The sequence below is a fragment of the Oncorhynchus tshawytscha genome, linkage group LG22, assembly GCF_018296145.1.
Source record: "Oncorhynchus tshawytscha isolate Ot180627B linkage group LG22, Otsh_v2.0, whole genome shotgun sequence".
In the NCBI taxonomy this organism is placed as follows: domain Eukaryota; kingdom Metazoa; phylum Chordata; class Actinopteri; order Salmoniformes; family Salmonidae; genus Oncorhynchus; species Oncorhynchus tshawytscha.
In genome coordinates, this window is record NC_056450.1 from 9014847 (window position 1) to 9157559 (window position 142713).

General features: G+C 44.7%; 8 protein-coding genes across 15 annotated transcripts; 3 read left to right on the plus strand and 5 right to left on the minus strand.

Moving 5' to 3' along the window:
• Window positions 1-263: 263 nt before the first annotated feature.
• Window positions 264-40519, minus strand: kmt2d (lysine (K)-specific methyltransferase 2D). Of its 5 annotated transcripts, none has more exons than XM_042303668.1 (50): window positions 39886-40519; window positions 36373-36449; window positions 35876-35987; window positions 35267-35472; window positions 34908-35023; window positions 34338-34500; window positions 33944-34115; window positions 33562-33676; window positions 33082-33260; window positions 32564-32877; window positions 31495-32360; window positions 30929-31078; window positions 30593-30709; window positions 30226-30345; window positions 29949-30053; window positions 29514-29695; window positions 28985-29149; window positions 28201-28310; window positions 28044-28091; window positions 27629-27817; window positions 27059-27241; window positions 26644-26784; window positions 26208-26338; window positions 25680-25980; window positions 25300-25473; window positions 24786-25094; window positions 22376-22500; window positions 20345-22147; window positions 20018-20185; window positions 19607-19710; window positions 17773-19454; window positions 17461-17672; window positions 17237-17303; window positions 16821-17053; window positions 13080-16202; window positions 12764-12907; window positions 12337-12501; window positions 11893-11974; window positions 11567-11648; window positions 9982-10157; window positions 9666-9790; window positions 9282-9429; window positions 8877-9013; window positions 5953-7360; window positions 5555-5691; window positions 5181-5311; window positions 3938-4244; window positions 3666-3739; window positions 3481-3589; window positions 264-3306 (listed from the first exon to the last, which is right to left on the minus strand). In XM_042303668.1, exons 2-50 carry the CDS (start codon window positions 36419-36421, stop codon window positions 3214-3216), a joined length of 15552 nt encoding a protein of 5183 aa, XP_042159602.1. In that variant the 5' UTR covers window positions 36422-36449; window positions 39886-40519; the 3' UTR covers window positions 264-3213. The 5 variants fall into 5 exon arrangements, with proteins under 5 accessions (XP_042159602.1, XP_024239722.1, XP_024239719.1 ...); XM_024383954.2 differs by having other exon boundaries at window positions 3938-4223; window positions 11893-12040; XM_024383951.2 differs by having other exon boundaries at window positions 11893-12040.
• A 3451-nt stretch (window positions 40520-43970) lies between these two features.
• dhh (desert hedgehog signaling molecule) lies at window positions 43971-50130 on the minus strand. The gene is made up of 3 exons (XM_024383965.2): window positions 49084-50130; window positions 45671-45932; window positions 43971-45446 (listed from the first exon to the last, which is right to left on the minus strand). The coding sequence occupies exons 1-3, from the start codon at window positions 49393-49395 to the stop codon at window positions 44587-44589; spliced, it is 1434 nt and encodes a 477-aa protein (XP_024239733.1). The 5' UTR covers window positions 49396-50130; the 3' UTR covers window positions 43971-44586.
• A 10051-nt stretch (window positions 50131-60181) lies between these two features.
• On the minus strand, window positions 60182-94064 carry LOC112221710 (limb region 1 homolog-like protein). Of its 2 annotated transcripts, XM_024383963.2 has the most exons (14): window positions 93852-94064; window positions 93632-93695; window positions 71192-71276; window positions 67345-67378; window positions 66884-67023; window positions 66155-66382; window positions 65921-65989; window positions 65756-65820; window positions 65137-65209; window positions 64904-64990; window positions 64543-64697; window positions 63102-63333; window positions 62018-62179; window positions 60182-61268 (listed from the first exon to the last, which is right to left on the minus strand). In XM_024383963.2, exons 2-14 carry the CDS (start codon window positions 93692-93694, stop codon window positions 61183-61185), a joined length of 1479 nt encoding a protein of 492 aa, XP_024239731.1. In that variant the 5' UTR covers window position 93695; window positions 93852-94064; the 3' UTR covers window positions 60182-61182. The 2 variants fall into 2 exon arrangements, with proteins under 2 accessions (XP_024239731.1, XP_024239730.1); XM_024383962.2 differs by having other exon boundaries at window positions 93632-94064.
• A 317-nt stretch (window positions 94065-94381) lies between these two features.
• Window positions 94382-99299, plus strand: dnajc22 (DnaJ (Hsp40) homolog, subfamily C, member 22). Of its 2 annotated transcripts, none has more exons than XM_024383970.2 (5): window positions 94382-94535; window positions 96532-97168; window positions 97683-97869; window positions 98238-98343; window positions 98589-99299. In XM_024383970.2, the coding sequence occupies exons 2-5, from the start codon at window positions 96610-96612 to the stop codon at window positions 98775-98777; spliced, it is 1041 nt and encodes a 346-aa protein (XP_024239738.1). In that variant the 5' UTR covers window positions 94382-94535; window positions 96532-96609; the 3' UTR covers window positions 98778-99299. The 2 variants fall into 2 exon arrangements, with proteins under 2 accessions (XP_024239738.1, XP_024239739.1); XM_024383971.1 differs by having other exon boundaries at window positions 94456-94535; window positions 96569-97168.
• Window positions 99300-99449: 150 nt separating this feature from the next.
• Window positions 99450-105418, plus strand: LOC112221707 (zinc finger protein Eos-like). Of its 2 annotated transcripts, none has more exons than XM_042303670.1 (8): window positions 99450-99793; window positions 100940-100994; window positions 101174-101284; window positions 102083-102373; window positions 102565-102732; window positions 103615-103773; window positions 103993-104130; window positions 104257-105418. In XM_042303670.1, the coding sequence occupies exons 2-8, from the start codon at window positions 100955-100957 to the stop codon at window positions 105216-105218; spliced, it is 1869 nt and encodes a 622-aa protein (XP_042159604.1). In that variant the 5' UTR covers window positions 99450-99793; window positions 100940-100954; the 3' UTR covers window positions 105219-105418. The 2 variants fall into 2 exon arrangements, with proteins under 2 accessions (XP_042159604.1, XP_042159603.1); XM_042303669.1 differs by lacking the exon at window positions 99450-99793 and adding an exon at window positions 100566-100791.
• Window positions 105419-113778: 8360 nt separating this feature from the next.
• rps26 (ribosomal protein S26) lies at window positions 113779-115684 on the minus strand. Its single transcript, XM_024383979.2, has 4 exons — window positions 115556-115684; window positions 114701-114878; window positions 114270-114400; window positions 113779-113880 (listed from the first exon to the last, which is right to left on the minus strand). The coding sequence occupies exons 1-4, from the start codon at window positions 115556-115558 to the stop codon at window positions 113842-113844; spliced, it is 351 nt and encodes a 116-aa protein (XP_024239747.1). The 5' UTR covers window positions 115559-115684; the 3' UTR covers window positions 113779-113841.
• Window positions 115685-124250: 8566 nt separating this feature from the next.
• wnt1 (wingless-type MMTV integration site family, member 1) lies at window positions 124251-131439 on the minus strand. The gene is made up of 5 exons (XM_042303671.1): window positions 130735-131439; window positions 130278-130383; window positions 128264-128517; window positions 127751-128016; window positions 124251-127489 (listed from the first exon to the last, which is right to left on the minus strand). The coding sequence occupies exons 1-5, from the start codon at window positions 130742-130744 to the stop codon at window positions 126998-127000; spliced, it is 1128 nt and encodes a 375-aa protein (XP_042159605.1). The 5' UTR covers window positions 130745-131439; the 3' UTR covers window positions 124251-126997.
• Window positions 131440-134519: 3080 nt separating this feature from the next.
• Window positions 134520-139295, plus strand: wnt10b (wingless-type MMTV integration site family, member 10b). Its single transcript, XM_024383966.2, has 5 exons — window positions 134520-134749; window positions 135837-135993; window positions 136159-136264; window positions 136537-136997; window positions 137287-139295. Exons 1-5 carry the CDS (start codon window positions 134676-134678, stop codon window positions 137836-137838), a joined length of 1350 nt encoding a protein of 449 aa, XP_024239734.2. The 5' UTR covers window positions 134520-134675; the 3' UTR covers window positions 137839-139295.
• The last annotated feature ends 3418 nt before the right edge of the window (window positions 139296-142713 follow it).

The following is a 142713-nucleotide window of genomic DNA, read 5'->3' on the forward strand; positions in this document are numbered from 1 at the left end:
TTGTCATGAGAACCAAATGTCAAATATTCCTCTCCATGTTTTAGCATGGGACTTTTTGTTTTACCATCAACTGTCCTATTCATACTGTACACCTCAATATTTCAAACACCATGTTAAATTACTCTTTTCAGGACTAGTTAGAAAATGTGTACATATGGTAGGTGATATACATTAAAATACAAGTTTTGTATTAGTTGTCTGAGTATCACTTTAGCATGCAAGTCTCAATTCGCATGTTTTATTTAAATGAAAATAAGATTCCAAATATTTAAAAATGCATTTTATTTTTCTTTAAAAGAAATAAAAGCAGAGACAAATGGATGGGGGAAGGGGGGGCTGTATAGAAAACCTCTGTCGTTCTATGTACAATTCAAAATTATATCCATACAAAACATGCCACATACAATAAAAATTATTCATATTCCCTTAAAGTAGCTCAGCTGTACAGATGTAAAACATTTTTAAAAAGTTAGGTAAAAAAAGTTAAACTTTTAGCAAGCTCTTTATTTAATTTAAGATATGCAGAGAACTTAAATTAGATATTCAAACATGATAGAAGGTAGGAAGAAGTTACTTAGGCTAAAATCCAGTGAGCGGCAAAATGTCTAATGATCTTCCCTTCAAATAAACAGGACAAGAAAAAAATAGCACTGACTCATACTTTACCAATATCTACCACTTTTAGAGAAGTACTATTGAGTGCAATTTATTCTCAGGTAAGTACTGGGTTAACTTTGAATATTTAGTCATAACATACATCAGACCGAGTAGCCTGTTTTCACAAGGTATACCAACACATTCACTTCTATAGGGAAGATGAAACACCAATCATATTTAACTAATATCCTAGCCAGGGAGAAGTTAAAGATTTTCCGTATACTAATGATCAAATTGTGACCAAGGGAGAGAGGTTTTGGTAAAATTGACTAGTAGCATAAATTAAAAGTAAATTAACAAATACATGAACAATTTGACATAAATACACAAATGCTATGCACCCTTCAAGTGATTTCTCATTGTTGTAATAATCTTGACAACTTTCCATTATGCATCTACAACATTCTTTCACTCTTGGCTTCTCATCCAAGTCAAGACCTGACATCTTCACATACCTATTTTAACAAACTGTCTTTGAAAGCTTATAGCAAAAAATGCTAATAGAAAACAGGTAAATGCAAAAACACTCCATTTTACATATATTTATATATATACACACACACACAGCATAATCTTTGATAAAATGATATCCAGTGGTTGATTTCTTTCATCAATTTTATTTCTCTACAATTTTAGATTTTTATTGATTTAAAAAGGGGTTGGATAAAGAGTTTGTTGCCCCCCTATAGAATATATATACAGTTTGTACACTTTTGCATTTTTCTTACGTGAGGTTTTAGGTCAGGGTAGAGGGGACATCACCATGGAGACTCCAGAACTCTCCCCTTTGAAGATCTACTTTGTTATTAATTTCATTTAAAAAAAGAAAAATGCCCTTTTTTTTGTTTGTTTTTGACAAGTCTTCCCCTGCCCTTGATTAAAGACTCCAGTATAGAAAAGACCGTACTACCACTAGAAAACCACAACACAGGGATCTTTAGAAACACACCTAGCTGTGGTGTGGTTAGACAGGCAGGGCCAGGCAGAGAAAGACTCACTACAGTAAAAAAGTTTACAACAGTCCACTACATGATATAGAGAGGAAGATGCTAGATTCATGGTTGACGTCATTCGAGAAAAGAAAATATAAAAAATGCAGATGGGATTTCAAGGACTAAAAGGTGGAACACAAACGGGATAGTAGTCTTGCATTATTACCCGCAAGCTTTCTGCTTAACGTGTGACCAGAAGGAATAAAGCAGCAAGCGTACGTTACACTTCTCGCACTCATTAGTTGAACTTGATCGTCTTGCCAAAGACGACTTATTAAATTAGCGCAGTGATCCTGCTTCGCTTTACGCGTTGACGCACCAATCCCTCGCTCAGTCCTCCAGAACGCAAGGTTAGATGTTACTGTGCATTCAGTCAACTAAAAAGCATGATGTCTAAATGTGTTATAAATATGCAGAAGGGCAACAACATGAAATCCAGGATGATCAGGAGTCATCTTGTGATACCTGTTAAGCTTGTGATTGATCTTAATGGGATATCTTTTAAAAAAATGATCATATAATTTATTCCGTCTGTATAGATAATTAATGAGGAGTAATATTGTTGGCTCATTATGGTAAAATCAGCATAGAATAGATAGAGCAAACCGGCTGCTAGTTAAGTTTCCCTGCTTGTCCGAGAAGGCTATATTATTAGCCTAATGAAAACATTCCCACCAACCCCTTTCTTCCCCCTTTTCCACAGTAGCAGTTTTTATACAAAGTAAGCAGTCACTCCCACTAGATCAATGAGGTAGACTGGGGGTCTAACTAACCCACCTTTTATAAACTCCTTTAGTCAGTCAGGCCAATAAAACCTTTATGTCTGGTGCCTCTAGAGGTCAACTTTTATTGTATCAGACATCTTTCTACTCCCGTCTCCATCAGCGATACATAGTTCTTCTATACAGACTCAGAGCCACTGTCTTCAGGATTGTCTAGCTAGCCAATAATATCCACGTTGGGGAGTCAATCTCCACCAATGACAACGGGAGAGTGTCTTTTCCTTATGGGTTAGGTTAGGAAGAGGGGGAGTGCGGGGGGAGAAGAATAGGATAGGTAAGACCCTAAAAAAAAAAATGCATTCATTTGTTCTTAGTACTTAAAATGGCTTCTTTCTTCAAAGCTCTAGGTGAGATCTGTCCTAAGAAAGTATTGATATCACATAGAATCAGAACATTTGGTAGGTTTAGAGGATTGTATTCCAGCCATAGTTGTTGAAGGGGGGAGCAGTAGGTAGGTAGAGGAAAGAGTTGCTTTTGGCAGAGGACACAGTTCATCCACAAAGAGATTGTCCCACCATTCGGCTGGATGTCAATAGAGGTGGGTTTGTTTGCGTTTAGAATCAGTAATGCTCTTCAAACCTTTGGCTACAGGTGTGAATGCAAACGTCTTCGTCTTATTGATTTGGAGGTTATATTTCCCTCCTCGTTCGTCAGCTTATGAACTGGGTAAGTAGTTCTAAAGACTATAGGCTTTGGCGCAGCAGGAGTGTTCTGTTCTGGCACCCAGGAGAAAGAAGGGACTCCCCCCTCTCTCCTCCTCCTCTCTGTTTTTCCCTGTTCGTTTAGTTCATCCACTTTCGGCAATTCCAGGCTCCGCAGTGGCAAGGGATCTTGTGCTGATCGTCCTCAAAGTCAAACTGATAGTCGTACGTCAGCTAGGAGAAGAGACAGAGAGGGTCAACAACAACACTGTGCTGTAATATCACTATTACATCAACAGTAGTCACACTGCTTTACTGTAACACAACCAAGACCCCCAAAGAGACAGTTTAGGGCTTTTAAATTGGTGAAGGAAGCTGTATATTGACCAGGGTTCTCTGTGGTCTCACCTCTTCTCCCTTGGGGATCCGGCGACTGGAGATAATGATGATCTTGTCCTCTTTGTCAAACGTCACCACCTCGGCAACACAGTTGGGGGCACAGGAGTGGTTGACATAGCTGAAGAGGAAAACAGGAGGGTGAGACCGGGACACAATAGGGGGAAAAAAAGAGAAAGTACACTTCCAACACCTACCGAGCTGGGCCGCCAGTCAGAGTGGCATCGATCACATGCTCGTTGTTGGTGCGGAACATGTAGATCCCACGGTTCTAGAAGAAAACAAGCATGAAGAGAAATCATTCTAAAACACTCCAATCCACAGACAGTGACTGAACAAATATTACAACCTATATCGGTCTTTTCACCCTTTGGTTAAGTTTTTGTGTAAAATCTACAATTCAAATCACAGCTATGCCTGGAGGGGAACTAAACAGACAAAAGACTGTTACTACTCGAGAGCCACCCACCTGTTCCTCGTAGATCTTCTCGCGGCGGTTGGCCACCTCGTTGCGGATGATGGTTCCTATATACTCGATGACCATGGTGTGTTTGTCCAGGTCCTTGGCAGCGTATAGCCCCAGGCCCTGGATCTGGGACCGGGCCAGGTAGACGTTGTTCTTCCACTCGGTCTTCAGGCGCCGGTACTGGGAGGACTTGGAGTGGACAAACTGTTTGCTGTAGGGGGTGTTGATCTCGCCGGTGAAGGTGCTCTGGTAGGCCTTGGACATGGACGTACTGTTCAGGGTGTGAGGCCTAAGAGAGAGAGACACAGAACTAGATCAGAGTCAGTCTGCACAGTCATCATGTCATTCAGTTTAGAAATGTTTCAGTGTCACTCCTCATTAGAACATTCGATGAAACACTTTTTTAAAACTTCTTTTTTTAGGACATTTAGGTCAACAGTGAGGGAGAGCGCCCTCATTATTGTGTATAATGCATGGAACACTCTTTTTGACCAATCAGAATGGGCCCGAACTAACAACTTTATAAACAACTACTAACAGACCACACAGCTAGTTTCTCTACACCACTTATCTATTTCAAATGGGTTGCTGGTGTCTGAGTAAAATAAATATTTTAGGATGTTTATTTTTTTGGTGGTGGATAAAAATTACTCCAGTCTGAGCTTACACTACTAAAGCCAGATAGAATGTGTGTAGAAATGATAATGAACATTTTGGAAAAAACAATTTCTTCAATTATCTAGAATTTTCTATATAGAGCTATTAGCAGCAGATTTGGTTGATGTTGTGTCTCAAACCAGTCAGCTAACTAAAATGTGTCATCAAGAATACAGGCCAAATGGATTATTGTCAATGGAAAAGGTGGGAATGTTGTTCTCTTGTCACATATATTGCTACATTTACTATCAATATAGCATTCAAAGAAGTTGCTGTTTCCAAGTTGACCATTTTGTCCCCAAAGAATTGAAATGCAATTATTGAGTTGCGACTGAGACAATCTGGTCTTATTTGGGTCCCGAGTGCAAAATCAGCTGACAACCACTGCTTATCGATATCTAGATCACCTATATCTTCTATACTAGTACACTATTTATTACTATTTTCTATAACTATAAATCTATTTGGAAGACTATACTGCAGTCTTACCTCTTGCCGTGTGTGAGGATCTTGATCAGACTAAAGTTAATCTCTACAGCATATTATCATATCTATGTCATCTACATGGAGGACTATACTGCAGTCTTACCTCTTGCAGTGTGTGAGGATCTTGGGCTCGGAGCGGGCGCAGCCGGTGGGGTTGATCATGAGCGGCAGCTCCATCAGAGGGTGGCGACCGTATCGGAACACATAGTCCTGGCAGCTCTCCACTCCAGGCAACTAATAACGTAACACAAAGGATGTTAGTGAAGTCAAGGATGAAAAAGCATGATCCAAACCTCCGATGGCACCCTATTCCCTCTGCGGTGCACTCCTTTTAACCAGAGCTGTAGTGCAAAGTAGGGCACCGAATGGGCAATAGTGTGTGTTATTGGAGACACAGGACTTGGTGTCATGGAAGCAATGAGAACAGAGGAGGGAAAAGCCAAATGGCGATTCTGATTTCGGGAAAGGACTTCTTACCGACTCAGTGATGCGCAGAACGGCGTGGACCGTGAGGCCATACATGTCCTCTCCCTTCACATGGTCAGTGAAAAGCTTCAGCATGGCAGACTCTTCTCTCAGCTTAGCTACAGACTTAACCACTCTGTCCCAGATACCTAGAGGGAAGGCAGAAAAACACAGGACATGGTCACAGACCAGATTAGTAAATTGCAGCGATGGAGTCAATTCCATTTTAATTACGGACATGGCTGTGTTGCAATGGTGCAATGATGCAATTACCCCCCAAAAAATGGCAACTCAATTTCCAAATCAATGGCAATTTAGACAAATTAACCCAAACTGTGGTCAGTTCTGTGATTGGACATTTCAACAGAGGCAGCCTGAGCAGGCTCTGGGTGTGGGGACAGAGAACGTACCTTCTGGGCTGGTGTCGCGGTAGTGCAGGTCCTCCTGTCCATGCTCCAGCACCCGTACCTCAAACAGCGGCCTTCCCTCAGTCTCGCTGATACGACAACGATACCGACACCGGCGGTTAGGTACCCGCGTGCTCCAGTAGATCCTGGTAGCCTCGTAGCCCACGGGGAAGATGGCGGTCGGGGAGTGGAAGGCTTGCATCTGAGACGGCAGCAGCTGGCCCACGGCGTGGAAGATGAGGCCGCCTACGCGGAACAGGTGGATGCGGTCGCCGCGTTGTAAGATGCTGGCGATCTGCTTGACCTCGTCTCTCTCGATGTAGACCCGGCGGAACACGGAGAAGCCCGTCAGCTCCTCCTCGCTGGGCCCTTTCAGTTTGTGTTGGGTGCACAGCATGGTCTTGTCCCTGAAGAACATGCAGCGGGCCTGGATGCCGCAGGCGAAGTGGTAGACGTTGGGGCAGCGCAGGCGGTTGCAGCTGTTGGTGGCGCCCGTCTTCTGGCAGCAGGCACAGCGGGTGCGGAGCCCGCGCCTCAGCGCCATTTCGACGTTCATCAGCGCGCCTCCCTGCGTCTCGTACACCTCCGTGCTCCACAGGGCGCAGTTGAGATGAACCCACAGGTCCACGTCGATGTTGAGGAGCCTGGCGGGGCCGTCCGTGGCGCCGTCGCCCTCCTCGTGGCAGAAGCAGCACTTGCGTTTGTCCCGGGGCAGCTTGTCAGGTCTCAGGGTGATGCGGAGACGCTCCATGAGCTCGGAGACCCCACGGCTGCTCTCCTTCTTGGAGCCTCCTTTACGGATGGTGATGACGATCTGGAGACGTTTCCAGCGGAGGCCCTTCCACTTCTTCACCTTGGGCCGGACCACCATCTCCTCAGGGTCGGGGGAGAGGGGCCTGCTGCGGTGCTTCACCTTGGGGGAGGTGGGGGTGTCCTGGGGATGGGGGGCTGGCTGGTCAGCCGTCGTGGCATCATAGTCCGCCTGAGCAGCAGGAGCCTCAGCATCAGCAGAGTCAAGAACAGGAGCCTTAGTGTCAGCACCAGGGTCAGAGTCGGGGACAAGGACAGGGTCAGGAGGGGGAAGGATGGCCTCCTCAGCCTCAGTCTCCATTTTGATCTGAACAGTGGCAGGCTCCGTTTTGACCTGAATGGTGGTCTGAGCAGGGCTGGAGGGAACTTGAAAGGGAAAGGCTAGCTGAGAGGGAAAGGCTAGCTGAGAGGGGGAGGCTGGCTGGGAAGGGGAGGCTGGCTGTGTGGGAGGCTCAGGTTCACTAGGAGGAGCAGGAGGAGGAGAGGGAGAGGAGGGCGGGGAATCCTGGACAGGGATGACGGGGAGATGGCGGACATCCAGGTCAGACACGTTGGTGGTGTAACAGTGCTGAACCGGTTTGTCCTCCTGTTCGGGGAACTCCTGAGAGAGAAATTAACATGTTGAAGAATCTCCTGACATTTGACAAAAAAGGACATGTGCAAAGGTCTGTAGCTAACCTGTATATGTATATGATTTATATAGCTCCATTTCCAGACACTCAAAGCAATCTGTGTGTGTAAATTAAGTATGTCTATGTTGTACACTATATGTAGGCACCTGATTTGAGCCATAAGGGAGATTCGGCATCTACCACCATCAGATTACAAGGGGACAGCCATGATCTATGACATAGCCAATGGATATATAGCACAACTTTGGATTTCACCCCCCATCTCAAAATCAAAAGGTTTTGACTGTTTGGAAGTTAAGTCAGCTTCTTTTTCCTCTTCCTGCTTTGACTAGTCCGTGCACCTTGCACATGTGATTCCTTGTTATGAAATTATCAACGTTACCCTGTAACCTTATCTAAAAATGACCACATATACTGACTTAGCTATTGCTTATAGTAGAACCTGAAACCATCTAAATAAAAAGACACTGTAAGCCCGGTTCAGCAGGTGTAGCCAGATGAGACTTGTGTCTCCGGTAGCTTACTTTTATTCCGGTAAAACACACATTTTCAACAGCTCATAGATAATAACCTAGCAAATGACATAGGTTGTCACTCAACGAATAAAGCCTAATGTCACGCAAGCCATTTTAGCACTTGAACGCTGAAGGTGCAGCGCAGATCAGGAACAGGCTGAAGCTGGGCACAGTGCACAAATTGACTAGGCTACGGATGTCCCTAGGGTGATTCAGCATGCAAAATGACTTGCAGATCGATCTATGACTGCAAACACAGTTACATGCTCAGTTTGACACTGAAGGGCAACATATCAGTTGTCACAAAATATGAGGTATTTTCAGAAGGTAGAAAGTAATGAGCAATTTTTTTTTATTGACAATTCGTAATGTTTTCAATCAAAATGCATTTTGACTGATGCATGCTACATTCGGATTGGTTTGGGGTCCGCCAATCAATACAGTCCCATCTTAAACATTTGAATCGGGGACAAATCCGTATCGGTGAATCGTTACACCCCTAATAAATATATAGGGTTGTATCATAGGGAGACTGTACAGCAGGCCTCCAAACAAACATTTTACCCTGGTGGCACTGGTGCAATAAAGTCCAGCCCATGATTTGATCGCACACCAATTTTTTCCCCCCACGGGCGTCACGCAATATACCTTTTTTGTGTGTGTAATGAGCTCAATAAAGTCATTCACAGTACTTTATTAGGAGCTGCATGTAGTACACTACTGATATGGTATTCAGTAAATACGCTGTTTCGTTTAACATGTCCCAAGCAAGAAAGCATGATTCAACATATTTTGATGTTCAACCTAATCCATTGATTGCCATCCATTTCGGGTTTGCCAGTCTGGAGCAATGCTGTTCAGGGATGTTTTGGCTGAGGAACAGGCCTGTCTATTGGAGGAATATCAGAAAAGGAACTTTCTGATTAATAAGGGATATTCACATCCCTGAAAGAGAGAGAATGTGGCTTACCTGTTTGATGAGTGAGAGGATGTCCACCTGTTTCTTCAGAGTGCAGCCTGGCAGAGAAACATCAAACTGTCTGAGCCACTCTGCGTCCTGGCTGGCTGAACTACCATCTATACCACCAGCCTTCACACACAGAGCACCTGAAGGGAGAGTTTGCTAATTAGATGATTGGTTTCTTCAATATATCTGACCATTTTCTTTCCTGTTTCGCCAATTATTTTATCTAGCTAAGAATTTAAGATGGAAGGGGGGGGGGGGTTCAACCTAGAGAAACATTAAGCTTAGGCATAAATCTAGGATCAGCTTATCCTCTTCCCTAAATCTTAAGTTTCTGGTTAAATCACTACTTAGTAGGTAGCTACATTCTATTTGGGACTTGACTGTGAGGAGAAATGTAATAGAAATCACCTGGCGGTCCAGTACCTGGTTGTTCGGGGCTTTTCCCTGGTCCTGAGGCTCCTGCTCTGCTCGGGCTGGGAGAGAAAGCCACCTCATAGGAACCAGGCATCCGCATGTGGAGGAGCTGAGCCACAGCCACCATTACATGGTTCAGATTCTGGAGAAGTACCAACCCACCCATCCATCAAGATCATAACTAGCCAAATTGTTTTTTTTTTTTCATGGTTTAGTTCAGATAGGAGGTAGCCTGGTCCCATATCGGTTTCAACCCATATCTGTATAGACAGCACAAACTGATCTGGGACCAGGCTAGATAGGAGATGGGTTGAAGTGAAAATGATAGGGGGTCAGAAAAGGGGTGTAGAGGGACGGAAGAGGATTAAGCTCAGTAACCTTGGCTGCAGCGGAGGTCAGTGTGAAGGTCACAGCCACCTCGTTGCTCTTGGCTTTGTCCCAGGGGTTGGTTGTAGACGCCAACTTGTCGGCCGCTGCTTCAAACGGCTTGTTCTCTGGGAACACTGGACACGGGGAAGAAAAAATATATATGACGTGGACTGGCAAGTCCAATTATTTGTTTTGTGCTTGCATTTTGAAATATTTTAGCAATTTAGCAATGCTCTTAGACACTCAAGAGCAACTTACAATAAGTGCATTGTCAATAAGTGGCCTATATTATTTATGACATCAGAAGCTTGTGTAGTGGACCTACCTGGGATGGCAGTGCGGGGGATGAGTGGTATGATAGGGGATATGGTTCTCTCCATCTCCTCCTCTTTGGGTTCTCGGAGGCGAGGGAAGCGTGGCGCCTCGTCGCCTAGGTCACTCTCAGGAGAGGACGCTGGGACGATACTGTCTGGAGCGTCGCTGTCCTCGTCACTCTCCATCCTGAAAGATATAAGTAAGGTAGCGTTCGCAATCAACTACTCATTATTATCGGAGTAGTTCTTTCAGTATAGAGAGCAAAACATATACTCTCCATCCTGGAAAACACAGTCGGTCAAGGCCACACTGTGTATGGGACGGGCGGATACTATACATGCCAGAGGCAGCTACTCCGGAGAGAAAGAGAATGGTTCTCCTCAAACTATTGAGGAAAAGCTCAAAACAGTAACAACAATGTGATCCCAAGGGGGGAAGAGAGGAAAAAAGTAGCCACCTACAAGCACTAGTCAGACAAATGTAAATGCCATCATCCCATTTGGCAGTGCCCGCCTTTACTGCATCAAATCAATGTAAAGAAGCTAGCTAAGATAGCCAGACGTTCGCTAGCCAGCTAGCTAGCTAGGCTAGTCGAGGCTATTTTACTGCGCTCCCCATCCTCGTCCACAACAACTCCATTCAGATTAAACAGCAGCCCACCTGTCGGTTGCTTGTTGTAGCCGACACATTTAGAGAACTTAATTGTGTCATTTGTATTCCATTTCGCATTGATAAGAGAGCTCCCACTTCACGTTGCTACACATGGAGCCACTGACTGTAGTGCCAACAAACTACACGCTTGAAACCGGAGTAGGCGATAAGGGATGTCATTTTATGGGGGGCGCACATCATAAAGTCAAAAGTCAATTTTTATTAAATGAAGGATTTCAAACGCCATGGCATATCCTTGTGTGTAGCTTGTGTGTCACAGATCATTTTATTTAACTGAGACAACAGCCTATTTTAACAATGAAAAGGCTATGAATTTCTTTCAACAAATTAAATGAATGCTCACGCAAGTATTTCGAATACGAACGTCCGTTTGACTGACTGTGCCCATCCCTAACACAGGATTAGGACAGGTGACATATCATACCACCAGGGCCTAAAATGAACACCCCGCAACCCGCCAGATGTGGGTCGATTTTGGCATTGGCGGGTAAAGGTGTCAGGGCTCTCCAAGGTGTCAGCATTTCACTCGCATTTGTGAATACAAGTATGACCACATACAAAGCTAAATAAGTGCTGCATTGGCTGTTTCTTGTTTGATAGCTGGCAAATTCATCACATAAAAGTCAAAGACCTACAAATCCTATAGCCTATCCCACCTCGAGCTGCATCACTGTTTGGCTGGCATAAAAGTTGGTCTAATTTACTTGAAACAAAAGTCTACTAAAGTGAGACTTTGTCCTTGTGTTTCAGTTCACAAGCTAGGTTGTTTTATCAATGTTTGAGTTTCAACTGTCAGGGAAGAGAAGATGACAGGGCTACAAGTCAGACTCAATCTCACAGGCACAAACATGACAGCCACATTACCACGGTAACCTCCCGCCCTTAAAAAGGACAAGTGAACATTTAGGCCCTACATATCATACCTGATGTCCTCGTTCTGGTTGTGAGGAGGGGTGGGGAGCGCTGCAAGGATATCCATACTCTTCACCTCCTCAGTGACAGAATCTGCAGACACATTGTAGCGAGAGATGCCATTAACAGACTGTTCAGCTGCTCATCAAATCTGATTGCACAAAACTCTTACATTCAAGCCGGATAGGAACAAGGACCGTGAAATTACTGTGGGGTTTTGGATGACAAAACATACAGGCTTGGAAGTGAGACGAAGTGAGTCTTTATTTAAAAGAACGACCTTAAAAACAGAAAATAGCTTTATTTCCATTTATTTTTTATAAAAACCTTGTCTTACCCATAGTGTCCTCTGTGGTCTCTGTCTCCTTCTGTACCTCAGTCAGCTCCTCCACAGCAGTCGTCCCATTGAGCATCTTGTGCTGTACCGAGGGGGGTGGTGTGGGGGGCAGGGAGGACGGGGGTGTTGGTGGATTACTGAGGTTACTCTAAGGGTACAGGGTGCCGTGGTTAAACAGTGGACAGTGGGATAATTGAGAGCAATAAAAGTGATTGTTGTTATAGAATAACGATAATCATTTAAACTTCTATAGCACTTTTCATAACAGAAAGAAAGCGCTTCAAAAGCTACAAATATGAAAATCTTGTTAAAACTACTGGGAGGGCGAATACACATAAATAAAAGACGAGAACATAGAGACACTGTTACTCCTGCATCAAGAACAATATGCAGCTGGAAATCTGGACCACCACAGTAAGTCTACGCTGTACACAAGACAGTTACCTTGGTGAGAAGCTGAGAATAGTAGTCCGGGATGTTGTCCAGTACTGCATTTCCAAATGAGCCCTTGAGCTGGGCCTTGCCGTCGGCTGGGCTGCTGCCGAAGGGGGCGAACAGGTCCAGACTGGCAGTGATGGAGGGCTCCATCAGGGGAAGGAGAGAAAGGCCCTGGATGAAAATAATGAGAACATTGACGTTTTTGTCACAAAAAAAACAAAACAAAGACAAATTAGCTATTACTGTAAAAAGTGGAATCCTACCAAATATGCACTGCATTTGTGAAAGCGTTTATTTATTTTTAAATCAAAGTTAACAAATAATACAGCATACACTAAAATCAACACCCTTTCGTTCAATTAAAATGTCCCACTACGTTTCGGTGAGAAAAGGTCCGGTATTCATTCACCAAGCCCCGGAGGTCATCTCTTACCTGTTTCAGTTGTTTCATCAGGGCTTCAGTGCTCTTCCCAACCTCCTCTTTCTTCTTCTTACGGGACTGGGGCGCTCGTTCTCCAGGCTTGTTGGTGCGCTTTACCTTGGCAACAGGAGCCCTCTTTGTGATGGACTGCAGATCCTGTGATGAGGACCAACAAAAGCAATGAAGAAAGGAATTGCACCATCGCCCCCATTTGAGAGGACTAGTACCATCAAAATATGACAATCTAAGTATATTTCTATGACTAGTACCTACTTACTACCTTGCAAAAACGAGAACAGTCATAACGAATAGGATATATCTGACTCACCTCCATGTTGCGTGGAGTCCCCTGTAGTTTCTGCTCCAGCATGGCCAGCTTGCTGTTGATGTGTCCGTTGATCTCGTTGTGGATGCCGTCAGATGGCCTCTGAGCTGCCAGCTGCAGGTTCTTGGTCCTCAGGAGCTTCTGCAGCAACTGTTGTCCTGTCTCAGTCCTGGGGATTTGGGCTGCGGGGTCCCCTCCTGGTCCAGGACCAGTGTTACCAAACCCTCCAACCGGCTCCCCAGTCACCTCCCTCTTGATGGCCCCAGAGTGAGGACCACCACCACCTTCTCCATCACAAGTCACCTCTCTGGGCTCCTGTTTGATGTTCTGTAGGGTCATTTTACACAGAGCACCCTCTCTGGAGCCTGGTGGAGATTGAGGACCACCCTGGCTCTCTGAGCCCTGTTGTGGATGCTGCTGGCCCTGCTGTCCACTCTCACCCTTCTGAGGCGAAGGCCCGTTCGGAGGGACTTGGCTATGGGTTGGGTCGCCACTTCCCGACTTAAGCCCAGGGTAGTCCAGGGGACTCTTGGATGCTCCAGGTGACCTGAGAGGAGACGCCTTGATCTGACTGTAAGGACTACCTTTCACAGCTGCCCCGTCAGTTACAGACGGAGAGGCAACGTGGGTGGAGTGCGGCGTTCCTGGGGTAGCTGGGCTCATGCCTGCTTCCTGTTTCTGCACTGAGGATCCTCCAGGGGAGCCTGCGTGGGAGGGAGATCCCTGGAAGCGTTGTTGAGCCATGTGGATCTGTGGTTGTTGCTGGTGTTGCATGACTTGGTTGGGTTGACGCATTCCCATCGCCTGTGCCATGGAGTGGCGCTGTGGTTCACCAGGGGAGTTGGCCAACGGTTGGCGGGGAGACATGGGCCTTATGAGGCGGCCCTGGGGGGGCCCACCACGTATCTGCCCCATGGGGGAGCAAGCCATGGGTACCTGGCCTCTCATCATCTGGTGTTGCTGGGCCTGTTGTTGCTGTATCATCATCTGCTGCTGTTGGACACTCAGTGCGTACTGAGGCGAGGCTCCTGGCTGCTGCTGTTGGACTACAGGTCCTGTGATCCCTTGCTGCTGCATCTGAGGAGTCACCACGCCCGGTGGTTGGCCGGGGCCCATCATTCCTGGTTGTTGCGGGGAGCCCACTCCCCCTGGTTTCCCAAGAGCTCCTCCATAGTGCATCTGCTGCTGCTGGGCTTCCAGACCGCCAGGCATCCTCTGGACCTGTCCCACCTGCTGCCCCGGTCCTAGTGGCCCCTGGGGCCTCATCTGGCCTGGCTGTCCTTGACCCACCTGGAGCCTCAGCATCTGGCCCTGTTGTTGCTGCTGCTGTTGGAGCTGGCGCTGTTGGATCATGGCCTGGATGTGCTGTATCTGCTGGTTGGGGGTGAGGTGTCGGAGCTGGGGGTTCTGGGCTATGATAGTCTGGATGTTGACTGGGGTGCGTATCTGACCAGGTGGACCCCCAGGCCTCTGGCCAGGCATCATGCCCTGCTGCTGGGCTCTAAGCATGCCCAGCATGGCCTGCTGCTTCTGCTGCTGGGCCATGAGGGCCTGTTGCTGGGGACTAGGGTGGCCTGGCATACCAGGGACGGGCTGAGGCTGACCAGGGTGGTTCTGTTGACCCATCACATTTTGCATCTGGCCCATATTGTCATGTTGTTGTCTAATGGGGTCTTGGGCTTGCTGCATAAGATTCTGTTGTTGTTGTTGTTGCTGCTGCTGCTGCTGCTGTTGTTGCTGTGCCATGTAACACATCTGCTGTCCTTCCTGCTTGACGGTAACCAAACCAGACTTTGAGGGATCAGCATTGAGGGAACTCTGTCGCTGTAGAGAGAGTTGCTGTTGAAGCTGCTGTTGCTGCTGTGATTGCTGCTGTTGTACTTGGGGATGCATGCCAGCCTGTTGGTAACCTGCTTGCTGTTGATGTCCAGCTTGAGCATTTTGAGGAGGTTGTTGTGGTGCCTGTTGCTGCTGCTGGGCCATGTATTGCTGCTGTTGTTGTTGTCCCACTACCGCCTGTTGCTCTCCAGAAGCCCCTGGTTGGGTCATCTGGCCAGGGGTTAAAGGTCCAGGTCCACCCTGCTGTGGAGGTGTCCTGGAGCTAGGACTAAGGATTCCACTCTCCCCCTGCTGCAGCCCCTCAGTTGGTTGCGGGGTGACCCGTGTGCTCCCCCCTGCTGAAGCGGGAGAAGATCCCATCTGACCTGGGGTAGCAGGTTGAGAGAGTCCTCCCTGGGAGTCGTGAGACTGGTTGGGTTGGCTGATGAAGCCCTGTGGTGGTGGTTGCCTGAGCTGTTGTTGTGCCACTTGCTGCTGCTGTAGCTTCTGTTGCGCCAACATGCGCTGGGCCAGGATTTGTTGTTGTTGAGGTGTGAGCTGGGCCTGGCCGGGTCCTCTGAGTCCATGGTGCTGAGGGGGTCCCACTACTCCCTGCTGGCCCATTAGGACCTGAGGCCTCTGTTGCTGCTGTATGCCTGGCTGGGCCCCCATCATGCCTGGCTGAGCAACCATCATGCCTGGAGGCTGGTTCATAGGCTGCCCTCCCATCAGGGTCTGAGCTGGCTGGGCCACAGCCTGTCCTGGTACCATACCCTGGGGCACCATGGCCTGGTTGGGCATAATTCCCTGTTGGAGGTTTGGTTGTTGTTGACTAATCAGAGAGTTACCCATGACGCTTGGCTGTGGCAACATACCTGGTTGGACACCTGGATGTGGCATGGGCTGCTGGCCTTGCATCATCGCCTGTTGTTGCTGCTGCTGTTGTAGTTTCTGGATCATCTGCATCCTGTGTTGTCTCTCCTGGAGAAGTCTTTGGTCTGCCCCTTGGACTCCTCCTGGACCCTGGGGGAAGAACCCTGCAGGAGGACCACCAGGAGGACCAGGGGATCTGACTCCTAGAGCTCCAGGGTGCTGGCCTCCTCCTAGGAAAGGCTGCCCCTGTGGGGGAATTCTGATGGGCATACCTCCTTGCTGACCCATCATCATCTGCCCAGGCATCTTGGAGAGCAAGTGGGTCCCCTGGGTGGAGGGCCCTGGAGCTAGGAGACTAGAGCCCTGCTGGTGCTGCTGCTGCTTGCTCCTGTACTCTGCAATCAGGTTGGTGTGTTCCTTCTGCTGCTTTCGCACCTGAAACGCAACAAGATGTGTTTAACAGGAGCCAATATTAAAGTAACTGTCCAGTGCTTCCAGATTTCTATAAAATATGACTTAGAATTAGAAATATGGGTGAAATAGTTTTCCTTCCAAAAATTGATAATTATGTTAAAGGAAAATATCACAATTCTGCAAATTCATATTTATTATCTACAGCACCACCCCAACCCAACATATGTGAAAACAGTGCAAGTTGAAAAATGTTGACGTTTCCCTTTAAAAAGCAGCTTTTCTGTGTAGGAAAGGCATGGGCGTACCAACAACAGAATGTGTGAGTGTATACTGGTCACTAAAAATATGTATATGAGTAGATTGGCCAGCTCATCTTACTCGGGAGGATGACATCATCCTCCATGATGAAATAGCAACAGTTTAAGTCTGGGGTGGGGTTTTCACATTTTTTTTCTCTGCAATATATGCTTTGGGCACAAATACACGACGAGTCAACAACACAATTTGTTTATGAGTTAACAGAATATGAACTTTTAAAAGTGAGATTTCACACTGGACAGTTACTTTAAGACAGGAAAGCATGATGATGGGTGGGTGGGTGGATGGATGGGGTAAAGATTTTCAGAGAGTCTTCCCTACCTGGTCCAGTTGTTTCTGGATCTTGCCCTGCTCCTCTGTGACCAATTTGAGTTTCTCTGCGTCAGCCTCGGCGAAATCACGGCCTGCCTTTTTGGCAGTGCGCTGCTTGGCACACAGAGCCTTGCGGGACTTGCGGTGAGCTCCGATCTGCTCCTCCAGGAACTTGAGCTGCATCTGCAGCAGCTGCTGGGTGTGCAGGAGCCACTCTTCATACTGATGCTGCTCTGCATCATCTGGTAGGTAGAACAGGGGGGTGATTCGTTGACCAATTCAAATCAGGTGTGCTTATATTGGAATACATCAAATATGTGCAATGGCTGGGGGTAACTCAAATGGAGGTTTGGGAAAACACTGGAATACATCAACTAACAAATATATGTAAGTATTATAATGCTGGAACAATTTGTAGAACTTACTGATGATCCCTTGTACAAACTGGGGAGGGTTGGGTCTCGATTGTGTTGGGTCACTGCATTCCCCTTCCTAAAAATAAAAGAAGTTGTCAAAATACATAAATCAGATAAACAGACAAGTGTGATTGTGTTTTGATGATCCCACAGCAAATGATCGGCTTTACAGGATGAATATTATGAACACATTATATTGTCCTGGTTATGTTTGGACAAGTGAGACACCGTACCTTAGATGGGCCAGATGCGAGTTGACCCTGTGGATCTCCTGTTTCCGGTGCCGACGCTAGTCTCTGGGCCAACAGAGAGACCTGTTGTCTGTTGATTCCAGAGGGTACCCCCATTGGGTCCTGTGCCAACACTCTCTTGATGCCCTTCAGTGCCACCATCTTTGCCTTGGCGATGGGATCCATGACGTCGTCAGTCACAAACTTGTCTAGATCTGTGACGGAGCAAGCAGAAACACCGGGGAAAATGTATTAAAGGAAAACGTCATGATTCAAACAAGGATTCAGGAATCATGCAAGAACTCATTTATTTACCTTTATCAGGGAAGAAGTTATCAGCCAGATTTGACTGTTTAATCTGTTGTTGTTGCTGCTGCTGTGGGTTGAGTCCTGGGTGAATTCCCCCAGGATGCCCTATCCTCATCATGCCTTGTTGCTGAGCCATGGCAGCCATGTGCTGTGGCGTCATCCCAGGTTGTCCCATGATCCTTTGCTGCTGCAGGAGGTGTGGAGGGCGTGGCACCATACCTGGCTGTCCCATCATACTCTGGGGTTGGGGGCGGTGGTGCTGGGTCATCATGATATGTCCAGGACCCCCCTGGTGGTTGGGGTGGCCTCCCATGTGAGCCCTCATTGCCCCCTGGTGGAGGGAGCTGAGCTGCTGCTGTTGCTGCTGTTTCTGGAGCTCCTTCTTCTCGTGCTCCAGCAGGTCCTGGATCAGCAAGGGAAGCTCGCTGGCTTCCAGAGAGCTCTCGACTTTGTCTAGATCCACGGCTGGGGAGTGCTGTCCCCCTCCATCGGGCAGCCCTAAAGGGTCCTCCCCCAGAGAGGATAAGGAGTCAGCCTGACCAGGAAGAGGGTATGGGAGCCCCCCTAACCGCACAGAGCTCAGAGAGGCACCCTGGTTCTCTGATTGAGTGGAGGATTTGTTTGTTTGAAGGAGCATGGAGACTGCTTCTCCCATCTCATCCTTCACCACCGCTTGGCCTGGCTCCAGCTTGATCCTGGAGGTGTCAGCAGACTCCGAGGAGGAGGGATGGGGTGTTGTGGACAACGTGGAGCCCCCCGTGTTTGAGATGGGGTTTTCCTCCACTTTTGGTTTCTGTTCCACTTTGATGTCCTGAGCTCCAGAGGTACCTGGTGTTTCACCCTCTGCTTCCACCAACCGCAGCTGGTCCGAGAACACATCCTTGGGGTCCCCTTGGTCCAGCTCAGGGTCCGTATAAGCCAGCAGGTCAAACTCGTCACTGTTGAGTAAGTCGTCTAGGTGCGGATCTGTGGTTTCCAGGTTGTCAAGGTTACCCAGGTCGTCGTCACCCTTATCAGGGTCTAGATCTAGAGCCAGGTCATCCTCATCTTCCATTCCTCCATCCCCGGGGGCATTCCCTAGCCTTTTTGGGGCAAACGGATCCTCCAGGTCGGGCTCGGGGAGATCAACATTAGGGTCCCCTGAAGCTCCAGCCTGGGACTCTGTGGAGTCCTGGGAAGGCTGGTGCTGCCCAGAGTGAGAACTGGGAGCGTTAGCGGTCTGGGAAGTGCCTGTGTGGGGCTGGAGATGGGGTTGCTGCTGTGAGGGGCCAGTGCTCTGCTGTGGCAGTAATAGACTCATACCACCCTGCTGTAGCCCCAGCCGTGAGTCTCTAACCCCCTCTGTCTGAGAGTCCATACCCTGAGGCATTGGATGATGAATAAACTGTCCGGGGGCCATTTCCTGCTGCTGGGGGATATATAGACGTGGCCGTTGCTGGGGCCCACGTTGGAGAAACTGGGTCCCCAGGGGCAGCCTCTGAGAGTTGTGCCTCAGCTCAATGAACTGTGGTGGGGGTCCTCCGGGGTCCATGCCGGGCTGCATGTTGAGGGGGGAGTTGAGGTTGTGCCTGGGGCCCACACCCTCTATGCCAGGCTGGGGGAACCGACGGGGACCCGGGCTCTGCTGCCACTGGCCAGGGAACGGAGGTCGACCATACATGCCCTGGGGGTTGGGGGGCCCTGGTTGTCTACAAAAGACAGTGAGAAAGCGATGTGTACAAAAAGGTTATCTTGGCTGAAATCATTCCTGATGTCATTTCTTTCAATGTACAGCAGCTGTGAGTGCATTTAAGAAAGAGAAAACACAGATGGAAGAGAAAGGAGAGATTTGAGTGTATACCTGAGCTGGTTGGGGTCCATCATGGCAGGGGTTCCTGGGGGTGGCAGGCGGCCACCATCCATCTTCCCTGCCAATGCTGCCTGGGCACCAGCAGCAGCACGGTCCTATTGGGACAAACAACAAGGGCCTACTATTCAATTCAATTACAACTTTATCAATCCCGTCAAGGGCAATTCAAATAAAATACTAAGAAACCGCTGAGAATCACCAGCCAAACGGAGACATTAGCACGGTCATATTCAGTAGGGCAAAACGTAGAAAACGTTTTTGAAATGGAAAACAAAAATGTGTTCTTATTGTACAGGTTTAAGTAGTACCTCCCCAGTTCCACTCAGATTCAAAACATTTTGAGCCTGACCCAAGTTGATGCAAGTTGATGTCGGACATGTTGTTCGACATATTATAGCGTACCTGTGGGTAGGGTGGTGGAGCACGGCGGGCTTTGTCTTGCTGATAGGCTGCCATGTCACCTCCAGGCCAACAGGGGGCAGCACTGCTGGCTGCTGCAGCCTCTTTCTCTTGCCGGATTGAGTTTCGCTGCATCTGCTGTCGGATCAACAACTCCCTCAGTTTCTGTCGCTATCAGAGGAAGAAACACCAGTCAGGGGTTAAATCAGGCCTAAGAAAGACAATAAGGGACAATTATTTATACTGTGATGTTGAAGGACTCTTAAAAGATTAGCCCCATAGTCATAGTGGAATAAATGAGATCCTAGTTAAAGCAAATAGAACATATACCTGTCTCTGCTTCTCCAGCTCAGAGGGGCTGAGGTCCAGTAGTGAAGGATCCTGAACCGTTGACATGTCAGGCATCTCCTGGGCGCCTGACATAGTCCCCTGGGTTTGAGGTGCATCCGGGGGTTGGGGGGCTGTGGGGTCCTGCTGGGGGGGCATCCTGGAGTGGAAGTTGGAACCCATGACCTGACTCTGGGGCTGTTGCTGCTGCTGGAGCTGCTGCTGTTGTTGTTGCTGCTGCTGAAGCTGCTGTTGTTGTTGCTGCTGAAGCTGCTGTTGTTGTTGTTGTTGTTGTTGCTGCTGAAGCTGCTGTTGTTGTTGTTGCTGAAGCTGCTGTTGTTGTTGAAGCTGCTGCTGTTGTTGTTGTTGTTGTTGTTGTTGTTGCTGCTGTTGCTGCTGGGCCATCTGATAGGCCATGTTGGGGCCCCGGCTGAACCCAGGCGGCCCAGAGGGCTTCCCAGAGAGAGGGTCCCCGACAGGGGTGGAGGACGGGGGGAGTGAAGGAGACTGGTTGGGGTGAGGTGAGCCTCTGTAGCTTGGGGTGCCCTCTGGAACAGCGGAGGTGGGCCGGGGGGGCTTGTGCAAAGCAGAAAAGGGGTCCCTGGACTGGGGGCGCGAGGGCGGCTGGGAGTAGGGGTCAGGCGACTGGAAGCGCGAGTTGGATGCCGGGGACTGGACAGAGAATGCATCGTTGGAGAGGGCTCCAGGAGTGAGGGGAGACTGGGAGCTGCCTTGGGACTGGGGGCTGGAGGGGACCCTGGGGCAGGACTCCTGTTGGGCCTGGGGATGCCTCTGGGGGAGGGGGGAGCAGCTATCCCCAGACTGGGGTCTGGGGGTGAGAGGAGGCTGGGCATAGGGGTCCTGAAACGGGGTAGAGGGGGACTGGCGGTAGCCCTCAGAGTGGTGGTTGGGTGAGGCTCCAGGGTGGAGTACCACCCCGCTGTCCCCTTGGTGCATCCGGGGCGTCATGGGAGCCTTGAACAAGCCATCCCCAGAGTCCAGCATCCCTGCAGGGGAGCCCGTGTTACTCAGGTCCTGGCGTCCCGTGGAGGAGGAGCGGGGAGAGGGTCCCCCACTCATATCAGCCCTGTACTGTCCCATCCCGGCAGGTGAGGACACATGGGAGGGGGAGGAACCGTATTCTGGACGCCCCATCCCCTGCTGCTGGCCTCGAAACGGGTCTCCATAGTGGGTGGTGTGGGGCGGGGAGAAGAGAGGGGAGTCCCCAGGCCCTCCACCCCTGGACCGAGGGCTTTCTGGGGGGCCTAGGTGCTCCTGAGAGCCCTGCTGTGACTGGGGCAGGTGACACTGGATCTGTTGTTGTGGCCTGAAAAATGGGTCCACCTGCTGGGCCCGCCGGGGGGTCCCTGGGTGCATGTCGAAGGGGCCGAGGCTGGCCGGCCGTCCCTGAAGAGGGCCCTGCGGGACAGGATGGAGGTAACCTGAGGAAGAGGCCTGGCCCTGCATGGGGCTGGAGGCGGCCTGGTGGGAGGAGTATGGGGTGGAGGTGTGGGAGTGGTGAGAGGGGTGGGGGGACTGGGGAGGCTGCTTGGCAAAGGGATCTGTCCTCATATCTGCCGATGCCGAGCTTGGGGTCTTGAGAGGACCGTCGGGGAAGAAAACCGAAGAGGAACCCGAGTCGGGGTGGAAGGGGAAGGGGCTCTCTGCCGAGCTGGGCTGGGAGGGGTTGGAGACAGAACCTGAGGGTGGCGGGATCTGGAGGTGCAGGCTTGGACGTTCCCCTTTGACCCGAACACTACCATCATCCTCTGTCTTGATGGGCCGACACACCTGGCTCTCTGCCTGCTGTATAAGAGAAGAGACAGTTAAGAAAGGCAAGGAGACTGTATGTAGACATCCTTACAGTGACAAACGTATGCTTTGGGATGGTTTCCTGGACCCAGATTAAGTCTGGAAGTGCATTAAAAGCATTGTCATTGGAAATTCCAAACAGATTTTTTTAGTTCAGGCGTGGGCTTGATCTGGATCAAGGAAGCTGGCCCTATGAATCAATTATCTGGCCTAAACTCCCACCTTCTGTGCCTTGTTGATCCGCTGAGCTGCTCTGTTGTCTTTGGCCTTTTGCAGAAAAGGAACCTTGTCTGCAGCTGAAACCTTCCTCCAGATCTTCATGATCTGTTTACAGCGACTGGACCAGTCTGTCAGAGAGAAGAGAGAGGATCACAACTTACATTATATACAGTATCAATCAAAAGTTTGGACACACCTACTCATTCAAGGGTGTTTTTTTTTTTTACAATTTTCTACGTTGTAGAATAAAACTATGAAATAACACATATGGAATCATGTAGTAACCAAAAGTGTTTAACAAATCAATTTTTTATTTTTATTTGAGATTCTTCAAAGTAGCCACCCTTTGCCTTGATGACAGCTTTGCACACTCTTGGCATTCTTGGCATTGTTTGGCCCTGTCCGGGGGTGTCCTCGGATGGGGCCACAGTGTCTCCTGACCCCTCCTGTCTCAGCCTCCAGTATTTATGCTGCAGTAGTTTATGTGTCGGGGGGCTAGGGTCAGTTTGTTATATCTGGAGTACTTCTCCTGTCCTATTCGGTGTCCTGTGTGAATCTAAGTGTGCGTTCTCTAATTCTCTCCTTCTTTCTCTCTCTCAGAGGACCTGAGCCCTAGGACCATGCCCCAGGACTACCTGACATGAAGACTCCTTGCTGTCCCCAGTCCACCTGGCCGTGCTGCTGCTCCAGTTTCAACTGTTCTACCTTATTATTATTCGACAAAATGGTCATTTATGAACATTTGAACATCTCGGCCATAGTTATAATCTCCACCCGGCACAGCCAGAAGAGGACTGGCCAACCCACATAGCCTGGTTCCTCTCTAGGTTTCTTCCTAGGTTGTTTTTCCTAGCCACCGTGCTTCTACACCTGCATTGCTTGCTGTTTGGGGTTTTAGGCTGGGTTTCTGTACAGCACTTTGAGATATCAGCTGATGTACGAAGGGCTATATAAATCAATTTGATTTGATTCTCTCAACCGGCTTCATGAGGTAATCACCTGGAATGCATTTCAATTAACAGGTCTGCCTTGTTAAAAGTTCATCTGTGGAATTTCTTTCCTTCTTAATGCGTTTGAGCCAAATCAGTTGTGTTGACATGGTAGGGGTGGTATACAGACGATAGCCCTATTTGCTAAAAGACCAAGTCCATATTATGGCAAGAACAGCTCAAACAAGCAAAGAGAAACAACAGTCCATTAAGACATGAAGGTCAGTCAATACAGAAAATTTCAAGAACATTCTTCAAGTGCAGTCGCAAAAGCCATCAAGCACGGGAAAGGAAGGCCCAGAGTTACCTCTGCTGCAGAGGATAAGTTCATTAGAGTTACCAGCCTCAGAAATTGCAGGCCAAATAAATGTTTCACAGAGTTCAAGTAACAGACACATCTCAATAGCAACTGTTCAGAGGAGACTGTGTGAATCAGGCCTTTATGGTCAAATTGCTGAAAAGAAACCACTAATAAAGGACACCAATAATAAGAAGAGACTTGCTTGGGCCAAGAAACATGAGCAATGGACATTAGATCGGTGGAAAGTCCAAATGTGAGATTTTTTTTGTTCCAACCGCTGTGTCTTTATGAGACGCAGAGGTGAACAGATGGTCTCTGTATGTGTGGTTACCACCATGAAGCATGGACAAAGTGGTGTGATGGTGCTTTGCTGGTGATACGGTCTGTGATTTATTTAGAATTCAAGGCACACTTAACCAGCATGGCTACCACAGCATTCAGCAGCGATACGCTATCCTACTGGTTTGCGCTTAGTGGGACTATTATTTGTTTTTCAACAGCACAATGACCCAACACACCTCCAGGCTGTGTAAGGGCTATTTGACCAAGGAGAGTGATGGATCAGATAACCTGGCCTCCACAATCACCTGACCACAACCCAATTGAGATGGTTTGAGATGAGTTGCACCGCAGAGTGAAGGAAAAGCAGCCAACAAGTGCTCAGCATATGTGGGAAGTCCTTCAAGACTATTGTAAAAGCATTTCTCATGAAGCTGGTTGAGAGAATGCCAAGAGTGTGCAAAGCTGTCATCAAGGCAAAGGGTGGCTACTTTGAAGAATCTAAAATATATTTCGATTTTTTTGTAACACTTTTTTGGTTACTACATGATTCCATCTGCCTTCTTTCATCGTTTTGATGTCGTCACTATTATTCTTCACTGTAGAAAATAGTAAAACATTAAGAAAAAACGTTGAATGAGTAGGTGTGTCCAAATTTTTGACTGGTACTGTATATTCCGGTAAACTGCTGTCAAAACATTTGATATTTGGTTCATTTTCAGAGATAATTTTTTATTTTATTTCATTAGAACTTTGGAAGCACCATCTCATCCAGAGCAAACCTCCTAAAAATTAGAAAAGGCCACTTATTCATTTTAACTAAGATCTCCCTCCATCCACTCACCTGGGTAGTCCCGTCTGAGAGTGGGGAAGTTTGTGTTTGCGTAGAGTACAGGGGAGATGGTGGACATCTCTCTTAGCTCCTCGTCCTTCTCCCAGCGCTGGAGGCTGCGCTGGTTATAGGACAGCCCGTCTCCATCTGCCTCGCCGGGGGTAGGGGGAGTGGAGGGTGTAGCAGGGGTGGAGGGGGTTGCCCATGGGCTCTCCTCTCCCCCGTCTGGACTGAACAGACCTGCCCGGTCCCGCATGTCGAAGAACGGAGACTGAGAGAGTCCAGGGAAGGACTCCATCACACCAGCTGAGGGCAGTGACCCTGAAAGGGATCAGCTTGTATGAGTGACATGTCCTGCTTTACCATGAGCCTAACAGTTCCTTAACGACAACAAACTATTGCTCCATATATCATCACGCGGTTCACATTTTCTACTCCTTTCTCTTAATGAGATGTCTTAAGTTCAACGTCACACTCATTTCCACATGTATACTTCCTATGAAAAGTGAGCTTTCTAGGCCTGTACCAGTGAGGAGGCTCCTCTGTGGCAGACCACTGCGGTTCATCTCCCCCTTGACTCCCTCCAGGATGGGCATCATGCTGCTCTGTAGCGACCCTCCTAAAGAGGCCCCCTCTGACGTTCCCAGGACCTTCCTGAAGAACTGCTCAGAGTCCTGACTCTCCATGCCCTGAGGAAGACCTGGGAGAGAGACCGAACGGGAGGCATGTTAGACTAGTGGGGAAAAGCATCCGTCAAGACCAAACTGGTAGCGTATGGCAAAACTAAACACCTGCAACTCCAACACACAGATCTCTCACCCAAAGAAAATAAGCTCCTGAACACTAGGCTTGTCAAGTATCCCTTTTATATTCCGCAACATTTCAGCATCACCGTGATCTCTTTACCTTCATTCTTCTCCGTGTCGGAGCCTTGAGGGTCCGTCGAACTCGGTTCTTTAACGGACGAAGACGACCCTGCTCCCTCGCCCTGAGCCTGGGATCCTTCACCCCCCTCCTGCTTCAGGTGCATCCCAGACCCCATCGCTCGCTCCCTGGCCTCCGTTGCGTCAGGTGCGGTGGGTCTGTCCCCAGGTGCATGGGGCAGTGGAGGTCGGAGGAGACCCACAGCACCATGATGCCTCGGTCCTGGGGGAACCAGGAGAGCCTTCTTACTCAGGTCCATCAGTTGTTTACCAAAGAACGCCTCCTGCACAGAGAGATAGATAACTCTGATGTTAGGGAGTTGGTCTCTAGACACTTACGGGCTAGTTTCCCCAGACACAGATTTAAGTCTAGCCTTGGACTGAGAAGTAACTTCAAATGGAGAATCTCAATTGAGCATGCTTTGTATTCCACTGCGCTTAATTTGTGTCTGGGTTGCTAACTGAAGTCTTTAGAATAGCCCATGGTGAGAGGTGGTGAGAGAGAATGTACCTGCAGGTAAGCTGGGAACATGTCCTCCAGTTTGCTCTTCTTCCTGCCTCGTCGTTTCTTGGCCTGCTCCCCCTCTCCCTCAGCTGGCTTAGTCTCCGGGGCGCCATCTATAGGTGTGTCTGGGTGGGGCCCTGTCAACAAACAGCACGTGTCATTTCAGATGTTCAGAATCCACATTTTGAAAGCAGGAGTTGGAATTATATTAAAACATTTTGTTTTGGGTTGCAAATAAAAACATTCATCGACACAATGTACATTTGAAACCCGGAACATGAGACATGAAAGCACATTAACAATAACTTATTTCCGCAGCGGTCGTGTAAAGTTTATTATATATTTTTTTACAAAACGTCGAAGAATTTGACCTCTCTCCAACAGATGCAAGTATTTCAGTGATTGACCAGTACAATGGCGGCAGGTGGCTGTTGTAACTTGCCTTCCTCTAGGGCTAGTTTCTCTCCCGTCCGTCCATCTGTAGTAATTGTCCCGTCTCCAGCCAGATGAGACAGATGGGGGAACAGACCTTTCTTCATCCGCGTGTGACACTTCCTCTGGCGCACCATGAAGCCACCGATCCCTGCGGGAAATATAAACGTTTATTTGAATGTGACCTTCACAGAGCGGTGACAAATGATATGTCACTACAGGGGTCTGTTGGATCGACCTGGGTTCTAATAATATCCGTTTTCTTTCAAATACTTTCCGTGTTTGATTGAGACCGTCTGGTGTGCCAGACCTGCACTTTTAGGACTATTCTTTTAGTCCCATTGTACCAGGCAAGCGAGGCTAAAGCGTCGCAAAATAAACAAATAGTATTTTAACCAATATGTCTAGTTAGAGTGCCCTCTGACCTGGTCTGTAGGGTTTCCTCTTCCTCTTCTTCCCCTCGTCAGTCTCCTCTACTCCTCCTTTGAGGAGGCCCTCCTCCATCCCCTCACCACCTCCTTCTGCTCCCAGCTCTCTGTCTGGGCTCCCTGGAGGCTCCTGTTTTACACCAGGGGCTCCGGTCTCACATTCCATGGGCTCCCCACAGCCTGGAACAACAAGAGAGCGAGAAATTCATGGTCAATGCAGAGGAAGTGACAGACCAAAGCGGGTGCACAAATACATGCATGATGTAAGGAATCACCTCTTGAAGAATACATGTCAAATCAATAAATCAAGAAGGTCCAAGATGACCTTTCAAAGCATATAAAAAATGTAAACATTTTTTTTTTTTAAATAAATTTAAAACTTTTGGTAGAAGGTGTTTAAAACACACATCTAGGATCAGTTTGCAACACCAAATCTGAACCTGAAACCCATTAGGGGATAAAGGCAAATCTGACCTTCGATCAGTGTCAAGGCACGGAGCAATTTCATCCTCCTCCTATAGAAACCCCGGTCACTTAGAGAAACAGAACAGCAGAAAGTCCACCCACCTTTTCCCTCGTCCCCGTCTCCCTCGCCGTCTCGTAGCTCAATGCCGTCATGCCCTCCGTCGCCACACAGCATATCCAGGCGGGAACGCCGCTGACGTCTCTTGTGTAGGGGAGACATAGAAATGCTACGCAGCAGGGACATGCCTGTCTCGGTCAGCCACACTCCCTCCAACCGGTAGAACTGACGTTCTGGGTGGGACAGGGAGGAGCGAGGGTTGATGACTGATAAAACTACACAAACATTTGACGAGTGAGAGCTATTTCTACTAAACAAACAACAATTACTTGGATACATACAAATAAAACATGTGCCGATTGTTAAAACTACAAGAGGTCGGTGTAAGGCACCTTGGGAGGTGAAAAAAAACGTCATGTGTCCTCACATATAAACAGTTCAAAAGAGAAAAAAACCAACCTGGTTCTTTTATCTTCATGGCTGACATGTAGGTCGTATCCACTGTTACTGCAGACAATCCGAGGGGGAAGTGTGAGAATTACAGAACACATTTCATGTTGTCACTGTTTTCACTTTCTTCTAATCAAATGCACTGGTTTGAAGTTGATAGGCTTACCTATGGGTTTGGGGACATAGGGAGTGCAGGAGGTGCAGGCAAAGCCCTCATCAGAAGCTTGCTCCACCTCGTCCTCAGTGTACAGACTCTCACAAACGGCGTGCACCCATCTACATTGAGAGAAACACATGATAAGAGATACCGCTCTTTCTGGACAAAGCATTAACATGGTACAACCAAAACAGTAGAACGGGGGTCCCTAAAGGATATGTCTTGGGTCCTCTTCTCTTTAGCCTAATATACATACAGTGGGTGCAAAAAAGTATTTAGTCAGCCACCAATTAAGCAAGTTCTCCCACTTAAAAAGATGAGAGTGACCGAGAGTGATGGACTGCTGCATCAGATCACCCGACCTCAACCCAATTGAGATGGTTTGGAATAAGTTGGACCGTAGAGTGAAGCAAAAGCAGCCAACAAGTGCTCAGCATGTGGGAACTCCTTCAAGACTGTTGGAAAAGCATTCCAAGTGAAGCTGGTTGAGAGAATGCCAAGAGTGTGCAAAGCTGTTATCAAGGCAAAGGGGTGGCTACTTTGAAGAATCTCAAATAAAAATATATATTTTGATTTGTTTAACAATTTTATGGTTACTAAATGATTCCATGTGTTATTTCATAGTTTTGATGTCCTCACTATTTTTCCACAATGTAGAAAATAGTAAAAATAAAGAAAAACCCTGGAGTGAGTAGGTGCCCAAACTTCTGACTGGTAGTATATATATCTTTATCTCAACAACCTTCCAGATATCTCTATGTATGTTTGTGTAGTTGTAATGAGTGCTACCCACCTGTCACAGTGTTGGCACTGCAGGAGCAGCTCTTCCTCCATGAAGTTCTCCCTGCAGACAGGGCAGGTGACCAGGCTGGCACAGGGGCCACAGTGGGTGTAGTTGTTCTGCCACTCACAGTGGAACCCCGGGCTGCTGGCACCACACTGCATACAGCTCACACACCTACACAAGGAACAGACAACAGGGACAATTAGCAATCAGGTTCAAGTACAGTATCTGACAGGTGAATGTTCAAAATGGTGGTGTAATTCTTGTTGCTGGTACTGTTTGTGAAAATGTTTAAGTTCAGATGTAACCGAGAAACGGAAAGTAAAAAGATAAGACATCTGAGCTTTTAAAGTTAGGCTTCAGGACTTTTTTGTTGTCGTGTGCATACTATGCAGATTCTGGTACACGTGAATTTACATTTTAACCTTATTCAGACCCAAAAGCATGACTGAACAGGCTATCCCGGTGAAAGAGTTGCTGTCGTTGCTTCTTTATGGGTATATTTGAAGAGAGAGAAAGAGCTGGGATTCATGTTTACCATTTGCATTTCCATCCCCCCTTGGGTACAGTGTGTAAGGGCGGGTCCAGGCAGTAGGTGTGGTAGCTGACGTCACAGTCGTCACACAGCAGCAGGCGGGCCGGGTCCGAGGCCTTGCCGCACACCTCACACACGATACATTCCAGACAACGCCAGCCCTTACGCAGCATCATCTTAGTCATCTGCAGGAGGAAGGAGAAGGGGGGGATACAGTGTAAAAAGATTTTTAAAAATACAAATAAACAGTTAACGTTTGATTTCTGAAAATGGCATCAAGATGAAGCCAGAGGCTTGTGTGTTGTAACTCTTGAACCTTTGTTTTCATTTCTTTACAGTGGCCTATTGCAAAGCATCTGCGAAAGGCTCGCTACGTAACATTATTAGGAAGACTAGCTGTATGAAGATGTTATAAAGAATGAAGAAGTTGCTGCTTACTTTGCTGTTCACACAGTACGGATGGTAACACTGTGCACACTGAGCACATGCCAGCAGCTGCCCCTCCACACCCTTCCCAAAACTGCCACACACCACACACATGTCCTGATAGAGAGAGAAAGAGGGAGGGTGGGGAGGTGACAAGAGAGAAGGGAAAAACACAGGCAGCTTGGGTTACAGTGAAGATGCTTTAAAAATGTCTAAGATTGTCTGACGTGGTGCATGCCAAAAGGGAACTGGAAAAATATCAAAATGAAAAGCATGAGACCAGAATTACCTGAAGCAGGACGAATTTATCGGTGTTGGAGAAGAGCACCACCGTGTTCTGCATAGCCTCATCTTCCTCCCCCTCCTCCTCCTCCTTACTCAGTCCAGTGTCTGCTGCTGTCATGCTCAGCTAGGATCAGCAATAACACATAGAGCCAATCACATTCTGATATCAAGTTACAATCAAGTGATCTGTATCGAATGAACTTTAGACAAGAGATCAAGTTCCAAACATTCTAGAGTTCCGTGACTGCCGCTGTGGTTTGTGTCTATGGTAAGGTTCAATGTCGACATTTGATGACATAACGAAGTGAGTGAGTGAGCTAGTGAATAAATGACATTTGAATGTTTCGGTGTCGTCGATGGGTTTTACTCACCAGGAAGGCGTCGATGCAGGAGGCCATGGCTTTGAGGCGGTTCCTTCCACCACGGCCCCTGCCACCGCCACCACCGCGAGGGCGCCGCTTCCCCGGGAAACTGCTGCTGCCCCGCCCCTGAAAAGACCAACACCAACCGTGTCAGTACCTCATCAACTGATGAATAAGACCACTGCATACTGGCCAACATATAACACAGAACATTTGGCAGACAGTTTTGTAACCTCAACGTCATTGTGAAATGGGCCTATCGTAACAACAAAAGCCCTATGACAGAGTTAGACTTTTGAATGAGTGTTGATTGTCTATGGACACCAACTTGTTACTGGACCGCACCTGTTTGACCCGGGAGCGCCCCGGAGAGCCTCTCCTCTTCTTCTCCCCGTCTGGTTTGAGGGGGTCAAAGGGCAGCGAGTCGTCCGTCTCAGTGAGCAGGGAGTCAGAACGCGAGCGGCCGGTGGGCATTAGGCTAAGCTCCATGGACAGCTGTCAAATCAAAATAGAGCTTTATTCAAAGTGCATTTAAAATCGCAACACACTCAACACACTCAACAGTAAAACAATCAAATGAAAGTAAAAGCAAATGAGAAGCAGTAAAGGGGATGAAAATAGAAACATAAAACTCCATGAATGTCTAAAACAATAAAATCACTGACTAAAAGGGCACTCTGCGGTTGCTACATCCATTTTTTTTGACTGGAAGGTCAGTCCTTGTATCCATATAGCCCTGTCCATGAATTTGAGAGGTTACATTTCTCCAACCCCTCAGCTTTTTACCGAAACAGTAGCAGGGTGACACTTTGTTATTGTTTCACCTGCAGATTTCCCTTTTTAAAAGGCCAAGCTAAAAAGGTGAGGCTTTAAACGAGATTTCTAAACGTCACTGTGTCTGCCCCCATTACCTGTGCGTCAGGCTCCGCCTCAGCCTCGTTCTCGGCCGGGGAGCCAAGGAAGCCAGAGCTGCTCTCGTCCCCGGGACTCTGGTGGCTCTGGTTGGACATCTCATCTAGGAGGAGTTGATCAGGCTTCGTCTCCTCCTGCTCCTCCGTGGGGTCCTGGGGCTCCTGCTTGATCTTGACCCTTCTGTGATGACTATGATGACCCTCTCCGTCTGCCTCCTTCCCCTGCTGCTCCTCCTCTTCTTCTACAAACTCCTCCTCCTCCTCAGAGTGAGTCCCCCTGTCCTCCATGTCCACAGTAGAAGGAGCAGCCTCCTGTGTGTCGGCCTGTGAAGCAGGAGGAATGAGAGACCCTGAGCGTTCCTCCTTTAGCCCGGCCTCATCTGTGTCCATGGAAACATGCTCCGCCTCTTGCATGGAAATGGGAGGGGTCGGTGACTCTGGCGAGTCCCGAATGGTTGGCTTGGTGGTAGAGAAGGCCTCACCCCTTATCTTCTCCTCCTCTGTGGCCTGCTGCTCTGTTGAGGGCTTGACCTCCTCCCTCTCCTTCTCCTTTCTGTGATCAGGGCCGACCTGCACTACTGGTGCTGGTTCTGGTGACTGTGGCGGTTGCTGTTCTGGTGACTCCGGAGACTCAAGGATAGGGACATAGCTGACCTGGGGATGTGGCATCTGGTTGGAAGCATCCTCTGTTCTCTCTTCCGCAACAGCCACAGGTAAACTAGGAGCCTCCTGTTGTTCGGTTGTTTGACATTCTTCTATAACCTCAGCCTGGACCATGGGCTGTTCTGCAGGGACTTCCTCCATTTCCAGCTGAGGCCCCGCCTCCATGGTGCTCTCATTCATTTCTACCACTTTAGCCTCCGTCCCTGTTGAAAAGAAAGTCAGCTTCACCACTCCCATCATGCACTCTGTGTACTACCATTTATCGCGCGTCACAAAAAAATTGGATGGCGTAGGTAAGAACGCGGGTAGAGTTTGTCATGCTGCTCTTTCAGAGACGGCGCCAACTGTTAAACTCTTCCCTTTTTATCAAGTATAACGACAACAAAAAACAGTCAAGTCAACCTACCCAGCTCCATGGGCACCTCCTCGTCCGTCTTGGTCTCCGCCTGTTCTATCGTCACCTCCTCAGACACGTCCGTCTGCCTTTCCCCCGGAACTTCAGCTGCTGCGCCCGTCTGGATCGTCATCTCGGCAACGGTGTCCGTCCGTCCTTCTATCGTCACCTCCGACCCCGTCTCTGTGGGCTGCATCTCCATTGTGTCTGTCTGTCCGTCAGTCTGTGTGACAGGGGCTGGCGCAGGCTCTCGGTCTCGGCAGAACGAACAGGTGCACTTTTCCTCAGGTGGCTCCGACGTAGAGGAGCACTCACTGTGCACCCACCTAGGTCGATGACAGAGGAATGCTCAAGAATGAATGAACAAAGGTGGGACAAATTCTACATAAAAAGTTAGCAAATGACTGCGATTGTTCTTTAGGCTGAGGGTCTAGGCCGGGTAACTGTAAAATACTTTAACAACTCGATGAGGAAGGTGTTCTAAATCGTTTCGATTGACTTATTGAGTCCTTCTGAGGCGGTAGACATACCTGTTGCAGGTGATACAACGCGGTAGCGTGACGGGTGGTTCCGAGGCTTTGCCGCAGACGCCACACGTAGAACTGCGGGTACGTTGGCAGCCCTCACACACGGCATAGTTGTCAAACCACTGGGCCGAGCCGGGCTGCGTCAGACCATTAGCACCACAGTCCGTACACACCCGACACCTCTGAGATGGGGGATACACAACGGGAAAGTACAGAGGTTATTCACACAGGAAACACACAGTGATTATTTTCTGATACGTTCACATAGAAAAGGTTATATTCTCGCATATTCATACTTTAATTGACAGAATTGTCATTAAAAAGCCTCCAAATAAACAGTTGAATAACTTTAACCATTTACAGTAATATGTGTTTATTGACAACACATTGGTTAGGATTTATAGGGCAGCAGGATCTTCCTTTCCTAACAGAGGAGACTACGGCAGGAGTAGCAATATCAGCTCCGGTTCAGCACACTCTTACTCTGCACTTCCATGTGTCGGAGGGAAGAGAGACCATGGCTGGCTGGAGACAGAAGGTGTGGTAGCCCTTATCGCAGGCATCACATACTAACATCACAGAGTCTTCCCCTGGTTGCCTGGAAAATGAGAGAGAACTTGATTTGATTCAGTAAACAGCTGTATGCATCAGCAACAGCCCAGAGTGTTTTCCTGAAAAAGTCCCATGATCAGGGAAACCCCTGCCCCTACTAATTGGGAGCATGTGGGTAGATGGTTTCACAGTTTCCCAGAGGGCACATCAATCCATTGAACAAAAACAAAAAAAGTACGTTTATATGTAAAAAGAGAGCAATTTTTCCATTTAAAAAAATGGATGACCCATAGGGCAGCAAGGAGACACTCACCTGCATGTCTGGCACACTTTACACTCTGGGCACTGCCACCCTGATCTCTGTATGGGTGTGGCACTGATCTCCAGACAGGCGGCGTGGTAGTGCTGCCCACAGCCCGTACAGAACAGTAGGTCCAGCAGCTCCCCGGCAGAGTCACAGACGGCGCAGCGTGCCTCCTCACCCGCTGGAGGGCAGACAAACAAACCATAGTTAGCCAACCAAACGATCGAGTGACCACACATACATACACCAACCAAACGATTGAGTGACCCAATCACTCTCTCTCTCTCACACACACACACACACACACACATATATATATATATATACTGTACCTCACATTTACAGAGCATAACCTAATGATCGAGTTGGGGCTTTGGACCTCAACATTTCGAGGTGTCCTTACCCATCTCCTCAGCCTTGTCTATGTGCTCTGGACAGAGGAGAGCCAGGAGCTTCATGGACTGAAAGGAGCCGCTGGCAGCAGAGCAGGGGAAGTGGTAGAACCGTGAGCAGCCCTCAGCATGGCAGCGGATGGTAGCACCCAGACGCTTGCAATATTCACACAGCTAAACAGAAGGTTCAGAGACAAGGTTATGGGCGAGACACTAGAGGGAAGAATTTGAGTTACAACAAAGAAATGTTAGAGGAGAGAATATAGAACCATGGCATTCAAATGAATTGTACTTCATAATACTATTGAGAGAGTGCAGGTTTTCCTTTCCTAAGAATTTCTGAAAACCATTACTGAATGTGCCTGCAGGTTTAATGGAAGGTACATTCTATCTTACATTCACTAAGCTGAACCCAGAACAGCCCAGAACCATGCACAGCTTTGCATCACTGTTCAGTTGAGTTCTTTAATACTCCTGGTCAGCAACAATTGTTAACGTTATATATATATAAAACGTTATATAGAGTCCTGGAATCTATAAAAGCATTTGTCATTTGTGTAATCTACGAGTGGTCAACTTACCCGCTGTGTCCCTGAGATGACGGCCTTGTCCACATTCTCCAGCTCCTCCTCAGCCTCCTCCGCCTGCTTCACTCCATCTGACCACAGCGCACACCAGTGATGCACCCAGCAACCCCCTGCTCAACACATTAAGAATCAGATACTACACCTGTATGGTCTCTGGCTTCTGTTCTGATCAATACCTACAATAATTTCTGTAAAATGCTTTATAATATGGGTTTGGGGATAGACTTACTATTTAAACTGCACTGTGTGTACAAGCTCCCCAGTGGTTAACATATTAGTAATACACCCCTGACCAAGAAAACAGTTTCCGTAAAACAAAATAAAAATGTGATGTGATGAGTGTGGAGTCCCACCTGTGTCCTCCAACTGTGCTGCCAGACAGGATGCGTCGGAGAATCCGATGGAAGACAGGTCATCGCTCCCAGGCCCTGGCAGTGATGAAGCTGCAGGCTCTAGGGCCGGCCGGGAGGAAGATGGCCCAAAATGTCGGAGTTCCCGTTGTCCGTGCAAGCTGCGCTCCACGCAGTTACAGAGAGCACAGGCCCTCACGCTGCTCTCCCTGTGCAGACAGACAGTGTCAGACAGATAACATGCAGGCAAGGGGATCCAAAAAAGGAATAATGTGCAGGTCAACTAGAAGCAAAATTACTATAGCACTCACTTCAAACATCAATACTATTACATCCCATATTATACTTCAACATTAACAATTTAAATCCCGCAAAGCTTATTTGGGAGTAAACCTCTGATTTCACATCTCCCATGTAATGCTGGGCAGTGCACTACGGCCCTCAAGATCTGACAATTTTCATCAACTCTTAGCAGACCAATGGGAGTCCGCTCTAAAAATCTTTGTAGAGAATGTCATCTGGGTGTGTGACTGGTATTGGAATGTGCCAATAAATGTCATTTGAAACGTCAAAGAAAAAGAAAATGGCCAAAACATCTAAAAATGGACTTACACATGTGTGTTGGAAGTGGCGGCAGCCGTGTCCGACGTGTCCTCTGCAGCAGAAGGGGCCTCTGACTCCCCCTCTGAGGGGACTGGTTGCTCTGCAGGGGCGCTTTCATCAGCTGGTTGAGGAATCAACATAACATTAGTCCACATGTTTTTTTTAATCAATGGATATTGCTTTTTAAAGTAAGTGGCATTCTGATAACCTTTGCTAAAGAAGATTCCTGTACAGGCTACTGTATGGAAATCCATTCCCAAAAAATGTGCAACGACAATTTAATTCTGATATCTATTGATTAATGTTCTAATAAAATAAAATCTGCTCAATAACACCTACATTGTAGAACCTAGATGAGCATTTCTTGGAGAATAGTTGCAGAGGAAGTAATGAAACTGACATTATACATTTGTGAGTCCTTGAAATAAAACAAATGTGTGTAGTTGAAAATGATTCAAATGATCAACAACTACTGTTTTCTGACCACAGCACGTATATCATTGTACCTGTCGGTTCAGAGACATTTTCTTCGCAGTTTGATTTCGGCTTGTCCATCCCCTCTGCTGATCTCCTTGACAGAGACCTGAAACATAAACAAACAATAAAGTCACCGAATTATATTAGAGGCAAGCCACGTTATCATATACCAAAATAAACAATAACATTACATATGTACATGATTTACTACATATTCGTACGCGGGACAAACCAACAACTACCGGTTGTCACAGTTATGTTATCGGACTTCCAATCGCAAAATCATGCGAGGCTCAATTCCCTTTTGTGCAGGGCAGAAGCCCGATATTTCACATTGTTGCAGTAGCTATACTAGCTAGACTATTAAATAGACAGCCGACGTCAGCTAGCTGTTTTGGCTATCTCATAACCTCAGACGACTGACAAGAGAGACGTCTAAATATAACTAGTTAACGTTCGTAGGAAGATAACTAATTCAATACAAACCTTTAGTTATTTGCATTGGGATACTAAATGCATCATGTTGATACACGTCATCGATTGACCGCGATCCAATCTATCGGAATGAATATGGCTGTTTATGTGCTCAAAGGTAGTTGAAACCGCCAGCTACGTCGTTAACTGATAGCCTTCTTGCTAACCAAGTAGCTAGCTGGCTACCCGGGATTCGCAAACTATTTGCGTGAAAATAGCGTGTCGGCGACTAGCTAAATATATAAGAAATGTTTGAAGACATTTCAATCTTTGTTTTGCCAGCAATACATAATCCAAACCCGCACAAGTCATGTATGAAAAAGAACAAAATATAGGAACTTAAATGTTGTTTTCTTTAAATAAAACAACCCTAAACCGAGATACACAAAGAAAATACAACTTCCGTGTACATGACTTCCTGTTGCAACAGTGTCAATTTCGTGCTGAAGCCATACCACTGTGCAGCAGAGTTCCGCTAAAATTATACGGACTAAAGGAACAGTGAAAATATATGACATTGTTGAGTAATCGATTTGTTAACCGTGTAGACTACATTTTCCAAGATGTAGCATTATGACATATTTAGTGAAGGTTGAAGCCACAAAACTATGCCACCTGCAGTAATGGCTGCAGCCCAAATTAACCCAACAACAGTTAGTTTGTCTTCTGTAGTTGTGCCTTTGTTTATTGAAAAAGAAAAGACATCAAACAATCACATAACGCTCAGGGCAAATGTGCATGTGCCAATTGAATCTCAGCAAGGAAACAGACAGTGATTGTATTTTATATAAAAAGTATGGATAAAAAAAAAAAAGGCAAGCAAACAACAGAGGACAAACATCGGTACATGGTTAGTGTTTTTACAATGTACATTTATTGATCTTGGGCGAATCATTGTAGTCAGAGCTGAATTTCACAAAGCCTGGTCCCTGCTCCACTCCTTTGGTGGAGTTCATCAGAAACTTCCTTCAACATTGGAGTTTAGTCAGCTAATTGGACAGGAGTTAGCCTTGTGTTTAGAGCGTTGGACTAGTAACCGAAAGCTGCAAGATCGAATCCCCGAGCTGACAAGGTAAAAATCTGTCCCACTGTTCCTAGGCTGTCATTGTAAATAAGAATTTGTGCTTAACCGACCTGCCTAGTTAAATAAATGAGATCCATGTCCTAACCTTTACTACTGTGAAACATGAACAACTAATCAAATGTACCTCGCCTCCACATAATTTATGTAATGTACAATTAATTGTATGCAGTGATGTGTGGCTTTTAAGTCATAGGAGGTTGGTGGCACCCTAATTGGGGAGAATGGGCTCATAGTATTGGCTGGAATAGTCTAGAACTCAAACTGATGGTTTCCAGATATTATTATGAGCCATCCTCTCTTCAGCAGCCTCCTGTGTTTGGCGTATCCCATTCATCAATTTGTTTTACTAAATTGGGTCTACTGTAAGAAAAACTCACAAATCCCCGTGTTAGGGCTATACCTGTGTTTATTACAGCAAGCCACAGTATTGCTCATTCCAGTGCAGCTGGTTGTGTTCAGAATCAGATCACAATTTGCACATCTTCTTGCCATGAAAATTAGCAAGATGGCTACAATTTGCACATCAACATGAAGTAGGCACATAACTTGCCAAGTATCTCAACTCCATGATGATTTCATCCACGGAGTTGAGCGTGCGCTATGCAGTTGATACTTCAAAACGTACATCTTAAACCCTTACTGTGTACCTATGTCCTCTGTTGCACGCCATTGTTAGCAGAAATCTATACATTGTAATAAAACAATCAAATACAACTACTGGCTGTGTCCTTGAGATTCAATTGGCAAGTGCACATTCGCGTTGAGTTGTCATCTTAGAGCAATAGCAATGAGGAAAATGTCGGTGGTTGTATTTGATCAAGGTTTTATTAAAAAGTATGGATTTCAGCTAACAAAGAAAGCCACGCAACAGAGGCCACGCATAGCTACACGGTAAAGGTTTAACAATGTACATTTAAGTATCGACTACATAGCAAATCGAAGGAGTCGAGGTTCATTTCAAAACCTAGTCTGGGGGCAACTCCGCGGATGAAATCATCGTGTAGTTGAGGTAACGAATTACTTGGCAAGCACATAGCCAGTATCTAAAACTGTATAATTGGAGTAACGCAGAATGTGTTTGGGGGACTGGTCCATTTCCCTAAGCGTGGTTAGTGGTCTACTGCTACCTACTATACAGTATAGGCTACAAGAAGACGTATATTGTATTGTGACTTTTGTAAAGGGTGGCCATGTAACTAGTTAGCCATTTTGTAACCAAGCCAATAACTAGCTAGAATATATCAGTGATCACTATGATTACTGTAAACACAGACAGAACTGAAAGCCACCGACAACCACACAGCTAAATTAGCTGATTACCTATTCCGTTTACAGCGTATTTCAGTCACTTATTAACGTTTAGAACGAAACTCGTGTAACACACCGAGCTAACTAACGTTACTAGTAGCAAGTTAACCAGCTAACCTTAGCTTGTCTGAATGGACCCTGATTTATGACCTAGTTAGCTATTGCCAAACAATGACCCTGCCTAACGTTAGTTAACCAAGAATAACACACTTGAGTCAACTTGATAGGCAACTACAAGCTAAAATCAACAATGCATATGTCCAAAACAGCAACCCCAACGGTTGTTTTGAATTAACCGTTGGGAAACTAGCGAAGCTACATGATTGATGAACATAGCTGCTAACTAGGAAACAAGATAACTAACGTTACGGCACTGAGTTGACTAGCTACGCAGTTGAAATAATAAGGGTGGCCAACAGTTAACTAAACATAGCTAGCTATGTTTAGTTATCTTGCTAAGCATGTAACGTTAGCTAACTTACGCTAGCAGAGAGTACATTCAAGTCGTTTGCTAACTAGTCGATGTAGCGGTAGTTATAGTTAGCTAATTTAGTCAGTGTAGCTAACGCGTTAGCGATTGGCCATCCTTAATCAACTAGTTAGCTCATGTTAGCATTAAAGGTCAGGGAAATTGATTCGTCAAATAGCTGTTATGTTACGCAACCAAACAACTCACCTTACAATGTGATGGTTGTGTCTTCATACATCATATTACAATCCATTTTGCAGCAGGCTACACAGTTAAATAGTTGATGCTGGTCTCATTTTACTTAGCGGGCTAGCTAAAGCTACCCGGCTGGAGAAGGAGGTGAGTGGGGGAAGTGCACAGCGGGTGGCACGGCAGGCTGGATAACTAGCTTAGCTAGCCAGCCAGCCACGGTCGGAGCTGGAGAGGCAGAGTTGATACAGTTGCTAACGCTATGAAAATAATTCAACTAAAAGCAACGGTCGACAATTCTGCAATTGTAATCCTCCGGAAAAATGCACAATGAATATCGATGTTCCGAAACATAGGTGGAGAATGTTCAGTAGTTGATGCTAACTAAATTAGGTAACTGGCTAACGACACTAGCTTCTCAGCAGCTTGCTGGTCCGGAGATTACAGTACATTTGCATTCGATATTCGATCCAAAATTAGGCAATATCTCGATTTATTAGCTTGCTAAAATTTCAGGCAATATTTGAAACAATGTTTAAGACACTTGACGCCTTGAACGTTAGCTAGCTAGCTACTCTTGTCCGGATCACTTTCACTTAGACTTCATTGAACAAATCCACACGAGTGTGCTCCGTCAAGTGGCTAGCTAAATTAGCAGCTAGCAAGCTAATAACAACAACGTCAAACATCTCAAGTCTGGAAGGGAGGACATTTGCATGCGCAACTCCAAATTGCTGGCTGTATAGCTAGCTAGGTTAGCTCAAAGCCAACAATGTATCTAACTTTTTCAGGAATAGAATATTTTAGTGGATAGTTTATCCTCATTTTACAAAAGAAGTCGGTGTGTGGCAGATTAGTAATGTGTTTAAAGGGATGGAAATTTTGGAAGCCATTATTTTTACACCATAATGTCAGATCATCTGACTGAGACCAATGTCAATTATTACACACGAAGCAAAACTGTGAAAACAATAATGGAATGTGATTGCTTTGGATATGTTGTAGAGTTGAGGAAGATAGCTCATTGTTTGAAAGGTTATTGTATTCCACACATGCTATAATTGCCTCTTTCTCTCACTGATACTCATATTAAACCCGATAGCACCTATAACGGTCTGCATCTCCATGGTGATTCCTGTACCCTGGCCATGCACTACCATGCCATTGTCCATGAACATGGCAACAATGTTCTGCAGATCTAGCATGTTATTCAGAGGAATCAATCAACCTAATTCTGCCCATTCACTTAGTTCCAAGTATGAATGATCAAGTGCTCTCTCACTGGTCTACACCACTGCAACTCCCTCTTGGCTATAATTTACCTGCTTGGACCAATAAGTGTCTTCAGCCCGTACAGAATGCTTATTCTGGCCATTTGGTCCTTCCTCTACTGAGTTCTAGGTAGATAGGCATCACTGATTCATATTTTCTGAATGTGTGCATCAAATTCAAGGACCCTGATTCTATATCTTGGTCCTCATAATCACACATACACTGAATGCAACAAACACATCTCAACATTCACTCCTGAGTCCTGATACAGGGCACGGGAACGTGTTCATGTCCCACAGCCGTTCACCATACTGAATTTTACCCTGATCATTCGTTATTGAAAATGTCTGTTTGTTTTGTTCATGAATATGCCTAAATCACTGCACTGCAGGCTGTCCAACGTTCTATTGAAAGACCTGCTATTCTCTCAGATCAGATTAACAGTTTGCCTGTGAACTAACTAACCATGTAATGGTTAGTTGGTTGTGCTGGTTTGGTTTTCATAACTAAAAAGCTGTTTTAAAATAGGCTGGTGGCCCTGACTGGATTACCAAACTCCTATTCGGCTTTAGCAGGATTGGATTGGATTTTGGAAGGCCGGGACTGGTTGGGATTCTGTGATAATCTGTGACACTATGCTGTGATTGGTCAACAATGGTAAAAGGTGGGTGGTATTATGTTATTGGGCTTCTCCCATTGGTCTGATTTGATCTCTCTGTACGTCCCATCTGCCCCTTCTATCTCTGCAAGGATAATCCCCTGGATAGAATACCTCCACAGCTGTCTACTACCCAACGCTAACCAGAACAATGACATTCAGCTTGTTCCTTTTTATTTCGTTTATAACACCTTTTACCTCCCCCAACCCTATTACTCTATTCCCCTCTCTCTCTCTCTCTTTCTCTCTCTCTCTATGATTTCCAAAACAAACACCGCTCTCAACAATTAGGCTATCCCTTCTTCTAGTCCATCTTAATGAGAGTGCATTTGTTGGGTATACAGAATGAGGCTAAATGAGGATGGAGCCCTTACCTGGACTGGATAACTCATTGCTATGCAATTCAATTAGTGCATTTTATTTACATTCCTGTTTTATTTAATAACAAATTACTAGTGTAAGTATGGCATTATTACACAGGTATAAGAGCAATAGCTAAAAAAAGACTGAAGTACATATAATCCACAAGCATGATTTCAGGTCCTCCACAAGGGGGTGTATAACCTTTCAATTATTTGTCTTGGGATAAACACTGTGTGTGTGTGTGTGTGTGCTGTGAGGATAAAGGAGCTGAGAGGAGAACATTTCAAGATAAATAAATGAGACAAATAAGACAAGGGACTGGTTTGTTCATGGTACAAAGGAGAATTAAAAACGTGGACCTAATAATTAACCCACAACTTACCGGTACTACATGCTCTATTAACAAGCTGCACATACACTTGTAAAATATTTGGAGAATTGGAACATAGAGATTCCATTTCCCAGGAGCCAGGATGGAGAATATGATTAAGATAAACAGAGAGAGAGAGAGAGAGAGAGGTCAGCATGGGAGAATATTAAGTCTGTCTGGGTTTCTTATTAACTACTGTCGACTACGCCAACAGTCCTGCTGGATATCTGAGGTTTAACCCGCTCTGCTAAATTACACAGGCACCAAGACATAGTTCCCACTGTAGTTCGGAATCTCCAAAAATGACTATAGGCCTTGGTCAGATTTCTCTAGTTGTTCATGTCTCCTGTACATGTAAGTCTCCTGTACATGTAATTTGTAACCCAAATCCTAGCAGAGGTGGAAAGATTTAACAGAGAGAATCTACATTCACAAGCAGGATTATTGTTTTGCAGGGTTTACATTACAAAATAATACAATGAATTGTTTTGTTAAATTAAAGGCACTATAACAAATAACAAGTGAGGCTATAGTTATAATAATTAATACAATGAACAAAAATATAAATGCAACAATTTAAGATTTTACAGAGTTCATATAAGGAAGACATTAAATTGAATTAATTAATTAGGACCTAATCTATGGATTTCACATAACTAGGAATACTGTTGGTCACAGATACCTTTTTTTAAAAGGGACGTGGATCAGAACTAGTAAGTATCTGGTTTGACCACCATTTGCCTGATGTAGCATGACATATCCCCTTCGCATTGAGTTTATCAGGCTGTTGATTATGGCCTGTGGAATTTTGTCCCACTCCTCTTCAGATGTGTGAAGTTGCAGGAATTGGAACACGCTGTTGTACCCGTCGATCCAGAGCATCCCTAACTTGCTCAATGGGTGGCATGTCTGGTGAGTATGCAGGCCATGGAAGAACTGGGATATTTTCAGCTTTTAGGAATTGTGTCCAGATCCTTGCGACAAGGGGCCATGCATTATCATTCTGAAACATGAGGTGATGGCGGCAGAGGAATGGCACGACAATGGGCCTCAGGATCTCGTCACAGTATCGATGTGCATTCAAATTGCCATCGATAAAATGCAATTGTATTCGTTGTCTGTAGCTTATCCCTGCCCATACCATAACCCCACCGCCACCATGGGGCACTCTGTTCAAAACATTAACACCATTCCTGGAGTCAGCATGCAAATTGCACACTTCCTCAAAACATGAGACATCTGTGGCATTGTTGTGTGACAATACTGCACTTTTTAGAGTGGCCTTTTATTGTCCCCCTCCACAAGGTGCACATGTGTAATGACCATGCTGTTTAATCAGCTTCTTGATATGCTACTGCAGTCAGGTGGATGGATTATCTTGGCAAAGGAGAAATACTCACTTAACAGAGATCTAAACAAGTTTGTGCACGAAATTTGAGAGACATTTCTTGGATCTTTTATTTCAGCTCATGAAACATGGGACCAACACATTTACATGTTGCGTTTTATAAATTGCTACATTTATACATTATGATTCAGAAAGTACAAAAAATAAATATTTGATTGTTTCTGGTACATACTCATATTTCCTCATTGTTTTAGAATAATAAAGTATATAGGAAAACCACATTGTCTGTTGACTTATAGATGTTATCTCAATTAGATACATATACAATGGGTTCTTGACAACACACAAACGTTTTATGCTGATGCAGTAGTTATTATGGCGAGTTTGTTTCTCTCAGGAATTAACTTGTGTAAAAGCATTTTATGACCCATTTTAAGCATTACCTTTTCAAGACGAGACGATTCTTCATTCACCATAACCAAACAACCGTTAACACATTTAATGGATGTAAAAGAGGAGGTACAATGTGAATATATAAATACATTACGATGCAAATACCGGTGAGTAAGATGCAAATATGCCCTTTCAGTGCATAAGGTTTAAAATGAGGTTGCAGCAGTAAGAGATGGGGCAAAAGAATATGAGCGTTATAGTGGAAATGTATCTTGGTAGGACACGGTGTAAATGTAACTACAGTGTGTTTTTATATTAGGGATGAAATGTCTCCGGGTCTAGACAGATCTGTCCAAGCCGGTGTAGCAGCCTAGCATACCAGTGCACACTCAGAACTTTATCTGGCACGGAGTCACAGTTCCCTCCCTCAATGTCTCTGTTTCTGGGTACAGAGGTCCAATGACTCTGTCTGTCGGAAGTGTTTGTATTCACATACACGCCTGGGCTGCTGAGGTTCTGATTCCCCCAAACTCTCAGGCTCTTCTGGTGAGTGTTGCAGTGACTGGGCGGTGTCTCCGTGTGCCCTCTCTCTGCTTCTGTGACCTGCGCCCCCTGTGTGCCCTCCCCCCGAACTAGCTGGATGACCGAGAGCAGCAGTCTCAGAGGCCCAAATGCCCAGTGTGCCAGTCTGTGGTCCTCTAGAAGTGCATAGCTGGATGCCAGCACCCCATCCACAAACAGAGTGCCGTGTTCAGTCAGGGGTGCGTAAACTCCCACCCCTTCCTCCTGTGATACCGAAACGACCCGAGATGGTTGTAGTCGACCGTCTGCTCCATGGACGAGTACATAGTCTCCCCGTTTGGCTCTACTGGCGAACCGAGCCTGGTACTCACTGTGGTGGAGTTTGTAATGGGGGGCCAGGAAGACCAGGTGGTGGGGAGTGAGGGCAAGGCGGTGGCCATCTTGTGTGGTCAGGACGAGGAAAGTGGACCTGCTCTCATGGTCCTGGTGTAGCAATAGAAGGACACGGCTGAGGACGACGTGTCCTGACTCAGACAGGGCCAACACTCTGTCTCCAGGCTCCAGGGACGCCAGGGTCTTCTGTCCGCCTCCGGCTACACTCACCCGGGCCCAGGCGGGGAAACAGCCCCCTTTCTCCACTGCCACGGAGTGATCTGAAGGGAGGAATCCAAGTCAATGAAGAAAGGCTTCAGATGACTGAAACACTCTATTTACTTGATGTGATATAATAAGATTCAGATGACTAATGTTATTATATTAATCTTAATCTATAATATATGATTGTGGGGGGGGTGTACATGTTAAAGCAAATCACAGGCAATGTGATGGTGATGTCTGTCGTGTTAAATATGCCGATTATTAGGCCTACTTGACTTACCAGCTTTGACAGAGCAGTGCACATGGTGCTTGGACTCATAGTACACAAAGTCGAAGCCAGCCTCCACAGCCAGCTGGGCTAGCATGCCGTACTTGTCTAGGACGCGGTCCGACGTTGTGATGTCCACGGCCCTCCCCTCATAGTGAAGAGAGTCAGGGGGGTGATGGCCATCCTCATCCCAGGCCTCTGTCACCCTCAGCTTCGTCCCAGGCCAGTGGTTCATCACCGCTATGGCCAGCTTGTTGAGGCAGTCCTTACAGCGCTGAGGGACAGGGAGAGAGGGATGGAGAGGCATTGAAGGAATCAAATATGATACTATTCAATACAATGCTACTGATAAGAGTAAGGGTTTATTTGGAGCAACACTTATATATATATATATATATATATATATATATACTGTATGAGTTTGAAAAATAAACACTGACAGAGTAGAGAATATGCCGTCACAATAACTACAGTGTATATATACTGTATGAGTTTGAAAAATAAACACTGACAGAGTAGAGAATATGCCGTCACAATAACTACAGTGTATATATATACTGCATGTCAATAGTAATTCATTTTCAACATGATTGCTTTCAATTCAATTAGCACTCATATTCTCATGAGAATTACGAGGCTGTTGACAAGTAGTTTCAGCGTAATGTAGATAGCGACTCTAGGACTATCGACATGTATGAAACCCCTTCGAGCTGAGGCAACAGAGACGGGTTGAATCATTCATTAACGGGAGAAATGGAACTGCTTGAGACCGAACGTGGCTGTGAGCCCTCTGTCTACCTCACCCACTGTGACTGTTCACTCAGTCACATTCAACCCCTTGTAAAAGCAATACCAAATAAAACAGCACTTCAGTAACTGACTGTATTCCTATCACCTCTGCCTAGATTATAGAATAACTTTGGTAACGTTTGTCTCCATTGACATCATCAGATTTTCCCCTCCTGTGTTCAGTGGTTGTAAAGGCCATTGCCGCCCTTCTCCAACCTTTCTCAAACAATCAGCATAAGAACACAAAGCTACTGTAGCCATTCTAGAACATTCCTTGGCCTTTTTCTGCAGGGTGAGGGAATAATCAAGGCCGTTCTCTAGTTCAGAAGGTTTTAGTCATGATGTCTTTGTGTCACCTTTGAGACATTTTGATCAGAAATGTGAACATCATGACTCTTACACCCAGTGATGCATACGATATTATGTTTGAATGTCACACAATAGCAGTTTTGTGAGATGTCACGTCAGAGGCTAAAATCTAGGCTCTTACGCATCGGCTCCTGAAAGTCCCAGTTACCAGCGAGTTGGAACAGAGAGGTTTTTTTTAAACCATATTTTAGAACGAGGGAGTCAGAGAGCAAGAGAGATGCTGAACAGCGAGGAGGCCAGGTTCAGACTAAGTGAGAGGGCAGAGAGAGAGAGAGGGGAGGAATGTATGGGGCATGCACTTGAGAGTGTGACAGCCCGAGTGAGAAAAGAACGAGGGACAAAAAACAAACTGGCTACATTTTTCTCGCCATGCCATTGAAGAGAGGCGATTCATTGTTATTGAACTACAATAGTCGGCTTTTCCGACGGTGCCATTACTTCAGCAGGCGAGAATTTTGTATAGGCGACCCCTCTGAGTGTCTAAACCCTACACAAAGAACGTCTTTCACATCTGGTCAGAGAGAGGGGCACATGCACACATACTGTACACACACATGCACACACACGCTGGTCCTCAGACTGGGCATCAGAAGGGTATGCACACACTGGACCACAGATTTCCTTCACAAATACTGTACAATCATTCAAAAAAAGGAAGGAACATAGATTCACATCATACACAACCAGTCAGAAGCCAACAAAGGACTCCAAGCATCACCACACCAGTGTAGAGTAGCCTACTTTGATAAGAAACGTTGTTATGCTCAATTGTGAAGGATGGTATTGACGTTCCTAATGACGGTGCATTTTAAGAAATCTGACAACTAGTTTGAAGATTACAGCAGACCTATTGTACACTTGAAATATCCCACGACCTCTTGTAGCCTATTATTCATCGATTCTCACTTGACATCAGAAGTTGAGAATACAACCAAACGGGGTTCTTCGGGTGTCCCCATAGGAGAACCCTTTGAAGAACACCTTTTGGTTCCAGGTAGAACCCTTTTGGTTCCAGGTAGAATTCTACTTGGAACCAAAATGGGTTCTTCTATGGGGACAGCCGCAGAACCTCTTTGACATCCTTTTTGTCTGGAGAGTCTACCAGCCATTTGAGAGCAATAACAATATGTCTGTTGTTCCACAACCTCCAAATGCCAACATCACACTGTGGCTTCCTTGATATTCTAAAGAGGTCAGCTACAAGATATGAGAGAGGTCTGTGTTCCTGTGACTGTCTCTCAACTTCAGTTCGCCAGTCCTGATAATATTTTAAATGTTCATACTGCATACCTGACGCTAATGTACACTACGCAAGGTTACCTGCCTGGCCTCACCTATGAATCCCTCCTGGTAAGCATACACGGAGCAGGCAAGTGGAACCAGAGGAATCGTTTTATTACCAAGCAACAAAGACTTTGGTTAAAGATTAAGGGGAAATGATCACGAGTTGGAGCGCATTCTCCAGAGAGTCATATTAAATTACATCCTGATTTCCCCCCATCTTATTAAGATAGAGGGGAAGTGTGAATTTTTTTTAAATATTTTAAAAATGGACGCCCGGAACTGGATCTATTTGATGAAAAATAAGTAACTTGTCTAATACAGAGGTCATGACAGTGAAGCCACTATTGGATCAACTTTTCATGAGGTAATTAAAATTGTAAATGTAGGGATGACACACAGATAAACTGAAGTTCATTTAATAACCAGTTTATCAGACTAGAGAAGAGAGCAACACGTACATCGGTGTATACCACCACCTGCTGTAGTTAATCAATCATCCAGTAGGGGGATTTCCCCTATGAGCCTGCCACAGGGAACCAGCTTCCCTGCACTGAAGGAATATCCTCCATCTATGTTATTATGATAGGGACCTACTGGCCTGTCTAATACTAACTACATTACTTTACCAGGGCCGCACAGTCACAAGTGACCAGTGAGTTACAAGGGTCAATGGAAAGTGCACCAAGTGGGTCTGTCACCTTGGAAGTGATCCCACAGTAAATGTAATATAAAATCAAACTTAAACCTGGAGATAATTGAACTAGATTAACCATTACACACTGTCTGAAGTCTGAACCAGTTGTACCTTATACTGACCACACTTACTGTACACACAGTCTTCAACATGGATGAAGTGAAAGGACACCAAGTGGGTCCCATGGGGCACAGAAGTAGTTACAGTTTGTGTACAATCAGACAATTGAACTTGGCTAACCATTACACACACACACTGTCTGAGCCAGTCTCTGAAGAACCAGTCTTACCTTGGTCATGAAGCGGTCAGCAAGGGTTTTCTCCTCATCTTTGAAGATGATATCAGGGTTGTAGTTACACACCAGTTCATTAAAGCGTTCTGAGTTGCGTGTGATCTTGCCCTCTGACCTCCCACTGGCACCCAGGTTGTTCTCAGAAAGTTTGGGGAAGTAGGTCTTGTAAGGCATGGGGGTGAGTTTCCTGGACCTATGGCGGAAGCCGTACCCAGGGCCTGGCCCGCACCCCTGGACCATGGAGCTCCATGTGAAGATGGCGAGCAGGCCAAGCCATGCCAGGCTTACCCACCAGGAGGACACCTTCATTGGGGAGAGTTCTGGGTCTGGGTCCCTAGTATCACTGACCTACCGTGCCCGCTGAGCAAGCCCCGCTTCAGGCACCTGACAGCATTTGAATGATGGTGGTCAAATCTTGGTGGTGGTCCATTCTAGATCATGGGATGTAATGGAGTTATAATGTTTCTATAGAGAAAGTTTGGCCATTATGGATCAGAATCCACACCGAAAGTATGTAAACGAAGTTCTTCTGCAAAACCCATGTTGATCCTTTTAAATTAACTTCATAGTTAATACATTCTCTACTCACTACTGTATTTAAAAAAAAATATCTTTCTAATATAGTTTGTTTTGTTAATTGCTTCTCCTTAATAATTTGACATTTAAACTATTTTCCTTTCCAGAATGTTCATCCTTTTATTCTGTTCACAATTCATGAAAAATAAATAGATCTCATCCTTATCCGTTGTTGGAGGTAGGCTACCTGTTACCAAGCAGGTGTTTCGTGCGTCCAGTCACCCTACCTACTGCCTCTCTCTCCAGTCCCCGGGCACTTCAGTAGCGATGCGCAAACCTGACTCGCACCTCACTTTTGCTTATCTGTGAAATATCTGCCCTGCGAATTCTCAGTGGCGTTCTTTGAACCTCATCCCATGTCTGCCTTCAGCAATGCACCTCGAGAGGTTTTGTCCGTCTACTTGTCTCTCGTGTCTCGTTGAAGCGCTCCTGTCCGCGGTGCCCCAGCCATTGGGTTCTTATTAGTGTGTGGACCAGTTTGCCCTCCCTTCCTATGCGCTCTCCCACTTCGAAAGCACACGCCTCCAATTCAAGTTTACAAGCGATACATGATTAGCCCACTTACGTTATTGCCGGACTTTGTTGTTATACAGTAGGTGTCCGGGATTTTCCCCTCTAGAGGCAGAGATTAAGATAACCTCGTATAGGCCTACGCATTATGGTGATGTTGGTAACTTATTATGTACATTTGTAGAGGTGAACCAGTGGGACTACTAGCCTACTTGTTCAACAACACATTTATCACAGAATCATCGGACAGAAATGACTTAAACAATAAACTAACCATGTATAACTTAATAAAATATACCTTGTTGCACATTTACCCAGTTTTAGATTTGAAGTAAAACTCTGATATGTCTAACTTTCCAACATCAATAAGCATCCTGATATCCCTATAAACTTGATATGCTTTTTGTCCACAGATCATCATTGGAGGGATTCCCCACCACTGTTATCACTCTCTTATTGGTTTATTAAAGCCTAGATGGAAGGCTGAAAGGGCATTATAGTACAGCAGTATTGTACAGAAAGGCTGAGTAAGAGCAGGAGAAAGTCACTCCAGTCCTATATCTGCCACACACACACACACACACACACACACAACTGTCTCTCTCAGACTTCCAGAGTTGCCTTCCTTTGTTTTCTGAGACCCAGGTTGACACTGTGCCCCCCCCCAGCCCTCCTCAGACCCTGAACCCAGCTCACCCAAGACACCGGCCCCAGCCACTGCTAGCTATACCAGCATATTATTTTTATCCATCGCCGAACAATAGCTGGGAGTCATAAAAAGGGGAAAGATACTGTCACAATGAAAAGGGGTGATTAAGAAATGCTAAATGTCAGTATCTCCACGAGTCTCATACCTCTTATTATTTATAGAATATTAAATGAACAGGTTAGAGGTCAGAGGCCATAGTGTGTCATTACCAGATCCTTCCAGCTTCCTGGAAAATTTCCTGAACACTGTTTGCCAGTGGATACATTATACTGGCTGTACAATACTGCTGTACTATAATGCCCTGTGCTGCCTCTAACAATTTAGTCTTTCAGCCTATGACACATTGTGTATGACCCCCATAGATATTGATACATCCCTTTCATGTGCCTCTCATTCTTTCCCGGCATGCAAAAGGTTATTTCAACCAGATACAGAGACATTTTATGTAATAGGTATCAATCACACAGTCACAGGATAATAGTGAATATAGTACAGTTGTGATTTCTCTGAATTGTCAAATGGATATGAGAGACTTAAACTGAGATGATGGAGCTACGGGCCAAGGAGGGAACGCAAGGGACGTTGGTTGGAGAAGATGTTGAAGGAATGGAAGTCAGGGGACTGCCAACTCCATCTTCCTGTCCTTATGATCAACATGGAGGAAAGTCCAGGGCTGGACCGTCTGGGCCGAGACGCGCCTATGAGAAATATCACAGTACATAGTGACAAGTGTAGGGAATGCCACAGTCCGGCTCAATCAAAAGAAGAAACTCCTTTCATATGAACCAAAACAAATCAGCGATATTGATATTGTTTTTTTTTGGGGGGGACGTGGTTGGCAAAAAGAAAAGTGACTTCATCTCATCAGACATTAAAAGGGAGAGGAAGGAAGCAAACATCTGTGTGTTTTGAGATGGAAATAAAGTAATTATTATTCGTTTTTATTTCGGGGGTGGTGGTGGTGCCCCTCCCTCTCTCTATGCCCTCCCTCCTCCTGGCTCTTAACAGGCTCGATCACTCCCCCAGCCCAGTTCAGGATGGGAGTATATGGCTGGGTGAATGGCTGAGTTTCCTGCACAGCCACAGCACAGAAAACGAGATCTTTCCTGCCGGGACGACAGGGTGCGTGTCCCAAATGGCACCTTATTCCCGATGTAGTGCACTACCTTTGTACAAAAGTAGTGCATTATTTAGGGAACCTGGACTATTGTCATTGACTCCCCCCCCCTGCTACTCACTGTTTATCTATGCATAGACCCTTTATGTACAAATGACCTCAACTAACCTGTACCCCCGAACACTGACTCAGTATCGGTACCCCCTGTATATAGCCTCATTGTTGTTATTTGGTATATATTTGTACTTTATTTAGTAAATATTTGATTCTCTATCTTCTTAACTGCATTGTTGGTTAAGAGCTGGTAAATAAGCATTTCACGGTAAGGTACCTGTTGTGTTCGGAGCATGTGACAAATCAAATTTGATTTGGGATTCAACCTGGGTTAGGGACAGACTACAACATCTTTATTTTAATCTCCAATGGGTGTGTTGCACATGGGGCTCACGGTCAAAAACAATCATGTCACATTGTCACGTTTTTCTGGTTTGCGTGAAGCTATTAGTAATTCAGGAAAATACTTCCTCAAACATAACTTTGTTTGTGATGTCGTCTAGTTACTGTAAAGCAGCAGCAGTTATGTTGTCTGAACAATGCTGGCTTTGACATCTTAAAGAAGTGTTGGTCTTGTCTCTTGAGCTGAACAGACACTGTCTGAGGAAGTGGATCCTGCAGAGGCCGTTGGGAGGGGTGTGTACTTGTGTGTGTGTGTGTCAGCCAGCGTTTGGGGGGGAAGTCAAGGAGCTGACACTGTACTCCCTGGCCCCCTCGTTAAAACTGAATCACCACCCTGTCATACTGTCTCTCACCCTTGTCTGTTATCAGTGCAGGAAGAGGCAGGGTGGTGTGTGCGTGTGTGTGTGTGTGTGTGTGTAGGAGAGCAAGAAAGAAAGGGCTGCTACAGTGAAGCTGGATTTCTGTGTGTAAACTGGATGCCCTTCACCTTAAAGAACCCACTAATCACAGTGTATTTGTCAAGCAACGCGTGGTCAGGTGTCATGTGTACATAAACATGTTTAAGGCCCCGATTCAAAAATGATCAAGCATTCACCGGGTAGCTGGTGTTTTGGGCAGATTTTGGGCAGAGCGGCTGATGCTGTGTCTATTGTCACAAAGCCTCCCCCGAAGTTCAGAACGAGAAAGTGTAGGCTATATAGAAATAATGACACTTCAAATTGAAAATCATATAATAAGGATTTATATTGGCCGAATCAACATTCCATTGTTTGAACTTGTAACAAGGATGCATGGGGTTATTACTAATGCCATTCATGGCAGCCAATGGACATGTCCACAATAGGTATAACGCTGGGAGCCGTTTGCTGATTTCACAGCTCCTAAGCTGTTTTAGTTGTTTTTACTTAGGCAATGAATCTGCTATGCAGTTGTTGGTTAAGGCAGAACTGATCTATCCCTTCAAGCCAAGATTCTTTTTAACAAGTAAATTTGGATAGCCATGCTTGCTTTTCCCTCATGTTGGTGCTAGCAAGCATGCTAGGTAGTGCTAAGTATCAGCTGCCAATCCAGTAGGGTCTGGAAACTATAGTGAGCGTCGATTGACATGTTGCGATTGACCAGAGTATTTGAATAAAAGTTAAGCTTATTCCAACTTTGGTCCCCCCCGGTTCACATCTCCCCAGGGTTCCCCACCCACTTCGCTTTCTTCATTGAAAATGAATGGGCTTCCATTGTGTCATTGCCCCCAATGTGCTATGTGAATCTCTTGTTTGAGTCCAGGTTTCAGCACAGTTCCTCCACTCACTGTAGATGCAGTGCATTCGGAAAGTTCAGACCTCTTGACGTTTTCCACATTTTGTTACGTTCCAGCCTTATTCTAAAATTCATTAAAATAATTTTCCTCAATCTACACACAATACCCCATAACGACAAAGCGAAAACAGGTTATAATTTTTTCACATTTAAAAATAAAAACAGATACCTTATGGAAATAAGTATTCAGACTCTTTGCTATGAGACTCTAAATTGAGGTCAGGTGCATCTTGCTTCTATTGATCATTCTTGAAATGTTTCTACAACTTGATTCGAATCTACCTGTGGTAAACTCAATTGATTGGACATGATTTGGAAAGGTCCCACAGTTGACAGTGCATGTCAGAGCAAAATCAAGCCATGAGGTCGAAGGAATTGTATGTAGAGCTCCGAGACAGGATTGTGTCGAGGCACAGATCTGGGAAAGGGTCCCCAAAAATGTTTGCAGCATTGAAGCTCCAAGAACAGTGGCCTCCATTTTTAAATGAAGAAGTTTGGAACTACCGAGACACTTTCTAGAGCTGACCGCCTGGCCAAACTGAGCAATCGGGAGAGAAGGGCCTTGGTAAGGGAGTTGACCAAGAACCCAAAGGTCACTGACAGAGCTCCAGAGTTCCTCTGTGTAGATGGGAGAACCTTCCAGAAGGACAACCATCTCTGCAGCACTTCACAAATAAGGCCTTTATGGTAGAGTGACCAGACAAAAGCCACTCTTCAGTAAGGCACATGACAGCCCGCTTGGAGTTTGCCAAAAGGAACCTAAAGGACTCTCAGACCATGATAAACAAGATTATCTGGTCTGATGAAACCAACATTGAACTCTTAAACCTGTATACCAAGCGTCACGTCTGGAAGAAACCTGGCACCATACCTACGGGGAAGCATGGTGGTGACAGCATCATGCTTTGGGGATGTTTTTCAGCGGCAGGGACTGGAAGACTAGTGAGGATCGAGGGAAAGATGAACGGAGCAAAGTACAGAGATTTTTGATGAAAACCGTCTCGAGAGCACTCAGGACTTCAAGACTGGGGCGAAGGTTCACTTTCCAACAGGACAACGACCCTAAGCACACAGCCAAGACAATGCAGGAGTGGCTTCGGGACAAGTCTCTAAATGTCCTTCAGTGGCCCAGCCAGAGCCCAGACTTGAACCTGATTGGACATCTCTGGAGAGACTTGAAAATAGCTGTGCAGCAACGCTCCCCATCCAACCTGACCGAGCTTGACTGGGTCTTCAGAAATAAAAATGGGAGAAATTCCCCAAATACAGGTGTGCCAAGCCTGTAGCATTATACCTAAGAAAACTTGAGGCTGTAATTGCTGCCAAAAGGTGCTTCAACAAAGTACTGAGTAAAGAGTCTTAATACTTATGTAAATGTGATAGCAAATATATATTAAAAAGTTTTAAAGTCTTTAAAATGTGTTTCTTTGTCATTATGGGGTGTAAATTGATGTAAAAAAACAACAATTTAATCAATTTTAGAAAAAGGCTCGTGGAAAATGTCAAGGGGTCTAAATACTTTACAAATGCACTATACACACACACACACACACACACACACACACACACACACACACACACACACACACACACAGGTGTACGCAAGCACACAAACACATACACTATAGTTACATACTTTGTTGGGACTTGATGCTACAGCAGACTGGACAATAGCAGGCCAGGGTGGAACTTCCTGGCCCAAACAAACAGGTCGGAGATCATGCATACTTCTATAACAATAAGTCATATAGAGCTCTATCTATACCTGATACTATACCAGTTGCAGCTGTCCTCCACACCATACAGTAGGCCTATGTATGACCACACTCTACACAGCTTCATCGTTTAGATCGCTGACATCAAGCAAGGTGTCCCCTTGAATGAGTTGGTTGCTACCCACCTCAAGGGTTCTGTCATTCTAAAGGCTGGTTTACCCAGGCAGAGATTTAAGCCTAGTTCTGGACTGAAAAAAAAAACATTTAAAAAACATACTCAATGGTGAATCTTTAACTTTGTAGTCCAAGACTAGGCTGAATCAGGGTCCTGAGTATTTACTGTGTGTAACGTCAGTCCACTTCTACTAGATGCTCATGTGTTTTACTGATGGTTTATGGACGTATATATGGATCAGAGGCCTGCCTGCCCGCCAGTCCAGTGTGTGAAGGAAGTGTGCCGCGAGTGTGCTCGCAGGGTGAGGGTCCGCCTGCCGCCAGTCCAGCCGTGGCAAACGGACAGTGTGACCGCCATTATCAGTTGATTAGCATGAAAGTCTCGCCTTTTCCTGTGAGCAGCTCTGTGTGTCGCCAGTCAGCTAACAGCGGGAAGAATAGAACCCTAATGCACTTTGGCACGCACATCAAACGGCCGGCTGTCAGGAAAGCTAATCTCTCTCCCCCCTTCATTCTTGTGTTTTGACAATAAAGATAGCCTATCTTATCCCGTTATACACGCTGCCCGTCTCCCCACTCCTGTTTTGTCTCCGATATGGTCCTATGGATGCTGAACTAGCAGTCAAATGCTGTGTATTTAGTTACATTACTGAACGTGACACTTCTTTGATTGCAGAGCCACTGCAACAGGGATGGGCAACTTTGATGAGAGTGGGGGCCACAAAAACACATGAAGGGGTGCAGTTGCTCACGGGTCTGCGTACCAACATCAACCCCTCCCACCCCATAGCTGACAAAACTAAATGGGGGGCCCCACGGCTGGTAATTCAACCACGATAAAACATTTTAGATTGCTACATTTGTTTAGAAAGCTGGCCGCTAAACTATGCGAGCTGACATGGGCTAATTGTGTATCAGTGACTGACAGAGAAACTGATGACGCACAACCACATTTCAAAATTGCACCTTTTGTGTTCTACCATTCTAACTTGCAACAGTAAGTTGAGACCCCAACTGGGCAGCCCCTGCACTACGGTATCAAGGCTCTTTATTTTCCTGTTGGGAGGTGCTATTCTAACGTCACACGTTTCAGTGGAATCAAGGTTGAGACAGTCAACTTACCTCCAAGTAATTTATTTGTTTATTTTTATTTTTTAAGTAAGCTCTGGGTGGGTGGCGACACAAATTAGAGAATAAAAGTGAAATCCGCACCCTCTTCTCTCCAGTGAATTTTTAGGAGCAGCGTTGCAACCACCAACCTTTGACCCATGAACCTTCATTACAACTAAAACCAACTGCCAGGTATTTAGACTAGAGAAAAACACTAAAACATACAGACAGTACTACAATATCAAACTTCCTCAGTGTTTCAGTAAATAACAAACTAGTATTTCAACAAAGAATTGGGTGAGTCCAGACCTAGACCTCATGGCATAGTTCTTGCTGTGTTTGTTTACACATAAGGTGAGGTTTAAGTTCAGGGTCAATGGCAACATGTTCAGTGGAGCGCATAGTTCAGTGCATTACAAACACAAAGGCTATATGCATGTCAGATGCACAATTATTGGCACCCTTGATAAAGATCAGCCAAAACAACAAATACGGCGCAATGTAGTTCATTATTGTATAGTCTTATTTGATCATTTTTAATCAAGGGTGCCAATAATTATGGACCTGACTGTACACTGAACAAAATAACACCTGTTCTTTCTGTGACAGACTGACCAGGTGAAAGCTATGATCCCTTGTTGATGTCACTTGTTAAATACACTTCAAAATCAGTGTTGAAGGGGAGAGATGTTACATTTTTAAGCCTCGACACAATCGAGACATGGATTGTGTGTGTGCCATCCAGAGGGTGAATGGGCAAGACAAAATGGAAGTGCCTTTGAACGAGGTATGGTAGTAGGTGCCAGGCGCACCAGTTTGTCAAAAACCGCAACGCTGCTTGGTTTTTCCACTCAGGTTTCCCGTGTGTATCAAGAACGGTCCACCACCCAACAGGACATCCAGCCAATTTGACACAACTGTGGGAAGCATTGGAGTCAACATGGGCCAGCATCCCTGTGAAACGCTTTCTACACCATGTGGATTCCAATATCAGGAAGGTATGCTTAAACCCTTTTATACACTCAGTGTATATGTATCGCAACCATATGGAGAGAAAATGGTTCTCTAGAGTCCAGGATAGAGAATTGTTTGTTTCCATTTCTAGACTAGCACTTATCAGAATGTTTAATCTAGACTATAATAGTACCAAATTGTCCAACATTTTCATAGCTCAATTGAAAGGCGTTAACATGTGATCTTTGCAGGAACACTTAGAGCATTGATCTGGTTGCTTTCCTTCTCTGCCAGTTGTTCCAAGTTATGACATTGTAATACAAAATCCCAATTATCAAATCCTTTCAATATCCTAGAATTAAGAATCTTAACGCAGCAACTCAAAACGCCTTATTGTGACGAACAAGAGTTGCCATTACTTGTGGCTTTGCAACAATTTCACTAGTCTAGGTTGCACATTCACTAAATTAATTAGGTTAAGTGTGTGTGGGGGGGAAGAAGGGGGTCAATGAAATGTGAACAGAACAAGTGGATGCACAGACAGACTCCCACACAAACACCCAGAACAAACCTAATTAATATCAATCCTGTATTCATTAACTGACATGTCTCGGTGGCGTGTGTGCCTACAACCCACAGGGCACACCAAGCCTCTGATATGTACTGTAAGTAGCATTACGGGGACATTTAGACTTTAAACTCCCTTTTAGCAGAGGAAAAGGCAACACAAAAACAAAAAGACAGCTCATTTAAAAAACATCAAACAAAAGAAAACAAGAAAAAGAAACGCAAACAAAAATCAAGGAGTAATGAATCAGAACCGGGTTCTTTTTCTGCCTCCAAAAGAGGAAATGAATAATATGCCAGGAAAACAGATGGAAGAAAGGGGGAGTGGGTGGAGGTGAGAGAGAAAGCGAGAGCGTCGCCTCTCCTCTTGATTTGGCCTTTTTTTTGAGGGGTTTATCTGGCGGTGGCATCCGAGTGGAGGAAACGTTGGTTATAGCGTTATCAGGGACGGCCTCCGATGACAGACGGGCCAAAATACAACGGCTTTCTTCTGGGCCTGATTAAAGCAAGGCAACAAATGGTGGTGGGACAGGGACACTGACGTAAACAGCACGGGGGGTGACGTAAACAGCACGGGGGTGACGTAAACAGCACGGGGGTGACGTAAACAGCACGGGGGTGACGTAAACAGCACGGGGGGTGACGTAAACAGCACGGGGGGTGACGTAAACAGTACGGGGGGTGACGTAAACAGCACGGGGGGTGACGTAAACAGCACGGGGGGTGACGTAAACAGCACGGGGGGTGACGTAAACAGCACGGGGGGTGACGTAAACAGCACGGGGGGTGACGTAAACAGCACGGGGGGTGACGTAAACAGCACGGGGGGGGTGACGTAAACAGCACGGGGGGTGACGTAAACAGCACGGGGGGGGTGACGTAAACAGCACGGGGGGTGACGTAAACAGCACGGGGGGTGACGTAAACAGCACGGGGGGTGACGTAAACAGCACGGGGGGTGACGTAAACAGCACGGGGGGGCAGGCGTAAACCGCACAGGGAGGGGGGCAGCCGTGCCAGCAAACGCCCACAAAGTCAGATGGGCTGGATAATGAGACCTGATCATGTATAGATAAACTACTATATAACTGCACTGTAACAGTCTTATTACTCATACCAATCCATAGATATCAGACAAGACAGTTTATGTATAGAAAAATGTATTACATTGTCCCTTTTCTTCACGGCTCATGAAAAAATACATATTTTACAACATCAAAACATTTTAGAGCACTAAAAGTAAACCATAAACTGTTTGCTCCCCAAACAATAGACTCGAAAGACTTGTTTACGCGACATGAAATGAGTCAACGCTGTGTGCAATGACTGACCAAACAGAACCATTGCACTAAGGATGGAAGGTTCTCTGGTGGAACCTTAGGGCAAGTTTCAGAAGGCTGCCGGTGAGTTTGGGAGACCCTGCCCCCTGCTGGTGACAGAGAAAGGAACTGATTGTCCTGCTAATAATAATAACAACAATTAAAACAAACTTAACATACATGCTGATACAGCAAAGGAAAAGCACGACACAGGATCACGATAAAAGAGATCTAAAATAAAAACCTCTAGAGATCATTAATTTATATTATTCGAATATAAAAGTTGAGGAAAAACACGTCATGGGAATTGGCAATGGAGCGTAAACAGTATTGCACTTGAACATTAACAAGCTATTCACAGTATGACTGGTCCAAGGCAGGACACACGAGTGTTAATTTGCATTAAGGAAGCTCCTTAATGCTTCTTTTTTTTTTTAAAGGGAACAGAAATGCCATTATACAACCAATAACCTCCCTTGTCTATTTTCCCCTTTGTGTTCAGGTATCTTTTCATACATTGTTCACTAATTCAATGTTATCAGTTTAAAACAAATCCTGGGTTGTGTTCGTCCGGCACCAAATGGAAGAGAACTGAAATGCTCTTTTTTTTTTTGCAAAATGCTTTAAGCCATAATATAAATGAACACAACCCTGTCCTGTCCCCTTCTCTTCCTCCACTATGTGAAGGTCAAGGCATGTAAAATACGCAGGTTTAAAAACATCCTCTCATTAACGGACACAACACCATTACAGACAGACAAGGAGTCTTAAAAAGAAATGGAAGTGGGATTCAAAGGAGTGAGGCCCAGAAATAGTAGTCTTACATGAGAGAGAGAGAGGAAGGCGTGGGGAGAGGGGAGGCAGAGAGGACTCAACCGCTCAACCCCTGATCAGGAAAAGGAAATGTCAGTTGCAACGTAATGTTCCAAAAATAGATTTGCTGACTTTTACACGTGCGTGTCCAAAGAGCAAAGTAAGTCGGTCCCACCGCCACCTCTCGAACCCATTGTGAGTTTCTCATAAGGCATTTGGACATCCAGGATGAACTGTATGATGTCACAAGGTCAACAAGAACCCGGTCATGGCTAGAAGGGACCCAGCTTTTCTCAAATTAACGTCAAAAGCAGATTTTTATTTTTTATTTTAACTAACCCCAACCCTTCTCCTAACCTTAACCTAATTCTCCTAACCTGCTACGAAAAGTAATATCTGACAATAGTTGAACCCCTTCTAGCCATGACCCAAAAACCCTGATAAGATCCCTTTCAGTTCTAGATTATTTTAGCAGTTCCAGAATTGATTTCAATAGCACCCCAGTACTGTAGTGAAAAAGCGAGACCGTTTAAGTTTGTTCCCCAAGTCAACTTGTATTGGTCAGTGAGCAGAGCTCTACTGCGTCATTGTCCAATCTGCACTTCTAATCCTCCACTCCGGTCTCTTCATTTTGGTGATCCAGACACAGATTGACTGGAGGACTGAAGACAAGGTGCCTTTGGTCCAATGGGAATGCTATCCAGGGGGCTCAGGTCCCAGTCAGGATTAAAGATCACGGTTGATTGGTCAAGGGAATGTCAGTCACTGGATCTTTGACAGGCCATTTGCCAGGAGGAGTTTGAGGGGGATGGTTGTGCGGGACACTGTCAGAGGAAGTTTGTGGAGACCTGTGGAGACATACAACACTTACGGTTAACACCGACAGTGGAACGAAATGGCATGATTACCACTGACAGTGTGTGAGAAAAATAAAGTATTTTAAAAAAAGGCTAGTTTGGGTGCAAAGAAAGTCCATCAATCACAGAACAGAACAAAAGCTGTTGGGGAGGTAGCGGTTGAGGAGAGATGCTATCTATCCCGTGAGGAGGGGGTGCGTGTCCACGGCTCTACGCGCCGAACTGTTTGTTGGGTGGAGGGGCAGAGGGCGAGTGTGTGTGTGTGGGGGGCCCGGGAGGGGGCCCAGCGGCCAGGCCCACAGGCCCCTAGGGGACTCCTACTCCCCTCTTTCCTGAGAGAATTGTATAGTCCTTTCTATCTGAGGAAAGGAGACCAACCCATTGGGAAACATGGCCAGGCCCAGAGCTGGGAAGAGAACACCTTGGAAGCTAGCTCACAGTTCAGTCACTCTGAAAACACACCGACTATTGGCAGCTGGCACAACCCTTCTACTGCATAATGAAAGTAACACAATACGACTACCAAATACCTAAGAAAGATGCATATCCAAAAACGGATTGTGGGAGTCGACTACAGCCAAGATAGGTGGACAAATCATGTAGTCAATTTAAACATGACTTTAAGTTGAAGATGTGAAGTTATACAAAAGTATGGACTCGAACATCTAAACATAGAAAGGCAGGTAATCAGGTTCATAGACATATTCCTGGCTTTATAAATACTTGATTGCGTTACGTACCGAAGGCACGTATGAGTTCTCCCTGCACAGCCCAGGTGAGAGTGTTGATGAGGCAGGCAGAGGTGAGGCCGGCAAACAGAATGTTGTACAAGAACACTATGTGGAAATTCCCCAGCCAGTTATATCTCCCAAAGTCTCCCAGGAGGTCAAACCGTGTGATCCCTGAAGAACAGGTAAGAGACAGAATGTGATTAGTTTGACACTATAAAAACTACTCAGCATATCGTCACCACCCCATGGATAAATAAAGTTCAAATCCATATTCCTTTCACTAATCCATCCGATTCAGATCTGTGAATACTTAAAGAGAGGAAGGAAAGAAGGGTGCATTTCTGAAGCACAGTACTTGACCATGGCCAAGGTCACAGTGTTCATAGTGATTTACTGCATACATATGCCCTCTTGTGTTCAGATATGATACTACAACCAGAGAATCTCAGTCTAATTACAGTAGGCAATAGAGCCCCACAGTGGTGGTGTCATAAAACCCCAAAAACCTAGTGGTCAAACAGGGAAATGGTTCCAATTGTTTTTACACCATAAATGTTTCCAATCGGGGATTTTAGAAACACTTGAAACAAGGGCTGTTTCTCGTGTAGGCTTACCCTGGGTGTGAGGGCAGGTAGCCTAGTTGGGCCAGTAACCGAAAGGTTGCTAGATCGGAATCCCCAAGCTGACAAGGTAAATATCTGTCGTTCTGCCCCTGAACAAGGCAGTTAACCCACTGTTCCTAGGCCGTCATTGTTAATAACAATTTGGACCAACTTGCCTAGTTAAATAAAGGTTAAATAAAGAAAAAAACAATTGATAAGTCACCTTTGTACGAGAGAGATTTACATGGTAATCAAAACGTCATGTCAGGGTAAGCCGACAGGAAACACAGCCCTTATTTTAGGTGTTTCTAAAATCCCCTATAGGAAACATTTATGGTGGGAAAACAATTGGAACCATTTCCCTGTTTGACCACTAGGTTTCATGGGTATTATGATACAACTGTGGGGGTCACGCATCTCTTTTCTTTGTTCAACCATACGAGATGACAAGAATGTAGAAAGTCAACCTGGGGAACGGGGAGGGCTCTTACCCAGAGTGCGAGAGAAGACCGGCAGTGCTGAGCTGAGGACCAGAAGAGAGACACAGTTCCCAATGATCTGTGTGAGGTTGGTGTCCTGAGAGCGGGGCAGCAGGGAGGTGAAGAGAGGAGAGCTGTAGAAGCCCACCACAGACGACACCATCAGGTACAGGATGAGGACCACCTGCACTGCTGCTCCCAGAGAACCAAACATGGAGAAGGAAGCCGTCCCCAGGCGAGGGTCCTACCACGCAGAGGAAACATACGATCAATGCAAAATCGGTTATCCTGTATAAAAAAAAAATAAACTCCCTCCGCAAGTTTATGTCCTTAGAATTGTTTAGTCTTAAAATCTATATGAAAGATATGGCCCTCAGTCACTCAACATAGAACAGGGTATTCAGGGTCAACATTAGAGGCAATAGGTCAATGTGCATCGTTAGAATTCAACATATCTTTACAGGTAGGAGTAAACTCATGCCATATGCCCTCAAAACGCAACTTTGGACCTTGAAGCCAGTTCCCCTGCATTTCTTTAGTTGTTCCCCTCTACTCAGGGACCAATTTAGACCCGGGACACCAGGTGTGTGCAATTAATGATCAGGTGGAACAGAAAACCAGCAGGCTGCGGGGCCTCCTAGGCTAAGTACCCCGGCTATAGGGTGTCCAATCAAAAACCATTTTGACCAATGGGTTAAATTATTTGTTTTATTGTGAAGATAATCCACTAAGAAAATCAACGGTCCAGACTGTCTCGATCCTAATCCGTTCAAGTTATTGGAATTTTTAACCGTAGTAGGAAGGTCAAAAATTAGGCTGACTAAATGAAACGGAGGCCAGCGAAAATAAACATTTTAAAAAGGAAACCTGGTAAAAAGCATTGTGAGCTAGACTGGATGCTGTGCCAGAATGAAGGCTACACCACAGGCTCACTTACACCACAGGCTCACTTACACCACAGGCTCACTTTCTTCTCAAATCCGGTGGACATAAAACAATAGGTCAGATGGATGTCGATTTTAAGACATTTTGGTATACACTTTTTGGTATACACATGTTCTTACAAAAACAAGCATCTCTCTAAAAATGTCAACGGAGCACTAAGTACCACAAGCGTTCTATTTTCTAAGCCTTAAATTGGCATGACGCGAGCTGAAATAACGGTTTGCGACCATGGAAACAACGTGCAATGACGCCGACCAGAATGCAAAATCCTCAAACGTTTTGGCAAGAAAGCTGCACAGCTCTTAAAATGATCAGAGCTCAGTGCTTATGATCAGATGTATTAAGTTAGGAAAAAATTACCACCAAAGCGTGCTTTCACCCACATTGGGCAGTGTGTGTGTAAACGCCCTACATGCTATAAAATCAACAGCGGGCTGTCGAGAATAATCCATACAAAGCCCCTTCCAGCTCACGTCGTCCCTTATTCCCCTTGGTAGAGTCCTCTCACCCCCATTCCACTGGGCATGGCCGTCTCGTCGAACAGGAGCTCCAGAACATGGAAACAAACCATCAACACGCAGGCCACCGTCAGAGCTAAGAGCAGCAGCATGGCCAGAGGGTAGAACAGGTTCCGCTGCCATGGTGACGCTCTCCTCCGCATCTCTGGGGGAGAGAGAATGATGAGGACCACTGTAGACAACGCTGTCAGTCTCCCGGTGAGCAGTGAATCTATTCCTGGGAAAAACATTCTAATGCCCGAATGAAATCCAACAATGTTGTATAATCTTCCAATGAATTTGATCCAACCCTAGTAAGTCAAGAGAATCGAATAAAAACACAGTATTATTCTTATAGACCGACGGTCTTACCGAGGGCGATTCGTTTGGCCTGGACGCCGAGGAACTGCGTCCTCAAAGGCTCCACGTTCACACTGACCCAGCATGCCGTGCTACCCCCTACAAGGAACAGAGCATGGTCAACACCACCTCCTCTAGGATGAGTCATGGACGTGTGGGTACAGGCAGTGTACGATTCCGAATAGAAATGCATTCAATTGTCCCATGTTGAGACTATTGTAGCCCATGGTCGCTGGCCCACTCACTGTTGAGTGTCCTGGAGAGAGAAGCCTCCTCGAACGCAGCACAGTTCATCTCCACCTCCACATTCTCCAACAGCTGAGGAAACACAGGGGATTGGATGTCATCGAGTCATTAGTGTTATGTTATTGTCAACGATATCCCAAAAATGGTTTGCATAGTCAACTTACACACAGCTCTAATACACACACACACTTATCCAACCAGACATGCCACCAGGGATCTCGTCACAGTACCCAAATCCAGAACAAATTCAAGAAAACGCACAGTATAGAGCCCTTATTGCATAGAACTTCCATCTCATATTGCTCAAATAAACAGCAAACCTGGTTTAAAAAAAACAGATAAAGCAACACAACGCCTCTCCCCTATTTGACCGAGATAGTTTGTGTGTATGCATTGATATGTAGGCTGTGTGCCTTTAAAAATGTATGTAGTTCTGTCCTTGAGCTGTTCTTGTCTATTGAGGTTCTGTATTATATTTCATGTGGACCCCAGGAAGAGTTGCTGCTGCTTTTGCAACAGCTAATGGGGACCCTAATAAAATAACAAAGATATAACAATGTCACCAGTGTTCGGTTATTGTCTGCATACTGGAGAAAACATTTGTGGATTATCACTCACCCGTGGTTTGACCAGTAGGCTCCCGGTGACACTGAACATACGGGACAGCCCGAAGGGAGTGCACACTGCAAGGAGACGGGAAGAGGTGTCAGGCAGCATTCAGACACATCACAAGTTAAGCAGCCAGTGCGGCAGATGGATGAGACATAGTGGAGGTGACCTCACATAGCAGCAGCAGCACTCCACACAGAGAGATGGCAGAGTAGAGGTAAGGGAGATAGTACTCCCACATGTCTGAGATGGGAGACAACAGGTCATTAGAAAAAAGGACTTTGATACATGGCTCTCCCCCCCCATAAAATTATTTTGACAAAAAGGACACCAATTCAATAAAAATAAAACTAGCCATTTGCAAACAGTTGCAAAAATGGCTTGAATGAAAAGCAAAGATCAACTCACCGTAGAGGCTCTCCCTGGCGCTGTGGTTGTTTAGCAGAGCCACAAACACCCACACCATGCCCAGCACCAGCAGAGTGAGCAGCAGCAGCACCACCGCCGTCTCATACACCCGCGCCATCACCCCCTTCTTACAGCCCACGAAGCCCTCCGACTCGGTGAAGAAGTAGGCGAAGGGCATGAGGAAGACCAGGGACAGGTTGGAGAACAGGAACACTAGGTTCCATAAGCCTGATGGAGAGAAATAGATGGTCAAAACATCATTACAAAAAGTTAGGTAATATCATAAAAGGGATAGAAACCCAGCAACAAACACGACCACCACAGTGAGGCGCAGCCTCGCCGTTTAGGGAAACACTTTTTTTGGGGGGGTGTATACAGAACAGAAATCTGTAGAGCTCAATGGAAATAAGCAAGAGGGACTAGAGTGGACAATGTTATATTTGGGGCCCCACTTCCCTTCAACTGCTGGTTTGTGGAGCTCACGTTTCATTTCTGTGATAGACGCACCATGGGTTATTTTTACATAACAGGCAGCGGTGCAAGGTTCCCAAAACCATAGTAATGAATCAATTCGTTTTGGAGCTTATTGACTAGCAACACTTCAAAATGTAGTTAAAACAGACTGGTGTGTGAGGTTTGGGGCTACGGGCGCTCTGACAATGAACGAACGAATATGGGTTGAAAACGTGGAGCGGTATTGGGTGTTGTGGTGTAAACGTGGATCAGTACCGTGAATGAGCGATCCGTTGAGCCACTGCATGTAGTAGCTGTGAGGGAAGATGAGCAGCACCTCATTGGACAGGATGGAGATGGGGAGGAGCAGCACAGCGCACACTGCCACAGAGAGGGTAAACGTACACAGCCACAGCCTAGACAGGAAGAGAGAGAACGATGGTGTCTGTAGAGTGATCAACGCACGTTGTGTTTTTATATCATTTGGACAATACAGTATTGTGTGTTTTGGATGCTAGTTGCTCTGGGTGGGGAGGGAGGAAAGGAATATCAGTGTGTAAGGACAAAGGGCAAGGAGGACAGTCACACAGGCCAAGTTGTGTCACCTCGTAGGTCACGTCGACTCAGATACTAGCTCAAATACTCTGCTCACACACAGCCACTCTAATCACAGACTGAGTGAGTCAAATTGCAGACTGCTTGCTAGGTCAGTTAAATCATTAGGTCTCTTCACTTACGCAATTTTGTTGGCGGTCGCATCTTCAACGTCATCTGGAAAACGGCAGAAAACATACAAGTGAGTGTGTCACAGCTAAACCAAGCATCAGCATCGGAATCGATTCACTGAACACATCAACATCACACCATTAAGCTGCGAGGCACAAATGCTCTGCTGGTGGTATTGACTGACCGCGGTGGACATTCATTGGAAACACTACTCGTAATGCAGAACAGGTTTAGCTGACTCGTCCCAAAACCCAATAAAAACACACTGGCTGGCCCGGCTCAGTGGGCTGGCCCACCTCCAAACAGCTACCGGCCAGACTTGTTATGTTGGATGCGGATGTGCTACAGCGGTTTTTCAATAACCAGACTTTACTGGAGCGATTACATAAGGTACATAAACCAAATTGCATTTTCACAGCCACACTTCTAACGTTCAACTCATAGGATTAGGGCTGTCACAAAAATGTCATCAGTTGGTGATTGTCAAGCAAATAACTGGGGTCAGTCTCACGGTAATTGACCGTTAAACTAATTTAGCATCTCCAGGCTTCCACACACAGAAGTCACAAATGCAGACCTTTGGAACAAAAAGTCTTGTAAATCCATGAAATATAGCATACACCTTCACAATAAATTCATTATTTAAGACCGGTCTAAAGAAACATGATATGAATAAAAAGGATATTTTCACCAAACAATGGAGGGAGTGCACACATGCAGCTAACAAACGTAATGGGCACTCCTATATGCTTACATTTAGAGTTATTCATTTAACTTCAGTTCTACAAACATTGGGCTATATGTTTTGATATTTAATACATAGCATGACGTGACTAATGATATGAAAAAAGTCGCTTGAAAAGGCATGAGCTCGGCTTTGCTTTTTCCCGCAGGCTGTCCACGTCAGTCTCTCAGTCACAATTTGACAAGCACCTGCTAACTCCTTCAAGACCGTTGGAAAAGCATTCCAGGTGAACGCCAAGAGTGTGCAAAGCTGTCAAGGCCAAGGATGGCTCCTTTGAAGAACCTAAAATATATTTTGATAAAACATTTGTTTGGTTACTACATGATTCCATGTGTGTTATTCATAGTTTTGATGTCTTCACTATTATTCCACAAAGTAGAAAATAGTAAAAAATAAAAACCCTGAATGAGTAGGTGTCCAAACTTGACTGGTACTGTACGCATGTTATTTTTTTAACTAGGCAAGTCAGTTAAGGACAAATTATTAATTACAATGATGGCCTATGGACAGAGAGACCGTTCAAAAGTTTGGGGTCACTTAGAAATGTCCTTGTTTTTGAAAGAAAAGCACATTTTTTGTCCATTAAAATATCAAAATGGATCAGAAATACAGTGTAGACATTGTTAATGTTGTAAATGACTATTGTAGCTGGAAAACGGCAGATTTTTTATGGAATATCTACACAGGCGTACAGAGGCCCATTATCAGCAACTGTCACTGTGTTCCAATGGCACGTTGCGTTAGCTAATCCAAGTTAATCAATTAAAAAGGCTAATTGAGCATTAGAAAACCATTTTGCAATTATGTTAGCACAGCTGAAAACTTGTTCTGATTAAAGAAGCAATAAAACTAGCCTTTAGACTAGTTGAGTATCTGGAGCATCAGAATTTATGAGTTCGATTACAGGCTCAAAATTGCCAGAAACAAATACATTTCTTCTGAAACTCGTCAGTCTATTCTTGTTCTGAGAAATGAAGACTATTCCATGCAAGAGATTGTACGAGATCTTCAGGTTCTTGGCAACGCTGTGTACTAATCCCTTCACAGAACAGCGCAAACTGGCCCTAACCAGAATAGAGCAGGAGGCCCCGGTGCACAACTGAGCAGGAGGACAAATACATTGGAGTGTCTGGTTTGAGAAACAGATGCCTCACAAGTCCTCAACTGGCAGCTTCATTAAAAAAGGTACCAGTCTCAACGTCAACAGTGAAGAGGCGACTCCAGGATGATGGCCTTCTAGGCAGTTGCAAAGAAAAAGCCATCTTAGACTGGCCAATAAAAAGATTTAGGCAGAGTTATTTTGCCTAGAAGGCCAGCATCCCGGAGTCGCCTCTTCACTTGACATTCCACTATGTCTCCATGTCATGGCTTTTGCATTATCAGTACAGATACCAACACATCTTGACCACCAAAGTCCATGATGTCACAAAGCTGTCCAGTACTTTAAAAATATACTCTCCTGTTGTCCTGGTTTCCAGTAGTTTGTAGAAGAGGATGTCTTCCTTAATTGACACCCCATAAATGTAACAGACATATACCGGGAGCTGTGCCAGGCCCGCCACGCCACGTCTGTTGACTCATCCAGCTGTAACTCATATAATTCACCGGCTTGTATGCAAAGCAGTAATTGTTTCAAAACATCCTGACATGTCACTGATGCGTCATGAAACAGTGTTGTTTGACAAAGGCATTGTCTGTATACGTTTTGGGGCCTTTTCCCCCAGCATTGTCACAGTTTAGAAATTACACGTTGTGCATTCTACTATTGTAACTTTCAAGAGTAAGTTGAAAGCCAGACTGAGGTCCTTTTTGGGTGGGGGGGGGACTAGGAAAACAGATATCCATACTAGAGGTCGACCGATTATGATTTTTCAACGCAGATACCGATAATGGGAAGACCAAAAAAAGGCGATACCGATTAATCGGCCGAGATATATAAAAAAAATAAAAGACAATTAAAATAAGTGTTAATATAGTATTCTAACTTAATATAATACATAAATAAAAATCAATTTAGTCTCAAATAAATAATGAAACATGTTCAATTTGGTTTAAATAATGCAAAAACAAAGTGTTGGAGAAGTAAAAGTGCAATATGTGCCATGTAAAAATGTAACATTTAAGTTCCTTGCTCAGAACATAATGAAAGCTGGTGGTTCCTTTTAACATGAGTCTTCAATATTCCCAGGTAAGAAGTTTTAGGTTGTAGTTGTTATAGGACTATTTCTCTCTATACCATTTGTATTTCATATACCTTTGACTCTATTGGATGTTCTTATAGGCACTTTAGTATTGCCAGCCTAATCTCGGGAATTGATAGGCTTGAAGTGATAAACAGCACAATGCTTTAAGCACAGCGAAGAGCTGCTGGCAAAACGCACGAATGAATGCTTACGAACAAGCCTGCTGCTGCCTACCACCGCTCAGTCAGACTGCTCTATCAAAATCATAGACTTAGAATATAATAAACACACAAATACGAGCCTTAGGTCATTAATATGGTCAAATCCGGAAACTATAATTTAAGACAAAATGTTTATTATTTCAGTGAAATACGGAAACCGTTCCGTAATTTATTGAATGGGCGGCAAGCCTAAGTCTAAATATTGCACAACCTTCAATGTTATGTCATAATTATGTAAGATTCTGGCAAATTAATTAAGGTCTTTGTTAGGAAGAAAGAGTCTTCACACAGTTCGCAACTACAACGACAGTGCTTTTTTCGCAAATGCGCTTATTAAATCACCACCCGTTTGGCAAAGTAGGCTGTGATTCGATGATAAATTAACAGGCACCGCATTGATTATATGCAACGCAAGACAAGCTAGATAACCTAGTAATATCATCAACCATGTGTAGTTAACTACTGATTATGTTAAGATTGATTGTTTTTTTTATAAGATAATTTTGATGCTAGCCAGCAACTTACCTTGGCTCCTTGCTGCACTCGTGTAACAGGTGGTCAAGCCTGCCACGCAGTCTCCTCGTGGAGTGCAATGTAATCGGCACCCAAAAATGCTGATTACCGATTGTGATGAAAACTTGAAAATCGGCCCCAATTTTAAAAAAATTGGTCATTCCGATTAATCGGTCAACCTCAAACCCATACTCACCTGTGACATAGTCCGCATTCTTCTTGAAGTGAGTGAGGATGAGGTAGGACAGAATGTAGAGGCAGGTGAAGAGGAGGACACAGATCTGCAGAGGAAACAAAAAAGGCACCATTTTTCAATTAGCAGGATGTGCTTTGACAGTTGCTTAATTAGCTTTTTAGGGAGGTGTGCAGCTTGGTTCACTTTTATCCAAATATAAGTAGAAGCAGAATACACACATATTGGACCAACATAATACCAACCCAAGTTTAACAGCCCTTCTGAAATGAGTCATACAAACAATAGTAGGTTAAGGAAAAAATACACTAGGGTAAACTGTTAGAATCATAGAAATAGAATAACAGTAAGAAGCAAAGTGGAATCCCTACTGTTGACCAATCACAGACGAAGGGGGCAAAGATTTCGTCTTGCCTCTAGAAAAAAAAATTATAATAATAATAATAATAATATATGTGCTCGAACAGCCCTCACCGAAGTCCAAAACCTCACAAAATGTCTTAATATGCAAACTTTTTTGAGCGGTTTCAGATGATTAGCATGCGGGCGCCTTAAGTGAATCTAACAGAGGAGAAACCGCGCAGCTTGAGTGTCAGAGGGCGGGGCTCGTTGTGTGTTTTGGGAAGCAGCCACAAGACGAGAAAAACAGAAGAAAATACAAAATGTATAAAAACTATGGAAGCCTATTACCACCAGAGCGCATAACCTAGAGAAGCCTATGAGCGCTGATCCCCTCTGGCCAGTGGAAACGTTATGCATTTATAGCCTAAAATAGGCCTGTGTTAAAAGAAAATGTGATCAAATCTGGTTTATGTTCGAACTTCAGGTGGCTAGGCTACCTAGACCTTAGCAATCAAATTATGGACTGGAATTAAATCCACACTCTCTGTGCATTAAAATTGCCATTGATATGACCTGGCTATACCATAACTCCACCAGGATTCACCCGTGAAGAGCACACTTCTCCAGAGGCCATCAAAAGGTGAGCATTTTCCCACTGAAGTCTGTTACAACACCGAACTGCAGTCAGATCATGGCGAGGACAACGACCTCGCAAATGAGCTTCCCTGAGGTCCTGGGCTAGCATGGTTACACATGGCCTGCAGTTGGATGTGCTGCCAAATTATTTAAAAACATTGGAGGCAGTTTATGGTAGAGAAATTAACATAAAATTCTATGGCAACAGCGATGGTGGACATTCCTGCAGTCAGCATGCCAATTGCTCGCACCCTCAAAACTTGGGACATGTGGCATTCTGTTGTGACAAAACTGCACATTTTAGAGTGGCCTTTTATTGTCCACAGCACAAGTTGCACCTTGCCATTTAATGATCATGCCATTTAATCAGCTTCTTGATATGCCACATCTGTCAGGTGGATGGATTATCTTGGTAAAGGAGAAATGCTCATTAACAGGGATGTAGACAAATTAGTGAGTATGGAAACATTTCCAGGATCTTTTACCTCATGAAACCAACACATGTTGCGTTTATATGTTTGTTCAGTGTAGTTATGTAGCCTATAGTTGATCATTACACTTACACTTGTTTACTTTTATGCTCTATAAAAATGGACCCCTTTCGAATAAATGACTCAAATCCTTCTGTTCACCTGATTTAGAATTCCTCACAATCAAATGTAGACCGCATTACCTACCAAGAGAATTCTCTTAGATTATAATCACAGCCGTATATATCCCCCCCCAAGCAGACACATCGATGGCTCTGAACGAACTTTATTTAACTCTCTGCAAACTGGAAACGATTTATCCGGAGGCTGCATTCATTGTAGCTGGGGATTTTAACAAGGCTAATCTGAAAACAAGACTCCCTAAATTTTATCAGCATATTGATTGCGCAACCAGGGGTGGAAAGACCCTGGATCATTGTTACTCTAACTTCCGCGACGCATATAAGGCCCTGCCCCGCCCCCCTTTCGGAAAAGCTGACCACGACTCCATTTTGTTGATCCCTGCCTACAGACAGAAACTAAAACAAGAAGCTCCCACGCTGAGGTCTGTCCAACGCTGGTCTGACCAAGCGGACTCCACACTCCAAGACTGCTTCCATCACGTGGACTGGGAGATGTTTCGTATTGCGTCAGACAACAACACTGACGAATACGCTGATTCGGTGTGCGAGTTCATTAGAACGTGCGTTGAAGATGTCGTTCCCATAGCAACGATTAAAACATTCCCTAACCAGAAACCGTGGATTGATGGCAGCATTCGTGTGAAACTGAAGGCACGAACCACTGCTTTTAATCAGGGCAAGGTGTCTGGTAACATGACTGAATACAAACAGTGCAGCTATTCCCTCCGCAAGGCTATCAAACAAGCTAAGCGCCAGTACAGAGACAAAGTAGAATCTCAATTCAACGGCTCAGACACAAGAGGTATGTGGCAGGGTCTACAGTCAATCACGGACTACAGGAAGAAACCCAGCCCAGTCACGGACCAGGATGTCTTGCTCCCAGGCAGACTAAATAACTTTTTGCCCGCTTTGAGGACAATACAGTGCCACTGACACGGCCTGCAACGGAATCATGCGGTCTCTCCTTCACTGCAGCCGAAGTGAGTAAGACATTTAAACGTGTTAACCCTCGCAAGGCTGCAGGCCCAGACGGCATCCCCAGCCGCGCCCTCAGAGCATGCGCAGACCAGCTGGCCGGTGTGTTTACGGACATATTCAACCAATCCCTATACCAGTCTGCTGTTCCCACATGCTTCAAGAGGGCCACCATTGTTCCTGTTCCCAAGAAAGCTAAGGTAACTGAGCTAAACGACTACCGCCCGTAGCACTCACATCCGTCATCATGAAGTGCTTTGAGAGACTAGTCAAGGACCATATCACCTCCACCCTACCTGACACCCTTGACCCACTCCAATTTGCTTACCGCCCAAATAGGTCCACAGACGATGCAATCTCAACCACACTGCACACTGCCCTAACCCATCTGGACAAGAGGAATACCTATGTGAGAATGCTGTTCATCGACTACAGCTCGGCATTCAACACCATAGTACCCTCCAAGCTCGTCATCAAGCTCGAGACCCTGGGTCTCGACCCCGCCCTGTGCAACTGGGTACTGGACTTCCTGACGGGCCGCCCCCAGGTGGTGAGGGTAGGCAACAACATCTCCTCCCCGCTGATCCTCAACACTGGGGCCCCACAAGGGTGCGTTCTGAGCCCCCTCCTGTACTCCCTGTTCACCCACGACTGCGTGGCCATGCACGCCTCCAACTCAATCATCAAGTTTGCGGACGACACAACAGTGGTAGGCTTGATTACCAACAACGACGAGACGGCCTACAGGGAGGAGGTGAGGGCCCTCGGAGTGTGGTGTCAGGAAAATAACCTCACACTCAACGTCAACAAAACTAAGGAGATGATTGTGGACTTCAGGAAACAGCAGAGGGAACACCCCCATCCACATCGATGGAACAGTAGTGGAGAGGGTAGCAAGTTTTAAGTTCCTCGGCATACACATCACAGACAAACTGAATTGGTCCACTCACACAGACAGCATCGTGAGGAAGGCGCAGCAGCGCCTCTTCAACCTCAGGAGGCTGAAGAAATTCGGCTTGTCACCAAAAGCACTCACAAACTTCTACAGATGCACAATCGAGAGCATCCTGGCAGGCTGTATCACCGCCTGGTATGGCAACTGCACCGCCCTCAACCGTAAGGCTCTCCAGAGGGTAGTGAGGTCTGCACAACGCATCACCGGGGCAAACTACCTGCCCTCCAGGACACCTACACCACCCGATGCTACAGGAAGGCCATAAAGATCATCAAGGACATCAACCACCCGAGCCACTGCCTGTTCACCCCGCTGTCATCCAGAAGGCGAGGTCAGTACAGGTGCATCAAAGCTGGGACCGAGAGACTGAAAAACAGCTTCTATCTCAAGGCCATCAGACTGTTAAACAGCCACCACTAACATTGAGTGGCTACTGCCAACACACTGTCAATGACACTGACTCTACTCCAGCCACTTTAATCATGGGAATTGATGGGAAATGATGTAAATATATCACTAGCCACTTTAAACAATGCTACCTTATATAATGTTACTTACCCTACATTGTTCATCTCATATGCATACGTTGATACTGTACTCTATATCATCGACTGCATCCTTATGTAATACATGTATCACTAGCCACTTTAACTATGCCACTTGGTTTACATACTTATCTCATATGTATATACTGTACTCGATATCATCTACTGTATCTTGCCTATGCTGCTCTGTACCATCACTCATTCATATATCCTTATGTACATATTCTTTATCCCCTTACACTGTGTATAAGACAGTAGTTTTTTTTGGAATTGTTAGTTAGATTACTTGCTCGTTATTACTGCATTGTCGGACTAGAAGCACAAGCATTTCGCTACACTCGCATTAACATCTGCTAACCATGTGTATGTGACAAATAAAATTTGATTTGATTTGATTTGACTCAGTTTTCCACCGGCACGCTGCAGCAGGCTGTGCCCATAGCAAAAGGTAATTTTTTATTTTATTTAAGTGGATAATACACTAGCTTCAGATAACCACACAGGTGAAGTCAACCGTAAAAAATAAATCATAAAATAAAAAAAATACAGCTATGACATAACACACCGGTGATAACCAACGAGACCATGTTGAGCACCACCACTTGGAGTTGTAGTCATTATGGCACAGGACCCAAGACATGGCACCAGAGCAAGATAAGCCAGGTAAGATAACGGAGACAAAGCATGACAATGATAAGGACTCAGACACGGGCATTGTTGTGTAAATATTATTAGGTAGGCCTAGTCAAGATGTGTGGGGTTTGATTCAAACCTCGGTCAAATGTTTTTGAACTGACATCAAGCTTTTTCAGGTCACAACAAGCTATAACTTCCACATCAAAATGCAGTACCATCATCCACTGGAATGACAAGTGAGCACCCAGGGCTGGGTTTCCTAAAGCCTTCATTGCTAAAGTAGCCTGTTATCTCGACAACCCAGGCTCACACCACTTTGGATGCGTCGGGAAACCCAGATCACCACAAGTGACACTTTACCATGAGACGGTTATTGGTTACAAAGACATTCATGACAAAGACCAAGAGGGACAGATGGGTGTCTGCAAATAACCAGTTTACCCAGTTGGAGAGAGGGAGAAAGGGGGTGAGTGTGAGGGATTAGGAGAAGACTACACAGACCTTAAACCCCAACGAGGCTCAACATGCAGCCAGCCTGAATTGATTTAGACCCATCTAGTCTGTAGTATTTTGCAAGAGTTGACTCATTGACCGACTGAACATTGATTTAATCCTATTTAAGCGGATAGTCATTTAAGCCGTCTGCTGACCCGGTTGTCTGGGGGGGGGTAAACATCCGAGCCAAGCCAGACAGAGCTGGGCTGGCTGGGTTATGCATCAACTATATCTGCAGCCTGGAACCGTGCTGGAAAGGACAACTTCAAAAGGGGAAAATATATTGCTCTTAACAAATGTACCTGTGGACAAGGACCACATCTTCCACATTACAGTTGAAGTCGGGAGTTTACATAAAGTAGTTTTAATGACTCCAACCTAAGTGTTTCAACCACTCCGCGACCGGGAGGTGTTGAGTGAGTGGATGTGTGCTCTAAGGAAGTTGGAGATCCTACACAAACTAAACCTATTAAAGAGACAACTAAGGACACAACCCACATCCTCCCCGCCCAGCTCCATGCAGCTCAGAGGGAGATGGGTGAGAGGAGGGTGACAGGATGCAGGACTTCATCCTGAGGTGAGAATAACAGATGTGAAAGTCCCCTTCTGGGAGAGTGGCAGAGAGAGACACGTGACAAAAATGGCTTCCTCTGCTTAGTAAGGGTTGTGTCGCAATTGGCACTCTATTCCTTATATAGTGCACTCCTTTTAACTACAGTATTGCGGACCTGCATTTCCTACAGATTGAAGAACGCATGTCCAAGCACACCTTGTCCGTGTGAACTGAATAATGGCCCTAAAACCAATCTATTGAAATATGATAACATACTAGACATCACCTCTTATTGTAGGCATATCTGTTCAAGCAGGGAATTATTTCACTACAGTAATAGGTCAACTTCTTGTTGAAAAAATAAAAGTTCAAGCATGCACACTCCCCCTTACGTCAATGCTTAGACCCTACATTATTCTGACATATGTACAAAGTACATTTGACAATGGAAGAGGACGCGTTTCAGTAATCAAATGGTGGTGTGTCCCCCCCCGCTTCCTAGCCATAGGATCACATCCCAACAATGAGTCGAGGGGGAAAACAAGTGGTTCACTCACTCATTAGGCCTCGGCCCTGACCCATACCAACTAGCCTAACCACAGTAAAGTTTCTGCCATTCCAGGATGGTTTCTCACTTTGGCAGTGAGAATAGATGCCACACTTTGGATGGGCAGTCAGGCTAAGGGACACTGACTCAGACAGTCACAAAACAGGCTAAATCTTTGACAGAATTCAGCAACCAGGACAGGCTGCCTACAATGTTTTGCCAACATGACCTGAATGTAACAAAAACAACGTCTTCTTTGAAGGGCATACGGCTAGATTACCCATTTACCACAGGCCAACTATTGTCTTATAGATTTGTTGACAAACTCTTACCAATTGTGATGTAAAGCTAGCCTGATACAGCTAAACATCAAATACAACAACTTAGGCTGGGCGATATTGCCAAAATATCAGTCACAATATTTTTTAATTTTAACAGTAACAGTATTTTATGTTTTTTAGTAAAAGTTCTAAATTTGCTTTATGAATAGTGTGAACCTAGGGTGGCAACACATACATGTGAATTCAATGAGTCTTTCTCCATTCTGATTGTATCATACTGTTCAATAAAAACTAATAATTGTCTGCATTTCCTACACTCATGAGATCATTTTCACACAGGCAGCAGGATATGGACAAAAAAAAATAAAAAATCTAGGCCTTGTTTTTTTTTTACCAGTTGTTCTAAATTGCGATTTAGCTCAAAAAACAGTTGGAATCATAGAAAGAGAATGATTATTCTAATGATATAGTTAGGATAGAAATAGTGGGCACTCTGAATACAGTGTTTGACAGGACAATGAATGAAAATGCCAGGGAAGAGTTAGTGACAGCTTAGGAACCAAAGTGTTGGTCAGTGTTTCCTAGGGGTCCCCGTAATCTTAGCCTACATTTAAATGTTTCTTCATGTAGCCAACATATTCATGCTTCGCCTATTCCCCTTTGATTTAGAGGATCCTGTTGCAAACATTCTGATTTAGGCTTACACCATCACTGGTATCAGGCTGTAGAGCTAGCCAGGTTTGCCGACTCAGTACATGTATTAGCTAGCCAGCTAACAAGCGATTAGCAGCTAACACGATTTAGCTAAAACCTGCTAAGAAAAGACCAACTAAACGGAGCAAAAAAAGATATGTCATAACTGTCAACTGCATTTATTTTCAGCAAACATGTGTAAATATTTGTATGAACATAAGATTCAACAGACAAACTGAACAGGTTCCACAGACATGTGACTAACCGAAATGGAATAATGTGTCCCTGAACAAAAGTAACAGTCAATGCAGCTGGTGGCCACACCAGGTACTAAGTACTGCAGTGCATCTCCTCACGGACTGCACCAGATTTGCCAGTTCTTGCTGCGAGATGTTACCCCACTCTTCCTAGGCACCTGAGAGTTCAGGGGGGTCCCCAGACGTGCTCAATGGGATGGAGAGCTGGGCTTTTCGCTGGCCATGGCAGGACACTGACATTCCTGTCTTGCAGGAAATCACGCACAGAACGAGCAGTATGGCTGGTGGTATTGTCATGCTGGAGAGTCATGTCAGGATGAGCCTGCAGGAAGGAGGAGGATGTCTTCCCTGTAACGCACAGCATTGACATTGCCTGCAATAACAACAAGCTCAGTCCGATGATGCTGTGACACAGACCCAGACCCTCTATCTCCAAAATCCATCCCGCTCCAGATTACAGGCCTTGGTTGTAACACTCATTCCTTCAACAATAAAAAGCCAATACGACCATGAAACCTGATGACAAAACCGCAACTCGTCAGCAAAGAGCACCGTTTGCCAGTCCTGTCTGGTCCAGCGATGGTGGGTTTGTGCCCATAATCGACATTGTTGCCGGTGATATCTGGTGAGGACCTGCCTTACAACAGGCCTACAAGCCCTCAGTCCAGCCTCTCTCAGCCTATTGCGGACAGTCTGAGCACTGATGGAGGGATTGTGCATTCCTGGTGTAATTAGTGCAGTTGTGTTGCCATCCTGTACCTGTCCCGCAGGTGTGATGTTCGGATGTACCGATCCTGTGCAGGTGTTACGTGGTCTGCCACTGTGAGTACGATTAGTTGTCCGGCCTATCTCCCTGTAGCGCTGTCTTCGGTATCTCACAGTACGGACATTGAAATGTATTGCCCTGGCCACATCTGGAGTCCTCATGCCCCCTTGCAGCTTGCAAGGCGCATTCACACAGATGAGCAGGGACCCTGGGCATCTTTCTTTTGGTGTTTTTCAGTCAGTAGAAAGGCCTCTTTAGTGTCCTAAATGTCCATAACCGTGACCTTAAATGCCTACAGTCTGTAAGCTGTTAATGTCTTAATTACTGTTCCACAGGTGCATGTTCATGAATTGTTTATGGTTCATTGAACAAGCATGGGATACAGTGTTTAAACCCTTTACAATAAAGATCTGAAGTGTTCTGGAATTTTAAGAATTATCTGAAAGACAGGGTCCTGAAAAAGGGACGTTTCTTTTTTGTCCCATCGCTCCTTGAGTGACGGGACAGGGCTAGGTCTGTGTGGAAAGCGGCATGGAGAGAGAGAAGTGACTCAAGTAGCAGTATAAACTATAAAAAATGGACGCTACACAGGCATATCACATTTAACAAACTAAACATTCAAATACCATTCTAGAAGATAAAGTAAAGACCCAAAACTGGTCCATGTATCAATACCGGTATATAGTCAAACACAATATACCACCCAGCCCTAGTTAAAACAAAAACAATTACAATACAGTACAGTACAAATGCTGAGTATCAAAACAAAAAGATTAGTGGCCTAGTACAGTGGTCCCCATCTCTGGTTCTTGACTACCCCCAACACAACACATTATTGTAACCCCGAACAAACGTACCCGATTCAGCTTGTCAACTAATCGTCAAGCCCTCGATGAGTTGAATCAGGTATGTTTGTCCAGGGCTACAACAAAAATGTGTGCTGCTGGGGGTACTCAAGGACTGTAGTTGGGAACCGCCGTACTAGCAGTCTAAGCCGCTGCCTCAGGGGCACATATACCTATGCAGCATGGGTTCATTTCTGGCCTAGTGCCATTTCAGCAGCTCTACGCCATTGTTCCTCTACTTCTATCCTGCCTGTCCAATAAACAAAACATTCGTGAGGAGTGGGACTGCCCCACTGCTTAAAAAGCAGAACGAAGATTAGCCAACAAACTGAATTAAATATTTCAATGTGCAGTCTAAACCTGGGCAATAAGCAAGCTATATCCACAAAAGGGAAAGTACCGGTAGGTGGGGGGGGGGGAAATCACAACACCCTGGGAGGGTTAAGTCGTTGAAGGTGAACACGCGTTTACTACTTGAACTGGTCCAAGAGTAAAATAGATTGTGTATATCGTTGCAAAACGTTTTGCTACAGTATACTACACTGAACACAACAAGAACCTGGCAGTTGACAACAGGCTGAGGGGCCTGAGATTACCAGGTGGTTGAGAACAAGGTGGTGGTATGGAGTTTAGAGTGGGTTTACAGTTATGATACAGTACAAATGCTGCTGAGCTTTTGTGTTGAGGTGGTGGTAGAGGCAGAAAGCTGGCTCAACTTCATGCCCTGAATAAACCTTTGTGCTGAAGCAGTGAAATGCAAGTTTTGGAAACTGCTCACTTCCTTCCTAGCTTTTTACACATTACAGAGGTCCTTTCTATACTGCATGGAACAAGTCCACTATCGAGGTAGCCTTTTAGCACAGAATACAAATCAACAGATTGGCTTAATCGTCGAGATCATTCTGGAATTCAAGCAACACTGTTTACAAGTGGAATAAGATGATATTTCTATTTATTAAGGATCCCCATTGCGTGTGTCTTCACAGTCCCATAAGGTGCATTTGTGGGGGTTGTTCAACTGCTTGCATCAGTTACCTGATGTGAAATAGAGTTCTGTCGTCATGCATTCAGCATGTTTTTCTGTAAGAAGTGTTGACAAGTAGTGATGAAGGTCAACGTCTCATCCAATGAGCCATGAGAGATTTCCGTGGCCCTTAAAAAAAATGTACTCTCCATGTAAATTTAAGGGCCAGCGTGCTGCCCTGTTCTGAGCCAATTGTAACTCCGTGGCACAGGACCACATGGCTGAACTGTAGTCCAGGTGTGACAAAACTAGAGCCTGTAGGCACTACCTTGTTGAGATCGTTGTTAAGAAGGCAGAGCTTTAGTATGGACAGACTTCTCCCCATCTTAGCTACTATTCTAGCAACATGTTTTGACCTTGACGTGACTAAACTGCTTGTACACTGTCAACTTGCTCAATTTCCACATGTATTACAATAAGTCAGTTGAGGTTCAAGGTTTAGTGAATGATTTGTTCCACACACACACACACACACAGCTTTTAGTTTAAATATTTAGGACTAGCTTATTCCTTGCCGCCCATTTTGAAATTAACCGCAGCTCTTTGTTAAGAGTTGCAGTGATTTCACTCGCTGTAGTAGCGGATGTGTAGTGTTGAGTCATCCACATACATAGACACACTGGCTCTACTTAAGGCCAGTGGCATTTCATTAGTAGGGATAGGGGGGGAAAGGGGCATGAACCGCTGCCCTGGGGAATTTCTGATTCTACCTGGATTGTGTTGGAAAGGCTTCGGATTTAAACACAACAGCCAAAAACAACCCAACCAATGGTGTGGAAATGCAAAGGCCTACATGCGTGTTTGGGAAATAACCATATTTGATGCAATACTCCGATCAGAGGAAGTTGAAAAATAAGATTAGTGACGTCTGAAAGAACACAGAAAAATCACTGTTTGAAAAATCACATTGTCTGATAGACCAACCTCCAAGTCATCTTCAAGGATGCAAAATGAGGGGTTTGTATCCAGATTGATGAGAACTGGGCCTAAAACCCCTTTAAAAATGGCCAAATAATCTTGGTTAACCCAGAATTAAAAACCTTGCGTTATTTGGTCAGCTGCATGTTTAACTTCTGGGTCTGTGGTACTTGGGAAGCAGCATGCTTAGGTGAAGGCGACATTTAAGCACACATTAGTAGCTCATAGAACCAAGGCCCTGTCTGAACTGTGGAAGGGGAGAAGATGAATGAATCAGGCAAAGACACCTACGTGGTGTTACAGCTGGTCAATAGGATTGATTATGGAGGAATGAGACAAGTAGGTTATTTGAGCTACCTTCTGCCTTTCGTACTCTTGCCCCCATCGTGATAGTATAACATTTCAAAATGCAATTGGGAGGGAAAAGCAACTGTTGTCCATATTAAAAAGATGAGGGTTTGAATTTAACAATGATAGGCAGTCATTGTAAATAATTGGTTAACTTGCCTAGTTAAAATAAAATAAAAATTGAGCTCAAAGTTAAACAATATATCTGATAAGGCTTTGAAATAACAAATTGCGCCTCGGCCATTGGGAGTACACTAAGAGTCACTTCAATATTTGTTTTAGGACATTACATTTACTGTTAGATTAATACATGGCTAGTAGCAGTAGGGGTTATATTTAGAGTTAATGATTTAGCTGATGTGTTTTGAGTTTCCACTTTCTGTGGTGAATTGGCACCAATTGAATTAGGCCTATATACATTTTAGTTCAAAGATTAAGACCAATTCATCTCTTTTGAACTAAAAAAACGAATCTGAAAAATCTGAAGCCCGATTGAAAGTAAAATATGACTAAAATATCAAAATTGCCAACTGAAAATTCATGACAATCACTGGATTAGGTTGCATATCAATATTTTGAGTCATGCATTCCTGCCTGGACAGGTTAGATGTAACACGCTCAGTAGTCGATTACACTTCTTAATAAAGCATTGTGAATGACTATGCCTTTATAAGATTGCAAATGTATTTGTTGTGTGACGCTGCAAAATGTTTTTGGGGTGACACCAATTTCAAAATGGGCTAGAGTCATGTACAGTACAAGAAAATTTCTGCGTAAATTCATCATGAAACTTGATCTGATCTTCATCTAAGTCACTACAATAGTCTGCTTAAACTAATAACAAACAAATATACGTTGTCATGTCTTTATTGAACACACCATGTAAAACATTCACAGTGCAGGGTAGAAAAAGTATGTGAATCCTTGGATTTAATAAGTGGTTGACTCTCCTTTGGCAGCAATAACCTCAACCAAACGTTTTCAGTAGTTGCAGATCAGGCCTGCACAATGGTCAAGAGGAATTTTGGCCATTCCTCTTTACCCTACTGTTTCAGTTCAGCAATATTCTTGGGATGTCTGGTGTGAACCGCTCTTGAGGTCATGCCACGGCATCTCAATTGGGTTGAGGTCAGGACTGGGACACTCCAGAAGGCATTTTTGTTTCTTTCTGTTGAAACAATTGTTGATTTACTTCTGTGTTTTGGCTCGTTGTCCTGTTGCGTCACCCAACTTCCGTTGAGCTTCAATTGGCGGACAGATCGCCTAACATTCTCCTGCAAAATGTCTTGATAGACTTGGGAATTCATTTTTCCAACGATAGCAAGTTGCCCAGGCCCTGAGGCAGCAAAGCAGCCCCAAACCATGAGGCTCCCTCCACCATACTTTACAGTTGGGATGAGGTTGATGTGCTGTATGTTCCTTCCAAACAACTCAGTTTTAGTTTAATCTGTTCACAGAATATTTAGCCAATAGTGCTGTGGAACATCCAGGTGGTCTTTTGCAAACTTCAGATGTGCTGCAATATTTTTGGACAGCTGTGGCTTCTTCCGTGGTGTCCTCCCATGAACACCATTCTTGTTTAGTGTTTACCGTATGGTAAACTCATCAGATGTTAGCATGTTCGAGATTTCTGTAAGTATTTAGCTGACACTAGGATTCTTCTTAACCTCATTAAACATTCTGATCTTGTAGTCATCTTTGCAGGACGGCCACTCCTAGGGAGAGTAGCAACAGTGCTGAACTTTCTCCATTTATAGACAATTTGGCTTACCGTGGACTGACTGAGATATTTTTGTAACCCTTTCCAGCTTTATGCAAGGCAACAATTCTTAATCTTCTGAGATCTCTTTTGTTCGAGGCATGGTTCACATCAGGCAATGCTTCTTGTGAATAGCAAACTCACATTTTGAGAGTGTTTTATATAGGGCAGGGCAACTCTAAACCAACATCTCCAATCTCATCTCATTGATTGGAATTCAGGTTCGCTGACTCCAATTAGCTTTTGTAGAAGTCATTAGCCTAGGGGTTCACATACTTTTTCCAACCTACAATGTGAATGTTTAAATGTATTCAATATAGAAAAGAAAAATAAAACACAAATTAAATGACCAATTTATGAACAAAAATGTAAGTGTTGGTCCCATTTTTCATAAACTGAGATAAGAGCCCAGAAATGTTCCATACGCACAAACAAATTTGCTATAAAAAAAAAGGTACATCGCTATTAGTGAGCCTTTCTCCTTTGCCAAGATAATTAATCTTGTTGACAGGTGTGGCATATCAAGAAGCTGATTAAACAGCATTATCACAAGAGGTGCACCTTGTGCAATGGACAATAAAAGGCCACTAAAATGTGCAGTTTTGGTATGCTGACCGCAGGAATGTCCACCAGAGCTGTTACCAGAGAATTGAATGATAATTTCTACCGTAAGCCACCTCCAAATGTTTTAGAAAATTTGCCAGTACGTTCAACCGGCCTCAAAATCGTAGACCACGTGTATGGCGTTGTGTGGGCAAGTGGTTTGCTAATGTCAACGTTGTGAACAGAGCGGCGGTGGGGTTATGGTATGGGCAGGCATAAGCTACAACCAATGAACACAATTGCATGGCAATTTGAATGCACAGAGATTTGAATATGAATGCACAGCGATAACGAGACACGGAGTCCTTGTCCTGCCATGTTTCAGCATGATAATGCATGGCCACATCTCGCAAGGGTCTGTATACAATTCCTAGAAGTTCAAATATCCCAGTTCTTCCATAGCCTGCATACTCAGACATATCACCCAATGAGCATGTTTGGGATGCTCTGGATCAATGTGTACGACAGCATGTTCCAGTTCCCACCAACATCCAGCAATGTCACACGGCCATTGAAGATTGGGACAACATTCCACAGGCCATCAACAGCCTGATCAAGTCTATTGCGAATGAGATTTGTCACACTGTATGATACAAATGGCGGTCACAACAGATACTGACTGGTTTTCTGAACGCCCCTACCTTATTTTTAAAAAGGTACCTGTGACCAACAGATATCAGTACTCTCAGTCATTAGACACCCATATACTAGTGCCTAATACATTTATTTTGACTGATTTCCTCATATGAACTGTAACTCAGTAAAATCAATGAAATTGTTGAATGTTGCGTTTATAATTTTGTTCAGTATACCTGTCATCAGATGTTAGTTTGTACAGTGCCTAAAATACAGTACCCATTATCTACTTGGCTCATGGAACAAGGCTTGTTCTGGAGTATCTAAGTCTACATGAGAACTGCTGTGCTTTGTGGGGTTAAGGGTCGTCTCCATGTGCCCTGTTGAAGCAATACTAAATCAGGTCTGAAGTTCAGCGGGAGGTTGGGAGCAGCTGTACAGTGCCAACAGGCCAGACCAGGGTAGCATCTCACAGGGAAGTGAACATGCTGAAGCCAAGTGTCAACATGTCAGGTAAATTCAATACAGCACAAACATTACATTATATAACCAAGGCTTTGGAAGAGGAAGCATAGGCTAGCTCATGGCTAAGATGGCGCCTCGCCTTGAGCTCCGATAAACCGTCTCCCGTTTCTAACACTGAGAATCTGAATTAAAACACCCCGAACCTAAGCTCTTGAGAAGCCAAGGCCCCCCCCCCCTTTAGGTTCTCAGCAGAAGGTACGGAACACAGCTGGCTTCATGTGAACTACAATCCCAACTCTTCATTTAAACGTTTTGAAAATGTAATAATCCACGCTTGCAGTTTTGGAAACCTTTGGAACAACTTTCATACCAGCGAGAAATAATATTCAAAATACAAAAGATACTTATTGTACGCAGATTAGCAAAGTTGCACCCGGCTGTCACACAGCCTCTAGCAGAGGTACGACATCCTCTCGCATTTCCATTGGACCCCAAAAAATTGTTAAGGGCCTGAAAATTAATGTGTCCCTTGTGGAATGGTTTTGGAAGCATAAGAACCTTACCTTTCATAACAGTGAGAAACAAACAAAAAAGGCTAAAATGATATTCCCACACGGCCATATTTCCATGTTGCAGCACTTGTTAACGGAAAACAGGCAGAAGATAGTGGACTACCTGAGCTATTAGCTATCTGCGTCACCGTACACGTGTGTATACTGAAGAAGCCACAAACATGCTGTCATTGTTTTTTTATGTCAAAATTGATAATTGTCTTTAGGATGCATGCATTTGGAATTTGTTGCTAAAATGAACTGTGGCGAAGACACCATAGGTGAGTCTCTCCACTTGCGCTCTCCAAACTAACGCCAGTGGAGAGTGCTTTGCTTGCTTTCACACGTTTAAAATGCATAGTGGATTCGGAAAGTATTCAGACCCCTCAACTTTTTCCACATTTTGTTAGGTTACGGCTTATTCTAAAATTGAGCAAATTGTCCCCTCTCCTCAATCTATACACAATACCCCATAACGACAAAGCAACAACTGAAACATTACATTTACATAATTATTCAGATCCTTTACTCAGTACTTTGTTGAAGCACCTTTGGCAGCAATTACAGCCTCAAATCTTCTTGGGTATGACATTACAAGCTTTGCACACCCGTTTTGGGGAGTTTCTCCCATTCTCCTCTGCAGATCCTCTCAAGCTCTGTCAGGTTGGATGTGGAGCGTCGCTGCACAGCCATTTTCAGGACTCTCCAGAGATGTTCGATCGGGTTCAAGTCAGGCTGGGCAACTGAAGGACATTCAGAGACTCGTCCCAAAGCCACTCTGGCATTGTCTTGGCTGTGTGCGGAGGGTCGTCGTCCTGTTGGAAGGTGCACCTTAGCCCCAGTCGAAGGTCCCGAGCAGGTTTTCAACAAGGATCTCTAATTTGCTCCATTCATCTTTCCCCTCGATCCTGACTAGTCTTCAGCAGCAGGGACTGGGAAAACATCCCCACAGCATGATGCTACCACCACGCTTCAGGTTTGCCAGGTTTCCTCCAGACGTGATGCTTGGTATTTAGGCTAAAGGAGTTAAATCTTGGTTTCATTAGACCAGAGAATCTTGTTTCTTATGATCCGAGTCATTTAGGTGCCTTATGACAGCCTGCTTGGAGTTTGCCAAATGCCTGTTACTGAGCAGTGGCTTCCATTTGGCCAAATATTTTTTATTTATTCAATCCATTTAGAATAAGGATGTAACGTAACAAAATGTGGTAAAAGGGGTCTGAATACTTATGTTTGTGGTAAATCTACACGGAACAAAAATATAAACCCAGCATGTAAAGTATTGGTCCCGTGAAATAAAAATCTCAGAAAATGTTCCATATGCACAAAATATGCGTATTTCTCTCAAATGTGTTTACATCCCTGTTAGTGAGCATTTATCCTTTGCCAAGATAATCCCATCCACCTGACAGGTCTGGGGAGGGGGGAGGCTACCTATCCACATGAAATCCATAGATGGGACCTAATGAAATTACTTCAATTGACCGATTTCCTTAAATGAACTGTAACTCCGTAAAATCTTTGAAATTGTCTCATGTTGCGTTTATATTTGTTTAGTATATCTAATCCTACAATAATTGCTTGCAGTTCAGTCCAAAATCTGCGGTGTGTGTGTATTTATGTGCATGCGTTTTGGATGCGAGTGTGGAAGGGGTACCTGTACCAGACAGGGGAGACAGACCAGGGCAGATGGGGAACAGATCGCTGGGTGGGATCCAAACAGCAGTGCAACAGACAACAGGAGTAGGAGTAATACCCACCCGGGAGAAGCTTTTGTCAAGAGTAGAGGGGGCGTTCAACCTTACCAGACCGGTGCTGCAAAAAGCTGAACCAAAAACATTGGGCGAAGACAAAACCATGACGCCGGTAAATGCGCTAAATTCAAAAGCCAGATCAAACAGCAATTAAAGTAAAGAGTGATAAAGTAAATACTACGTGTCCCAGCAGTGTCCTTAGCCAGCAGCTATTTTCCAGCAAACATAGTTTGTCAGACCAAGCCTTTGATACGGAGTAGGGAGGGATGCATTTTCTGATGCTTATTGCCTAATGGTCTGGTGTGGTCACAATTAGAGGTCGACCGATTAAATCGGAATGGCCGATTTCAAGTTCCCATAACAATCGGAAATCTGTATTTTTGGACAACGATTTGGCCGTTTTTTGTGTGTGTTTTTTTTTACACCTTTATTTAACTAGGCAAGTCCGTTAAGAACACATTCCTATTTTCATTGACTGCCTAGGAATGGTGGGTTAACTGCCTCGTTCAAGGGCAGAACGACAGATTTTTACCTTGTTGCAAGATTGAATCCCCCGAGCTGACCTTAGTTAACTAGTCCAACACTAACCACCTGATTACATTGCACTCCGAGGAGACTGCCTGTTACACGTATGCAGTAAGCCAAGGTAAGTTGCTAGCTAGCATTAGACTTATTTTATAAAAAACAATCATAATCACTAGTTAACTACACATGGTTGATGATATTACTAGTTTATCTAGCGTGTCCTCCGTTGCATATAGTCAATGCGGTGCGTTTCGTTGCTCCAATGTGTACCTAACCATAAACATCAATGCCTTTCTTAAAATCAATACACAGAAGTATATATTTTTAAACCTGCATATTTAGCTAAAAGAAATCCAGGTTAGCAGGCAATATTAACCAGGTGAAATCGTCTCATTTCTCTTGCGTTCATTGCACGCAGAGTCAGTGTATACGCAACAGTTTGGGCCGCCTAATTTGCCAGAATTTTACGTAATTATAACATTGAAGGTTGTGCAATGTAACAGGAATATTTAGACTTATGGATGCCACCCATTAGATAAAATACGGAACAGTTCAGTATTTCACTGAAAGAATATACGTCTCGTTTCCGAGATGATAGTTCCCGGATTCAACCATATTAATGACCCAAGGCTCGTATTTCTGTGTGTTATCATGTTATAACTAAGTCTATGATTTGATAGAGCAGTCTGACTGAGCAATGGTAGGCACCAGTAGGCTCGTAAGCATTCATTCAAACAGCACGTTCGTGCGTTTGCCAGCAGCTGTTTATGACGTCAAACCTATCAACTCCCGAGATTAGGCTGGTGTAACCGATGTGAAATGACTAGCTCGTTAGCGGGGTGTGCGCTAATAGCGTTTCAAACGTCACTCACTCTGAGACTTGGAGTGGTTGTTCCCCTTGCTCTGCATGGGTAATGCTGCTTCGAGGGTGGCTGTTGTCATCGTGTTCCTGGTTTGAGCCCAGGTAGGAGCGAGTAGAGGGAAGGAAGCTAGACTGTTACACTGGCAATACTAGAGTGCCTATAAGAACATCCAATAGTCAAAGGTTAATGAAATACAAATGGTAGAGAGAGAAATAGTCCTATAATAACTACAACCTAAAACTTCTTACCTGGGAATATTGAAGAATATGTTAAAAGGAACCACCAGCTTTCTATGTTCTCATGTTTTGAGCAAGGAACTTAAATGTTAGCTTTCTTACATGGCACATATTGCACTTTTACTTTCTTCTCAAACACTTTGTTTTTGCATTATTTAAACCAAATTGAACATGTTTCATTATTTATTTGAGGCTAAATTGATTTTATTGATGTATTATGTTAAAATAAGTGTTCATTCAGTATTGTTGTAATTGTCATTATTACAAATACTTATTTATTTTTTGGTCCTCCAATAAAGCGGTATCGGCATTGAAAGAAATCATAATCGGTCGACATCTAGTCACAATAAAACAATCCATAGCCTACGAAGTGCACGCTCAGAGCAAAGTTATATTTCTAAGATAGCTGGGATGGTATAAATAAAACTAGGCTTCATTACTCACCACAATCGATATTCAAATCAAATGTTATTTGTCACATGCACCGAATACAACAGATGTAGTGAAATGCTTACTTACAAGCCCCTAACCAACAATGCAGTTAAGAAAAAAACCTACAAAAATAAGAAAGTAACAATTAAAGAGCAGCAGTAAAATAACAATAGCGAGGCTTTATACAGGGGGTACCGGTACAGAGTCAATCATTTATATACATGTGGGTAGAGTTATTAATAGATACCAGAGTAGCAGCAGCATAAGGGGGGGGTGCAAGTAGTCTGGGTAGCCATTTCATTAGATGTTCAGGAGTCTTATGGCTTGCAGGTAGAAGCTATTCGGAAGCCTCTTGGACCTAGACTTGGCGCTCCGGTACCGCTTGCCGTGCGGTAGCAGAGAGAACAGTATGACTAGAGTCTGACCATTTTTAGGGCCTTCCTCTGACACCGCCTTGTATAGAGGACCTGGATGGAAGGAAACTTGGCCCCAGTAATGTACTGGGCTGTATGCACTATCCTCTGTAGTGCCTTGCGGTCGGAGGCCCAGCAGTTGCCATACCAGGCAGTGATGCAACAGGTCAGGATTGCTCTTGATTGTGCAGCTGTAGAACCTTTTGAGGATCTGAGGACCCATGCCAAATCTTTTCAGTCTCCTGAGGGGGAATAGGTTTTGTTGTGCCCTCTTCACGACTGTCTTGGTGTGATTGGACCATGTTAATTTGTTGGTGATGTGGACGCCAAGGAACTTGAAGCTCTCAACCTGCTCCACTAAAGCCCTGTCAATGAGAATGGGGGCGTGCGCGGTCCTCCTTTCCTGTTGTCCACAATCTCCTTAGTCTTTGGGGCGGCAGGTAGCCTAGTGGTTAGAGCGTTGGGTCAGTAACCGCAAGGTTGCTAGATCAAAACCCTGAGCTGACATGGTAAAAATCTGTCATTCTGCCCCTGAACAAAACAGTTAACCCACTGTTCCTAGGCGGTCATTGTAAATAAAAACAAATTCTTAACTGACTTTCCTAGTTAAATAAAGGTTCAATTTTTAAAAAAATACAAATATATTGTCTTGATCACGAGCCTCAGCTTGTTTTGCTCTTGCTGATCAAAAACTTGTTAGTGTGCTGCCTAACCAATGGCTGTGCTATGTAGGCCTACAGTGGCAGTTCAGGAGGAGTCAAAGAAAATGGCAGAAAGCACAGGCCTACCCATCGTTACCTAAAGATTTAAGAAAATAAAACAGATCCTATTATATAAAGTGATCGATAACTTTGCTGTTTCACAATGCTTTGTGCTACAAAAAAAAGCTGTATAATACCCAGGAAAGACGAGACTATGATGCATATGGGGATATTAAGGTTTCGTTTCTTTGACATTCAGAGACAGCTACAACCATCTATAGCAGAGGAGACAGAAAATGTACTTTGTTCTGTACAATATAAGATGTTCAAACCCAGACAGCATTTAGGTGATACACGTGCGATCTTCTCCCATTGGGTTACGCCACGGAAGAGTAACCAGCAGTTAAAGCTTAAATGTTTCTGAGTCGGTAAGCATACTGTGTCGGGGGTGGAAATGTAGGCCGAACTTTTGAAAGTACCATGCTCAGATTCCTAATGATGTCTCAGATGTAATTATTTGCTAACAGGGACAATTTCATTACAAACAAGACACTGAGTTGGCATTGGAGAAATATGCTTCTATGAACACACAGGCCTATCTCTGTCCATTCTTGGCCTGCAATTTCAGTCATTTGTGTGGCATTAAAAAAAGATTATGCCTATATGTAAAATGACGTAGAATTGCATTAAATGTTTATTACATTTTTTATCCTCAGACCTGCAAATACAATGATAGATTTCTGCAATGCTTTTACTATAAAGGAGATCTTTACACCCCTACTCTTGTCCACGATGGTCTGCAAACCTACAACCATCAGAATTCCTGCATTGCCATGTAGCCTAATGCTTGCAGGACAGAGAACAGCTTCCAGAACTGCACATCCAAGGCTCTGGTCTGTTCAAGAAGCGAGGGTAAACGGTAGACATGTTCTCTGCTATCCACTTTGTTTTAATTATTTTGGCTATAGGGGAGGGTCATTTGTTTTGTTTTTTTCAAGCACTCAGGGATGGTATGGTAAGTGCTATCCATTGTCATTTCAGGGAGGTCCAATTTTCTCAACAGAACCCTTATTATATTATTTTGTCTACAACATATTTATAAAGGGCAGTCTGGTAGCCTCAATAAAATAGACAAAGCTTTGTAGTTGAGCAAGTTGTTACATGCATCAAATTATTTTGGGGGGCTTAAGATTTTTTTTTAAACTTGCGACTCGACTCGTTCTTAGAATCTGACTCGAGACTTGCTTGTGACGCGAATAATAGTGACTTACTCCCAACTTGGTGTACAGTAAGTGGACATTAGTGAAATTCTTTAAATGATATGTAAGTAGAGGGATTTATGTTTCTAGAACCGTACCGCAATTGATAAACAATTCACGTTTAGATGGAGAATTACGTAAGGTGCTTTGACTAAGGAGTAACCTTAGGCTCTTTAGTCCAATATTGGGCTATGCCTCAACTACATTACTGGATAATGACCAGCTGGAGGCACACACACACACAGTACCAGCTGTAGGGTCCCCCGCAATAACATATGGCCACAGTTATTATAAAATACTACTTGAGTTAAAGCCTAAAAGCATTTAGCTTTAAATATACTTCAGTATCAAAAGTAAACGTATAGATTTCTAATTCTTTATATTAAGCAAATCAGACGGCACAATTGTCTTGCTTTAAAAGATTTACGTTTAGCCAGGGGTAACAATCCAACATAATTTACAAACGAAGTATTTGTGTTTCGTGAGTCCGCCAGATATCAGACAGTAGGGATGACCAGAGATGTTATCTTGATAATGTGCGTGGATATTACAATTTCCCTGTCCTACTAAGCATTCAAAATTTAACGAGTACTTCTGGGTGTCAGGGAAAATCTATGGAGTACAAAGTACATAATTTTCGTCAGGAATGTAGTAAAGTAAAAGTTAGCAAAAATATAAATAGTAAAGTAGCCTACGGACTCCAGATACACCCCCACAAAAAAATAATTCAGTATGTGTACTTAAGTAGTTAACCATGCCTTGGATGCAGTGGTGTTTTCATTGAACACACACAATAGTTACAAAAATTTTAACAATATAGTTAGCACGGATGAACATCTCGCTAAAATCCTTTTATATGAGGTTTAAAGTTACTTACAAACGTCTCTCGCACTCTGTTGTGGAAAAGCTGCTCTCTAACCGACACGTCGTTTACTTCCATCCTACGAAACCATAACGCATGGGTTAAAATATCATAAAACGCGGCTAAAAGCTCGGTGACCGGGCGATAAAACAACAAAACATCTCTCGCCGGTTAAAACATTGTGGCAAGCTACCTACATTTGTCCTAAACTAATGGCAAAACTACGGTCATGTACCCCTGTTTCAACTCCACTAGCAAGCAGCACGGTCCTCAGTGCGTTTTAAGCGTGCGGGGCGGGCCGTGGGCAGGGGTGGAGAAAGGGGAGAGCGGTCCAGGAGAGTGGTTAGATGTATTTTCATGCTGACATTTTGTTCAAGATTCGAATTTACAGTTCCATTTATGACAGTAGATTAGAACACAGTTAATTCCAAACACAACATGGGAGCGGTGGCGGTAGGGGGGACCGCACCTCCCCAATTAAATGTACAAATCTGGTATTGATTGGTTGAATATTTCCCTAGGGTATATTGTGATTGGCAGATGAGACTTCGCTGTGAGCTCATTGGTCCAAGCATTGTTTCATGCAAATTGAACACAGTATGACACTGATATTTTTGTCAAAGTATTTTACTAGAATAAAATAATACATTTCTGAAGCATAATATTGACAGGAACATGCATGTACACACATTTGTTTACTTTCCACCACTATTAAAACATTGAAAGTATTCTGTCCCAAATTACCATATTTACGCCTGTTTTATCATTGCAGTTATCCAGGAAGTGTGAATCAAGTTTATTGTGCCTATTCAGGGCCCAGAAGGCCTATCAACTTCATTGTCACCATCCAAAGTCCATTACTGATGCAATAACAATCTCTAAACCACGGAAGAATTTGTACTGCCAAGATTGATGTGTCGTAAGTTTGTATATTTTACAAAATAACTCAAAATCATATTTATGTAAGTCTAATCAATGGTACACTCAATGGTAAATTCATAGAGAATTTGATATACTGCAGTGATTCATTTTGTTCAATGAAAACGGCATATTCTTGTTCTTATCAGTCCAGCTTTGTTATCATGTTATGGATCGGTAGCACCCAAAGTGTACTGTTTTTACTGTTTATAATAATAGTGTGTATTATTGATATTTTATCTCTTATTCTGTCCCTTCGTTCTTCCCATTCCTAAACATTAACAAATGTTCAGAGAGCTACACTGAACAAAAATATAAACGCAACATGTAGTGTTGGTCCCATGTTTCATGAGCTGAAGTTAAAGATCCCAGAAATGTTCCGTATGCACAAAAAGCTTATTTCTCAAAAATGTTGTGCACAAATTTGTTTATATCACTGTTAGTGAGCATTTCTCCTTTGCCAAGATAATCCATCCACTTGACAGGTGTGGCATAACAATAATCTGATTAAACAGCATGCTCATTACACATGTGCACCTTTTGCAGGGAACAATAAATGGCCAAACTAAAATGTGCCGTTTTGTCACACAACACAATGCCACAGTTTTGAGGGAGTGTGCAATTGACTGCAGGAATTTCCAGCAGAGCTGTTGCCAGAGAATTGAGTGTTAATTTTCCTAAAATAAGCCGCCTCCAACGTCGTTTGAGAGAATTTGGCAGTACGTCCAACCAGCCTTACAACCGCAGACCATGTGTAACCATGACAACCCAGGATCTCCACATCCGGCTTCTTCTTCGTCTGAGACCAGCCACCCAGATAGCTGATGAAACTGTGGTTTTGCAGAACCAAATCATTTTTGCACAAACTGTCAGAAACCATCTCAGGGAAGCTCATCTGTGGGCTCGTCGTCCGCACCAGGGTCTTGACCTGACTGTAGTTCGGCGTCGTAACTGACTTCAGTGGGCAAATTCTCACCTTCGATGGCCACTGGCACTCTGGAAAGTGTGCTCTTCACGGATGAATCCCGGTTTCAACTGTACCGGGCAGATGGCAACCGGGCAGATGGCAGACAGCGTAATGTGTACTGCATCGTGTGGGGGAGCGGTTTGCTGATGTCAACTTTGTGAACAGAGTGCCCCATGGTGGCGGTGGGGTTATGATATGGGCAGACATAAACTACGGACAACGAACACAATTGGATTTTATCAATGCAAATTCGAATGCACAGAGATACCGTGACGAGATCCTGAGGCCCATTGTCGTGCCATTCATCCGTCGCCATCACCTCATGTTTCAGCATGATAATTCACGGCCCCATGTCGCAAGGATCTGTACACAATTCCTGGAAACTGAAAATATCCCAGTTCTTCCATGGCCTGCATATTCACCAGACATGTCACCCATTGAGCATGTTTGGGATGCTCTGGATCGACGTGTACAACAGTGTGTTCCAGTTCCCGCCAATATTGAGCAACTTCGCACAACCATTGAAGAGGAGTGGGACAACATTCCACAGGCCCCAATCAACAGTCTGATCAACTCTATGCGAAGGAGATGTCTCGCGCTGCATGAGGCAAATGGTGGTCACACCAGATACTGACTGGTTTTCTGATCCACACCCCTACATTTTTTGAAGGTGTCTTTGACTGACAGATGCATATCTGTATTCCTGGTCATGTGAAAACCATAGATTAGGGCCCAATGAATTTATTTCAATTGACCGATTTCCTTAAATGAACTGTAAGACAGTAAAATCTTTGAAATTGTTGCATGTTATGTTTGTATTTTTGTTCAGTGCTAATTACATAATTAGGCTATGATAACTGTTACATAGTTACAATGTGTGTCATATTTATTTCCTTCAATGAAGACGTGTATGTATTTCCCTGAGTGCTGTGTATGTTCTCGTATATCATCGTTTTTGCTCATTACTTTCAGCCTGTGACTGAGTTAACCTTCTTTCATAAATAATCTACTTTTTGCTTATGAAATGCAGACTCTCGTCTTCAAGGATGACTGTTTTTCTTCTATAGTCCAAACGTTGATCCACTGAGATCCTATCCATCCTATCATCATGACGAAAAGTGTGACTGTCACCTATGCCTTATGGGCAATGGGTGGACCGTTGGGCCTTCATCACCTGTACTTAGGCAGAGACAGCCATGCCCTGCTATGGATGCTAACCCTTGGGGGCTTTGGAGTTGGCTGGGCCAGAGAGTTCTTTCGTATCCCTGCATATGTGGGAGAAGCCAACCGGGAGACAGTAGGAGGGTTAAGAGATAGCAAAAGGCACCCTATAGCCAGACCTCCACCTGTGAGCATTGCCAGATTTGCTGGTCAGATTTCCGTAGGGATCTATTTCGGAACGGTGGCACTGATCGGCCTGAACTCACTGAGTTTCTTCTACCTGATTGTACTGCCGCTGTGTGTGGGCGCCGGGGTCCACCTGGTTTCCAGTGTGGGAGAGCAGACAACTGACCTACACAAGACCCTCATCGCCTGTGTCATCACCTCCCCTATCTTCTATGGCAGCACCATCTCCCCTCTGCCCATCAGTATCGCTGCCAGCGTCACAGCGTCACAGCACCGCAGGTTCAAAACCCATCCATCTTCTGGGAGTCAACAAGAACTGGGTATGTAGACCATGGCCCATGATTTGAAATCTCCAACCAACTATGTTCCACTATTACAATAGGCCAAAGTCCACCCAAACCTGCCTATGATGGCCTTTTACAGCAAGTACTATCTATAAAGTAGGGGCGGCAGGTAGCCTAGTGGTTAGAGCGTTGGACTAGTAACCGAGCTCCCTGAGCTGACAAGGTAAAAATCTGACCCTGAACAAGGCAGTTAACCCACTGTTCCGAGGCCGTCATTGTAAATAAGAATTTGTTCTGAACTGACTTGCCTAGTTACATTTTTTTAATTAAAAAATTGACGTTGCTGGCCCTGGAGGCTATTACTACAGAAGTCATGCAGATACTGTTGCTATATCTATAGAGTAGTAGAAAATATTGTCCTTCCTATGTTTTCAGTCATAAAAAAAACACAATTTTCTCTTGGTGTCTAACGCTGAATCAACAATTCTCCTCCTTGTTACTAAATATCGTGTTACTTGTATCCATATGTGTCTCTTCCTGTTGTCTATAGGTCCTCGTCTCTACCGTCTGGCCCTCGTCTGGCTGGCATTCTCAGCTCCACTGGGATACAGTATCTTCCACAACACCACAGCCACTCTCTACTACCTGTCTGACTGTGTGGCAGCCCTGCTGGACATGTTCTGGTTCTTTCCCTGGCTCCGCTCGGTGGTGGAGTATTTCCTGCTGCTACCCTACAGGTACAACCATAACTACAAACAAACAAACAATCAAATATAAGTTTAAGAAGTTGCTGAATTGATATTTTTAGGGATAGGATTTTGTTCTTGTTTATGTTTATGTTTGAGTATGAACCCAGGAAGATTAGTCCTGATGCTGGTGGGAGGAGCTATAGGAGGACTGGCTCATTGTAATGGCTATAATGGGATATATAAAATTGAGTCAAACGTGGTTTCCATATGTTTGATGTGTTTGATACCTTTTCATTAATTCCATTCCAGCCATTACAATGATCCCGTCCTCCTATAGCTCCCCCCACCAGCCTCCTCTGGTCCGATGTATAATGAGTATCTTTCAAACCTAAACTGAACTAAACTAAAACTAATAGGATACTGGGTGCTTTCACGGGCTGGGGCCCCTCGGAGGAGAGTTGGAGGAAGGTTTTGGAGATCCTGCTCACAGAGCGCAGTCAGAGGGAGAGAGAGGCACTGCAAGTGAGTATGACTGTGTAACATTGAAACATTGAGCTATAGCAGAGGGGTCGATACCATTGATGTTGCTGCCCCTGGGGTAGTTACCATAGCAATATCCAATCGATGTGGCTGCCTTTGGTGCGGTTACAACAGCAATAATGCAGTCAAATCCTATTGATGCTGCTGGTTGGCTCGATTTTCTGTATTTCAATGAGCATGCCCTACTATGCCTGCCCCATGCTGTACAGGTCTGTGTTGTGTTTCAGATGTTGTCAGTGAATAAGGAGGCTTCTATGGATGAGATAACACATAGCTACAGAGAGCTGGTGAAGGTGTGGCACCCAGACCACAACCCTGGCAGCAAGATGGAAGAGTCACAGAAGATGTTTATACAGATCCAAGAAGCCTATGAGACTCTGCTCAGAGGACAGAAGCTTGAGCATCGAAATAAATGATTTCCCTGCTCGACCCGTCAACCCAAATGCCAATGACGTGGCACGGACTTGGTCGTCCGCTCACAGGATCAATTGTCATAATGTGTTTTATCCAAGCCAAGAAGGGATACTTTCTAGATGCAGATTACATTTTGTCGTAGCCAGGTTTCTCTCTTTTAATGATATGTATTTTATTTTCTCAGACAAACATGTCACACGGGTTCTTATAACAGGATTACAGCAGCATAGCAATATTGTAAACAATTTCAAGCTGTTAGACAGCTGTACATTGGGGTTGATGTTAAAACATATGTTCTGTATACAACTTCTTGATAATAGTGACTCCAATATTATGGTTGCTCTCTTATAATGACAAAAATAAATTGCTGCCATCTTGTGGTGAATTGTAGAACGCCAACTATAATGACTGTCAATTAATATAATAGAAAAATGCTCTCTAGACCCAAACATCACACCTTTCTGATTTCAAATACGTACTTTTTGGTGCCTCAATAAATCTGCTGTTTTCCACATCTTTAATTAGCTTGTGCATCGATGTTTTCGGCAATCACTGGCTACTGATCAGGTTATAGTCGTCTTCCCTAGAAGTTGCATGTTTTAACTAATGGTTGCGTGCCACGTCATCGACTGTGCAGTCGGGCACCAAATTGCTATAACTTTTGTGATGTGGTTAGCCAGTGGGTAAAACCTATCCAGGCGTTGCAAGACCTGGTATGCGTCAGCAACGCCTGGGCAGAGGAACGCGCCCAATCTGTTGTAGGCTATTCGGCCTGTATGCCAGCGGTCAGTGCTATCCGTGTTCCTTGGGACGTCCCTACCCTATAAACCATAACTCTTACCCATTTTACGTTTCAACTTCAATGGTTTATGGACGTCCCAAGGATCCCGGATTGCATCGGGCCCAATATGGGCCCGGAAGTTGTCAGGTAAAATTTATATCCGGAGATGCTGCCGTCGCCAGAGACAACAAACAGATATTCTGACATTTAAAAACGACAACAATAGTCGTTCGTCAGGTAAGGAAGAGGGTGATGCACTTGTTAACAACAGCGTTTAGTCAAAGAAAGTGACATTTTGGCATGGATATGTTTCGGGCTAGTTCAGGTGGACAGCATTTCGTCGGGTGGTGGGTGCCATAGCAACGTCTCAGAAGAAACATTATTCCGCTAGTTTGACTGACATGTCATTTTCGGATGACAGCTGCATCAATCGGGGAAGTGCCCATCTAAATGGCATTTGTGTTGACTTTTGATGCTTGTTTGCACCAATATTTATTTATCGCGTCCTTATTAACCTGTCACGTTCCATCATCAACTTGTTCCATCAAAGCCAGCACAGTGACATGGCAACACGAAAAGAATGTCAGGGGTATATTCATTCCGCCGTTTCTGTTGAAAAACGTTTCTTAAACGGAACGAAAAGGGGAGGGACCTACTTGAATTTGTCCAACAGAAACTCTCGTTTTGCTCTGTTTGCTTCCGTATGGATCTAAAGAGTTAACGGTTTCCATAATGAATTCACCCAATGAATATCTTCCATTAATATGATTGGCGCACCGGCGGTACCAAAGGCTGGGGGGTAGACCGTCCATCCTCTTGCTGATGGATGGATAGCTTTATATTGGCCTCACCAGGATCACTCAGTAACCAAAATGTTACATTTGAGTTTGATTAGAAGATCCATGTAACATTTAAAATACATGAAAATAATACAATGCTATGATTGATTTACTTATCATGATGATAAACCAGAGAAATGTGATAAAACATGTACTCCACATTTCCTGGGTATGTGGTTGAGGAGGGAGGAGAGTTCAAGTGTCACACTTCAGCACTGACTATAAATGTTGAACTTCTGTGCATTTCCTGGCAACTGAGTATAGGTGATCTAGATAGACTAGAGAAAATTGCCAGCTAGACAGACAATACAAACTTGTGTCAAACAATCGATTACTGCATTTACTGCAGTCAGATATTTGAAAAAGAAAGCTGCCATAATGAATAGATTTAACATGGTGAGCATCATACAATTGTACCCAAAATGGCATCAATTTGAATGACAAGTGAGCATGCTCAAGATGAACGATTGTTGTATGATAGAATATCTCATGAGTGGGACCACATCATTGCTCTGACTTGTCTGTTTTTCTCTCTGTGCCATAGTCAGCTGGTGAGAGAATGAATGCTGATGACTGCAATGGATTTTCACATATGTCAGGTATGGAAAAAACAGTGGGTGTTTCTTGTTCTACCAAGTCTTATTCCAAAAATTATTTTTTAGAAGTAACACAATCCGTCTAATTATATTTAGGCCTGGTTCAATACGTGAAATACAAGTGCACACTGTGTGTGTGTATGCGTGTGTGTGTGTGTGGGTACGTACGTGTGTCTTCACAGGCAGTGGAGGAGAGTCGGCAAAGGAGCGAGGTGATTTCTGTGGAGGTCTGAGGGTTCCAACATTGACCACTCCAAACTGTAAACAGTCCTCTCCAAACAGATCTCTTAGTGGTCAGTCATCGCTATACACTGAGTGTACAAAACATTAACATTAATAACACCTTCCTAGTATTGAGTGGCAACCCCTCCCCTTCCCCCCTTTTGCCTTCAGAACAGCCTCAATTCATTGGGGCATGGACTCTACAAGGTGTCAAAAGTGTTCCACAGGGATGCTGGCCCATGTTGACTCCAATGCTTCCCACAGTTGTGTCAAGTTGGCTGGATGTTCTTTGGGTGGTGGACCATTTTTGATACACAAGTTGAGCGTGAAAAACCCAGCAGCGTTGCAGTTCTTCACAAACGGGTGTACTGCTACCGTAACCCATTCAAAGGCACTTAAATATTTTGTCTTGCTCCTTCAACCTCTGAATGGCACACATACACACTCCATGTCTCAATTGTCTCAAGGCTTAAAAATACTTCTTTAACCTGTCTCCTCCCCTTCATCTACACTGATTGAAGTGGATTGAAGTAACATCAATAAGGGATGATAGTTTTCACCTGGATCCACCTGGTCAATCTATGTCATTGAAAGAGCAGGTGTTCTTAATGTTTTGTATACTCAATGTTTGTCTCCTATCCATGATCTCTGTAACCTATTGACTGTACTGTATTTAATATATCACATGCAAAACTGACTGAAAGAACACTGGCCGTTATCTCCCTTGAGGAATTATTTCCATCCGATACATTTTTATTGGTATTTCAATATATAAAGATTTACTTCAGTGCAATTTTAGAAATACGTTTCTGTATGCTAAGCTCTGATGATTATTAACAAAGCGTCTCTCGCCTGTCCGCTTTCCTTAGTGGGCACCATTAAGGTAGAACTCTACAGTGACAATGAGTCTGCAGGTTCTCCACAGCCAGAGAGAAGAGATGGAGAGAGGGATGATGGGTGGAGGGATGACAGAGGGGACAAGACAGAAGAGGGGAGTGGGGTATGGGGAGGACCAGGAAAGGGTTACGGGGAGCTGGCCAGTCCTCAGCCTGCATCTGCCGGTCCCATCCGACTGCCCAATTGTAAGCTCCAATGTGACGTGTGTGGAATGGTCTGCATCGGGCCCAATGTACTAACAGTGCACAAACGCAGCCACACAGGTGAGGATGGATAGACTGCAGGTTAGACCTCATAGACCACACTCCTTTGGCTTAGCTGTAAAAATGGTGATTCGATATGGATCGACTACCTTGCTACAACTTGGTAGTATTGACATGGATAACGAGGAATGAAGTGTGTGTGTGTGTGTGTGTGTGTGTGTGTGTGTGTGTGTGTGTGTGTATTTTGTCAGGTGAGCGTCCATTCCAGTGTAACCAGTGTGGAGCCTCCTTCACCCAGAAGGGGAACCTGCTGCGCCACACAAAGCTGCACTCTGGAGAGAAACCCTTTAAATGTCCCTTCTGTAACTACGCCTGTCGCCGCCGGGACGCACTCTCTGGACACATCCGCACACACACCGGTAAGACACAGTAGCCTGCTTTCTAATGTCAAGCCAGGAAACTGGTGAGACCATTTGGGCTCTAAGTGGGACCAGATGGGGAATAGTGCCTCTACCAGCCTCAGTCCCATTGTGTTGTAACAAGGTATTAGCTCACTATGTAATGTAAGAGTATTGTAATACCATCACTTCTCAGTATTAGGTGTCTGCACTTCGTACTACATTTTTATCATATTGCATCTAGAAAAAGTACAAATCTATAGCACAATGCAAGTGATTGCATTAGAAAAGTCAATTTAGCTCTAGAGTGGGGCTCAGAGGAAATAGATAACTATTGTCTTTACAGGAATGTAAGTTACCACATGTGCAAGAAATGACATTTAAAAGTATTCAAAACAGGATGTCCTGTTGGTGTTTTTCAATTTAATGTAGACATGCATTCAACAGTTGTTGATAGAGACAGGCAAGCCCTGGTGGGTCTCTGCCTTGCTGTTCTGAACAAATACGTTCATTTTCGAAGAAATGCACAACGTCAGATTTCGGTGAAATGACGTCAGTTTCTCCGACTGCTTTGTAAGGTGGAACGTTGCGGTGGAGAGTTGAGTGTTTTTTAACATCGTAGGCGTGGAACAGAGAACAACTTCGGGAATTCACGGAGAAGGGGGAGTACATAGTATAACGACTAGGTCATGAACTAGTACTGAATGATTGAATAAAACTCGAATTATGCACAACTACATGTATCTTTTTATTTGACTTACTTGCAGGAGTAACTAACTTCCCTAGGAAACAATCAGTAGTTTTGTCATATTTTGTAGACCTCATTTTACCAAAACAGACCATAAGAGAAGGATGCATTTACCCATTGATTGACCCATGAATTGCTGTGTTTCTGTGCTGCAGTGCCCTCTCTGACAGTGGGTAAACTTTACAAATGCAGTTACTGTGGTCGTAGCTACAAGCAGCAGAGTACCCTGGAGGAACACCTTGAACGCAGCCACAACTACTTAAAGAGTCTACAGAACAATCACCCAGCACTCAGCACCGTCCCCACTACACAGGGTAACATACACACACATCGTAATGTGAAATGTACAGGGTAACACACATTGACTCTGTCATCACCCACACGACACAAACATGCTGAAATGCACTTTGCGCCTTCATGTTGTGTTAGTTCAGTCTGAGCTCACTGGCCCAGTCAATGTACTGTGACCCAAAAGACTGTTTTTCCAGTATTATGTCAATGTATTTGAACAGAGTCTCCTGTGTTTTGTGTAGGGGAGGAGTCCCCAGGCATGGAGCTGATCCCTGAGCCAGAGCATGTCCTCCAGCCGTCCACTGAAAAACAGTCCTCCATACACAGGCTGGTCAACGGCGTCACCAAACGAAAGAGGTCCACACCACAGAAGTTTCTGGGTGAGTTTTCTCCTGTTTATATATTTCCATGTTCCTGAAGGTACTGAAGCCCAACATTGCTTTAACATGATGATACAGTCCTATGAACCTGAGGTCGTCAACACTGATGTGTCCTTTTCTTTACAGGAGAAAAGCACATGAGGCTCAACAACCGTGATCTACCTTATGAACTATCCCCTGGCCCTGAAGAGGATAAGAATGGGGACCTGCACTCTGACCTTGATGGAGAAGCTGGTGCTACAGGGTTAGCAGGGATTGGGGGCAGGTTCCTCCGCAAGTGTGGAGGTGGTGAGGACCCTGGGTCTAAGCCCCCTCAACTGGCCCTGTCCTACCCTGCCTGCCTGTCCGACTCCAGCCCAGTCATCAGCTCTGTTTACAGCCACCGGACTCCTCTGGGTCCCCAGGTCAATGGTGGAGCTGGAGATGTGTCTGTGGAGCTCGCTGGACGGGAAGCAGGGGAGGGACACAAGAACGTTCCCTCAGGTCACAGCAACATCCACAGCCTCACTGTCAGCAACGGCCCCAGCAACGGCCCCAGCAACGGCCCCAGCAACGGCCCCAGCCACGGCTGCCACGATTTCAAAGACAAGTCAGACACAGAGAGCACAGCAGAGGAGCAGCAGAGCACCAGGGTTACAGCTCCTACCAGAAACTCCAACAACCCCCACCTCCTCCCTCATCTACATTACCCAACCCCAGGCCTGCTCCGCAGCCGCACCCATCTCCGTCCCAACCCCAGCCAGGCCAACGACCCAGACATAGAAAGGGAGAGAGGAGACAGGGCCTGCCCCGTGCCCATCGACACTACCATCCCAACTAGCGTGAAGGGATCGAGGACCCCCGGTTTAGGGTCACCCTCCATCTCCAGGGAGGCTTCTATACAGGTGGTGGACGGGGAGGGGCGAGCGGTGCGGTCATTCCGCTGTGAGCACTGTCGCATGTTCTTCCTGGACCACGTGATGTTCACCATCCACATGGGCTGCCACGGCTTCCGCCAGCCCTTCCAGTGCAACGTCTGTGGGCACCACAGCCAGGGCCGTTACCAGTTCACCTCGCACATCATCCGCGGGGAGCACCAGGTGGGCTGACGAGTTAAAGGGGAGATTCGGTCCCAACTTGGCCCTACCCCTTCCCCTTCAATGTTTACACAAATCTGAAGGGTCTGGATTGGGATAATCAGTGTACTGGTGGAGCTTTCTCTGTATTGCTTCTCTGTATTGCTTCCACCTTACAGATCTATTCACATCATTAAGGCCAAGGGTAGAGGTGGGAGCGAATTGGGACTGGCTAGGGAGGGAGGGAGGGAGGGAGGGCCGGGAGGGAGGGAGGGCCGTCTGCTGCTTTAAGAAGACATGGGCTCAGGTTTGTTCTGCACCACGTTACAGCACGTTACAGAGACAGACACACATTGCCTTAACTGTTACATAGCAGCAAACCGTTAATTTAATTATTTTTTAGAGTACGTGATCATGTGTAAAAGAGATTATGATGAACGTAAAATATCCTGTTTAAGGGCACTTCAATATTTAGGTGACGTGGATCATTTACTGTGGATGGTTACAGATTTCAGGGGTGGAGAAGTAGAGAGTTAATAGGAGCCTTGTAATTCCGGTGCAGATCAGACTCTTGAACCATCCAGTGATAGATAGGAGTTGACTGAGGTGGTCATATGCGATTGAGGATTGCACTTTTAGATTCTTTCCTTAAATGTGATAATAGTGTGAAGTGAAAATGACTTTTACCTTTGGAGGGTTTTGTTGTCTGAGATTGCTGTAATACACTGATAAATTATATTGTAACGCTTTAAATTATGACTTTCTATAAGAATGCTCTGCACACCAGATGAACAGTGTTTTATAGGATTTTCTTAATGAGATGGGCCATCTACAGAACTGGATAATGTATTGGTCTTTCCCTCCACTTAAAATGGGTGCTTTATTTATGTCTTGTAATCTCCATCCCAATTTTACAGAGGTGACTCGATGTCAACTTCCACAGAATGTTGTAATTTTGCACTGAATGGTCCAGGAAACGAGGACTACTTTGATGCGTAGACTCCATTTGCACAAATGGAAACTGAATAGTGAGAAAAGCACTTAAAAAATATTTCAGTCTATCGAAGTTTCTCTACTTTTGTATAGTTTTTGTGAATATATGTATGTTGTAGTGTGCGTTTAGCATAGTTTTGGTAGATGTGGTCAGCTATATCCCAAATCTCGTCCAGCCACAGCACAAGCAGCCCATTATTAATCCAGAAAATGTTACCTCCTGCAATTTTAAAGCAACCGAAAACCTCTAAATGTATTTGAGTTATTGCAGTGTGTGAAGTACAATGTTTGAGACCAAATTCAGTGTTTTATGTGAAATGTTTAGTCTTTGTTTGCATCCTCCTGTGAAAAATGACAAACAAATGTATTGGTATCTTTAAAAAAACTCAAATCAAATTGTACTATGAATGCACTTGATGTACATAGGATAATTCTAGGACGTATGAATGTGCTTATCAGTTTCTCATTAATTTATCCTTTCCACTGTGTGATGACAAATTAATTATGTATGAACTGTGAAGTAACCTCAAGCACCAACAGAGCAATCAGGGTTGCCAGGTTTTGCTCAAATCTGTTGCCCAATGACCAGAAAACACCCCCCAAAAGGACTGAAAACTAGGCCAACATTTCTTTTACAGCAAGAGAGGAGTTTCCACATTTATACAATAAAACTATTTTTTCATACTGTTATCAAGCCAATAAAGGAAAATCAACAAATCAACGTAACTTGTAACTACGTTAGAAGCTAAATAATCTTTAAAAATCAAAATAATATTTTTTCCGAATAAACTCATTTGAATAATATCGCAAGAGAAAAGATCATTTGTCCTTATTAAACTCGCCAGATAATTTTCCATCAATGGCTGTCGATTTAATTTATTTGACTGCTATGATTAAGCAATAAGGCACGAGGGGTATGGTATATGGCCAATATACCACGGCTAAGGGCTGTTCTTAAGCTTGACGAAACGCGGAGTGCCTGGATACAGCCGTTAGCCGTGGTATATTGGCCATATACACAAACTCCCAGGGTGCCTTATTGCTATTATAAACTGGTTACCAACATAAAAGTACATTTTTGTCATACCCATGGTATACAGTTTGTTATACCATGGCTTTTAGCCAATCAGCATTCAGGGCTCGAACCCCATTTTATAATTGTAAATAATTCCCTTTTGCGCATAACTATAGATATATCCGATTGGAGAGTTTGAGTGATGAATGTTGGACAGAGGATCTCAACCTCTGAGCAAAAAAATACTTGGATAAACTTTTTAAAAAACAAATGTTTTCTGGCAATTGTGCCATTATTATGTGCCATAATTAAGACTACAAAGAGTAATAAATGGCCTATTTAGGAGATTGACTTGTCATTTCAATTAAAGTTTGCCATGGTTTGCTTAGATAGATGTAGGTTGCCTAAAGCATAGCTCCTGATAGGCCTACATCTTAATTCAGATAGTCTACAGTAGCCAGTGGTGGGAAAAGTACCCAATTGTCATACTTGAATAAAAGTAAAGATACCTTAATAGAAAATGCCTCAAGTAAAACTGAAAGTCACCCAGTAAAATCCTACTTTAGTAAAACGTTTTAAATATACTTCATTATCAAAAGTAAATGTAATTGCTAAAATATACTTAAGTATCAAAAGTATCAAAAAAATAATTTCAAATTCCTTATATTAAGCAAACCAGACAGCACGATTTTCTTGTTTTTTAAATGTACGGATAGCCAGGGGCACACTCCAACACATAATTTACAATTAAAGCAATTGTGTTTAGTCAGTCACCAAATCATATGCCGTAGGGATAACCAGGGATTTTCTCTTTAAATGCAGGAATTAGACCATTTTCTTGTCCTGCTAAGCATTCAAAATGTAACGAGTACTTTTGGGTGTCAGGGAAAGGTATAAAGTACATTATTTACTTCAGGAATGTAGTGAAGTAATGAAGTTTTAAAAAATGACTTAAGTATTTTTACTTCAGTACTTTACACCACTGACAGTAGCCTAGGCAAAATGTAGGCACGATGTCTGTGCCACCAGAGACTCTGGGTTCGCGCCCAGGCTCTGTCGTAACCGGCCGTGACCGGGAGGTCCGTGGGGCTGACGCACAATTGGCCTAGCGTCGTCCGGGTTAGGGAGGGCTTGGCTGGTAGGGATATCCTTGTCTCATCGCGCACCAGCGACTCCTGTGGCGGGCCGGGCGCAGTGCGCGCTAACCAAGGTTGCCGGTGTTTCCTCCGACACATTGGTGAGGCTGGCTTCCGGGTTGGATGCGCTCTGTGTTAAGAAGCAGTGCGGCTTGGTTGGGTTGTGTATCGGGGGATGCATGACTTTCAACCTTCGTCTCTCCCGAGCCCATACGGGAGTTGTAGCGATGAGACAAGATAGTAGCTACTAAACAATTGGATACCACGAAATTGGGGAGAAAAAGGGGTCAAATTCAACAACAAAAAAATTGTAGGCACGATGTAAACTGAATAGATAACATGAATAGTTTGGCGATTCCGAGGTAAAAAGTACTTATGTTTCCCAATAGCCTGCTGGAAAAGGCTACTGAAGATGGGACTGTAATTTCAGTCACTGAATGAAATATGAATAATATCTATATGAACTGAATATGCTTGTCAACAACATCCAGTATTTTTTACAATATACCACAGCTGTTAGCCGTGGTATATTGGCCATATACCACAAACCCCCCCAGGTTCTTTATTTATAAACTGGTTACCAATTAGAAGAGTGACAAATACAAACAAATATATACCACGACTTTCAGCCAATCAGCATTTATGGCTCGAACCAGGCTTATAATTGTAAATATATCTCCTTTGCGCATTTTTGAGCAAAAAAAACTTGGATGACCATAAAAAAAACAAATGTTAGGCTATTTTCTGGCAATTGTGCTGTTATTATGTGCCAAATGTTAAGAATACAAACAGTTATAAATTGCCCATTTGTGAGATCAACTTGTCATTTCAATAGGCATAATTTACAGATTAGAATTTGAGTTTATGATTGTAATTCAATTTAGCTCTGGTTTTAGAGTAAACTTGGTAGCCTACAGCTCCTGATAGGCCTACAATCTCTTTCAGATAGTCTACGGTAGCCTAGACAAGATATAGGCAAGATGTAAACTGAACGATTTAGCAGCTTGCTTAGTTCAAATGAACAGACTGATTCATTCAAAATGAATAGATTTCAAGGTAAGAAGGTCTTGTGTTTGCCAAAAGCCTGCTGGAATAGGCTACTGAGGATGGGGTCATAATTTCAATGACTGAGTTAAATATGAATATTATGTACAGTACCAAGTTTGGACACACATACTAATTCCAGGGTTTTTCTTTATTTTACTATTTTCTACATTGTAGAATAATAGTGAAGACATCAAAATTATGTAATAACATATGAAATCATGTAGTAACCAAAAAAGTGTTAAACAAATCAAATATATTTTATATTTGAGATTCTTTAAAGTAGCCACCCTTTGCCTTGATGACAGCGATTGCACACTATTGGCATTCTCTCAACCAGCATCATGAAGTAGTCACCTGGAATGCATTTTAATGAACAGGTGTGCCTTGTTAAAAGGTCATTTGTGGAATTTCTATCCTTAATACGTTTTAGTCAATCCATTGTGTTGTGACAAGGTAGGGGGGTACACAGAAGATAACCCTATTTGGTAAAAGACTAAGTCCATGTTATGGCAAGAACAGCTCAAATAAGCATAGAAAAACGACAGTCCGTCATTAGGCTCCCAAGTGTAGCAGCGGTCTAAGGCACTGCATCTCAGTGCTTGAGATCACAACTGGCCATAATTGGGAGTCTCATAGGTTGGTGCACAATTGGTCCAGCGTCGTCTGGGTTAGGGTTTGGCCGGGGTAGGCCATCATTGTAAATAAGAATTTGTTCTTATCTGACTTGCCTAGTTAAATAGAGGTAAAATACTTTAAGACATGGTCAGTCAATGTGAAAAATTTCAAGAACTTTGAAACTTTCTTCAAGTTCAGTCGCAAAAACGATCAAGCGCTATGATGAAACTGGCTCTCATGAGGACCGCCACAGGAAAGGAAGACCCAGAGTTACCTCTGCTGTAGAGGATAAGTTCATTAGAGTTGCCAGCCCAAGAAATTGCAGCCCAAATAAATGCTTCACAGAGTTCAAGTAACAGACACATCTCAACATCAACTGTTCAGAAGAGACTGCGTGAATCAGGCCTTCATGGTCAAATTGCTGCAAAGAAACCACTACTAAAGGACATCAATAATAAAAAGACTTGCTTGGGCCAAGAAACAAGCAATGGACATTAGACTGGTGGAAATCTGTCCTTTGGTCTGATGAGTCTAAATTTGGCCGTGTTTTTGTGAGATGCTGAGTTGGTGAACGAATGATCTCCGCGTGTGTGGTTCTCACCGTGAAGCATGGAGGAGGTGTGATGATGCTTTTCTGGTGACACTGTGATGTATTTAGAATTCAAGGCACACTTAACCAGCATGGCTACCACAGCATTTTGCAGCGGTATGTCATCCCATCTGGTTTGCGCTTAGAGGGACTATCATTTGTTTTTCAACAGGATAATGACCGAACACACCTCCAGGCTGTGTAAGGGCTATTTGACCAAGAAGGAGAGTGATGGAGTGCTGCATCAGATGACCTGGCCTCCCCAATCACCCAACCTCAACCCAATTGAGATGGTTGGTTTGGGATAAGTTGGACTGCAGAGTGAAGGATAAGCAGCCAACAAGTGCTCAGCATTTGTGGGAACTCCTTCAAGACTGTTGAGAAAGCATTCCTCATGAAGCTGGTTGAGAGACTGCCAAGTGTGCAAACCTGTCATCAAGACAAAGGGTGGTTACTTTGAAGAATCTAAAATACACTGCTCAAAAAAATAAAGGGAACACTTAAACAACACAATGTAACTCCAAGTCAATCACACTTCTGTGAAATCAAACTGTCCACTTAGGAAGCAACACTGATTGACAATACATAGACAACAGGTGGAAATTATAGGCAATTAGCAAGACACCCCCAATAAAGGAGTGGTTCTGCAGGTGGTAACCACAGACCACTTCTTAGTTCCTATGCTTCCTGGCTGATGTTTTGCTCACTTTTGAATGCTGTTGGTGCTTTTACTCTAGTGGTAGCATGAGACGGAGTCTACAACCCACACAAGTGGCTCAGGTAGTGCAGCTCATCCAGGACGGCACATCAATGCGAGCTGTGGCAAGAAGGTTTGCTGTGTCTGTCAGCGTAGTGTCCAGAGCATGGAGGCGCTACCAGGAGACAGGCCAATACATCAGGAGACGTGGAGGAGGCCATAGGAGGGCAACAACCCAGCAGCAGGACCACTACCTCCGCCTTTGTGCAAGGAGGAGCAGGAGGAGCACTGCCAGAGCCCTGCAAAATGACCTCCAGCAGGCCACAAATGTGCTTGTGTCTACTCAAACGGTCAGAAACAGACTCCATGAGGGTGGTATGAGGGCCCGACGTCCACAGGTGGGGGTTGTGCTTACAGCCCAACACCGTGCAGGACGTTTGACATTTGCCAGAGAACACCAAGATTGGCAAATTCGCCACTGGCGCCCTACGCTCTTCACAGATGAAAGCAGGTTCACACTGAGCACGTGACAGACGTGACAGTCTGGAGACGCTGTGGAGAACGTTCTGCTGCCTGCAACATCCTCCAGCATGACCGGTTTGGCGGTGGGTCAGTCATGGTGTGGGGTGGCATTTCTTTGGGGGGCCGCACAGCCCTCCATGTGCTCGCCAGAGGTAGCCTGACTGCCATTAGGTACCGAGATGAGATCCTCAGACCCCTTGTGAGACCATATGCTGGTGCGGTTGGCCCTGGGTTCCTCCTAATGCAAGACAATGCTAGACCTCATGTGGCTGTAGTGTGTCAGAAGTTCCTGCAAGAGGAAGGCATTGATGCTATGGACTGGCCCGCCCGTTCCCCAGACCTGAATCCAATTGAGCACAACTGGGACATCATGTCTCGCTCCATCCACCAACGCCACGTTGCACCACAGACTGTCCAGGAGTTGGCGGATGCTTTAGTCCAGGTCTGGGAGGAGATCCCTCAGGAGACCATCCACCACCTCATCAGGAGCATGCCCAGGCGTTGTAGGGAGGTCATATAGCCACGTTTAGGCCACACACACTACTGAGCCTCATTCGTACTTGTTTTAAGGACATTACATCAAAGTTGGATCAGCCTGCAGTGTGGTTTTCCGCTTTAATTTTGAGTGTGACTCCAAATCCAGACCTCCATGGGTTGATAAATTTGATTTCCATTGATAATTGTGTGATTTTGTCAGCACATTCACATTCGGCCGCGGTGCAATTTAGAAGTAGTTCAAAAACCCGCGACCAATACATTTTCACCAGCGAAATTGTTATCCGAATTTAGCTAGAAAATAGCGAGCATGGCAACCCTGAGAGCAATGGTCAACGTGCATAAATATTGCAGAATCTGACAGTTTTAACACCACAGATATTTCACTGGATGTCTAAATGTGAAGCATCCGCTTGACCCAGTGACCGGCAGTGGAAAAAGATAAAATTAGCAGAATCTCGGCCAAACTCTATCGATTAAAACGTGGATCTCAGTAGTTCTGTTCCCAAAACTAAAATATGTTACGAACAGTGGACTAAATTGTAGTCCTTACCTTTTTAAAAATTCGCGTGGATTAGAAGTGCAAAGGCGAATTCAGGTATTGCACATGCGTACTTCAGACAAGGCGTTACCTAACGGGAATATGACAACGTATGCTAGAACGTTCCAATAGGATCGCGCTAGCTCGTGCTTGGACCTGCCCACTATGACTATGACTCACGGGCTGTGATCTCTGGTTTTCGTTAACATTAGCCAATGTTTTTAAACTACCGTGCACAATATGGTTCATTGTGCCAATGAATCAGCAAAATCAAATTTTAGATTTTTCAAATATTGGCTGCTTAAAGCCAAAATTGGGATCATGTATACGTTGATCAAACAAAAAAAAGAGTAACAGAGCAATATACAATACAGCCGACATAGCAAAACGAGTTTGTATTAAGTGCATGAGGGCTGCCATCTTCAAGCACCTCTTGTAACACATTTAAAAATGAAAAAACCTGAGCATCGCAAACAAAATCCAATGAGTGCAAAGTTTAACCATACAACTCTATGCACAAGGAGTACTTTGAATTTCCATAGAACATTTTACAACAACCTTTACTTGAACAGCGCAGATGCAAAGATTGACCAGAGGCAAATGTATGGCTTTTGTTTGACAGTGAAAAATCCTGTCACACTTACTGTGGAATTGCCCTTATTCCAGTCATTAGCCTTTCACTGAATTGTTTTAATTTTGTGACCAATGTAATGCGACAAAGAAAACTTTACCTCAAGATGACAAAGACGTGAAACTGCCTCATTCTTTAAAAGTAGTGTTACTTTTGATATCAAATTATGTTATGCAACCCAGCTCTGTTCCAACTTATTTGTGTCCAATAAAAATACATGTTAATGTTCTGACTCCATTAAATTAGCATATTTAATACAGTATTTCAGATATTCTGCTCCCACGGTGCTATACAAATGTAACACTTCTGATGTACAGTTAAATCACTTTTATTTTCACATAAAACTGACAGTAACCCTTAGGATAGTCCACCACATTAACCCATGGGCTTTGGAGGTGGTCTTGGGGCACCACCCTAGAAGGGAGAAAATAAAAAATAATATTTAGTCAAAATATTCATAACATGCTTTCATAATATACTTTCACTTTGTCTACCATCTTAACTTCCTGTCCCAAAAGAGCTTGACTAGGTGATCCAGACTAGGTGAATTGGGAAAGATTCAGATCATGCTTCCAAGTTTATAGATCAATGAGTTTAGTTTGTCAATTGACTAACTAGCTGAGGTCAATTTAACTTGACATTCTTAGGCTACATGGCTTTTGAATGTAAAAGCCCACCAAACACACCCTTCCATAATCTCTGCCATCACATCCAACTCAGTACTTCCAGTAGTTTAATTAAGGGAGGTGCACTGTTGAGGCCGTTTACTCTTTTTAGTTCCTAGTTAAGGGTCTATAACTTACACTGGGCCTGAAGCGAGGTGGTGGTGTGCGGTCCTTCCTGGCCTCGGTGGAGCGATTCCTCACCACTTTGCTGTGGATGGCACAGCTCACACAGTAGTGCAGCTTCACATACAGCTTGGGCAGCACATATGCTAGAGGGGAGACAACAATAAGGGCAAGGTCAGATCAATGGCACCTCACAGCTGGGCCAGAATATTGATACTACATTTAAATTATTTAAAAAAATATTTATTTAAATGTAAGCCACTGTAGTCTAGGTCATTCAATACAGCCACATGTGTAGAGGGAAAAAAACACAAAAGCACTTGCCCGATACTTTCACATTTCCCCCAGCATAATCATCCCAATGCACCAGATTCATGCAAGTACATTTGCCAACACAAAAACGTAGATATTTGTATGTTTGACAACATAATTCAGCAGCTACTCACAGTCAAACACGCTGGCCTCTGTGATGTCCCTCACCGCAGCAGCCTCGACAATGTTCCTGATGACAAACTTCTTGATGGCCTTGTCCTTAGGCACACACCGGGCACAGTTAGTGCAGCGGATGGGCTGGACATGTCCACGACCCTTCTTGGCACGGCCGTTATTCCTTCTCTTCTTAGTCTGGGGAGAGGTGGATGAGATGTCCAGTTATTTTAATGGTGGCTACGGAAACCAATGTGTGCGCCTGCAACACGACTTGACAACTTTACCCACAGATCGTTCCTTAACAGATCATGTCACGTACGTTCCCCACAGATCTTACCTAATTTACAATACTTGGGGAAATGTGTTTAACATCAACACCCGCATACATAGATACTGGTTTCCCTATTCATCTGCGCCACATAATTCTGAAAACGAACGTACTCAGAAGCCTATTTGCTCCTTGGAAAAACCTGTACTTGGTAGGCTTAGTTAAGGTAAACGGCTAGTTAGTTTCCTATACTCTTAATGTTATAAAACGTTATCGCGTACTTCTAACGGCTCCGAGGACGGATTATGCACCTAAAACGGATTATGTACCTAATTACTATAACAGTTTAGCTCCATGATTTTCAACAAACGACCCATAACAGGTTATCAAGGAAACATACGCTAACGCGTGCTTGTTGTGGCTAGTTAGCGAACCATATTTACAACTAATATACCAAATATAAACACTTTTCGTACCAAAATTATGAGGAAAGGACTACATACGATTATTTTCTACAAATAAATGACCAATTCGGCGGTGTATTTTGGTGTGTATTTTCAAACTCAACATGTTGGGCCTGTAGAAGAATCAGACGCGCTCTTACCATCGTGGCATGGAAGGCTGGAAAGAGAACGAGACGGAAGTGGGAAGAAAATTCATGCGTCTTTTCCGTCCGAAGGGAGAGCAGTGCGCATGTGCAGACCCCATGTGCGTTTTGTGTGGACGTTCGCTAGATGTCGGCATTGACTGGTTTATGAGCTGGTACAGCAGAGGGGGAGGCAGGGCTTCCCAAACTCGGTCCTCGGGGCCCCAAGGGGTGTACGTTTTGGTTTTTGCCCAAGCACTACACAGCTGATTCAAATAATCAACTAATTATCAAGCTTTGAAAGTAGTGGTATGTGTTAATTGTAAGGGTGCCCATGGGGCTGGGTATGTTGAGGTTTCCAGGGTTAGAGTAGTGCAGAAGTTGTCATATGCTGAGGCAGTGAAGAAAGTAGAGGAAGATGGGTCAAGGGGGAGGGATCATCAGAGGAGTGGTGTGAGTAGTAGATCTGTACCAGCACAGAGGGATAAACCAACAAGTGATATATGTTTCAGTAAAATTGGATTTTTGGCATTTATAGTCATGTTTATCAACTGTACTGCAGGGATGGAATGTAGTCACAGAAAATAGAGGTTGTGGTGGCAGTTGCAGAGTGGTATTTGGGTGTGCAAGAATTACAGGGTGTGTTAAGTGGTGATGTCCCATCCTTTCAGGCTGTTGGCCTGAAGTAGGACTAAATATATGGTACTTATTATAATGTTTGGTGAGTGTAGTGGTAGATGCTAAGGTATTTGTTGTACTTTTTTTGTTGTTGTTGATTTTTTTTGTTTTTTAGAATGGAAATTAATGAAGCAAAGTCTAGTAGGTGGCAGTAATGCAACATTTACTGGATGCCAACCACCGTTAAACCTCATCGAAGAAGAAGCTTTGATCATTTGAATCAAATGAAGGCAAAAAAAACTAAACGCGCACACCTTGGGGTCCCAAGGACCAAGTTTGGGAAATGCTGTGGGACAGTGAGAACGTCTTGTTTCCAGCAGTCGGCGTTGACGCACACCATGGAACCATTCTGTCCTGCTTATGTGCTAATGTCATGTATGTGTGCATGTTGTCTCCTCGGGGTCGGTTTGAACTTGTTTTGCACTAGGGCAAAGAAATACACTTCTAGGAGCTCACGTGGGGTGATAGGTCACTGATCATATGACCAGTGATGAGAAAGTGTTTGAACCAGAGGTTTGAACAGGTGAGAGGTGACCGCGGTCGGTTTGAAAACTCTGTGGAGCGGTTCTTACCGTCTCACTAGAACAACATGGATTACACCTCTACTCCCCATTTATACGGGAGGCGCTTAACAAAATGTATTTGAACTTTATATCCTATAGCAAATGGAAACATCATCTAACTAAATCTTACTGAAGGCAAATTCTACTTGGATGCATCATGAACTGTGAAAGTGGCGGGAATCGCCATTACACTGACAGCATTTTCTTTACAGCAATTGTTAGTCATTCATAACAGTTTTATATTCAAAACATTTAAATTACAGTCTCACATAAATGCTTAGGATAGCCTACATAAAGGACTGGTTAGGGCTAGGCCGTTGCAATGTTGACATGTCACAGTATTAGGCCTCTGTAAGTTATATCACCTGATATTAAAGTAACTTGAGTCCTGGCCCTGAGAAAGTTGGTGAAAGAGAGGGGACATATTTGGAGGGTGCAAACCTTGGCTTGCATCACAAATGGCACCATATTCCCTATTGTAGTGTACTACTCTTGACTAGAGCCCCATGGATGGTGCATAGGGAATAGGGTGCCATTTGGGACTTAACCTCATTGTCAGCCAGGCTGAGACAGGATAACACTGCGTCTGGAAGCGATTACAGAGTTTGGTGAGCAGAGCAGTGAGAAAAGGGTGGGGGCAGCAGGGAGTGTTTGTGTGTGTGTGTAAACGTTCCTTCTGTGTGTGTGTGTGTATGTGAGCCTGCCTGTGTGGATGTCTGCTTTCATGTGCTTTCATTCCTGTGTATGTGTTGGAGGACGGCCAGTTATGCAAGCAGCAGTTCTCCCCGTGCACGCTGACTGGAAGATGTGTGGCTCCTGTGGTTGGCTGTCCCCTGTGTCACTGCCGTTAGAAACCCGGGGGCCAAAAGAAATGTCTTCTTTACAGGGGCCGGCTGCCAGACATTTCAGCGAGGAGAACGGATGGGACCAGAGAACTTTGACTTACTGATGAAAAAAAGGTCCTTTTACCATCAAATTCACACCCACTCAATGCACAGTCATACGGAGTTACACCAAAAGTGTCTTTGGTTACACACACTCGTGTGCAATTCTCTCCTGCCTTGGAGTGTGTAGTCAATGATATGATACATTAAACATCTCCCACTGAGTCATTGCTGTGCTAGCGTCTTCTAGGGAAGTCAGTCACAGTATCACAATGTCTGATAATGATGTCAGCAATGTCAGATTAGGATGTTTAATGTTTGAGATGCCACATTTATTAGGTGTTTAGGTGTGTGCTAGTGGTTGTGGAAAGGAGCTAGAAGGGTCAGGGTGGTTGTGTGTGTGTGCGCACTCACATGTGGGCATGAGCGCGTGTGTATGTGTGTGTCAGAGAGAGTGAGAGAGTGACACAGGAATGTGTCAGAGTTCCCGTAAGCCACCATTGCTCCTAAACTGCAGCAAATAAACATTCCTGTGCTGGTGTGTCAGAGCTGAGCCCTTGCCCGCTATTGCTGTAATTAAAACCAAAAACACCCCATTTTCCCTCTTTGTCTCTATCTATATTCTGCAGCGGTTTGCCTGTAGACAATGTCCCACTGATATACTCCGATTTGAATGACCCCAGCCTTTTGTGTGATCCCGGTTGATAAGGTAGGTTGTAGGTAGACACAGAGTCACAGTTGGATAGACAAGTAGAGTGCACATGCTATTTTGACATATGGACTCTACCCACTCGGTGCTCACATTTAGCAAAGTTGCTAGTTAAGATTTCTGCCAGATGTCTATGAACAATGCAAACACACGCACATGTAATCACGTTCCATAACAGAAGATTGGCATTGATGGCACACCAGAGAATCTCTAGAATGTATAGTGATGTTTAACCGTTGGAGGCTTAGTCGCTGTTTTTCACCACAAAGACGTTTGCAAATGATCAACGTATAGAAACGTGCCTTTTTTTGATAGTTCCAATTACAATGCAGTATTTCATGTCTCGCCGAGATATTTTATTTCTAACAATGTCGGGCACCCTCTCGTCATTGCTTTGTCACTCCTGTCCTCGTACCAAACAATACTTCAAGCGGGGCCCCTATTCCACTCTATGAGCAGCAAGCATCAAGGCAGGCTGTGTGAAGTCTGTTCAGCGAGCATGGCTGTGCTGTCATTGAGGACTCTATCTCTGCAGCAGTCCTGTGGTTTAGAAGATGATTTAATCTGAATGAGATCCTAGCAGGCCAACTGGGAAGGAGCAGCCCGTCCCGTCAAGCCAATAGAGATAATCAAGGGGTCATGGTCTGTATGTGTGGGGGCCGGCAATGCCCCATGAATTATTACAGCACACACAGTCATGCCAGACACACACACACACACACACAAACACACACACACACCACAGAGTTCAACCAACCCTCCCTCCTACCTTAACTGCCCTACTCCTCTGTCCACCTCTCTCCACCAGGGCCCGAGGCACTGAGCCTGACCACAGACATCATACTGATTTCTCACAGTGGCCTAGCGGTCTGTCCACATTCCCACCCTGATTCACTGTGCACTGCAAACCCACACACAGGAAAAAGTGGTTATAGACACACACACACACTCACGGGAAACAGTGGTTTCACAGTGTCTGTCTGCAGTGGTGAAGAGGATTGAATGTCTGTCTTGCTTTCCCTCTGAATCTGTCATTCCCCCAAATAACACCATCCATATCTCATCCTCCGTGCCAGAGGTTATGGAGTGATGGAGATGTTACCAGGCAGGGGCCATTGTGATGTAGGGTGGCTGTTGCTGCAGAGCTGCCATCTGCTGAAAAGCGTAGTTGCTATGGTGCAGTTCTTCTGGACTGTGTCTGCTTCCCAGCTGCCATCCCCATACACACACACAGACTGGCATGCACACACACAGAGAGTACACACACACACACACACACACACACACACACACACACACACACACACACACACACACACACACACACACACACACACACACACACACACACACACACACACACACACACACACACACACAGACCATACTTTAAAACCCCCTCTTGTAATATCAAACCCCGCGGTGCATCAGCTCTCTTTCTCCACCACTCTTAGTCCGAGCACCCCACAGTACCCCACTGCATATAATTGGCTATCTTTGTCTGGGTCCCAAATGACACCCTATACCCTATACAGTACACTACTTTTGACCAGAGGCCTATGCGCACACATACATAGTCGCAGGGAGTACTTTTGGGGTGTTGCAATTTCTTTCCTTGGGGGGGGGAAAGAAATTGCAACACCCCAAAAGTACTCCCTGCGACCTCTTTTACAGGTCTAGTAAAGGCCCAGTGCACTACTTTTGTGAAGAAAATCAGATTTTTCCACACTCCTACTTCCTGCAGCTATACACACACACACACACACACACACACACACACACACACACACACACACACACACTCAAACACTTTAACAGTGGAGGTGCTCTGTTGGAAAAGACTCCCTTCTCTTAAAAAGTGGCACTCAGTTAGTCCTTATTGGACGGTCCCAGACCAGTGTGGCTTTGTCTTGGCCAATTATCAAGTTACTTAATTAGTGGCATTATTCAATTAACTTTATATGGCTCTTGGCCCTAGTGTTGTTGGTTAAGTTGTTCCCCAGAGCTAAGGGTCCTATAAAGGCATTTTAGCGTACTGTTTGAATTGAGTTATTTTTAATGGATAAAAATGGGAAATAGATTAATTCAGTCAGGAAACACAGAATCATTAGTTAACCTCAGGTATTGGGGCACTAATTGAAGTGACAGTTATAAAAGGAGGTAATTCCATCAAGAGGATTATGGGTATATGTAAATTGCTCTGCTCTGCTACTCTCCTCTACCTTCCCCCATCTATCCCTTCTCTGCTCCCCTTTATTCCTGCTACTCTCTCTTCTTCTCTTTCTTTCTTTCTTTCTTTCTTTCTTTCTTTCTTTCTTTCTTTCTTTCTTTCTTTCTCCTAACTTCCTCCTCTTCTTTAACCTCTCCCTCTCTGTCCTATCACCTCCTCTTCTTCTCTAACCTCTCACTCTCTGTCCTATCACCTCCTTTTCTTCTTTTAACCCTAGTGTTGTTGAGTTCCTGCCTTTCCTACCCTAGCTGCCTGGTCTGCTCTGCTCAAACGCTACTGGATTTATATTGTGCAAGGAGCTGTTGAGCTGGGGTGTAATCATTATTGCACACCGTAGCAAACAGTTGCGAAACGTTTAGCAAAAAAAAACGTTTTGCAACAAAAACAAGAGTTTCTATTGGACAAATGCAGGTACTGGAGGTCCCTCCCCATTTCGTTCATTTTTTTCTGTTTGCTTCTGTTTGGTTCCCAGTGAATACACTCCTGTTGTTGTTGTTTGCGCCTGAGCAGAGTGTTGGTTTCCCACCATCCTCTCTCCCCGCCGCCCGCCTGGCAGAGCCCTGAGCCATGTGTCAAAGGTGGCGGCAGCAGAACAGACTGTGGGAACAGCCGGCTAGCCTCCTCCCGGTCCTCTGCTCCCCACCCAACCAGAGGGGCAGCCATCAATCCAAGACACTCTGAATAAAACACACGCACATACATGCATACACACACACACACACACACACACAGTGCACGCACACATCCACAAACACAACACAAACTATCACCCCACAAACCTCACACCCTCTCCCCAATAATCCGCGGAAGCAATTTTATCTCGACTCGGGTGGCGGCCCATTGTCGCCAAACCCCTTCAATCTTTCCTTATTAACTCTCGCTTTGTCCCGCATCCAAGGCTCCTGGACTCATCTCTCCTGCATTCCGATCACTGCTGCTCCCAGCACTCCCAGGCAACCTCCCTCCATCCCCTAATCCAACCACTCCCCCTCCCACCCAGACCCATGGAAACACTTTTTTTTCACAACCTGCCGATCACCTACTTACAGCGAGTTAGGTAGAGGGCATTAACTCTATGGGTTTTCTGAAGGGGAGAGGGGTAGAGTGTTAGGGGGATGAGGAGAGGAGGGGGTGAGGAGGAGGAGAGCCACAAAGTGACTCCAGCCCAGACAATTAGAACAATGGGTCGGGCCGGTAGGGGGCTAACTCGCTGCGTCACGCCTGGACGGTGGGGTATTTTGTCGGTTTAATGAATTGTCCGTCAGGCCGGGGCGGCATGGCAGGCGGCGCGGGGAGAGGCCAGCAGGGACCCAGACACTAAGTCGGTATTTATTACACTGCCTTTGTCACTAATTGAGCTAATTACCACTGACTCCTCAGCACTCCCACAATGACAGACCCCTTCACACCCCCTTACCCCAACCACACTACCTCTCCCACTGCCCTCTCACACCACTTCACACCCCCTCCACCCATACCCCATCTCACGTGTGACATTTGTCCCATCAACCCAGCAGCCCCTCTACCACCGACTCCTCAGCACTCCCACGATGACAGACCCTTCTATTCCTCTCTCCCTTCACCCTCCATCTCACTGACTCCTCAGCACTCCCACAATGACAGACCCCTTTACCCACCACCTCCCCTCAGGCAGTTTTCACCTCTCTCTATCATTCTCGCTCTCATTCTCTCTCTCTCTCTCTCTCGCTCTCATTCTCTCTCTCTCGCTCTCATTCTCTCTCTCTCTCTCTCGCTCTTTCTCTCTCTCTCCCTACATAGCCTGGTTCCTCTCTAGGTTTCTTCCTAGGTTTTGGCCTTTCTAGGGAGTTTTTCCTAGCCACCGTGCTTCTACACCTTCATTGCTTGCTGTTTGGGGTTTTAGGCTGGGTTTCTGTACAGCACTTTGAAATATCAGCTGATGTACGAAGGGCTATATAAATACATTTGATTTGATTTGATTTGACTCTCGCTCTCATTCTCTCTCTCTTGCTCTCTCTCTCTGAGATACGTTTCTGAAATCTTTCTCTCTCTCATTCTCTCTCTCTCGCTCTCTCTCGCTCTCTCTCACTCAGATGCATTTCTGAAATCTTTCTCTCTCTCTCTCTCATTCTCTCTCTCTCTCTCGCTCTCTCGCTCTCTCATTCTCTCTCTCTCTCTCTCATTCTCTCTCTCTCTCATTTGCTCTCTCTCTCATTCTCTCTCTCTCATTCTCTCTCTCTTTCTCTCTCTCATTCTCTCTCTCATTCTCTCTCTCATTCTCTCTCTCTCTCTCTCTCTCTCTCATTCTCTCTCTCATTCTCTCTCTCATTCTCTCTCTCATTCTCTCTCATTCTCTGATTCTCTCTCTCTCATTCTCTCACTCTCATTCTCTCTCTCTCTCTCATTCTCTCTCTCTCTCTCATTCTCGCTCTCTCGCTCTCTCTCTCTCATTCTCGCTCTCTCTCTCATTCTCTCGCTCTCGCTCTCACTCTCTCATTCTCACTCGCTCTCATTCTCGCTCTCATTCTCGCTCTCTTTCTCTCTCTTGCTCTCTCATTCTCATTCTCTCTATCGCTCTCTCTCTCATTCTCGCTCTCTCTTTCATTCTCTCTCATACTATCTCATTCTCTCTCATTCAATTCAATTTTAATGTAAGGGCTTTGTTGGCATGGGAAACATATGTTAACATTGTCAAAGCAAGTGAACTAGATAATAAACAAAAGTGAAATAAACAATAAAAATGAACAGTAAAGCATTACACTTACAAAAGTCCCAAAAGAATAAAGACAATAAAGACTCTTCATTCCAACATGACCCTATGTTACAGTACTCTGCTGCTTTCCTCCTTCCCCTGTCTGTCTGTCCCTTCAGTAACACTGCCTGTGTTCCCATGGCTGGTCCTTTAGGGTGCGGGTGTGTGTTGTTGGACAGGACAGTTGAGTGTGTTTGGCGGGCGCTCGGCCTGGCTGACCCTCTAGCCCATTGCTGTGCTGCGGTGGGCTGGGTTAGGCTGGGGGAAACTATCAGGGTGCCTTCCAAGCTCTTGTGGTTAAGCTAAGGCCTGACTGCCATGGGGCTGGGGAGCGTGGGTTGGAGGGGTGAGGTTGGGGGGGCTGCAGTCTTTCATTATTTCCTCTATTGTTTCATTTTTTTTCCGACATTAAGTAAATGAAGCAAAACATTTGGTGCTGTTTAGATCCTATTTAATAGTTAAGCTATGTGACCTGGTCTCAAGGAATTGGGATCCTTCTGTGGAGGGGAGTGGAGTTAGGGAGTAGATAGGCAGGGATGTATAGTCTGTGTGTGAGAGAGCTGATGCACTGCAGGGTTTGATATTACAATAGGGGGATTTTAAAGTGTGTGTGTGTGTGTGTGTGTGTGTGTGTGTGTGTGTGTGTGTGTGTGTGTGTGTGTGTGTGTGTGTGTGTGTGTGTGTGTGTGTGTGTGTGTGTGTGTGTGTGTGTGTGCTGTCTGTGGGAAGGCTACTGCTGCGTTTTTTAAGTAATGGGATTAGTACTGGGACACCCAAGGATGGGCCTTTATTCTCACATATCATCTCAAGCACAGAAACTATATGACCAGCAAATGGCATCCATTGCCAAGGAGCAAAATACACAGATAGTGACATTACAGGGGAGTCATGAACTGATTTCCATGCCACAACTTAATTGAAAATATAAACTTTATTGTTCTATTATACAATACAAAACAACATAAAGCTAAATCTTTGAGGAACAAGATCTACAATTCTTTGTTTTACTCTTTTACTTCTCTCCCTATAACAGTATAAAGCATCCACAGTAATAAATATTTTTGTATTTACATAAACCAGAATGGTAATATTCAGTGCATGACAAAAATAGGTGTTAAAGGGCAATTTTGCCACTTTTCAACCTGGAATTCATTATCACCAGCATCATATCAGTGTCAACATATGTGAAAACAGTGCATTTCTGAGATCCATGCTTAAAAAGACAAGAAGTAGGCTCCTAAAAAAATAGTGTGACATCACAGGCTAGGATTTAAAAGTAAGAAAAACAGTGATTTTCAAAACCTGCTATGAGTTTCTGGCCACGTCGCCACAAATCTCGGAGTGTTTGGTAAACTTTTGATGATGCCATCAGGTAGAACTTTTTAAACTCTATTTGTTTCTACAAAACGTAGGATATCGCTGTTTTCACATACATAGACATTGTTATTTGTGCTGGAGATATTGAAAATTAGGTTGAAAAGTGGATGGAATTATCCTTTATTTGCAGGGAAGAAAGAAGAATGTTTTGCCAATTTTCTAACAAATTCTGTTTCCCGCCCTCGACAAATCTGCGTAATCTACATGAATGGAAATAAACAAAATAACAGTCCAATAAAATCCTGATCTGACATGACTAATGATAGTCTTCTCTCCTTCCATCCATTGGATTATAACAGATGCATAAATCATTCTTCCCTCAAATTGCAAGTAACTTCAGCATAAATATATATTTCTATATATATTATTTACATTTTGGTTTTCTGAGCTGATATACAATACATTTCCCTTTGTAGTGGCCTTATATTAAAGATGCACTATGCAGAAATCGCTCCGCCATTTCCTGGTTGCTAAAATTCTAATAGTTCACCTAATTTCAGTTTATGTGACAAAGCAAGCAAATATAGTGTAGAGAAACATTGTACCATGTAAACTGCTGTGAAATATATTTTACATAACCAAAAATACTGTATTTTCAGCTGTTTGAAGCTGGTGTACAAACGCAAAAGTAAAAGATGCAAAAATAAGCACGGGAAGCAAAGAAATAGTGCACATAGAACAGCTCTACCGCTTCTTAGACTTTCTTTCAATGAGGATGCCAGATCTATAACTCAAATTTCTTTGTGGATTTGGTTGGGTCGCCCAAAAAGTGACATATTGCAGCTTTAAAGGTTTCCCCCTCAATTTATGGTACACAGCTAGATGCAGGTCATATTGAATGGGAAAACCTTTGTCTGTCCACTGTAAACTTGGACAGGAAGATGGTGGATTATTTTACACACTTGTCGCATGTTGCCACAGCAGGACAATGTCTTGAGTCTTTGTCAACATAGGTATACCTCCTAGGCTAACAGAATAGTTTGCAAGGTTGACTCCAGGTATCAATATTTGGCACTGGTTCCCATTTTATGGACAGGGTTGCCATACGGCAGGTCTCACTATTTGACAGGTCACCCCAGTTCTCTTGCAGTGCCCCTATATCCTACACTAAAACATACATCTAGTTATACTCTCCAATATTCAGTGTATTGATACTACATTAAAACTATTCATATACATATTACGATTTTATTCCAGGTTGATATAACATTTTGTCGAACGCTTTTCTGTTATCCTACAACGTCCAGTCATTTAACGTCAGTTACCGTGGCGCAGTAAATCACTGTGGTAACTCCGGGTTGAGGTGCAGCAGATTCCAGAGCAATCTGAACAAAGAGGGCATGTGTGGTGAGTTCGACAGGGAACCATAACGGCTTGGTTTGCGTCCAGGACCTAAGTACATAGCAAACTGTGATGTTTAAAATAACCACCCTCTTGTTAAAGTTCTTCACCGGGTTTATGAGAGACCATGCTTGTGTTTTTCCCGCCACAGAGACATCTGTCTGACATTGTCCGGTAACTGTCCCCTCCTCACATCTCCCCTCGCTTCTCTCTCCTCCTCTCCCATCCCTCCTCTCTCCACTACCCACACTCCTATCTCTTGCTGTAGAGGGAAGAGGTGGAGAGAACAGAGAGACTAACTGTATCTTGTAAGGTCCGAGAGGGCAAAAGCCTTCAATCCCAGCTTCTCTCTGACTAATTTTGTTTGCTTATTCCTTGCCACAATTCTATTTCCTGTTTTAACTACTTCCTTTTACCTAAGCTGCCTCTGGTCTTGTTACTCGTGCTGGGAAGCCATAGAGAGGATTGGTTTCCATTCCGTTCTACGTGGTTGGATAGCTACAACATTTTAAATACCCAGTAAGCACACTTACATACTCTCACGTTACCACAGTGTCAGTAGCAAGCACACGTAAGCACACATGTTCACACACAACACACCCGCCCTCTTTCTACACCCTGTAGTCATAGTTGTGCTTTTCTCTCTTCCCTCTTCCTCAGAAACATTGATTCACATCTAGTGCTTTAATTCAAATCTAGTGCTTTGATTCAAATCTAGTACTTTGTTTCAAATCTAGTACTCTGTTTCAAATCTAGTACTTTGTTTCAAATCTAGTACTCCCGGTATTCACTTTTCTTTCACCCTCCATTTGCCCCTTTATAGAGTTAGCCCTTCCCTTATCTACCACGCCAACCCGCAGGACCCTACTCCTCTATCTACACACCACCTGCCCAACGAACCAGCTCATCTTCACCTCCCCATCCCTGTCCTCCTGGTTCACCACTGATCAGAGGCACTGGTGTAACGTCTGTGTGCTGGTGCAGTTGAGGCAGCTGACATGGCAGCACCAGTGGAACGTACAGTGACACCTCTCAGTGACCTTCTCCGTCTGGGTCTTGAACCCTCTACCGCAACACAGGAGCTCACACCCGTCCAGCGCCGGAGACGAGCTGTTACAGTTCCTCCCAGAGGTACCGTGGGTACCCGTCTTGCCGTTGTAGGAGCAGAAGTTGGGCGACTTCTCGAAGTAGACCAGGTCTCTGGACGATGGGGGTTTGTGGGCGGGGTTCTCGGGTTCGAGATGGCGTGGGTCGGCACGGTGAGAGGCGCGGTTGGAGCCCTTGTTGGCGTAGACGACCCGGGAGGCTCCGTCAAAGCGGTCCTTCAGGAAGTCCCCCACGGCGCGGAAGCTGGGTAGACGCATCCAGCAGGTACGCACGACGCATGACCCTGACATGCCATGGCATTTACACTCCTGTTGCATCTCTGACGACACTGTCTGGAGAGAGAAGACAGGGAAGAGAGAGAAGACACAGGGGAGAGAGAGAAGACACAGGGGAGAGAGAAGACAGGGGATTAGCATGGATGATGTGAATAGCTATGAACATTTTGAAAAACTGTGAAGAATGTGAAGAGAAGAAATGTGAAGGAAAACATGACTGGAATTCAGAATAATGGGTTGATACAGGAGGATCACTGAAAAGGAATGAACATGCAGTACATCATGAAACAGCGATCTATGAACCAACGGCTCCCTCACCATTCTCCCTGCCTCGTTGTTGTGTAGGTTGTTGAGGTATCGGAGATCTCTTCCTCTCTCGCTGGAGTCCACAAACTCCCGGCTGAACATCCGGCCAAAGTCCACGTTGTCGCTGCAGCCGCCCCAGTGCCAGTCAGGGCCCCCAGGCCCCCGGCGACGGTAGTCACAGGTGCATGACTCAATGGCCCCCTCAGAGCAGGAGCGGGCCACTGCATGGGTCACCCCCGCACTCGTGATCGCAAACACAAACGCTGTCTCTCGGCAACCTGACACATCAACAGCAGAAATTCTCTTTAGCCTATACAACCTTTTTTTAGCAGTCTATAGTAATGCAACTGTGCGCAATCAGGTCTGAATTGTGATTTAAATGTCAGAATCTCAAGATATGTAAAGATGGGCTTCTATCTGTCAAAGGGGTCTACGAGAAACAACACGATTCCGCGACATTCTGCGCCAAAAAATGTCTACCGGTTGCCTTAGTGAGGAGGCCAGGAGGGACAACAGACAACTCACCACGGTTGACGATTTTGCCAAATATTGCCGGGCTGTGGGTGGTCGGGCAGTCCCAGCGGCGGTTCCTGAACTGCCATTTGCACTCCTGGATGGCAGTATGCAGGCCAGCTGCGATAGCGTGGAGGATCCCCGGGTTCTGGCGGATGAGGCGGCGCTGGCGACGGCTCAGCAGGGCTAAGCTAGGGTCCAGGACCAACTGGACGTTCTTGGAGTTGGTGAGGAGGTTGGCAGAGGAGGCCACATTCACAATCCCCCTAGCAGACAGGATGAGGAGACAATGTGGAATCAGTTGGTTAGAGAGAAGCTCACACATTGGTCCTTTAATGATACCTATTGACTTTAAAACAATTCATTAGGTTCACATGTATTTATTCATATAGGATTCTGATAAGAATTAGATAATGTATAAGAATTGGATAATGTCAACAGTTGCATTGGAATTTGAGTATCAGTCACAAGAAATAACAAGCAACTTCAATATCTACAATCTACTTAATCGAAAGTGATTATGGCTGCCATTATTGACTGCCATGTTGCATTGTCATCGACTATTTTATAGTTTCAGTTACGTTCCTAATTGGTGTCTCCTGCAAACCGTTAGCAATCAGAAAGACTCGTCGTTATTAATTGACTGATCGGTGCCAGACGGTAGTGCGCGGTCGGTCCAGTCTATGGAGCGTTATGATCCCATCTTCGGATAAATATTGCAATCCAATTTTCTTCTCTCTCGTTTTGTTTTTTCCTTATTTATTTTCTTGGCATATTGTAGTGATAAGGGTTGGTTTAGATATCAAACAAATAGCTTACCCCACTGACTTTGCAAGGCTGTCCAAAATGTAACATTTATTTAACTAGGCAAGTCAGTTAAGAATTAAGAACAAATTCTTATTTACAATGAAGGCCCAGGAACAGTGGGTTAACTGCAGTGTTCAGGGGCAGAACGACAGATTTTTACCTTGTCAGCTCTGGGGATTCGATCTAGCAACCTTCACGGTTACTGGCCCAACGCTCTAACCACTAGGCTACCTAATTATATTGAGGTTTGCGTTATCATTTTCATTATTCATTTAAATATTATTTATGCAACTGTTATCTTTGCAGTGTCGGGATTATATGTATTTAATTTGACAGAATGCATATTATTCAGTGGACATAAGCCTAATTAATTGATATTTTTCCACATAAGCTATTGTAAGAAAAACTATTTTCACATTTTGGTTTGATTGTTTATAACAAATGTACGCGGACATTGTCATCCTACAGTGTATCCTATATAGAGTGGAATGTTGAGAATACTACATTGAATGGAACTGCTCTTTGCCATCAATTACATCCATTTTTAATTGATCCCACATTGGACAGAAAAATGTTGTCTCGCGTTCAAGCCACACTGTCAAAAATGACTGGGGGGAGAGACAGAGAGGGACACAGAAAGAGAGACGGAGAAAGAGACAGAGAGGGAGACAGAAAGAGAGACGGAGAAAGAGACAGAGAGGGAGACAGAAAGAGAGAGGGAGACAGAAAGAGAGACGGAGAGAGAGACAGACTTGAATAAATATGGGCTGTAAGCGATCCCTAAATAAACGAAATCGTTATCATATTGAAACACAATACTTCCCTTTGCATCAAATAATTGAATGGAGAAAGTGGGCCTTATTCATTTCGATTGAAAACCGGCTAGATCTATTTAATTATTTGCTCGCTCTAATTGGGAAGTGGTATCCAAATACCTTCAAATATTATTGGCTTGTGGTTGTGCTTGGTTTTCTACCAGAAACGAACTGAAATGATGAATCGGGTGACAACAATAACACATGATTATTTCGAGCATAACAGGTCCATCAATTTTGCTTTAGTGTTAATTCAGTTGGAGAAGTGCACAGCATCTTTCAGGCAATAAACCTATGTACCACTTAACTGGCTCCTTTGCTGCACCCTCCGTCGAAATGAGCACAGGTCCTCAGGAGGCGCATTTAATTGAATGACTACATCACACATAAAGTCAACTACTCACCACCACCGGCCGCTATTGTTGACTGCTCCCGTGCCTGAGAGCGAGGAAACCAGCAGGATGCACGCGGCTTTCACCCCCAGAAGCAGAGCGAGGATCCTCATTGTGTCTTCAATTACAATGTGAAGAGAGAGCAGGCAAATGTCAAAGTTCCACATCTGCATTCCAGGCACTTTTTATACCTGGTTCTAATTATGACAACAATCCTATTTTTAGGCACAAATAAATCTAGCAGATGGAATTCGCATGTGTTCACCCCATGGCCCATAAATAAAACGATGATGAAAACAGGGCAGTTATTTTTACAATAAATAATTCGATTGCGATCTCGTGTTACAGGAGTCACTCCCATGATAAAAGTTAGGCTACCGGGGTTATTCATCTCTCCGATAGCCTGTCATTCTCCAACGCAGGTTATCAAATTAGAGCAGGTAGCCTAACGCTTCAAATTCCTACTCACCACACCACATTCCAAAGAGAGGGACTTGAGAGGTGAAAAAGCAACGAGGAGCCTGTCTTATAGCAATTGCCTGAAATGAATCTGGTGAGGAGACTGTCAGACAGAGGAAACAGGTTGCTAAATGAGTCCTCCTATGTAGTGGCTTTTCAGTCTAGGCTGCTGGGCGCTGCTGCTGCTGTTCTCTTTACGTGCTCTCTCTGTCTATCTCTGCTCTGCACAGCAGCGCATTGAGCGCGTGGGACAGTCCGTAAGACTTGATCCCCTCCGTGAGTGATAGGCGACACATTCTTCTCTTATTGAACACTACAAGAGGAATGAAAAAGGGATTTGCTGCTCTCATCTCCCTCTGTTTTTTTTCTGCCCCCCTTTTCAATGGGATTGGAAGGAGGGATAGTTAATTCTCTTCATAGGGCACAATGAATAAAGAAAACAAACCCGGACAGAACAGATGAGAAAGGAAAATATGTTTTAAAAAATTGCCAGGGCAATCCACCAATGTAAATTGCACATATTACTAACGGAATCTCACGGTAATCAAAGAATCCATCGATTCCTTGGAAACGAGGGAAATGAATGCTGACTCATGCTCTGTCTTCCACATCCAGTTTGTCTTCCTGAATGAGGTCCCTCTCAAGTCAAAACACTGAGATGTGTGTGTCTGTGTGTGGAGATTTGCTGTGACTGTGAGTGCGCACAGTGTGGTGTTCTCCGGCTTTCTGTATGCAAGAGGCTGGTCGGTGTTACCGTACAGTACAGTTACAGCGGAATATGAGCCATCTAAACTGCCTTTTTTACCCGCTGGTAGGATTACTCCCTTAACCGCGTCTCCTCCTCCTTTATCAAACTCTGTCGTATACATTCTCAAGATGTTTTTAGTGGCTGGAACCATTTCTCTGCCTCTTCATTCCATCATCTTTAACCATATATTTGTCTTATTATTATGTTATTAAATAATGCCAACTTAGAGACCTACATTTTGTGCCCAATTAAAATATAAAACATATTTTGGGAGACTGTCTCACTCTTACCGAACTTTGCGCACACGCACACACGCGCGCGCGCGCACACACACACACACACACACACATCAAAAAGAATGGCCTACATGATATATTCGTATATTCACATGATTAATGAATGAGACCCAAGTTGATGAATCATGATGATTCATCATATTGGGAAGAGGGTTTAGTTTAGAGAGGATGCTGTCATCAGCTTAATTATTCACATTTGAGATGATGAATCATATTTGGAATGATTTAGGTTTGATAAATGTCACCCAAAAAGAAAAGCGAGGGAATTAGACGTAAATTAATTCCCCAAACATCTAGAGTGCAGACCTCCCTCAACTTATGGCTGGTGATCAGAGCAGCAGCCACACTGCGCCGTCTCCAACTCATCATCCACAGACTGTGGAGTATGAACAAATATCCCCCATAGACCTAGGGCTGGGAATTATCAAGGAACTCACGATACGATATTATCACGATACTTTGGTGCAATATGATATGCATTGTAATTCTCACGATTGTATAGGTATTGCGATTCAATGTTCCAAACATATTGCTCACAATATGTCTGCTGCAGAGGACAAGAGAGAGCCATGAGAAAACAAACAAGTTTTGGTCAGTCATGGAAATAAAAGTGCTGAAAACAAATTGCCTCCCTATTTAAAAAGATGATGGAGAACATAACCTATAAAGGACACATACTGGAGTTTTGGTGCAGGTGTAGGCACAGCCAACTAACGCAAAAATAATCTCGGGATATTGTCAAAAAAGTATGAAATAGGGTCAAAAATCATATCCCGATATGTAACTATCGATTTTTCTCCCATCACCACATAAACCCAGACGTACAATTAATTGAAATCAGGCTTCTTGATGTCCTTAGTCTATATTTGTTTCTCAATATGATTGGAGTGGAGTTTTTTGTTTAGGTATTAGGATCAGCCTACGCGTACATCATCCGCAATGGAATTATGGCATCTAATAATTAATGATCTTTCTCTCTCTCTCATGGTTTAAAGACATGATAGCAGAAGGAAGTGACCTTTTGTCCAGCGGTTTTAATGAGTGCTATCCTACGTCGATTATACTCCCGCTTCTTAAAGTTGCAGCTCAAACGGGCTTCCTGGGGCACTCATGCAACACCGAGAAGATTAGAGCCCCCAATCCGGATAAAGGGACGCCTTTTATATACAAATCAACTTCAAATCACTTTTTAAGCCACTTAGATATACACGCCAAGCTAGAATGCTAATGCACTTTTCATTGCCGGAGCTTAGGGAATAGAAGATTAAATGATGAATTGGTGTCACTATGCGAACCGGCGGCGTTTAAGGGGGATTTTAACTCAATTTTATGAAATTACATCACGCGTTTCCATGTTATAATTCCTTGTTCTTTGAAGGAGAACAGGGATTAACGGGAATTGATACTTTATATGAACGCACCTGTTGATAAAATTACTATTTTTACAATAGGCACATGCAAAATAACTCCTTTTGCGCATGATAGAATATACACTCAGAAAGAAAACGTGCTATCTAGAACCTAAAGGGGTTATTCGGCTGTCCCCATAGGAGAACCAGGTAGAACACTTTTGGGTTCGATGTTGAACCATTTCTACAGAGGGTTTTTGCATGGAACCAAAAAGGTTTCTACCTGGAACCAAAAAGGGTTCTCCTATCTATGGGGACAGCCGAACGACCCTTACGAAACCCTCCCCCCCTAAGAGTGTAGGCCTGTCTTTATTCATTTGAACCTGTGGTCGGGATAGCCTTGCACGGTCTCGTCATATCAACCATTCGAAACCTGCTGGGTGAGAACATTATCAAGTCCTCAGTAGTATCTAAAGCTACAGTCTCCAAAGGATGCATGGGAAAAATACCCATGTCTGGCACATACTTGTTAAAGGCAAGATGCCAATCTTAAAAAGGCAGGGAGAAAACAATTGTGGTAGGCTATTGTGCAATACCTTTTTCGATGAAACTGTATGCATTGTGACAATAACAGTTTATCAAAGAAAATGAAAACGGATGAATTGTGGCAATAAACAATAACTTCTTCAAACCTTAAGAAATAAATGCTTCATTCAAACTTTGGCTACTTATCGAAAATGCCATAAAACATCCTCATTATTCCCTTCTGTATGGAACGTTTTATTTCCTCTGAAAAGAAGCAGATTGTTACGGAGTGAAGAAGTTGTTTCAAACACAATAATAAAGAACAGACGCGCTGATTGAGGTGGGAGGAAGGGGGAGGCGGGGGGAGGAAGACGGGGAACAGATGACTGTGTACCCAAGTATTGTTGGAGAGCCAAGAGGAGAACCGTGCGCCTGCCTGCTGCTGCCCCAAGCTCCCTGTCGTAGGCCTACATTGGAACCAGCAGCAGCAACCAACCAACCCCCCATATATAGAATGATTTTTCACTTGGGTTTCACCTGAATGCATGTTCGTTTTCTTTCAAAAGTATCCAACAAAACAGGAAACATTCCTATCAGTGACGTTAAATGTTCATGCGTTTTCCATGATCTGTCCAGTGCAATCAGAAATCCCTCTCATAGTAGACCTGCGTTCATACAAGAGATGATGCCGAGGGTGATGATGGTAAGGAAAATGGTACCTGCGCGTAATATCTTTGGATACTGTGTTATAACACGTATTGACTATCGGTAAAATGCACATAACTGTTAGTCAACTGTTGATTCTTTTTTCACAAGGTCAATACTTTGAAAACAACCGCCTGTAGCGGCATCTCCACTCCCTATTTTCTCTCCCCCTCCCCTTCACGTTCTCCCCAAACTATTCTGCTCCCTTTTTTCACTCCCCGTTCTGTTGGAGGCACATCGATAATCTACTCCACTCATCTTCTTTTCTTTGTTTTATCGATTACCACACCAGTGTTTTAATGTCACGTCAAGAAAGACGCTTACCAAAATGGAGATATCACATCAACTCCGTTGGGACCAAGTCCTGATTTTGGCAGCGACACTTATGTCACCTGCAATCACGTAAGTAGCCGGAGAAGGGGTGAGAAGAAGAGAGAGTAGGCTACTCTCGATGAGCATTCCTGGGGAAAACAAATAATTAAAGCGAACATTTCAATCGGAAGAAGATTCTGTCTGGCTACTCCATGAGTCTTATCCAAGTGTTGTATTGTAGTGAAATTACTTGGTGCATGTGTTACGATGCGTTGATGTTTCCGTTCAGCTCTGTCTCACCAACTGACTATTGCTGCTGCTGCTACTACCTCTGTCATCACGATTTCAAATGTTTTCTTGTTTCTGACCTGTAATTACACACACACACACATACACACACACACACACACACACACACACACACACACACACACACACACACACACACACACACACACACACACACCACACCACACACACACACACTCACACACTCACACACACACACACACACACACACACACACACACACACACACACACCACACCACACCACACCACACCACACACACACACACACTCACACACACACACACACACACACACACACACACACACACACACACACACACACCACACCACACACACACACACACACACACACACACACACACACACACACACACACACACACACACACAGGCTAATCAGAACCAACAATTGGAAGACTGCATGATTAAGGACATTATTATTAGGCTACCCCAGCTGTCAACTGGCACAGACGGTTGGTTTAGTAACAATGCCATCCATGTTTCTACTCCAGAAGATTTTACACTACTGCTCATTAGGCCTACTGCAATTTGTTCAACTGAAACAAATAGTAAAGCATGTAAATACCGTAGATACGATGGTAAGCCTAGAGATGTAATCAATGTCCTTACAACTTTTCCCTGAACTTAAGCTATATCTTAAGTGCTGTGCGTTATATGTCTCAGCAAATACTATTCTCTGAATCTTCATTTCCTTACATGACACTTTCACTCTTAGATGAAGGGTCAGACCAGGCACTTCAGGGCCTCCTTCACAGATAGATATTGCTCTAGGACTTGATTGATAAACCCTTGGCCAACTCCTCTGTATCTCTCCCTCCCTCCTCAACATATGTATCCCCTCCTCAGTGTGTTGTGTAATGACATCCTGGGTCTGAAGGTGGCAGGAGATCCGGTTCTGACCCCTAACTCTGTCTGCCTGCGGCTGGCGGGCCTGAGCAAGCGTCAGATTCGTCTGTGTGTGCAAAGCCCCGACGTGACGGCCTCTGCACTGCAGGGCATCCAGGTCATAGAGATATAGTATACAATTCACAGCTTTTTTTTAAAAAAACAACATTTAACCATATTTCATTAGGCTCTAAATGAAAGATGACCAAGATGGCCACCATTTCAGTCACGCTACCAGGATACGAATGTCCATTCTAGTGTTGCATTTCATTCTATGATGCAGGTGGCCATCCACGAGTGCCAGCACCAGCTCAGAGACCAGCGGTGGAACTGTTCTGCTCTGGAGAGCCACAGCAAGCTGCCCCACCAGAGTGCCATCCTCAACAGAGGTGAGAGACACACAGAGGAGCGCAGCGCAAAAAGGTTGGGAATAGGGCCAGGAGTTTTTTGGTGACTTGGTGATTTGATCAGGAAAAACTCCAGACCACAAACCCTGGCCAGGAGAATCTCTAGGCTCCAGGTGGGGACAGTAGACAAATGTATTGTTATGCTTATAGAATAAGAATGATGACAGGTTAATGAAGTTCTCCTGTGGTATTTAGATTACACCCAGCATGATGACATCTTGACTATGATGTGTCTGTCTGTCCTTGTCCCCCAGGCTTCAGGGAGAGTGCCTTCTCTCTGTCCCTGCTGGCAGCGGGCGTGGCCCACTCCGTGGCTTCCGCCTGCAGCCTAGGCAAGCTCCGGGGCTGCGGCTGCGAGGCCAAGCGTCGACTGGACGAGGATAAGATTCGCCTCAAACTCACCCAGCTGCAGCTGCAGACCCTCCAGAGGGGAGGAGCCAGAGTGGGCATGGGAGTGGGTGGTGGAGGAGGGGCACACCCCCAGGAGATCAGAGATGTGCCAGCCAGCCTGCGTTCTGGTTCTACCCACCCCTCCTCCCTCCTCAAGCCCCTACCAGAGGACCTCAGCCCCCTGCAGGAGGCCTGGGAGTGGGGGGGCTGTAGCCATGACGCCCGCTTCGGGGAGAGATTCTCCAGGGATTGGTTGGACTCCCGGGGCTCCCCGCGGGATATCCACGCCCGCATGAGGATCCACAACAACAGGGTTGGCCGGCAGGTGAGCAGAGTCTTGTATATTTCGTATCAAGATGATAACTGCAGATAAGAGTCGGGCTCTCATTTGTTGAAGGTTTACCAATGGAATTCATCAAGTTTTCTAACTTTCTTGGAATTGGATATTAAATTGAACCAATTAGCTATCAATGTTTATAACAGATTTATAAACTATCTATAAGCTACATGTATGAACCATTTTAAAAACATTTATAATTGTTACCCTACTACATTGTAATCAAAGCCACTCTAGACTTGTATGGATAGTGACATGATTGTTTCCCCCTGCACAGCTAGTGACTGACAACATGAAGAGGAAGTGTACATGCCACGGCACGTCAGGCAGCTGCCAGTTCAAGACCTGCTGGTACGTGTCCCCAGAGTTCAGACTGCTGGGGTCTCTGCTCAGGGACAAGTTCCTCTCCGCCATCTTCATTAACTCCCAGAACAAGAACAACGGGGTCTTCAACCCCCGGGTCGCAGCCGGGAATGGTGCCTCGAATGGGGTCAGGAACGGCGCCGAAGGGCCTACTGGGTCTGGGGGCGCGGGGAGCCCAAACAATGGGGGACGGCGGAGGAGCGGTGTGTCACGTGAGCTGGTCTACTTTGAGAAGTCGCCAGACTTCTGTGACCGGGAGACGTCCCTGGACTCTCTGGGTACTCGGGGCCGGATCTGCAACAAGACCAGCCACAGCATGGACAGCTGCGGGTCCCTGTGCTGCGGAAGGGGACACAACATCCTGAAGCAGACACGTAGTGAGAGGTGCCACTGCCGCTTCCACTGGTGCTGCTACGTGCTCTGCGAGGAGTGCCGAGTCACAGAGTGGGTCAACGTCTGCAAGTAGATAGGTACATGACCTGCCAAGGCTCCTGAAAGGAACCACCCAATAGGACGCAGCGTGGCACTAGGATCCACCCATTGACTCCCCAGTGTAATACTACGCACCAACCCACCCAAGCAAACCTTTCCTTTGGTACATGGATAGACGATCCACTTCATCTACTAAGGCCTGACACTTAGTTACTTACTGGTAATCCTCTTCATGCATTGGGACGCATGGGCCTCCGCAAGAGAGTCCGACTGTTTCTAGTCAGCAGGTTACTTGGTTAGCGTTCCTAACCGTGCCCTTCTTAACAGTCCTTCTCCAGGTTGCTCCTGGACATATCCAGGACACAGGATGGCAAAATGAAAATCCACCCTTTAGCTTTGTCCAATATACACACATCCACCCAACCAAACCTTTCATTTCAGACTCGGTGTTTGTTTTTCTATTTGCGTCGGCTAAAGTCTCCCACAGAATCTGTTTATCCCCCACTTCTCTCTCCTTTTTCTTTTTCCGTCATCTGGGATCTATTTTCCCTTTGTTGCCTGTCAAAATGCCAAGTCAGAGGTTGAAGACGAGGTGACTCATGTCATTTGTCTGTCTTTCCTCTGCCTGTTTAGATGCAGCCCTTTCAGCCATGGAAATCTGAATGTCCTGGACCCCATCTGGTGTTCTGTTCTGTTCTCCCCTGCTCTCTACTCGGGAACAAAGAACATCTCAGACAGCAGAAACACATTATTATTTCAACTAAGTAATGCCCAGGCTAGTATCACAGTGTACCGTTTTTTGTTTACATGAAAAAAATGTATATTAATGTTTGTGTGTGAACTTATGTTGCCTTCCTTGCCTGGCATATGCTGTGTGGGACCATTTTATGAGAGGAACATATGAGGCCCAATGACTGAATGTTGCTCTGCTCAGGATGGTGAAGTTGAACTGAAGCTGTTATAAATCGACAAAGCCTGAACCCAACAGTGAGACGCTGGAAAACGGACATGCCATGAGTTCTGATATGGAGTGTGGTAATGAACTCCAGAGGATGATTATACTCATTGGATATTTTGCACCTACGCCTCAAGACCACAAGGGTTTCAATTCTTTAACGCCGGTTCTCTATGACAAGAACCAGGATGAACTAACAAAACAGCACTAAAAGAGAACCAGGCGTGAAGGTTCCTCAACGTGTTCCCATTACCAATGGAAACAGAACTAGAGTGACTAGGAATCTAGTGGGGACGGTTTGCTCTCCCCATTGGTTTTCTTGGATCGACTGGAGGAGAAAATCAGTGTTTCAATCTTCTTTGAAGCAATTTCCCATTGATTTGGTGGAATGCTCTCGGTCCGTCTCCAAACTGAACTGCCGGTCATTGAGGCAATGCCTTAGAATTGTAACCGTCATTACCACAAACTGTATTATTGCTGTTTCTTTTGTTTTTGTGATGTTGTTTTGTGAATCAATAGAATTATTACGTCACAAATATGCCTCTACTTATTTCTGCCGGACGGAGTTCTCTCATTCCATTGTGAGAGCCGAGGTTAGGTGTTTGCGCGCCTGAAACGTTCCAATGCTGTTAAATGTGTGGGGAAGAGTGTACAAGTGTAGGGTTGGAGGTATAGGGCACAAGTCTATAGGTCTGCTCTACACTCCACACAGGAGAGAGGTGGTGAGACTCATTTTATGGCTGCTTCCTTCATGCAGAGAGAGGTGGTTTTTTATGGCAGCAGGATATTGTTTCCCGAACGAATGACTTTTATTACTAGAGGAGAGAGGATTGAGGAGAGAGAGGGGCGATTATACCCGTCTCTCTCTCTGTGTGTGTGTGTGTGTGTGTGTGTGTGTGTGTGTGTGTGTGTGTGTGTGTGAGCCTGGGATCATCTGTCCAGGGTTCACAGCCAAGGGAGATTCACTGCACAATGTCGTGCTGCTACTGAAGACACTGTGTCCCTTTCTGTCTAAGTCAGAGACAGACAAACAGAGAGACAGGGCTCTTGCGTGATTTACACACTCATCCCACATACCGTCCAGGGCCTGGCAAGATTAAAGATAAGAACATTCTTAGATCCACACATATGGGGGATATACAAACTTGATGGGATCCAGCTTGATCTTTGAGCGGTCCAGCTTGTCTTAGGCCTTCAATGGTCAATATTACTTTGTTCGTGTGAACATGAGTCCACTGATTGAAACACCCTTTAGGTAGACTAAAAGTGACTGACTGTCCCAATATCTGGATCAAGTGCGCTCCCCCTGGTATTTAGTGAGAGAATATGAGAGAGGTTGGACACTGAGAGGGACTGCTATGGGATTGGAATGATAAGGGATAACTCTGGTTTGCATTTCTTCATTCCTTTATCATTTCACCCTGGAGCTGCTGCTGCTGTTGCGAAGGGGAATTTCCTGTCACCGTTTCTCCCCATGTGTGAGACAGAGGTTGGACAGCCCTGGATCGCTTTGTCGTCTCTTTTTCTCCCTCTGTCTATGTCAGTCTCTCAGTCTCTGTCTCACTCGCTCTCTTTCCCACTCCCTCTTCTTCTCCTCTCTCCTCCTCTCCTCTCTCTGTCTCCCTGTCTCCCTCTCTCCTTCTCTCCCCCTCTTTCTGTCTCCCTGTCTCCCTCTCTTCTCTATGCCCTCTCTGTCTCCCTCTCTTCTCTATGCCCTCTCTCTGCCCAATGGTGTGAAGTAAAAGTACTACTTAAGTCGTTTTTTGGGGTTATCTGTACTTTATATGTACTTTACTATTTATATTTTTGACAACTTTTACTTCACTACATTCCTAAGGAAAATAATGTACTTTTTACATTTCCCCTGGCACTCATTATATTTTCAAAATGGTTCAATTCAAGCACTTTTCAAGAGAGAACATCCCTGGTCATCCGTACTGCCTCTGATCTGACGGACTCACTAACACACCTGCTTCATTTGTAAATGATGTCTAAGTGTTGGAGTGTGCCCCTGGCTACACATACATTTAAAAACCAAGAAAATGGTGCCTTAATATAAGGAATTTTTAATGATTTATACGTTTACTTTTGATACCTAAGTATATTTGAGCAATTACATTTACTTGTGATACTTAAGTATATTTAAAACCAAAAACTTTTAGGCTTTTACTCAAGTAGTATTTTACTGGGTGACTTTCACTGTTACTTGAGTCATTTTCTATTACGGTGTCTTTACTTGTACTCAAGTATGACAATTGGGTACTTTTTCCACCGGTGCGCTCGCCTACTCCCGCACCCCTTTCTTCCCCAGTCTCCCACCATGGCTGCAGTCTGCAGACACTGACACATGCACGGCAACACATTGACTGCCCCTATAGTAACGACAACCAGATCCAGCTGAATTAAAGGGAGAGCGAAGTGGGGAAGTTAGGAAAGATAAAAGTCCTCCAACATTGACTGCCCCTATAGTAACGACAACCAGATCCAGCTGAATTAAAGGGAGAGCGAAGCGGGGAAGTTAGGAAAGATAAAAGTCCTCCAACATTGACTGCCCCTATAGTAACGACAACCAGATCCAGCTGAATTAAAGGGAGAGCGAAGCGGGGAAGTTAGGAAAGATAAAAGTCCTCCAACATTGACTGCCCCTATAGTAACGACAACCAGATCCAGCTGAATTAAAGGGAGAGCGAAGCGGGGAAGTTAGGAAAGATAAAAGTCCTCCAACATTGACTGCCCCTATAGTAACGACAACCAGATCCAGCTGAATTAAAGGGAGAGCGAAGCGGGGAAGTTAGGAAAGATAAAAGTCCTCCAACATTGACTGCCCCTATAATAACGACAACCAGATCCAGCTGAATTAAAGGGAGAGCGAAGCGGGGAAGTTAGGAAAGATAAAAGTCCTCCAACATTGACTGCCCCTATAGTAACGACAACCAGATCCAGCTGAATTAAAGGGAGAGCGAAGCGGGGAAGTTAGGAAAGATAAAAGTCCTCCAACATTGACTGCCCCTATAGTAACGACAACCAGATCCAGCTGAATTAAAGGGAGAGCGAAGCGGGGAAGTTAGGAAAGATAAAAGTCCTCCAACATTGACTGCCCCTATAGTAACGACAACCAGATCCAGCTGAATTAAAGGGAGAGCGAAGCGGGGAAGTTAGGAAAGATAAAAGTCCTCCAACATTACTGCCCCTATAGTAACGACAACCAGATCCAGCTGAATTAAAGGGAGAGCGAAGCGGGGAAGTTAGGAAAGATAAAAGTCCTCCAACATTGACTGCCCCTATAGTAACGACAACCAGATCCAGCTGAATTAAAGGGAGAGCGAAGCGGGGAAGTTAGGAAAGATAAAAGTCCTCCAACATTGACTGCCCCTATAGTAACGACAACCAGATCCAGCTGAATTAAAGGGAGAGCGAAGCGGGGAAGTTAGGAAAGATAAAAGTCCTCCAACATTGACTGACAGGATGATTACACTGTATGTTTAACAGAAGACGATTCAATATGTTTAGCTAGATTGAAAGAAAGCCTCGATAGATGCATACATGCAAACATGAAGGCAAACTCTGCAAGAGAGGGAGAGAGCGAGAGAGAGGATTTATAAAGCACATTCTGTATAAATACATGGCTCGAAACATCTGCTTCTCGACTGACTCCCCTTTCGTTTTTGATGTGGGACATGCAGTGAGAGAGTCAGGCAGAGGGAGAAAACACAAGGAGCCTGCTACCCAGAACATCAAAGCTCTCAGCTCCTCTGCCCTCAACATGCAAGCCCTCATTAGTTCTGCAAGCACAACCAACCTGACTTGTGATTGTGTTTGCTGGGGTGCACTCTGGCAAACACTTCAGAGGAATAGTAGGCTCCTTTAAATTATAACTCCAACCCCCCCCCACCACCACCCCTAGTCGGTCCCTACCCGTTGTACAGTAACCCCCCTATAACCCCCTCTGCGCTC

Bases quoted from the DNA above. Each gene is read 5' to 3' on its own strand.
- dhh (XM_024383965.2), bottom strand. From the start codon at position 49,395: ATGAAGGTGTCCTCCTGGTGGGTAAGCCTGGCATGGCTTGGCCTGCTC. The intron at 45,933-49,083 runs GTAAGACTGGTT...CCTGTCCCTCAG, and splicing joins CTGACCGCTTCATGACCAAG to CGCTGTAAGGACTGCCTCAA. The intron at 45,447-45,670 runs GTAAGTCAAGTA...TCCTCCCTTCAG, and splicing joins GCACTGCTCTGTCAAAGCTG to ATCACTCCGTGGCAGTGGAG.
- kmt2d (XM_024383951.2), bottom strand. From the start codon at position 36,421: ATGGACAAGCCGAAATCAAACTGCGAAGAAAATGTCTCTGAACCGACA. The intron at 27,242-27,628 runs GTGGGTGGACTT...TTGTTGTTCCAG, and splicing joins AGACGGGGACGAGGGAAAAG to GCTGTGGGGAGCCCATGGAA. The intron at 5,692-5,952 runs GTACGTTCTCTG...CCTTCCCTCTAG, and splicing joins CCGCGACACCAGCCCAGAAG to GTATCTGGGACAGAGTGGTT.
- wnt1 (XM_042303671.1), bottom strand. The intron at 128,518-130,277 runs GTGAGTAGTTGA...CCTGTCTGCTAG, and splicing joins AACAATAGCGGCCGGTGGTG to GGGGATTGTGAATGTGGCCT. The intron at 127,490-127,750 runs GTGAGGGAGCCG...TTCTCTCTCCAG, and splicing joins ACAACGAGGCAGGGAGAATG to ACAGTGTCGTCAGAGATGCA.
- wnt10b (XM_024383966.2), top strand. From the start codon at position 134,676: ATGGAGATATCACATCAACTCCGTTGGGACCAAGTCCTGATTTTGGCA. The intron at 135,994-136,158 runs GTCATAGAGATA...TCTATGATGCAG, and splicing joins CTGCACTGCAGGGCATCCAG to GTGGCCATCCACGAGTGCCA. The intron at 136,265-136,536 runs GTGAGAGACACA...CTTGTCCCCCAG, and splicing joins GAGTGCCATCCTCAACAGAG to GCTTCAGGGAGAGTGCCTTC.
- LOC112221707 (XM_042303669.1), top strand. The intron at 100,995-101,173 runs GTATGGAAAAAA...GTGTCTTCACAG, and splicing joins TGGATTTTCACATATGTCAG to GCAGTGGAGGAGAGTCGGCA. The intron at 101,285-102,082 runs GTCAGTCATCGC...CGCTTTCCTTAG, and splicing joins TCCAAACAGATCTCTTAGTG to TGGGCACCATTAAGGTAGAA.
- rps26 (XM_024383979.2), bottom strand. The intron at 114,401-114,700 runs GTGAGTAGCTGC...TCTCCCCTCTAG, and splicing joins AGAGGCCAGCGTGTTTGACT to CATATGTGCTGCCCAAGCTG. The intron at 113,881-114,269 runs GTAAGTTATAGA...TCTCCCTTCTAG, and splicing joins CACCTCGCTTCAGGCCCAGT to GGTGGTGCCCCAAGACCACC.
- dnajc22 (XM_024383970.2), top strand. From the start codon at position 96,610: ATGACGAAAAGTGTGACTGTCACCTATGCCTTATGGGCAATGGGTGGA. The intron at 97,169-97,682 runs GTATGTAGACCA...TGTTGTCTATAG, and splicing joins TGGGAGTCAACAAGAACTGG to GTCCTCGTCTCTACCGTCTG. The intron at 97,870-98,237 runs GTACAACCATAA...TAAAACTAATAG, and splicing joins TTCCTGCTGCTACCCTACAG to GATACTGGGTGCTTTCACGG.
- LOC112221710 (XM_024383963.2), bottom strand. From the start codon at position 93,694: ATGGAAGTAAACGACGTGTCGGTTAGAGAGCAGCTTTTCCACAACAGA. The intron at 67,024-67,344 runs GTAAGTGAAGAG...CTTCCTGTCTAG, and splicing joins GCGACCGCCAACAAAATTGC to GCTGTGGCTGTGTACGTTTA. The intron at 65,821-65,920 runs GTGAGGTCACCT...GTCTCCTTGCAG, and splicing joins TGGAGTGCTGCTGCTGCTAT to TGTGCACTCCCTTCGGGCTG.